General features: G+C 44.0%; 3 protein-coding genes across 12 annotated transcripts; 1 reads left to right on the top strand and 2 right to left on the bottom strand.

Annotated features, from left to right (window-relative positions):
* The first annotated feature begins 7,709 nt into the window (after positions 1-7,709).
* Positions 7,710-15,480, top strand: LOC147635160 (uncharacterized). The gene is made up of 18 exons (XM_086802343.1): positions 7,710-8,161; positions 9,584-9,727; positions 9,819-9,941; positions 10,253-10,315; positions 10,429-10,536; positions 11,125-11,202; positions 12,538-12,630; positions 12,745-12,831; positions 12,936-13,037; positions 13,131-13,250; positions 13,354-13,416; positions 13,533-13,669; positions 13,770-13,851; positions 13,995-14,053; positions 14,175-14,217; positions 14,355-14,449; positions 14,829-14,898; positions 14,985-15,480. Exons 1-18 carry the CDS (start codon positions 7,922-7,924, stop codon positions 15,057-15,059), a joined length of 1,782 nt encoding a protein of 593 aa, XP_086658469.1. The 5' UTR covers positions 7,710-7,921; the 3' UTR covers positions 15,060-15,480.
* Positions 15,481-19,507: 4,027 nt separating this feature from the next.
* On the bottom strand, positions 19,508-21,736 carry LOC147635159 (wall-associated receptor kinase-like 20). 2 transcript variants are annotated; one of them, XM_086802341.1, is made up of 2 exons: positions 20,912-21,736; positions 19,508-20,816 (listed from the first exon to the last, which is right to left on the bottom strand). In XM_086802341.1, the coding sequence occupies exons 1-2, from the start codon at positions 21,687-21,689 to the stop codon at positions 19,732-19,734; spliced, it is 1,863 nt and encodes a 620-aa protein (XP_086658467.1). In that variant the 5' UTR covers positions 21,690-21,736; the 3' UTR covers positions 19,508-19,731. The 2 variants fall into 2 exon arrangements, with proteins under 2 accessions (XP_086658467.1, XP_086658468.1); XM_086802342.1 differs by having other exon boundaries at positions 19,508-20,780.
* A 15,357-nt stretch (positions 21,737-37,093) lies between these two features.
* Positions 37,094-128,406, bottom strand: LOC147635158 (protein S-acyltransferase 21-like). Of its 9 annotated transcripts, none has more exons than XM_086802337.1 (11): positions 127,609-127,790; positions 87,501-87,610; positions 86,281-86,394; positions 86,101-86,166; positions 85,781-85,890; positions 85,601-85,669; positions 85,427-85,498; positions 39,700-39,828; positions 39,403-39,483; positions 39,105-39,299; positions 37,094-39,019 (listed from the first exon to the last, which is right to left on the bottom strand). In XM_086802337.1, exons 1-11 carry the CDS (start codon positions 127,638-127,640, stop codon positions 37,742-37,744), a joined length of 2,256 nt encoding a protein of 751 aa, XP_086658463.1. In that variant the 5' UTR covers positions 127,641-127,790; the 3' UTR covers positions 37,094-37,741. The 9 variants fall into 9 exon arrangements, with proteins under 9 accessions (XP_086658463.1, XP_086658465.1, XP_086658466.1 ...); XM_086802339.1 differs by having other exon boundaries at positions 86,101-86,176; positions 127,609-127,638; XM_086802340.1 differs by lacking the exon at positions 87,501-87,610 and having other exon boundaries at positions 86,101-86,176; positions 127,609-128,386.
* Between the last annotated feature and the right edge of the window lie 15,773 nt (positions 128,407-144,179).

The raw sequence follows: 144,179 nt of genomic DNA, 5'->3' as shown, positions 1-144,179 counted from the left end.
AAAAGAACTAAAGGCACAATGAAGAGGGCAACGTTGAAATGAAAAATAAGAAAACAATTCAAGGAGAAAAAGCCAAAGAGATGCAGAAAAGCATGAAGGAAAACTCTAGCAACTCACTACCCAAGCCAACATTGTAAAGGCCACCAAATGAGCAGACCAAAAATCTATCTACCCAACCACCTAAGAGTAGCCAGTTGAGCACCCAGGGGGGGTAATGATTGTTGTAGCCCTACTCTTAGAAGAGACCTCTAGAACTTAAAGATAGGTCAAGTCTCTATCAAGGGGGACCTCACTCTTAGAGATGACCTCTAGGCCATAAAGGTAGGTCAAGTTACCATCAAGGGGGGGCACTCAGGTTTTTGAAAACCAGAATTAGGCCACTCCACCCTTGTATATATACTTGTTTTGTCATGTCTTGCATCTACACTGTGTGGCATGATCCCCTACCCCAAAGAAACACACTTGCACAACCATTTAAACTAGCTACACTTCACGAAAGTATTCACAAAAGACACCAATTTTTTAAAATAACATTTAGGAAATACAAAAAAACAAACAAACAAACACAAAAAGTGACACATAAAATGACATTATAAAAGGGAACATGGGCGAGAATACTCAAACATTGTATAAGGAATCTTCGTAGTAGAATGTGAAGACTCAAACATTGTATAAGGAATCTTCATAGTGGAATGTGAAGCAACATCTCCGTCCCCTCAAATCTTTTTTGTAAAAAGCCGATATTGAGCCTAGGTAGACCCTCCTAATTATGAGAAGATATCTTTGTGAGAAGATTAACCGTATGCACTTGCGATCAAGGAAAGTAGTGGTGTTAGTTACTGCTAACTCTTTGAACGAAGATAGTGAAAGTGAGGTTGCCTCACGTGCTCCCACAGGGGAAGTAGCGAGACAGGAATTGAGAAATTCCTAACCCCACATCTCCTCACAAACCCTTGCCTTGACCTTGATAGCTTATCATCAGAAAGCAAGGATTTCATAGAGCCTCCAATGGCTACGAACCGACCTGAAAATGATTTTTGACCTTTAATGCAGATATCCTCACTCATATTAAATTAGAAGAATCTTAGGAAACCTCAATGTCCCTAACTGATGGGTGGTGTATTGGCATCCTTAAACAGATGATTAATCCAATCATACATGAAGTGTGGCCACTATCAAATCTATGAGATTGCACAACCAAAAGGGGTAAACCAAGAAAATCTAGTTGAACCTTTGAACCCGAAGATTCAGAGATTCACAAACCTCAATGTCCCCAACTGATGGGTGGTGTATTGGCATCCTTAAACAGATGATTAATCCAATCATACATGAAGTGTGGCCACTATCAAATCTATGAGATTGCACAACCAAAAGGGGTAAACCAAGAAAATCTAGTTGAACCTTTGAACCCTAAGATTCAGAGATTCACAAATAAGGAAGGGTGTAGAGTGTACATAGACACCTTTGGGAGCATCTACTACCCTGAGATTCTCACAGGAGAAACCTCTTTTTTGACCACGCAAATGCTCACTTAGAAAAAGGATCCCCTTCGGTTTCGACAGGTAGGTTGCCAGCCAAAGATCCTTTTGATTAAACTCTATTAGAAAAGCTTGATCCCATTATGTCAAGCTATCCACACTTGGTCAAAGATTACTCGCGTGTGGAAGCTCCAACTATTCACACCACAATACCACAGCATATGACCATTGCATCTAGTATGGGATTGCCTCAAACGTCTCAACTAAATAACGAGCCTCTAGACTCCTCAAGATGGACTCAAGAGAGACCTGCAATATCGCCATTTATGCCAAGAAGTAGCATGGCTGTCCCTTTCCCAACAAGGACAGTTGTCATGCACCACCAATTGGTATGCCATTCATACCTCCGATAGTATTGACACCTCTAGCTCCACAAGGACCATTAATGGCTCCTCTTAGGCCAATGGGGATATCTCCAGAGATGATGGCCTTTGCTGAAGCTATGGGAAGGCGGTTAAGGACGGGAATGACACTTTTTGCTTCTAGAGAACCTCGCAAACAATTTTGATCTAAAGCCCAGCAAGTTTAGAGACTCATGAACAAGTACGATAGCAAGTACGATGGTACACATGACACTCTGGATCATTTAGAGGTCTTTGAACAAATGTGTGAGGGAGTAGGTGTCGAGCCTACTCAGATCTTAGCTTTTGGACTGACTCTAGATGGAGCGGCTAGACGATGGTTTCGAACCCTAGAATCTCCTTATAAAGCCACTTACGTTACCTTAAAGAATGCTTTTAGGGTACAGTTCTCAAAGACTGGACCCAAATGGAGTCATGTACACCAGCTGAATAATGTCAAGCAACAAGAGAATGAGTCAGTAGGAGAATACATTTGATGCATTAGATATTATCCTTCCCGCTACTCAATTGATGAGAAACCGAGTCAACTAAGATTGATTTCGTTGTTTCTTGAAGGCTTGAAAGATGAGAACTTGCACAATTACCTTTATGTGCAAAGGTGGACAACCTTTAATGAGTGCTGTATCAATGCTCTCAATTTTGATGATAACATGTCTGGCACAAAAGGGTTTGAAAAATCTAGCACACCATCCAAAGCTCCCCATAGCATAACCTCTAGTAGCAAAAAGTTAGAATAAATGAGTGTCGAGGACATGGCTACTGTGCTAAAGAAAATGGAGGAGAATTTGAAAGTACTTCCTAGAGATTCCGGAGTCTACCCAAGGAGAGAGGGCACATGGTGTCCTTATTGTCAAGGCAATCACATTGGTAATAAGTGTCCATTCAATAGGGAACATACATGCTCATGGTGTGGTTACTGTAGGAGATACATTAATCATGATACTCGCAAGTTGCAAGTACAATCCTATAAATCAGGGTATGGTTGTTGCAAGTACAATCCTATAAATCAGGGTATGGTTGTTTCTACTACCACCTAATGTTTAGCACTCCCTGCGCCACACTATGGGTAGAAGCGATCCTATGCCCCCTTGTGGGACTAACCCCCTACCTAGAGGAATACTTAAGTTGCAAAAAACCTCTCCCTATTCTAGGACCTCAACCTATAGCTCCTAAGGAGTGACACCCATGAGAAACATCGAGGTAGGACCACTCAGTGAGGATGTCACTGACATTGATATGCAAGAACCACATCTCATACAAGGACCAATGAAATACAACTCATACCCAATGTCGAGTACAGACTCTAATGTAGAGTTTGTAACAATGGATACAATTTGGCTATAAACCTGAGTCTAGTCTGAAACTCAAAAAGTCTTAACATGAGCCTCCAGTTGGCACTTGGATAACTATATACACCAAGACTGGTTGTACTCAATTATTAGCAAATCTTGATCGGAATGCCTCTTACAATTTGATGTCGTAGAGGAAGCATGGTTGTTTTTAGGCTCACCTAACCTGCATATCACGGATTCTTTAAGACAAGGGTTAAGTGAAGGACTAAACTCTTGTTTAGGAATTTGTTTAATTAAGTATTTTCTTGGAAATAATCCCATGGAAGGTAGTTTTGTGGTTTTGCCTGCAGGATACCTAAATGAGGAAATTGTGTTTGGCAAAAAATTGGATTTGATGGTACTAATGTCATTGATACCCAACTTCAATGGGCAACCCTCTTAATGTCCTTGCTTCCACTTCACATCCCCATCATTATAGGAACTTCTCCAAAAGATACTCAACTTCAATGAGGAAATTGTGTTCGGCAAAAAATTAGATTTGATGGTACTAATTGGATTTGATTGTACTAATGTGTCATTGATACCCAACTTCAATGGGTAACCCTCTTAATGTCCTTGCTTCCACTTCACATTATAGGAACTTCTCCAAAAGATACCCATCTTCAAAAATAATACCAAACCCGACTCGGGTAGGGTTGCAAGTATCTAGTCAAGTAAAGAAGACCTCTACAAAGAAACCCCAAAAACCACTAATTCAACAAACCACGAGCTCAATCTTTCAATGGTGGGTCCATAAAGACACATTGAAGAACCATATACTTTGGAAGGAAGTCTCAACTTCATCACCACATCAAATAGGCCGCAAAGAGCCCACATTTTCATTCTTGGATAAGCAAAAGCAACGTCAAGTATGAATTTCTAAGGAAGTCTTGTTGAAGCTTGGATATTACACAATAGGTCAGGTATTAATTCTCAGCAGCACTAGGGAAACTCAACTATCTAACTCTTCTAAATCACAACAGAGTGGGAGCAATTAAAATCATCACAAAATCCAAGGAGGTAGCCAAGGTACCTAGACCTCTTCCGGCACAACTATTTCCATCATTTGTCTCAACAAAGATGCACCAGCATTGGAAAATCAAAGCAAAACCACTTGATCTAGACAAGGGGAATCAACTGTCACTTGAGGGGGAGATGGTCATTAAAAACTTCATTATAGAACTACCCTCCACTTCAACCTCACCTTTCTGAGGAGAGACTAAATATGATGACTACTCTGAAATAATCAACTTGAAAAACAGGCTATTTCCTAACCCTTCCAACTAACAAATGGCCACAACCAAGATTAGGGAGGGCAGAGTCATGCACTCACAAATCATTTGAGTTGCTTGAAGCCCAAAGTGTGGTGGAGAGCCTAGAAGGTCTAGGATTTCCATTTGAGCTAACTCATGGTATTATTTGTTGTAATCTTTAAGTCTATAGTAGTTTTTTCTTGTTGCGCATGCTGGATGAGGCGCATAAAAGTTCAAGTCATGTTGCTTGTGCCGGAGGGACAAGCATAAGAATCCAAAACACTGGCACTTCTTTGGTATGGAGGAGGGAGGAGCTATTATTAACTTTTGTGCCACCGTCTACATCACACACACACACACACACACACACTTATGCGCTTACACATCCCACAACATCCCACACACAACACATTGAAACATGCACGATGCACTTGTTAATAGAACCTCGATTCCGACAACCTTATCCCCCCTCATGTTTCTCTTGCATTGCATATTGTTTTGAATAGTTCATCAAGCATATAAGAAGATAGATGATCCATCTTTCGGGCACATGCATTTGGCACTCTTTTTACTTTCTACCCAAGCACGTGCATGTACACAAAATCAATACCCTCAATAGCGAGATCTGCCTTTATCTCCAACAATCTTTTCATCTAGTTGTTCCCAAAATGAGGTGATTTTTCTCTATATCAAATCTAAATTTCAAACTATACCATGCACCATAACTTTCACTCAAAGCGCGTGTAGTTAGTGCCTTGTCATCAATAGCCATTTCCTGTTTATATATCTTTTTCGCACAACATGAATTGTTAAATCTTGTGATGCATATAAGCAGGTAGGTGCTTGCACATTTCAAAAGCACATGTATTACGCATGCTTTATGCTTCTAATCCTAGTAGGCACTTGCATTTGCACAATGATTACATCCTCATTAACAACAAGACATTCGACACACTAGTCTGTCACACCACTCAAGAATCTGTAGTAGCCTCGTCTCAGCAAACAGCCAATCTTGCCTTCGACAAAATAAGTGCCCTCACCAAAATACCCTCAAGACTACCAACCATTGCTAGGTCCGAGGATAGACCTAAAATCGAGAGGGGGGAATGTTAACCCAAGGTTAATGGGCACCAACAAAAACATCTTGTCAAGACCTTGTACACAATGGATAATGAAGAAGTCATCATCATCAACAAATGAGCTAAGAAGACACATCTAGCTTGTGGAAGAGCTAAGAAAAGGGTTTAGATATTTATAGTCAAAAAGGGGTGGCCACCACGGACATTAAGAACTATCAATTGGTTGCCCAAGCCATGCAATCTTTGCCCAAAGAAAGACTTTAGATGTGTGTAACATGCCCCAATCTTCCATTTGCACTTCATGTTGTACTCAATGGCATGGCTTGTATAAAGGTCATCATCCTATGCACTTCATGAGAGATCTCTAGTCATTAGTTCACTTTTTAAGTGTTGGCCGCCCAACTTCAGTGAGTGTGAACACCTGTGGCCAATAAGTGGCATGTATAAAAGTGACTTTAACTAATGAGAAAGGGACATTCCCTCGAGGGTTGATTGCGAGTGTGCTCTTGATCCTTGTGCTCTAGCTCTCTACCCTATCCTCTTGCCCTCTTGGCAGTGCTTGTGTGAAGAGTCTTTCCCTCTTGCCCTCTTGGTCTTGCCATGTCTTTCTAGTGAGAGAATGAGAGTGAACTATTGTCTTGCATGATGGAGCACGGTCTTGTAACAACGGGGAGTCCTAAGCTCTACATAGACAACTCTTGTGGTGACAAATGGGAGGTGGGTCTTCTCAAGTGCTAGCTTGCATTCGTGTGGTTGCCTCTTCTATGAGATGGCAGGTAAGCTATTAAGTTCCCAACGACACGTGAAAGATGAGTACTCCTCATTTGGTTAGCCTTGTGCTAGTGAGTGCGGTGTATTTGGACTTTCCAACCTTCCTAGGACCTCACCACAAAGCCTTGTCATCATGAAAGATTCTCTACATCGACCGCTTCATCCATGCCAAACTTAGTCTTGCTTCCAACAAACTATAAGACCTCTTTTTCCCATTACTCTCCTCTAAAGAAGGCCTCTCCAACTAGCTTCACCCTCAAGATGCACCCCAACCTTGTACAATTGTGAGGACAATGAATGCTGTGTACCAAAAGCTCTTCTCTTTGCCCCAGGCTAATTGACGAGGACAACCCAAGAAGAAGAAGAAGAACTTAAAGAAAGGGCAAAAAAACTAGCAAAAGAACCAACCACATAGCAAATGGGTTGCTCAACCGTGGTGGGTATTTAAAAAAAAAATGCTACAAGCCCAGGGATTCTAAAGGTAGCAATTACTTATCTTATTTGAGGACTTGCCTAAGGGTAGTGCTTTGACTTCAACACAAAGCGCTCTTCTCACAACTATCCTAGAGCCAACAACAGCTTCAACCATGGAAACTACGACCTCTAGAATCCTCTAGCTCACATCAATGACATCATCAACAACTTCCCAAGAAAACTTAGCCCATAGCTTAATCACACAGCAACTCGGGTTGCTTGTTGCAATTACCACCGCCATCCCTATATGGCTGAGTAAGAGAGGAATAAGGAGGAGAGAGGAGTATGAGTAAATTGGGGTAGCATGAGGCAAATGTGTGTGGGTGGGTGTGCGTGGTAGAGGGGAAGGAAAACGAGACAACTATGGTGCCAAGTGAGCAAAGGAAAGGACTCGTGTGCCGTGTGTGAGCCATAGAAAGTAATGCCCAATCTAGACACCGCCTAAATATGTTCTACCCATGATAGTTTTTGGAGGCTCAATTTATTTACTTGAATATGCTTAGGTACTTTGTGAACTGCTATCCCATAACCATATTCATGCTTGGTTTCGAAGAAAATCTTCTTATTTTTGTGGCAACTTGTCCATCATCCATGTAATAAAACAGTCTCCAAAGGTGCTCTCTCAAATGAGGATGTCTATCTTGTCAGCTCTCTCTCTCTCTCTCTCTCTCTCTCTCGTCTTAAATGGGAGAGAGTTTAGTGGCCACATACACTGACCTTTTTTCACTATATACCGATGTCACTAGCAATAGGCAGACCGTATCTATCTTTGACTCCCTCTGTCCCTCTCTCTCTCTATCTCTTACACACACAACTTATTACTCATGATTGGTTTTTTGAGTTGGTGTGAATAGGCTCCACAGTTGGTTCCCCTTGATCTTTTGCAAAAGGGGTTCCTATTTTGTGATCCGAGTGATCTAAGGTTAGACTTTAGCTTTTTAAGGCCGTGCTTAATCAATAGAACATATTAACTTTGGGTGAGAAATATTCTTGGAGACGTCTAAGGTGAAAGGGCTTTGCAAGTCTACTGAAATCTTGAGTTATATGATCGGTACGAGTATAAATCTCTGCCAGTGTTTAGAGTTTAGAGTTGATTGAGGGTTTGCTTTGGCGATGGCTGCTTCCTTAGCCAACGGAAAATCAGAGCACGGTGCCTCTGAACTCTATTCAGCCGGCAACGGCAACGGAGTGGCCGTCCATCAAAATGGGGAGGCCGGCGCTCATCTGAATGCGAAGAGGAACAAGGAGGCGGAGAGGCGGCGTCGCAGGCGGAAGCAGAAGAAAAAAGGCGGCAGTAATGGCGAAGAGAAGCTGTCAGCCGCCGACAGCGACGGCGGCTCAGACACTGTCAAGGTTTGCTCAGGCTAACCCTAACTTTTGCTCTCACAGGTCTAGACGGTTGGAACAGATCTCTTTTATGCTTTCAAAACGTGATCAGAAATGTGTGGGATGCATCGAAAACGTGCCGTGATAAAAAGCAGATTTATGGTTCCCTTCTTTGGACAAGTGTGGGGTGGATACAGTCATTTTTGTTATGAAATAGGGGATGTTTGTCGGCTGTCTGGTTGGATGGGGAATGCTCCAGATCCTTTTTTTTGGTTGGCAGCGGCATTCTATTTTTTAATCCCATTGATTTTTAAAAATGAAGTAGTATTAGCCCTCTCTCCATCTCACGTGTCACAGTACTCTGCACAGTGAGTGCGTGTCATGCCCAATTATAGCTTCTGCTCTACATATTCCACCACCTTGCTCACCATAAGAATGAAGGAGGGACTACGAGATATACTGGTTGTTTCATAGGCTTGGCCATTCACATCTCCTGACAGGCTGTCTAACCCTTAGTCTCTAGCTGTGGTTGTGACAGCCCCTGGACATTTTAATTTGGCCGTCCGACCTCTAGTCTTGTTTGTTTGGCCGTAACTCTCTCTGCGTGCAAATGGTGGCCTACCTTGACTATGCCAGACAAGCTTTTAGACCACTTGTTTGCAAACTTTATTAAGTTTAGTGGCATATCCCGGGATTAACTTGTTATATGTTCGTGTTTTCAAGGTTTGTAGGATCTCTTTGAAGCTCTTGATTTTGGCAACCAGAATGCATTGTGAGTAAAGAAACCTGGTACTTGTGAAGCTTTGCACCTTCTCCACTGTAGGAATGAAGTGTGCCAAGGCAATCTACCATTACTAAGTTAGCGTCATAACCTCACTCTGGGACCCAGGCAAACCCAGTATAAAATCGTCGGATTAGACAGAATTCTTCACTACACTTTATGTTCATGCATTTTAATGATTTACAGGCTTTGGCGGATCACTATGGTAGTTGATCCCCTATGTAACGTATCAAGGTTCTTAGATTTGGTCTATCTGCCTTCTCAGACACGGATCTTTCTATGGATAGTTCAAGCCTAACAGGAATGAAAATATAGTCGTAATCACCCAGGCTAATTCGAATAAAGTCGTTGGATTAGATATGCTTGTATTTTCGTCACTTTATCCTTGGATGAGTTAGAGGGGTTGTAGCATCTCTCTGGTAGATGATCCTGAGGTATCATTTCAAGGTTCTCTTTAGATTTGGTCTATCTACCTCCCCGTGTGTGGTTGGCAAATAACATCTGTATAGTCAGTCGTTTCTGAATGATGGTAGCCCAAGGTATCTCATAGCCTTGTTATTTCCTTGACACATCAACACTTCCCAGTTTTTCTAATGGGAGTTTAACCCCTGATAGAAATTTGTCAAAGCTATTAGTGATATTTTATCGTGTTTCTTTTTTCGTATTAGACTATGGAGGACCAAGTGCAAGTGGAGTATATTTCAGAGAAGCCAAACTTTGATGACTCAAGTTTAGGGCCTCTTATTGAAGATTTTACCAAGGTTTTTGAGAAATTTTCATCTGCTGAGGAAATGTTTCCCATCGCAAGAAAGGTATTTGCCATCCAATTTAAGAAAGCTACATGCAGAGAGCATTTAGGCAACTCCGACCTTGTGATAACATGTGGGTTTCTGGGCTATTCAGGATGAGAATTCAAAGCAGGAGGCTCCTTTGGAGAAAGCAAGGAATGCAGGCTCAGACGATGAAGACGACGATGAGCAGGATACCAAGCAGAAGGAAAAAGGGATGTCAAACAAAAAGAAGAAGGTTAATGTTGCTGTGTTAGTCAATGTTTTATTGTGACATTTAAAAGCCAAAACATAATATAATTATTTTGGAGAAGCTTTTATTTGACAAGTGCTTACATACATATGTTACATACATACACATGTATACATGCATAATGCACACACATACCTTACTTGCATATCTACACACACATACTTGCATATCTACACACACATACTTACACACATACATGCATACTTATACACACACACATGCATGCATTCACACACAGATACACATGGAAAATTTTCAAGTCAGAATGATACCTTTTATAACACTTTTTTGAACAGTTACAAAGGCGAATGAAAATTGCCGAGCTCAAGCAGCAATGCTCAAAGCCAGATGTGGTAGAGGTTGGTCCAAACTCCAAAGTTCATAGTCTCATAAATAAATGGAATTAAATCATTATTTTGCTGGTTTTTCTGCTGTTAAAAATTCAAGCCAATACCGTTCCATGGATTGACAGGTCTGGGATGCAACAGCAGCAGATCCAAAGCTTTTGGTGTTCTTGAAAGCTTATCGAAATACTGTGCCGGTTCCGAGGCACTGGTGCCAGAAGCGCAAGTTCTTGCAGGTTTGTGCTCTCGTCCCCAACATCGGCCATCTTGTCTGCTAACTTGGGATCAAGGAAATTTGTGGGGCTTAGGTCCTACAGAACACATGGGTGAGAGAGACTGGCAGCTGCCTTAGGTGTGATGTCTCTTATTTTGCTACATATCTGTTGGTTGCAGGATGCGGCACTTCAGCAATTATGAATTGCAAGGAGGACTGGTATGTAGGTGGAGAGAGAGGAGGGTCTCTCTACCGATTCTGATTGGTTTAAGAGTAGAATGAGTCCGTCACATCATCCTGAGGGGGCAGATCATGAAGATGTGAGGAAAAAGTTCCAAGGGATTGGAGGGATTCTAGCCCTAGAAATTTGTTGAATAGAGAGAAAGATGGAGAACTGTTAAGCACGTACACATGTCTATATTGTGCTCTGACTGGAGCTAGTGGGTTTGGAATTGCAGAAATTTGCAGGCGCTGCAACCTGCATTTATGGATTTTCGTCTCTTTTAATGTTATGTGCCAGCATTACTGTCCCTTTTTGAGAATGACTGTGTGAGAGAGAGCAAGTTATTCCTGTGTCTTCCATGTAACAGAGTGAGCTGCTTGGTTTCAGGGAAAGCGCGGTATCGAGAAGCAGCCTTTTCAGCTTCCTGACTTCATTGCGGCCACCGGGATTGAGAAAATAAGACAGGTGTGGCAGTTGTTTTTTAAAATCCTGCTGTTTTGCAATATTTTGTTGGGGCAGTGAAGGATCTCAAATGCCTTACAGAGAAACACCAAGGTTTATGTGTCCATTTATCTCTCTTACTACATTAAAGGTAAAAAAGTACTCTCAACAAGAGCATGACAGGTTTCACAGAAAGAATTCATCATGGTCACTTGAATTACAACATGAGTCCACGGCTACAGTAGTTCCTTCGGTAACAACTTCCTTTGTGAAGATGGGAATATCTGAGTAGTAGTGATGGTTGAGTCAATAAGGTGATGAAAAACAGTCAAGTTTATTGTAACATAGTTTTTTTCCCCGGAAAAGAGATCCTTTTACTAGTTGAAAATCAAACATCCATAGGCTGAATGTACATGCTTAGAACCCTCCAAAGAGTCAAAGTAGGAACTGGGGAGGGTGGTTCCCTCCATATCTGGCCGCTCAGGGAACCTACGCCTTCGGGGGGGAGGGCCATATACGTGGCCTGTAATGCCAAGTGATCTCACCGTCCCGATTAGAGAGAAAGGGACTTGGCGCCATGTGCGCAGAAAGCCTCTCGTCGTGTATGCATGCGATCCAATCCTACCCTCTTCTTTGCTTAGCGTTAATCAAGAGCATGCTTCCGCAATGCATGCGACACTGGGTGTAGCAGTGCCCAAAAAATGAATATCAGATATTTTGCTAGGCTTGCCAATGAGGGCAAATTTTGATTCTAACCATATGTTGGGTGGCTCCCCACAAGCTTGCAAACCAATGAACAGGCCACAAGGGAGGATAATGTCGATGCCAAGTGCTGGAGGTGCGCTTCTGAGAATAGGCAAGGGGCGGCCCGCCCGAGGATGATGGAGCGGCTACCATGGGGTCCTCCTTTTTTTGGGGCGCGGGGGGGGGGGGGGGTGGTTTGGGGCAGCTCGTTAAAAGAAAATAGACATTTTTAACCCCCTTCAATTTATGAAACGTTTTAGAAAGATATGAAATATAGAGACAACATCTGATATTGATGAGTCTTGTGCTTTTGCTTACTTTGAGCCAACGATGGCAAATTTATACTATTCCCTCAGTGGTACAATTACTCCATGCAAGTGGGAAAAGGGATGAGGGTTTCATGACAACCCGAGTTTCATTTCCCCTCCTAGGTGGAATATCATGTGGCGCTATTTGTCAAAAGAGAACTGTCCTGAAATATTAAAATAAAGACTTGCAAAAGAACAGAAAACTCTTGCAATGCTTGTACACTGAAGAGGTCTATTGTGGTGTGTGCTTCGGGGTTGGAAGGCACAAACCTGTAGCTAATAAAGGCTTGGTTTGCTTCTCATGCAGGCTTACATTGAAAAGGAGGACAGCAAGAAGCTGAAGCAGAAGCAAAGAGAACGAATGCAACCTAAAGTGGGGAAGACAGACATTGATTATCAGGTATAAAGAGCGGTGCTCATTGGATGTGGGTTTAAAATATCATACATTAATATCAGTTGCATCGTCAGGTGGGCTTTTCAACTATTTCACTTTCTTGTAATTGTGGCTATGCAGGTTTTGCATGACGCTTTTTTCAAGTTCCAAACCAAACCAAAGCTTACGTCCCATGGTGACCTTTACTTCGAAGGCAAGGAGTTTGAGGTAATTTACCAAGCTGTGATTTTTTAAAGATTGATACCCATGTGTTTAACAAAGTATATATCACTGTAATTGATGGCTTCATACTACATGTTTATCTTGTTTAGGTGAAGTTGAAGGAGATGAAGCCAGGGCATTTATCTCAAGAGCTCAAAGATGCTCTTGGCATGCCCGAGGTTGCGCCACCACCTTGGCTGATAAACATGCAGGTTTATGTTAAAATCACTTGATTAATTGCTTTTAAGGCCTTTTTCTGGTTTAACTCCATCTCATTATGTTATCTCATTTTGCTGGATTGTCAGAGGTATGGACCTCCACCTTCCTATCCTCATTTAAAGATTGCTGGGCTTAATTCACCGATTCCAGAAGGTGCATCATTTGGATATCATCCTGGAGGCTGGGGAAAACCCCCTGTAGATGAGGTGTATATTTAAATGTTATTGAAAGCTTAATGCTATGCTCCAGAATATTTTTTTTAAAACTTTACGATCCATGTGTGCTAATTTGGAACTGCTTGGAATTTAGTTTGGGCGTCCCTTGTACGGTGACGTGTTCGGTGTCCGCCGCCAAGAGCCGGAGGTCTATGACGTATGCGTTCTAGACGCCCATGTTGCCAATAATCATGTTCCAAGGTTAATTTTGAATGGCACAAATTGCATGTGGTGATCTGCACAATTTAGCCTTACTCTTAAAATTTCTTTCAGATGGAGCCTGTAGATCGGTCAAAGCATTGGGGGGACTTGGAGGAAGAAGAAGAGGAAGAAGAGGAGGAGGAAGAGGAAGAGGAGCTTGGACAAGAGGAGCTAGAGGCTGGAATCACTTCCGTAGATAGTATCTCGACGTAATGTTTAATTGTCCCATGGTGGCTTTGTGTTTCCTGTGTGCATGAACTTATGTGCTTTATTTACCTTGTTGAAGGTCTCTTATCTTACTTTGTGCAGCACACCCACTGGTGTGGAGACACCTGATGTCATCGATCTTCGCAAGTCACAGCGCAAGGAGCCAGAGAAGCCTCTATATCAGGTCGGCCTTTCTATCTCAGCTAGCTCAAGAGGACCGTGCGGTATTGTGTTGTATCTTTGATAATGCTTCGTATTTATGTAAGGTGTAAGTAAGGCAAATGTTCAGAGGCTAAAATAAATAAGTGTTGTTTTCTTTTGGTGTAGGTGTTGGAAGAGAAGGAGGAACGGATTGGGGCAGGGACATTACTCGGAACAAGTCACACGTATGATCTCCTGTTCCTTACACAGGAACAGGATCTTGTAATTGTTGTTTGGAAATCTAGGGCTAATATGTATCTCAAACCTGTGCTAATATGGCAGCGTATTGTGCTTTCACACATGTAGGTATGTTATTAGTGCACCTGGAGACAAGGCAGCACCAAAGAAGGTAGTTTGACCTCTGAGCACCCCCCCACCCCGTGGCCGTGCCAGTGCCCTGCACATGCAACACCACCTCCACCTGCTTCCCCCCCCCCTCCCCCTTTCTTGTGTGTTTGTCAATGTGGACTTTATGCTTTCTTCCAGGTTGACTTGCTCAAAAGCCTTAAATCAGACAAAGTTGATATCACACTGCGACCTGAAGAACTGGAGGCTCTTGATGACAATGCTTTGGCTGCGAAGTAAGAAGTTTGTTTTTAAATACGTCTAGTAATGCTTAGTAACTTGATAGTGTGGTCTGTGCTGCTAGTAGCATATATTTGAGCTCATTTATTTCAGCTTAGCCTGTCTGTTTGAAGGTACTGACACTGTGTGCTTTTATCTGGGGTCAACTAGCTAGCCCTAATGCTGGGTTTTAAGCGCCCTCCACACCATATGGTCCACTGTTTTTGCTATGACATTAAAAGACTCATTTCATCTTCATCTCTCTCTCTCTCTCTCTCTCTCTCTCTCTCTCTCTCTCTCTTTGTCTGTCTCTTTTATGGGCGGGTGTGCATGCATACAAGGATGTACAAAGGTGGATTCAGTACCATGAAAATAATGAATTGGGATTGTGTGCAGGTTTGAGGAAGCTAGAGAAGAAGAAAAGTTGCGGTCACAACGAGAAGATTTCAGCGACATGGTTGCGGAGGTGCAGTCTCGTTGTATATATTTTGATACAAAGTTTACATGTCAAGGGAATGTTCTAATTTGTTCACGACCTACAACTTCTTCCAGGATGCAAAGAAAAGGAAGCGTAAATTGCAAGAAAAGGAGGGCAAGTCCAAAAAGCAGAAGGAGTTCAAGTTTTAGAGTATTGCAGGCATACGGTGCTATCCCGGAGATGTGCCAAATGTTCTGATAGCCAACATAGGCTATTTGAGTACTTCGTAAGTATACTGCATTAAAGATTTGTCCTCTCTTGATTGTCCTGAAGAACTGAGATACCAGACAGCATTGTTTTATTACTAGTGGCTTTGGAGGGTGTTTTGAACACCTGTTTGCCTGCTTTGGACTGGTTCTCTGGTGCGTTGGTCAATAGATCTATTACTGCTGTTGTTTCTTAACTATCTGGGAAGAACAGAGGTTTTTCCCACCGGCTATGCTGAGCTCATTTGCAAGGTCATTAATGAACTCCATGAATCATCATTGCTTTGGTGTCTTTCCCTTCCAACAATATGGGCAGTGGTGTATTAGCAAGATCCCTTTCACCATAAAATGTTGGTTACCTTAACTATGGATGTGTGCTTATGTGCCGGATTAGTTAAATTCTGAGATGCTGTTTCTAAGTCCATTGTGAATGTGGTGTGGATCAAGGGAGACGAGCATGCCTCAGATTACCCCTCTTACTATGTGAAGAAAATGATCTTGGCTTTTGATAGAGTTCATCAGAAAGTTAAGGTGAATGTTTTTCTGGCTTGTAACTGGTGATACCTATGTGAAAAAGTTTTACCAAACAATGCAAGAAAGTCAAAGTGAAGCCTTTGATGCCAATCTTCTTAAACATGGGTCTGGTGATACCAAGTTCATATGCCTTGTAAAGTTAATGCAGCAATTTCGAATGAGAGGCATAGAAAGGGTGTTTGTACATCTGATACTAACACCTTCCGTCTTATACTAACACCTTCCATGACTTGTGAAGATAATAGGATGCTTTGGAAAGAGATGTATGGGAAAGGAATCTTTGTATGTCTAATACTAGCACCCCACTTATCCACAGGTATACATAGGGAAAGTATGGGTGGTTTGTACATCTGATACTATGACTTTTGTTCTTTCTTCACGGTGCACTTAAAGAAAGGGATGAAAAGGGCTCTTTGTACGTCTGCTAGTATCACCTTGGTTACTTCTGGCATAAATAAGTAGGGAAATATGTATCGAAATGAGAGATGGCCTGTTTTCATGAAGCACTCTTATTATGAGAGAATAGTAGAGAACTTGTTAACAGACCTGAGGAGAGCTTTCTGTTACATCTTCAGCAGCAAAGACCCCTATAGAATAAATGTGGAAGGAATTATAATGTGAAGTGGAGAGAATTTCCTTGAGATATATGTAAGGGTAAGTCCCCTATATTCAATGTGAAACTGATATTTTATGGTTGCATGTCGAAGGGTTTGCATTTGTTTGACATAGAAGCATTCTACTGTAAACAAGAGTCTATTATAACTCATAACTCCAAAGCTTTTTGATGTAAGAGTCTATTAGAACTCATAACTCCAAAGCTTTTTGATGTAAGAGTCTATTAGAACTCCTATCTAGTGCATGCTTTGTCAAAGGTTAGCTTCAACATTAGATTGAACAATTTTGTTGGATTCATTGCTATCATGGTCATCTCCCATCATTGAGCTTGAAAGTTTTAAGAAAGTATCCACATAATGGGGACAATTTTGGCCATGGTCGAGCACTAAATATCCTCTCCACATAATGGTGTACATGCATATGTATTTGCATATCACTTCGGTGCACATATCCTATATTTTGCTATAGGATACATTGGGTTTCATTGTATATCTTTTTGAGGACTCACCTATGTTTCCCATGTGGCACTTGTGCATATGGGACGGCCCTACATTTTACTATTTATAGAGAGCATGAGTGAGGGAGAAATCACTTTCCAAGTTGTGGATTCCATCTTGTGGTCTTTCCCTTTGAATAGGATTAAGTCTTATGCACCTCTCCCATCTTAGACGTTGAGGCATGTTCTTTTAGTGTTTGCTTAGGATTGAGTGAGGTCTTCTTCTTGATCATGAGAGAACTAGGATATGTTGTTATGGATATGGTGTGGCGCATGTGGTTGAGATCTAGAGTGTGGGGTTGCCATCTTCTCATTGCCATGTGTGCTTATTATTTGCTTGAGCTTAGGCTTGTGAGTGAGGTGAGTATGGAGTGCGAGGTTGTGTGGTTTGAGTTCTTTACTTAGGTACATTTCTTCGTGTTATCCTCTTTCCTTAGACTAGTTTATTCGTTATCCACTCATTTAGATTACAATAGAGATTAGTACCATTCTTTATTCTTTATTTTTTGCTTGAGAGCTTGGGTGAGAGACAAGCTCTTGAGCACGTCCCATGCGGATTAAAGAGCACATCATTGGTGGCTTAAGAGTCCAAGAGAATTCTTTTACTTTGCTAATCTATTGATCAAAATTATTTAGAGTTTAGTTGAATGTCAAATGCTATTGGTTAACGTACAGACATGGCAAGACTATGTGGTGAAGTTATTTACCACAAAAAGACACATGTACCTGAGTGGTACCATCCTTGCCAGTACTTGTCCAAAGCAACAAAACTTAAAAGAACAAATTCCACGTTGATGCCATCTCTTGACTTGTCATGGTGGATGAGGTGGAGACATACTAGGCAAACTAGCGCTAATGCCAAATATATATGAATGTGGTGATTATCAAGCCTTCCTTGAGACATACTAGACCATAGAACTACTTTTAGAAAGAAACTATAATGTCTCTAAGGTTCATTCCATGTCCTTCATGTTAGAAACAACAAACTCCAAGACAAGGCAAGACAATGTGTCTTGAAAAAAGAGGAATAGATTGTTGCATCCAAGAAAATTGATAAACCACAAAAACTTGAAAGCATGATTGCATGTTGATGGTGGAGTTTGATTTGTTGTGGATGAGATGTACAAACACTAGGTTGTCTGTGGTAGGCATGCCCATTGTTTTGCATTGTATCCAAAGTACCAAGAGACACACATGCCATACAGTGTTACACACAATGAAAGCAATAGGTAGACTCAAATTTAGGGAGAGGGTGCCATAGCTCATGACCTTTACATGTCAAGACCACTCATAGTCACACCACTACCTTGCATGTCCCCCATGCATGATGCCAATCTACAAGGCTCAATATTCCCCAAGACGCACCACCAACTCAAGGACCATAGTGACAAAACCAATTGGATAAATCTCTTTAGATTACCCACAATTCATTTATGACTTTAAAGTTGAGTTACATGTTAAAATGATGCCTTGTTCAACTGGAGTCAAGATAATAATCTTAAACACAACGTTTCAAGCTTGAATGCACAACCATATATTGCACTTCTTTGGCTTGATTTAAATCATTCTAAGATCGGATATTGATGATGGTTTTCAACAATCCAATGCTAGGCCAATGTGGCTCGCGGATCAACCACTATTAATAGTATGCCCCTTGATCGCCCTGCAAACATAGCTTAATACTTGTTTAAGGTGATTAAGGGCATTCACTTGGCACAACTGTCCTCATCCACCAGTCGTATACACATGTCTACTCACTACAGATTTTTGCATCACATGGCAACTAAAAAGAGGTGCACTGTTGGGTGCGTCCGTAAAAAAAAGAAAAACCACCACTAAAAAGAGAAAAAAAAAACACCACTAAAAAGAGGTGCACGCTTTGGGTGCGTCCGATTTTTTTTAAAGAAATCACAAATAAGCACACACTGCTAAAAAGAGGTGCACCGCCAATTTTAAAAGATTCAATGTTTCAAGATGCACGGGTTTACACGCTTTGCGTGCGTCCGATTTTTTTTTTTAAAAAAAAAACAACCTGTGATACCATTGGAACACAGACACGAGAAACAAAAACCATGCAACCCACCACGTTCTTCCTTCCATGTCGTTTCATTCTCTTAATGAGAGAGGCTTCACAATTTTCTCCAATCAACGAGATACATACAACCAACAACAAGAATTGCATCCCATGGCTTTGCTTTTGATGCACTGAATTAAAAATAGTTTACCATTAACACAAAGTATCCGGTAGCTTAACGTCATTCTGAGAGGGACAAAGCTGTACTTATAGCTGTCTTTACACGCATGTGAAAAGAAAACCACATAATCCACAGCGTATTAGCCCATGCGTGGTGCAACAAGTGGCACCAGAATCGCCAGATGCATGCTGTCCACAAGACCATGTAAAGTTCCCCAAGGAAGGATATTTGCATTCACGACCCTTACTTTACAGGGGTAATACGCGCAAGCCATTAAGCTTAAAGGGGTGCAAAGCGCAAGCCATTAAGCATGCTAAGACTTACGGTAATGAATATGTTTGTTGGGAAAACTAGGAAGACACGTACCTTAACTCGATCATTTTGACTTATTTTAATCAACTTAGTTGTGAAGCTCTTATTGAATAACTAAAATGCGGCCTACTGCAAGTCATACACCAATGTCATCCTAACACTTCAAGAGCTCACTCACAACGTGATCTTTGCATGTATGTACCATCCATAAGATGTATAGGTGTGAAGCTATAAAAAAATTTGGGTTGGCAGGTGAAAATATTGAAGAAAGAAATGTTAGGCGAACTGAACTGAAAACGTTTGATGTAAATACACGTGACAAACAATGATCATTAAGGGCTTAATATAAGGCACACCCACCATATAGCCTAGACAAAGTTTAGGGAGAGACTCTCGAGTCAACAATTTGATTATTTTTTTTTGGGGGGGGGGGGGGGGGGGGGGGGGAGAAAGACTGTATCTTTCAATCGCAAGCAAGCTCTTGCAAGATGGATTGCAGTTGGTCGGCAACTTCCTTCATGCGAGGCCGGCTGCCTCCATTCTCTTCAAGGCAATCCAGCGCCAGAAACACAACGGCCTTCATGGAAGCGATCTCGGCATAGGAGGCGGTTCCCACGAGGAAGGGGTCCAGGACCTCGTCCACCTGGCCGCGGGCGGCCCTGTCTCCCACGTAGACGGCCAAATTCACATCGTCCGTGTCACGTGTGAAATCGATCGCACGCTGGGAAGTCACAAGCTCCAGCAACACCACTCCAAAGCTGTAGACGTCGCTCTTGTCGGTGAGCTGATAGTTGCGGTAGTATTGCGGGTCCAGGTAGCCAAGAGTACCCTGGGCGCACGTGGATACGTGCGTGAGGTCCGGCTCGACGAGCCTGGACAAGCCGAAGTCGGAAACCTTGGCCGTCAGCTGGGCGTCTAGCAGAATGTTGCTGGACTTGATGTCCCTGTGGATGATGGGCGGGCAGGCCGAAGAGTGCAAGTACGCCAGTCCTTCGGCCGTCTCCAACGCGATGCCCATGCGTCTCTGCCAGTTCAGATTCGTCCGGTCTTTAGCGCCGCGAGGGGCCAGGAGCTCGAAAAGAGAACCGTTGGGCACATACTCGTATACCATGAGGGGCTGCTCTGTTTCCACACAGCAGCCGAGCAAGCGAACAAGGTTCCGGTGGTTCACCTGGGACAGAATCCTCACTTCGTTAAGCACCTGCTCGTTTCCCTTCACATTGCCCAGCTTGGCCACCTTAATAGCCACCACGGTTCCGTCGTCTAAGACGCCCTTGTAGACCTCGCCGAAGCCACCGCTGCCCAGCAGCCTGTCTTTGGAAAAATTGTCCGTCGCCTTCTTCATATGTGTACCACTGAAAAGAGCTGCCTTCGCCCCGTTTGCCCTCAGGATTCTGGCCCTCTCCTCCGAAATCTTGGACTTAGCTCGCCTTCTGGCTCGCCGCCGTCTGCAAATGGACGTCGTGAGCGCAAGACTGGCGATTAGCGCAACACATAGTGAAGGCGTGAGGCCTGCAACAAGGGCGATTCTATGTTTAAGCGCCGTATCTGCGCTTTGCATAGCAAAATTAACCTAGATTAGTAAATCCCATATGCACTGCTAATTGTGATTCAATTTGGCTAACACCAAAGTCACTTACTACCTTCATTGCAGAGCCCATGCAAAGGATCCCAGATGTATCCGGATTGGCACAGACACGTTGAGTTGCCGTGGATGCCATTGGCCGCAGAGCAGACGGAGTGGGGTGTGCATTGGCTCTGATTGGTGCAGGGCGGCTCACTGGGCGTTTCCCATCTGAGCTGGACACCGAAATCCCATCCTTGGGCGGACACAGATTGGTCTAGGCTCACCACGCTGGTGTAAGCGGAGCACGCTGATGCGTTCAAAGGTATAGAGAACTGGTTGGCGGAGCTAGCAGAGCCTATGGAGCAACAGAGGAGAGAGCGACAGGGCGCCTCATCTGCTGCCGTCAAGGCCGCACGGCAGGGGCTAGAGCTTGAGCAATTCAAAGGTGATTGAAGCAGGATCTGCGAGCAGTTGAAGAAGATTATACTGTTTGCAGAGGTGACAGAGAAAGGCTGGGTCTGGTTGAGTAGGAATCCGCCGGCGCCCAAATCTTGGCTGACGCAAGAGGCATTACCACTATTTCCATTACTCTGTAGGAAAGAGGCGGGTGCAAGAACAAGGACCTGGGCAGATGAAGTAATGTCCAGGACTCTGTAGGAGCCGGAGATGGTATGTAGCTGGAGCTGGCTTTGGACGGCTGTGCACGAGAGCTTATAATTGGGGTGCCCACAATCGCTTGAGGTGCTCAACGGGTAAGGCACAGACTGGTTGCCGCAAGGCGGACACTGTAGTCCAGACACAGTCGCGGCCAGCAATATAGCCAAGGACATGGCCGTTGCAGTAGAAGCGCCCATCGCCAGCTAGCTAGCTACCACCAATGTTGACGAATTGTCGCCACAGGCAGCGGCAGTTCTTATTGCAAAACTACCGCGCCCACTCTCACACCTGTGCTGTGACCTACCCTCACTCGACCTCTGAACCTTTCAACATCCCTAGGGCCCGTCCTTTTCTAACTCGGCGGCTGGCTCCAGTTGCTTGGTCATCGGTACTCTACCAGTACCAGCCAGCTGGCCCCTTTGCAAATTTTTTACTATAAAGAAATACAACCGACTGCTGACTGCGCACTCAAGTGCCACATAGGCGCTTCTGGTGGAGAGCACAAACTCAACCTCATCAGCAAACCCCCGTCTCCCACCACCACGGGGCTAGGCGGTTCGGTTAGCCCTGTAATGAACATGTCCCAAGAGAGGGGGACGAGAGTAAAACTTTCACAAATTTCAAACCAAGTTTGCTAAGGCCTTGCACCGCTATGTTATGTTATGAGGTTCGTTGGCATCTTCAAAGAGTCCGAAACCAAGTTGGATAAGGTCTTTCAACTCGAGGTCATGAAGATTCTCGTATCATCCGTTTCGCATGGGGTTTGGTTTGATACAAACAATCCCCACAATGGCATATCCTAGCAACCAAAGTACATAGCAAAGAGTATGAAGCTGCTTCCATTGCTCATCTGTCTATTTTATGGTGGAGACATGGACGAGTACCTTTTCACACACTCTCTCTTTCTCTCTCTCTCTCTCTCTCATACCACAAGGGAGTATCACCCTTTTCAAATATTTACTCATTTTCACATAATTGACAAGTTGTTGAGACACGTCCCACAAGTGAGGCACTCCATCAGTTAGAGTGGAACATCATGCATAGTTGTTAGAGAACCATGCACTGATGGAGATGAGCCTTCAAAGATGTGCCGGTTTAATTCCCAAATCAACAAGGTTGAGGAATCATCTTTGCACGTTGTTGGTGCTTGTTGTAGATTAGGTGGAGTGTAGGACAAACCACCAAGAATGCTCATTATGTGGGTTTTGGCAAACTACCTGCATGAAATACAGAGCACCAGTGTGTGAATCCCCTCTTTGAACCCACCAAAACCTTTCATTTGAAAATTTCAAGTGCAATCCATTAGGCTGAAGCCTAGGAGACAAGTCTCGAGGATGGTTAATCCCTTAAAGTCCTTGTTGTTCTGTAACAAACCACCAAGAAAGCCCTGAGAACTTGTAGCTAGAAGCAACCAACAATTGTTGGTGATTGATTAGGTAGCCATCAAATATCTAAGCACAAAACTTATGCATAACCATTTGAGCCACAAACACAACCCTTTATAGCCACCATCACGGTCATTGGTCATGAGAAGATAAATCATAACCACATGATCAATAAGCATTATGTTGTGAAATTACTAAAGGCTAACGAGATGTTGCCACTTTACATAATTACACATTATCAACTCACAAATGTTTAAAAAATAAACTTTTAGTATACAACTGTGTTCTTGCCTCTTGCTTACCTCCTTAAAGCTCTCACATGAGAACTGGAGCTCTGATACCATAAAGAGAATGCGAGGGAGAGGGAGAGCTTGAGTTCCTTGGAAGCAATCCATAGTGTGAACCCAACTACATGACCTGGCACTATAACTATATCCCATAACTCTAATACTCCAAAGTGGCTATCACATAGCCTGTCGTTTCCACTGACAGTATATCAACCATAATCTCACCAACCATGCCAGTAACATAATTGTGCATACTATCACCCAGGCAAGTCATCAATGTCAGCATCACTAGTTGAGCTCGATATCGTAATAGTCTAGACACATGAGCCGTGAGTCAACTAGATGTCAGTTTAGAGGTAGGTAGACCTAATATTGTACCAACCAATTATTGCTACCTTAAAGATTTGTAGTAACTCATGTCTTTTAATGATTTTTTTGTCATATAGTCTGTACCAGCTATAATTTCCAAGAAAAATTCTTATCCTTCATAATTGTTAGAACATTAAAATGTAATTATTGATTGCCCAATAATTACACATCAACCATGTTATAGGTCTAGTGAATAACATTCCGTGTCCCAGGTAGGCATGTTTCTTAAAAATAAAGCATGTCAGCCTAGTTCATACAAAAAAGAAAATAGACTTGAGTTCAATACATGTGAGCCTAGAGACGTGACTTTAGAGACGTGAGCCTATAGGAGTGAGGCATAAGTGTGAAGGCATGAGCTAACACATGTGAACCTAGAAAAAAACCCCCCAAAATCTAAAAACTCAAAAAGTGAAAAATATGTTTTTTTTTTTTTGTAGCTTGAGAAGAATAGACTTGTTTGAAATCAATTTAAGACTACTTTAAGAAGCACTAAGTGAATGTTTTACCAAAGTGAAACCCTTGATGCAAACCCGATCTAGACTAATTGTTAAAAACGATAATACAATCAATTATAGTGTATCAAACCATACTTCCTCAAACCCACCCAGTCTTTAGCCTCAACAACTCAAGAGAGTTCTTCCTTGTTAAGAAGGAAAAACTCATTTGGATCCACCTCCAACAAGAAGCTTTAGGATAAAATGAGCCACTTAAACAGAAATTTGAGCGAAGAAATATTGAAACACTTAGAAACATGAGCTGCCATGATCCTTCGAGCCTTAGATTCACAAATTGACTTTCTAAATCGCACCATAAACTTCATGAAAAGGGTATTAGATCGCCTTATCTTTGGGAAAAGCTCTAGTGAAGGAGTGGAAAAAGGACCAAGAACCTCAGGGTTCACTCTCTCTTAAAAGTGATCAAACCATGTCAGCCATCACAATGTGTCAAACATTTGGTGTCAATCCTAAGTTGGGTTTATCGGAAGTAGACCATGGCCACAACAACAGCCCCAACAACCACACTTAGATTCGTCAATCGAGATATGTCTCCTTTGTTGCACCATTAGTTGGAACAAGTGTTTCTCAAAATACACAACAACAAGCACACACAGTGCAAGCATGACTCTCACTTTTCACATGATCTCATTATAGAAGCATCTTACAACGAAACCAAGTTCCTACTCTTCTTCATTTTTAGACGAGGAACATGGAACGTGAGGAAGGGTAAAGAAATAATATTTGAGATGACCTCAAACCAAAGAGATCTACAAGGGGAATTCACATAGCATGTCCTTGGTCACCCCAGTGAGCTGTAGCCTTCAAAGCCATGTCGGCAGCATAGGATATGCCATGGGAAACCACACAGCCCAACCCTATGGGGCAAGAATTCCTAATCTGTGAAATAGAGGGTTTTTTGCAACCGCTCCCTTATGTTCCCACGTGAATATGCAAAAGACATGCTTAGGATGGCATTTGAAATGGCAAGGGGGGTCGCCACAAACATAATACTTAGAGGCTCAGATTGGGCAAAACAAAGCCAATCGACATCTCAAGGATGATGACCAAATTTGATGAAATGTGGAAATCCCATTCAGTATCTAGAGAAGTTTGATCAAATTTGTGATGCCATTGGAAGGAATGATGGTCAAATTTGTGATGCCATTTAGTATTTAGAGAAGTTTGATCAAATCTACAACGCCATGGAATGGATTAATGATCCCACTAAGATCTATTTATTCGCACATTACCTTGAAGGCAAAGCAGGCTAGTGATTTAGGTCTCTAAACCCACATGAAAAGGCCAACCTACTACAAGTTCTTGAGACACACACACATTCATTGTGCTAGTGGAGGGAGATGGAGCCCCAAGGCACATATCTATAGCCTCAAGTAAGAGGAGGGTTGTCACGTAGGCTGTAACGCCTATGACCGACGGGGGGCAGACCGGATGGCCAAGGACGTGGCCATCCGGGGTTCAGTGGGAGAGGACGTCCATGCGGAGTCATGGGCGGCCAGGCTAGTGTGGACGGCAGGCCACACACTATATAGCCTGGGGGATGAGGGGCAATCCTCATTCTTCCTCTATGGCTGGGTGGTGAGCCAGAGGCTGTCCCCTCCTGTGGTAACGCCCGTAGTATCAGAGCGTCGGTTCGATTGGGTTGTCAAGGTCTGTGCGTGACTGGGGGACCGGAGCGTTTTTTTTTATAATTTTCGAGTTCTCGCATTGTCTTTTGTGCAAGAATTAAAGATGTCTGCTAGGCGTAGTGTGTCCCCACCTCCTTCTACTTCTCTAGGGTTTTCAGGTCTCTTGTCCTCGGTCGCGGGTTTAACCTCGACCGAATTGTCAGGCCGTATACGCCCGACCGTTGTCCGGTCCGGAGTGCGCTCATCGATCACGCGTGATCCGCCAGCGCCCTCCTTGTCTATTGACCCCGCCTTAGGACCCAGCGAGCCCGCAGCAGCCGCATTAGCAGATGACCCCTTTCGGGCCGATGAGCCAGATGACATGAACACCGATGTCGCCGAGGGGACCGAGGAGGACCTCTTGGAGTATGACGACGATGATTATGACCTATTGGACCTTGCGACGTCCTGACAGAGACGGAGCTCTCTAGTGGACTTTTTAAATATCTTAATGCCAAACTGAACAATATGGGTAAAGTCCAGGCTGATTTAGTCACGATGCTACAGAGCATCTCCACACAGTTAAGATGCACTGACAGCCGCCTCGGCTAGTACTCCGACTCCTCGTGGTAGAGCTGAGCTCCTGCGGCACGGGTGAGCGTAGCCTTGCCAGTGGTTGCAGGAGTACATGCGGATGCGCCTGCGGGGCCGTCCGTAGTAGCGACAGCTTCGTCGTTATTAAAAGACTTAAAGCCGCCTAGTTTTGGTGGCGAGGAGGAGGAGAGAAACAAGGACTCGGTCAACATGTTTCTAGCGAAGTGGTCAGATTTGCACGCGCTGCGACAGCAGCCTAGCCGGATACAGCCCGTAGAGGCTAGCCTCTCATTAACCGGCAAAGCGTACAGGTGGTGGATGAGTTTGACAACTCGTCTTGCCACTTGGACGGAGTTTGAAACGATGTTTCGAAAAGAGTTTTTGCCTGTTAATGAGGCGGAGAGAAGCTGGGAGTTATGGGACAAGTGCTCGATGGAGAACAAATCCCTGACTCAATACATCTCAGACTATAGGGAAATAGTACTCAAGCTAAAGGGGATCGATGCATTTCAGACATTGCGAGGCTTTAAAAGAGGTCTCAAAGATGATTACCTTGAGTACGTAGAGCCCTTACAGCCTAAAGACTTAGCAGAGGCAATTAAGTATGCGCAGATATTCGATGACATCAAGCACCGTAGTGCGCGTGGTGGTTCGAGGAGGGCCGAGGGTGTTGAAAAGAGGAGGTCAGGTCTTAAAAGAAAAGGGTTCCGCAATGATAAACAAGGGGATAGGACGGACCAGGAAGGACACGGTGGTCATTGGTCTAAAAAACCGCAACCATCCAAGAAGAAAAGAGACATCGAAATCCAAAAGAAAGAGCAGTATATTAAAGGGCGAAAGGAAAATCGCTGCTTTAATTGCAATGATGTAGGGCACACGAAGGCTGAGTGTCCAAAGCCTAAAGCCAGCTCGAGTGGCAACGAGCCCAAAAAAGATGGTAAATCCTCTAGGCAGTTGCATACAGTGCAGAGACTCCCTCTTAGTTCCGCAGAGTTCAGAGAGGTGACAATGTGTCATTGTGATGAGCATCACGCTTGTTCAGTGACACCAGCGATGTGGCAGCCCACTGTAGGTCCGCATGACATGGTGCGCATGTATGGCACCATAGGTGGCCGTAGAGTCACAGTTTTTATTGATGATGGAGCTAGCCACAACTTCTTGAACTACTCGTTAGTCAAGAAGTTGGGGTTGACTGAGACCCGAAGTGATCATGAGTATACTGTTGGCCTAGCCAACGGATATGACAAAACGGTATGGAATATCGTAGTATTGGGGGTCCCATTATCTATGCAGGACTACGAGGCTCCGCTTGACTTTCAGGTCATGCACTTAGCCAGAGCAGACGTATATCTAGGCAGGGAGTGGCTGTATGGCTTGGGCCCTAGTCTAGCTCGAAATTACCTACATAATACGCTATGTTTTGAGCACGGAGGTAGAGTCATTACCCTGCAGGGCGACCGTACTGTCCCCGCCATACCACTTATTTCCTTCATGGAGCTGTGTACAGCGGTCTGCAGAGACCAGATAGCAGAGGTATATGCTTGTTACCCTCTTTTAAATTCTGTTTCCGTAGATGAAACTATAAATGATGTTTGCGTAGACAAACAAGGAAAACAAAATAGCCTTGGACGAGACCCACTGTTTGAAAACCCTGTTTGGCATGCATGCGATTCAAACAAGAAAAAATCCAAGGTGAAAGAGACACTAAAGAAAAAGTACGTAGATAATGAATTTATTAGAGAAATTTCAGTATGTTTTTCTTGATGATTTGCCAAATGGCTTACCACCATCTAGAGAAGTAGACCATGGCATCGAAGTTATGCCAGGATCAAAACCTATAAGCAAACCTGCTTATAGATTAAGCCACTCCGAGGCACAGGAGGTGGAAAAACAATTGACGGAATATTTGAACAAAGGCTTTATTCGGCCTAGTTCGAGTCCATGGGCATCGCCTATTCTTCTGGTAAAGAAGAAAGACGGATCTATGCGGATGTGCATAGACTATAGGGCTCTTAATCAGATAACGATTAAGAACAAGTATCCGATGCCACGCATGGATGAGTTGTTTGATCAACTCTATGGATCGAGATACTTCACAAAAATAGACCTGAGATCTGGGTATCATCAGGTTAGAATTAAAGCAGAAGATGTTGCGAAGACAGTATTTAGGACCCGTTTCAGGCATTTTGAGTTTTTGGTTATGCCATTTGGGCTAACCAATGCTCCAGCGACGTTTATGACGCTAATGGACATCATTTTACATCCATATCTGGAAAAATTCGTAGTAGTTTTCCTAGATGATATTCTTGTGTACAGTAAGACACAGAAAGAACACATAGAGCATTTGCGTCTAGTGTTCGAGTTGTTGTGAGAGCACAAACTATTTGCAAAGAAGAGCAAATGTGAATTTTTTGAAACAGAAATTCACTACCTTGGCCATATTATATCCGCCGATGGTACGCAGATGGAGCCAGAAAAAATAAAGGCTATTCTTAAATGGCCAGCGCCAAAGAATCTCGAGGAACGGCAGATTTTTTTTGGCATGTCGGGGTTCTACCGACAGTATGTGAAGGACTACGCAAAGATCACAGTCCCGTTGATGATTGACCAGTTACGGTCAAAAACTAAAAACATTAGTTGGGGGGAAGCCCAACAGAAGAGCTTTGATAAGCTCAAGGTGACCGTAGCAGAGCTGCACCTATTTTGACTATTGTCGATCCAAATGAGCCGTTTGTTTTGGAAACAGACGCTAGTAATGAGGCCATTGGGGCCGTACTTATGCAAAGGGGACGCCCAATTGCATTTGAGAGTAAAAAGTTAGATCGTGCGCAGTGTAACTACTCGGCTTACAAGCGAGAGTTACTAGCGATAGTTCATGCACTGAAAAAGTGGAGACACTATTTATATGGTGCTACTTTTGAGGTCCGGACGGACCATGAAAGTCTGAAATGGCTTTCAAGTCAAAATGAACTCAAGGGTAGAAAAGCTCGGTGGGCGGAGATTCTACAGGAGTTTGACCTTCAGATACGTTACCAGAAAGGTAAGTATAATGTGGTGGCAAATGCACTTAGTCGCATGCCATAGATTAATGAACTTAGTTTCACAGTCTTCAAGAATGATTTCTTGGAGTCACTACGTGGTTTATGTGAGCACGATCCATCTTTTACAGAGGTCTGGCACGCTGTACGCGTACGCACTTCTTCACAGACGCGACCACCTCCCTCGTTGGGACGTATTGCTAGTCTGGAGAGACTGGCCGAAGGTGCAACGGGAAGGGAAGCGAGAGTTAGTCCGGAGAGACTAGCCGTGTCTTCTGGGTATAGTTTGGAGCAAGAGAGCTCTGACGTAGGCCCTTCATTACCTTTGATTGCCACGGCTTCAAAGGGGAGTGATAAACTTCGTCGGGGGGAGAAATATGCTAATTACTCCATTGACGACGGGTACTTACTCTACAAGGGTAGAGTATGTGTACCAACTATTGGCGACTTTCGGGCCCAAATTCTTAAGAAAGTCATGATAGTCTAAGTGCGGGTCATCCCGGGATTCAGAAGACCTATGCACTAGTAAAAAGATAGTTTTATTGGCCTAGTTTGTTTAAGGACATCCAGACTTATGTACTGAAATGCAGTAAGTGCCAGGTCAATAAACATGAACGTCTTAAGGTTGGAGGATTACTCCATCCGCTGGAGATTCCTCAAGGGAAATGGGAAAGCATTTCTATGGATTTCATTACTGGTTTACCCAAGACGAGTCGAGGGAATGACTCGGTGTGGGTGGTAGTGGACAGGTTAACTAAAATGGCAAAGTTTATCGCCACGAAGAAAACTGTTAAAACGCCAGAGTTGGCAAAACTCTTTATTGAATATCTCTACAAGCTATATGGCCTACCCGCAGATATAGTGTCGGATAGAGATAGAAAATTCAACAGTCATTTTTGGAGGGAAGTCTTCAAAAAGTTGGATACTACTCTGAGTATGAGTACGACAGATCATCCGGAGTCTGATGGTCAAACTGAAAGAGTTAACCAAATTCTAGAGGATATGTTGCGTTCTTATGTTAGTAAGAAGCAATCTAATTGGGAAGAGTACTTGCCCTTATTGGAGTTTGCCTAACACTCAGCGAGACTGGATTTACACCATTCATGTTAATGTATGGATTCCAGCCGAGATCTCCGATGACTGTAGGCCTAGAAAAGGAGAAGATTCAATCTGTCAAGGATTTCCTTAAAGATATGAATGATATGCACAGAGCCGCACGTGAGAGCATTCGTAGCGCTCAGGATCACGCTAAAACTTATGCGGATAAAGGACGTAGAAAGGTAACCTTTGCAGAAGGTGACTTTGTATTCCTCAAGATTCTTGTGCAGTCAGAAACCATGAAAACGGGAAAGTGTGATAAACTTTCTCCGAGATATTGTGGTCCTTTTAAAATCCTTAAGAAGATTGGGGACGTAGCATATAAACTTGAGTTACCGGAGAGTTCTCAAGTCCATCCTGTCTTCCATGTCAGTAAACTGAAGAAATTAGTTCACGAGTTAGAGAACGCAGTTTCTCCAGAGATTTTGGTGGACTTGATAGAGCCACCAAAGATACCACATGAACCTGAAAAGATTCTAGAGTATCGTGACACACAAACTCGACATAAAGTGTACCAGGAGGTACTTGTTAAATGGACAGATAGGGATGAGGAGGTAGCTACCTGGGAACACCGTAGTGTAATTTCCAAGAGGTTTCCCCAGTTTGTTTTCGAGGACGAAAACTCTTCTTAAGGGGGGGTAATGTCACGTAGGTTGTAACGCCTGTGACCGACGGCAGACCGGATGGCCAAGGACGTGGCCATCCGGGGTTCAGTGGGAGAGGACACCCATGCGGAGTCATGGACGGTCAAGCTAGTGTGGACGGCAGGCCACACACTATATAGCCTGGGGGATGAGGGGCAATCCTCATTCTTCCTCTATAGCTGGGTGGTGAGCCAGAGGCCGTCCCCTCCTGTGGTAACGCCCGTAGTGGTGTTACAGCGATCTAACAAGGGTGAAAAAATGTGGGAGTACATTGATAGAACCAAGTATCTCCACATGAGATACTTGCCTCATCGGTCTTTTAGAGAGCTTTAAATTCCAAATACCCATACACCTCACCAACTAGCCTTTGGGGTCCATATTTAGTCTCTAGAGATTATTGACCTTATAGAATAAATGGCTTCCTTTCCATCAATAGCTTTTATACTCTTGCAGTTCCATGTCCATTAAGGGGGGTACTATTCTACCTTCTCCAATCTTTAACCCTATTTTCACTATAATGCCGTGTTTATATTAATAATCTTATGTATCTTAACAAACCTCTTTTGTCAAACTTTAAGGATACAAACATTACATTAATCTGCTATGCATCCCTCTACAGCGCAAGGAGCCATCCCATACATCTATAATATGGCAAATATCCATGTTGTTTAGTCTCTTGCTTGTCTTGAGATCTTCGCTTGAAGACCACCAAATATTATGCATCATAAGGGATTTCCAATAAACATGAGGGACCCTTGTCCTTACATTGGGTGAATAGTGCTCTTCCATGCTTTAATGAGAAACCTTGAAAAGGGCATGCTCGTAGGAAAAGACCTCATCAATTGAGGAGAAAACCTTATAAATTGAGGAGAGGCATGGGAGAAGACCTTATCATTGAGGGAGAGGCCATACCATTTCCCATGGCACAACACAATCGTGAACTGAGTGAGCTCATTTAGTATAATTTCCCAAGGTTGGCTCTTTAGAAATCTCCCATCCACTTGGATAGTCTAATAGTTAGCATGGGTCTTCATGTCAAGCATTCTTAGGCCCCCTTCAACCTTAGGTCTACAAACTTTGTGCCATGCCAATTTTTTTTTCCCTTGCTTGACTCTCCAAAGAAAAGCTTTAATGAAACTCAATAGCCTTTTCTAATATACGTCTTTCGAAGTTCACAAGGGGGAGTGGAAGTGCAGATAGGATAACACTACCTTCACAATCATAATCCTAGAATGGAAGGGAAGAAGCACATTATCCCACATTCTAAACTTGCCCAATAACCTCTCCATTGTCCAATCTACAATATCCTTTCCAAAAACTAAAACTCCCACTAGACAACCTATGTGCTTGAATACTTGACCTTTGTTGATGAAAAAAAACCCCATCTCGTCACTTCAAATGATTTGTCCCTCTATTAATTTGATAAGCCTAGTTTTAAGGATGCTATTTGAACTTGAAGCCTCTACAAAGCTTTGAACAATAGTGAGGGCTCTCTTAACATTCTCCTTGCAAGCCTCAAGGAACAAAAGCAAAGCACTAAATCAATAAGTGTACACCCTCGCTTGATTGCAAGGCTTTAATATGGTTATCCATCCTTAGTCGCTAGCTCAAAAGCAAGAATCAAAGGGTGTGACATAACTAAAAACATCAAAAGGACCAAGGGGTTAACTTAGCTCATAGGTCTTTTAAGGAAATTACCAACCATCAAACCATTAAGCGTAAGGTTAAATTTGCAAGCACTAAATCACTAAGTGTACACCCTCCCTTGATTGAAAGCCTTTAATATGGTTCTCCTTAGTTGCTAGCTCAAAATCAAGAATCAAAGGGTGTGACGTAACTACAAATAGCAAAGGGACCAAAGGGTAACCTTGCCTCATCGGTCTTTTAACGAAATAATAACAAACCATCAAACCATTGAGCAGCATAAGTGTAAATATTCCCCCATAATTGAGGAATCTATGGTTGCAAAATAGTTTCCCAAATCCTTATTCAATGCACTCTATCATAGGCCTTCCCTAAGTCTAGCTAGAAGAGAACACATTTTTGTGTCATCGTCTTTGCAACAATTGACCTTTCCTTGATGAATCCACGTTGTTTAGGTGAGATACTATTTGGCAAGAGGAGGGCAAGGATTTTGCATAACACATAGTAAGCAAGGTTATAGGTTTGCAATCCAAGGACTCAACTTAATCAAGCCATGCTTAACACTCAATTCTAGCTTAGTGCTTCAGTCCTCTATTAAATCACAAGAAGTGATATGAATTTCTAAATCAAGCCAATACTCCAGAAAGAATTTCAGAATTTTACAGTGAGACCATCCCACCCTCGAGACGTGTCCTTTCCCATCTGTTTTAATGCCTTGAGACATTGGTCATCGCGGCTGTTCTTTTCCACCCATAGGGCCTAATTACTGTGAAGATGATATCACAGGACCGAATCTTTGCATCAAACCTATCCTAAGATTTGTAGAGTATTTGGGTGCCACCCAAATACTCTACAAATTTATGTGCACATTTCTTGGGTTCACAGACACCGGATGACAACTATCAAGAAGCGTCCTTTAGACTTGAGATGTAATCTTTGCATCGTTTTGAATATAACGCTTTGAATAAGAATTTGGAGGGAACTTGGGCATATTAAAAGAACAGTTTCTTAGAAAATAATCTCCCTGCTTTAGGCTTTCTAATCCTCGATTTCCATCTAGCCTTACATTTCTTAAGTCTTTGAAGTTCCTGGGGGAAAGCTATAGTAGTAGCTCTTTCCACTCTTCTTGAAGGCCCTACTATAATATTTTTTTCCATTGCCATGGCCTTGTCAACTTTCCTTATCATCTTTTGAATTTGGTCCACAAACATCACCCACAACTTTCCATCATTCAAGATCTCGTCTTCTAGAATCTTGATGGCATACAACTTGATTTAGTAGCAAAACGTTAATCCACGAGCAAGGAATTGTTGATGATGAGCTTTCTTTTGGGAAGGGGAGTCGTGCCCTATGGAAAGTGGTTAGACAAGGTTGACCTATAGTTTAACCAAATGATGTATCCGTTTGCTGGGATTCCCAAATGCACCTATCAAGCTTCACATACTCAAATAACTAACCGTCTTTGAAGCCCTTCCCTCTTGCACTATTTACTTTTCCTTCCTGGCATCAAGAAGAGGAACCCCTAAAATAATGAAAATCTCCAAGGTCTTCCCTTTCTCAAGAAAGGGTGGGAGGGGGTGAGGTCATGGACATCTAGGGGTTAAGTTAAATTCCACAACCTTCATAATTCTTAGAGTTTCATGTTTCTTATTCAGCCTCTTTGTTGAAACATCCTTCACCCCCTTTCCCCCTCCCTTCTTTTTGTGTTGTTGCCCAAACATCTCACTTCCCTTGGCCACTTTTTGCGAGTAAGAGGGTTCTATGATCTCTTTAGGGGTTAATTTGGATTCCACAACCTTCATAATTCTCAGAGTGTCATGTTTGCCTCTTTGTTGAAACATCCTTCACCCCCTTTCCCCCTCCCTTCTTTTTATGTTGTTGCCCAAACATCTCACTTCCCTCAACAACCACTTTGTTTCTTGCTTTTCTTTGTATTGTCTCTAGTAGTGCTTTGGGAGACGTTAATTCCTTGGCAAAATGACCAATGAAAGCAAACCCCAATGAAGGAACCAAATTTCATTTTGATTTTGATTTCTCCATAATGGCCAAGCTAGATTGCCAACTCAAACGGAACTTGCAACCATGTGTTCCGGGAGAAACAAACCTTATTGGACTGCTTACCAAGTGAGGCATCCTTGATGATCAAACCTAAGGAGACAATGTACAAACTTCACCTAGAAAGAAACTCCACAACTTAAGGAGACATCACATGGGACATAGAGAGGTTTGCCAACTCAAACGAACTGACAACTATGTGTTTCAGGAAAAACAAATTCAAGTGAGGCATCAAATGGCACATAGAGGGGTTTGCCAATTATCTTGGCAAGGTCCCCAATTCAAAGTCAAATCTGAGGAGGAAAATCTTCAAACTCTTCCCACAAAGAAACACTTTATCTTGGTCATAAAGTATCAACCTAATTGTGTTTTGAAAATATATCATTAATGTTGAATAGTTATTGTTGATTGCACATGTTTCAGAGTTGTAATGTTTTTTTAAAGTCATTCATAGAGTAAATTTGCTATATGCACACTCTCTCTCTCTCTCTCTCTCTCTCTCTCTCTCTCTCTCTCTCTCTCACACACACACACACACACACACACACACACACATCTATTGATAGCGAAAAAAGATTAATTGTACAATTATCTTAATCAAAACAAAGCTATGATGAAGTACCAATCACGCCTTATTGTACTCGAGGGGGGTTCACTCTATAGGAGTCTCTATATCATGTGCATTCCAAGGGCTACATTGATTAAAAAATTAACTAGGGTAATGCTACCAAAGATATAGAGTACAAGTAGGTGAGTCTATGTAGGTTGATGGCCACATGTTAGTGACGTTATGTCAAGAACACCACCACCTAAATTCAACTTTTAAAAAATTCAAAAATAAAGTTCTTATAATCAATTCCTTAGAAATAAAGGGATCATTACCTTTTACTTTAACTAAATTTAGAAAAAAAAAAGGCTATAGAAAATTTAGAGCTAATATTCTTGGAAATTTTTGCCGAGAATCCCACTCGTGTTAAGGTGATCACCTAAAAAGTGATCAATAGGAAGGCTTGAAGAATGAATGATCGCCAAAAATATGGTTTTCAAAGGAAATTTGTATTTAATCTCAAAAACAAAGAAAAGAAAAGAGTCTTAAAGAGGCATGGGAAAAGGGGGGGCTTGAAATGGATAAGAGTCTCATCCTTTGGCTACAAATTCTAGAAATAAATATTGAAAGAGATCCATGGATATAGTGATGCCAAGAGAGAGACACCATAAACTTATAAAAGAATAAAATGTGTGAGTGTGCGTGGTCATCGATTTTGGAAGCAAAGAAGTTAAATTTGATAATTCAAGGATTGAAATGAATAATCAAACCACTTGAGATGAAAATACAAATGATAGACAAGGCAATAAACAACAGTTTGTATTAATGTGGTATGGATTACAATTTAATATAAACCAAATACACAAGTGGCCCTTAATGATCGTGAGATAAGATTTACAAAATCATGGTCACACCACCTTTCTTGTCCTAGCTCACAAGTTTGATTCGATTTATATTGATATCCATGCAGTATATTCTGCTTTTTTTTTGCACAGTATAACTAATCACATCTATAGTATTTCATAAACCGTGATGAGGAGATTTTGCACGCCAATAGTATTAATTTCCTCTACAATCTTTTGTTTTAATTAGAACCAATCTATTAAGGACCTTGAGATACAAGCTCACCTTTAGGGGTGGGTTGCAAGCAAGCTGGAGACAAATATTCATCGCTTTTACCTGAGCTAATGATAAAACATGATGATGATACTTGATAGGCCCATCTATGGTGAGAATAGCATGCTGGTTTGTCTCACCAGTAAGCTGGTCCAATCAAGTAGGCTAGTCTATTATGACGTCATCCCTTGCTATCTTCGTATATTTATTTATGTTTAAAAATACCATAGCCACCTTACTTTTGAGATGAAGAATGGAAAAAAAAACCCATCAGCAAAAGATACATGCCAACGGTTTATATTTCAAAATTTTATTTAACGTGTGTTCCAAGCAAAAATTTAAAAAGCTACTTTTTTTTAAAACAAAAAGCACACGTGAACTTTCTACAAGTCTCTAAAAGCCTCAAAATGGTTTATTTTTTATTTTTGGCATGCAACTATGTCACATGTGAAGTCCACTGTTTTCGATTGATTTGGAAGGGTATAGAATTTGGAAGAAGAACACTAAGATAAGACATGTTGGGAGCTTCCATGCCCCCTAATCTTAATGTATCTCCTCCACCTCCCCGAAAAAAATCCTGTAGTATATTCAACAGAACGTGCTCACTTGTTGCATTCCAGACGGAAACACCCATTTCACTTACAGAAATAATCCAAAACAGGCATCAACGTTTGAAGAGACCCCTCATTGAGAGGGCTGAAAGAACCACAAAATTGACATACCTGAGCAATAAGAATGTAAAACGTCCAATTGATTCAGTTCTCTTCAGTACTTTTTAACAGCAAAGTTTACCTCCTATCCTCACCATCTTAGCTTCCCATTCAGGCAGGCAACTGCTTGTGGTATCCTGGTCTTCTCTGCTCTCACCAATACACTTAGTGATGCACAACTATTGAGAGATTTTTTGAAGCCGTCACAAAGTTTCACAAAAAAGGAATTAAACTATTTTACAAGCTACCGGCTTCCTTGATCCCTAAACTATCCTAAAAAATTTCATGTGAAATACGAACCCCACATAAAGGGGAGGACTGCCTAACACGTGGTGTGCACACACATGCCCAGGCACACACACACACGTGCGGACACTCTTCCTGTCAGAAAACCAAGGTGCAAGCTCATCTTGTACATTGCTGCATCAAGACTTCACAAGTCCCTGGATGGGTTCAGAGAATGTCTCATTGAATGCAAAGCAGGAGCCACGGGTGCTTCCCAATCACACCAACATGGAAGCCATTATTCAGCTTCTGCCACAAGCAGACACTGCTCTTCAGTGTTAGCAGCAATCAGATTGTACTGGCAAGTGCGAGGGCACTAAAGTTGTTTCACACAGGCAATTTAAAAAACAATCCATCACGAGGATGTAAAATGTAGTAGTGAGGCATTAGTGTGTGAGGATCGAGGGGGAACAAAAACAGGAGACTGAGATCGTATCGTGGATCCCCGCAAGACGACATTCTCTTGGGTGCTGTGGCCAACGACTGGAATGCTGCTGCTAACAACAGGCCTCACTTGGGTAGCATCAGGGTTTGAAACTGGTGAGTTTTCCTTTCTGGTACTACCAGGCACCGGCATACTGAGAGGTCCACCAAAGAAGATTGAAGTTCCACTATAAGTGAGATTTTCAAGCGAAACCAGTGAGGCTGGTTCACTGGCAGAACCGCCCTGGGCAGTGGAGAGGTTTTCTGGAGAGCCTTGACCATGAACGTCTCCGTCTGCTGCAGCAGGAGAAACCTGTAAACCCCCACTTGATGGCACGTGTGGTGGTGGTCTAGAGAGAGGATTCGAGATCCTCATGAGGTGGTTTCTATTGGGCACAGAAATGAACCTACCTGCTGCCCGATCCCAATAAACTGCACTTCTGCTTTCTCTAATATTGCTGCTAAAGTGAGACTGCCGTGATTCAGCATCTATCATGACACCGTTCCTCCTCTGTCTCTCATCTGCACTATCGCCACCACTTGAGATGTCACCTCCATCGCTGACAGGAGTGGTTCCAATCCAGGATGGATGCTCAATAGATGAGGGTGAAAGGGTGGTGGCATGATATATTGGCAGACTATGTCTAGAATCTAATGTTCCAGAAGACATGTCCCCCTGTACATTGTGAAGTGAAGCTCTTGGTCGTGGCAGCATAGCTGTACTTCCAAACCTCATCTCTAGTGGCAAAGGACTCATAGCAGTAGAGCTATTACCATTTGTCCTTCCTGGACTGCTCAAACTACTCGGGCTTATCCCACCTGCCTCCCCTTCATCCTTGCTAGTTGCTCGACTGGGAGGATAAGCTGTCCTGGGTGAGCCCATATCCTGTGGAATTCCTCTCCTGCTCCCCATCAGCCCATAGTCTGCTACCATGCTGCTTTGAAGACTAACATTGCTGCTCGAGCTATAGCCAATTTCAGATGTTCCCAACTCACGTGATCCTACAGGGCGCAGTACAGATGAACTTTCTCGAGCTTTTGTTGCTGCTCGTACAGCCTCACTTGGATCCAACTTCGCCAGTCTCCATGCACTAATTCTTACTCCACGCTTGTGTGACCGGCTGTCTGCCCTCCCATGTACAGCTGTGGCATCTGGATCTATAGTAGATGGAACCCTGCCTGGACCCAAGTGTGGTATGACCTCGTCCTCCTTAACACAAACAAACATCAAGATTGCTGGGCACACCCAAGTGAATTAAGATCTGATGAATGAGGTAAAATATAGAGTGCTTTACCTGATACTCAACAAAAACTCTTGGAGGTGTGCACCATGATCCTCTGTACTGTAGACCAAGGGAGCTCGAACCACTTAATCCGGTCGCTGTGGAGCTCGTTGGAGACGATGGAGTGCTTTGTTGCTCTACATCTGGCATTCCTTGAGGCTCACTTTGAGCTCTCATTGCCACCACATATTCATAAGTTGTGATACCCTGCAAGCGGAAGAGCCATGAACTTGCTAAAGAACGATTTCTCCTAACTAATGATTGATTAATTCAATCTAATGTCAAAGCAATGTTAAGAAAAGCAGCACACCTTCCTGATGAGTATGATATGGAAGAAAAACAACTCGCCAAGAGGTATAGACGCCAACAAGGGAACCAAAGTACAAATCACCTGTAAAAAAGAACGAACATGTAAACATTTTTTATATTTGTTGTGGGTTATATATTATCTAGTTTTAGTGAGTTCAGCAGGCATTGAACCCCTTGCGAGGCGAAACCCTTCATCACCAGGCTACATGCCATGGACATATGAAAACGTTTTTTAAAGAGAGTTAATAAAAGAAATGTAAGCTCAAAGCCTCATTATCATCAAGCTGAGAACTTTTACCACGACAACAGCAAATGGTGCCCTTGAGAACCCATTGCCAAGCTTATCTACCATCTGCCTTTCGATGCCTCTCTTGTCTACAAAGCACCGCACTAGCACCACTAAACCAACGCCCCAATCCAAAACAAGCTGCAGAAAGAACAACAAATTTAGCAGTGCAATTTTTTCCATCCATGTCTGCATTTTAGGTACATACTCCACTCAAGGACAATAGAATAGCCGAAGTAAAAAATACATGAATGCAAAAGAACGTAGTGAGGTAACATTATAAGCGTACAAACCCTCGTAACCTTTTCACTAAAAACCTTGGCATGTCTCTAATTCCACACCAGATCTGGTGTTGAGATTTGTGCATCTGTTCCACTTTGTCCCCTTGCGTTCATGCCCTGTCCCTGAACACTACAATGGTCTCCTTCCCAAGCTTGATCCTGACATCCTTGCTCCACCCCCTTAGAACCGTTTTCCCAAAAGCCTTCCTTGGTATGCTCCAAATGGCATCCAACTCTCAGGGCTGCCATTCCCTTGGGTTTTGTTGACACTGACACTGACCAACCCCATGGGATTTCTACCCTCGTTGTGTTACTCTCCTTGGACCTATTTAGCCTTGCTGACCCTGATGCTCTAATACCAAGGCCACATGTGCGGAAGCTGTGTGTGTCTTCTTTCAGCCCTAAGTATGCTGAATAGGAACCTTGATGCAAGTCACCAACAAAGAGAGAAGAGTGAGGGATAGCTGTATTTTCAGTATATTATATAGTACATAAAACTGTCCATAGGATTGTACAAGTCTATGTGGCCTTTGGCCTTCCAAAAGAGGTAAACTAAGACCTAAAAGCCCTAACTCTTCACCTGCCCAAAAGGATCAGAAAATACTTGCCTTTTATAGGCTCTTTGAAGACTTATTCAATTGGCTGACTGCTGATCGGCCAGTTCCATGGACCTATCAGAAGATAAATGCTGCCGACATGAAGGATACACCTCCTGTGCTTAGACGACTGGTTCCTAGTCCAATGAGACGCCTTCCGGTGCTTGTCAAGGCTGCTGCCCTAAACCATTATAATGTTTGTATGTTGCCTAATCAGGGATTAGCAGTGGAAATGAGCCAGGTCCATGTGTGCACATGACATCCCCACCTGCTAAACTTGATGATGAGATTCCAACCTTTGACCTTGGATGACTGTCATCATCCTTTTGTCTCCTCCTGGATTCCCAAATCTGTCATCCTAAACACTATCATGTTCCTAAATACTACAAGGGTCTCCTTCCCGAGGTTGATCTTGGCATCCTTGCTCCACCCCCTTGGAAACGTTTTCATGAAAGCCTTCCTTGGTATCTCCCAAATGGCATTCGACCCTCAGGGCTGCCATTCCCTCGGGTTTTGCTAACACCAACCAACCCCAATGGAATTTCTACCCCAGCTATGTTACTCTCCTTGGACTTGTGCACCTTCCTCGAACACTTTCAGCACTTAGCCTTGCTGAGCCTGAGGCTCTGATACCAATGTCACATGCATGGAAGCTCTATGTGTCTTCTTTCAGCCCTAAGTATGCTGAATAGGAACCTTGATGCAAGTAACCAAGAAAGATAGAGAGAAGAGAGAGAGGGATAGCTATATTTTCAGTATATTATCTAGTACATAAAACTGTCCATAGAATTGTACAAATCTGTGACCTTTGGCCTTCCAAAAGAGGTAAACTAAGACCTAAAAGTTTACGACATGCCCAAAAGGGTCAGATGATCTACCAATGAGCAAATACTTGCCTTTTATAGGCTCTTTGAAGACTTATTCAATTGGTCGGCTGCCGGTCAGCCAGCTCCATGGACCCATAATAAGATATATGCTGCCAACATGAAGGATGACACCTCTTAGGTGCCTGGCCAATTGGTTCTTGGTCCAATGAGACACCTTTAGGTGCCTGTCAAGGTTGCTATTTTGCTCTAAACCTAATGTTTATATGTTGCCTAATCGGAGATCAACACTAGAAATCAGCCATGTCCATGTGTGCACATGACAACCAAGCAAAGCATTATAACCTTAATATTGTTACAATCCCAAGGATCTCCTAAACACAACACAAGTGATTAAGACAAACCCCCTAAGAGGGGTGCACGCTAACTCACCTCCTAACCGTAGGTTCTATGCTTCGACTACCACATGCATGGCTAGAGTCTTGGTCAAACTCTGACCAATAGTGAGGTTATGAAAATCATAACCCATGTTTCACTTATATAGTGCCCATTGCTACCATAAATAACCATCCTATTATAAATAGCAAGTACACATGGATTTATTAATAATCCCTTGTAGCTGCCCGTATTAGCCTGCCTTCTCCTAATCCCAAGGCTCCCCTTACCTTGCCGGATTAGGCCACTAATCTCGGGGATTAGCACTAGGTACGTAACAATTATTTAACCTCTTCACCACTTTGACAAAAGGAGACACCACCCAAAACGCTGGACTTTCTTTTCTTCCACGGATTGGCCATCACAAATTGCAAAAAATAAAAAACATTAGCCCCATGTCTATCATTTTAGGTGCATGCTAGAGTGTGCATGATGAAAAGACTCCACTCATGAACAATAGAATAGCCAAAATAACATAGTGAGGCAGCATTATTGAAGTGTACAAACCCTATTAAACCAAGCACAACATTATAACCTTATCATTTTTTAGCCTTCATGGTGCTAGGAGTGGAGCATGTGCAAAGAGAGAGATGGAGGTTCAAGCCATGGCAAGTTGGTGCACAGAGAGAGAGAGAGAGAGAGAGAGAGAGAGAGAGATGTGATAGCAAACAAGAGAGAAGCTTGCACGAACTCAAATGATGTTCAATGTTAATAGAACCACCCAAGGGCAAGCTTTTAAAGGCATCGATATATGCACTCACTCAGATGTGGGCTTGGACCTATAATTGTACAGGGAAAGCATATAGAGCCTTTATCTTTTGACCAAAACCAAATAAGGGTTGTTCACATCCAAAGAGGGTGTTCACATGAATTAACTCTGAAATACCCAATGAACCCCCTTTCGGAGTGATGGAGGTGATACCTGACAAAACTTCATTAGTCATAGTGATATGGACTCTAAACTGCAATCATGTGATACAAAAGAACACAATGATGCCAACACCTAAACTATTATGTTGAGCATGATATAAGGGCTTGAACAATGACGCCCTAATGCAAATGCTTGGACCTTACATGGCACTGCAAAAGCTCCAATGTGATGTGGGAAGCTTCATTTTGAAAAAACCCCCAAATTTATGTTGGGCCTCTTGGATGCTAGAGTTAGGGTATGGATAGCAATGAAGCGCGCACACACTGACAGAAAGCAACAAGACTGGGAGCAAGAGTGGGAGAAGTACTTGCACGTATATTGAGTTATGAGAAAATGAAGTACAAGTACAAGATATAAAGTGTAGTGTACTTTCACACTAGATGTCCAAGGGGAAAACTCCAATGGGAAAAAATTCCCCTAGTAAGCCCATGTTCACACATAGCACTACTAATCTATAAGATCTGTAAGACGCCCTCAAATCCCCCCCTGTAGTGATGTTGTGAACTTGTACAAGGTAGCAGATCACTCCATGTAGAAGAGTAAGCCTAAAGCTTTGAGGAAAGCTTCAAACTTCTCTGGAGGCAACCCCTTGGTAAACAGATCTGCAACATTGTCCTCTGTAGGGCAGTAGGTCAAAGAGATCTCCCCTGCATGAAGCCTCTCCGTGACATAGTGATAATGTATCTCTATGTGCTTGGTATAAGCATGGAAAATTGGATTCCATGCCATGGCCATAGCACTCTGGTTGTCAGTGAGTATGGTGGTGGGTGTTTACTGACGCTCACGAAGATGTGCAAGTAACCTTCTTAGCCATACACAATCTACCGTAGTAGTGAACGCTGCCCTGTACTCACCTTCACGGGTAGATGTGGCAACAATGGGTTGCTTTTTACTTAACCATGATACGCATGAACTGCCCATAAAAATACAACTCCCATTGGTAGATTGCCGAGTGTCAGAATCACCAGCCCAGTCTGAATCACTGCATGCATGGAGCTACAAACTGCCCCCCTTGGGATAGAACAATCCAAGAACTAGGGTGCCCTGAAGATAGCGAAAAATGCGTTTCACAGCTTGCCAATGCTTTATCCCTCGGCTGTGTATGAATCTGCTTGACTTGGACACACCAAACTGAATATCTGGGCGTGTAGGCAGCCCACTACTTGGCTATACAAGCTCATGTCATTTGGCTCTCCTGCATCATTCATGCTCAGTTTGAGCCCGGGTTCTACAGGTGTAGAAATAGGCTTACAATCCTGAAGCCAAACTTATGCAGGAGTTTCTGTATGTATTTGGATTGAAGCATAAAAATGCCTTCATCCATCTGCACAAATTGTATGCACACAAGTAATAGTGCAATAAATCCAAGTCTCACATTTCAAACGAGGTTTTTAATGTAGCTTTGAAAGCCGAAATTGCATCCTCATTATTTCCAGTCAAAAGCATGTCATCCACGTAGAGTATGAGTATAATCAAAATACCATGATCCTCTTTGACATAGAGGGTGCTCTCAGTTGGACTATTGTTGAATCCGTGGTTGGTCAAGTATGCATGAATTTTCTCATACCAAGCTCTTGGAGCTTGTTTGAGACCATGAAGTGCTTTGCGGAGCTTGCACACTTTGCCTTCTTGACCATGCATCACAAATCCAATAGGCTGACTTACATATACTTCTTCTTGCAAGTCACCATTAAGAAAAGCTGTTTTTATATCTAATTGATGCACTTTTCATCCATGATGGGTAGCCAATGCAACAACACATCTAATAGTCATAAGCTGAGAAGTAGATGCAAAAGTCTCATCATAGTCTATGCCTTTTTGTTGGGCATAACCTTTGGCCACAAGATAGGCCTTGTACTTGTCAATAGTACCATTAGATTTCCGTTTGACTTTGTACACCCATTTTGTGCCAACGGGTTTCTTGCTTGGAGGCAAGTCAACCAAATCCCAAGTGTTGTTCTCATGGATAGCATCTATGTCTAATTGCATGGCTTCCATCCAATGCTCATTCTCTTGAGCCTCTTCAAATGAATATGGCTCATCTTCATCACAAATAGTACTCATGCATAATCATTTGCATGTTCTTGAGCACTTCTAGAGCCGGTCCATGTCCTTCCAGGTAGAGGAGCTGAAATTTTGCTCTCTTGCAAAGTACGATGCAGCCAACGAGGCACTGTTCTAGCTTCTTGCATGGCTGTCCGCTCTTCCTTGAATAGCTTCTTGTACAACATGAGGAGTAATAGGCTGATTTGGGGGCAGGTTTTCAGTACCCATAGGCTGTCCAATATGCATTTCTTGCAGTTGGTCTGATGTTCCATCTATGCCCAATGGAATCAGCCCCTCAAACATATCATGTGGACCATTTTCAAAGTGTTTGCTAAACTCTGCAAGTGCTGAATTTTCAGCAAATACAACATTTGTACTTTCAAAAATCCTTTGACTGCATGGATTGTAGAGACGGTACCCCTTGCTACAAGTGTTGTAGCCCACAAATATGCATTTGACTGCTATCATTCTCTCCTCTTTTGCTCAAAGTTTCTATGCTGTCTTGAGCATGGGACTAGCCAAGTCTCTTGATGTCACAAACCCCTATATTCTAGGGACATGCGGATGCGTGTCAGGCCTAGAAACATGCGGATGCATGTATGTATTATACCTGGGCATGTGTATGGATCATATGAGTGGATGCATATGAGTCCAAGGACATGGCAGGACATTTGTGGACTTTCGGGCGGTGCCCGTGTGGATTCCGGCCATGCACACATGGTGTGTTATGATGGCAGGCCGAATATTTTCAAGTACAAGAATGATGATAGGTGGTTCTCCAAGTTTACATGTGCATAATGCATAAATGATGCATGCCATAACTTTATTTTACTTTGTGTGACATTGTCTTGCTGCTTGGACAATGCTTGTTATTTTGGCTTGTGAAGTCCGAGGGACCGGGGATGCCCGGGCACCTTGTGGACACGTGTGTGCACTCCTGCTTGGGCCTAAAACTGTGGGCTTATGGGTTTTGCAGGTGGTAAGTGCGTCCATACTCAATTTACAGCTTACTTCATTTACTACTAAGGTTTATTGGTTTGCAGGTCCACACTCATTAATAAGTGGCCGGACAACTTATAATGTGTTCGCATTTGGTTGGACCAAAATTAATGAAGTCCGGACAGCTTATGGCCATTTCCCATTTGGTTGGACCTAACTTATACAAACAGGACAAATGGAGCACTATGGGCTGGACACCTACCTGGACACCTTATGGGGACACTTGTCAGCCAGTATGTGTACCCACCAGGCCCCTTAGGTGGCACTGGAAAAAGGCGCCTCCCTCAAGAGGCCTTTTGGGCTGTTTTATTCATTATTCAACACATTGGAGAGCTGGTTGGAGCTTTGGGAGTTGCTACAGGGCTGGTTGCTTGCTTCCCGGACTCACAAAAGCTTGGACAACGATCCCCACACTCTTCTAAAGGGCTGGTTGGTAAATTTCAGACCTGCAATTTCTGGTTATTGCGAGTTTTGGGCTGGTTACAGGTGTCCAAAGTCAACTTGGACAGTACAGGACAGCTCTAGGGACCTCCACAGGGCTGTAGGACCCTTTACAGGTGGATTTCTCGCGATAGAAAGTTGCTGTTTTGGACTGGTTATTGCACAAAACAGGCCGGACAGCAATGGAATATGTGAGCATGGATGCATCTCAAGGATTCCTGGTGTAACAAGTGCTTAGGGCAAGCATTGGGGACACTTGCTCGCGGAGAACACAGGTTTCTGGATCAGTTTCTCGCATGGAGTACCTGTGAGGGCGGAGTACCTGTGAGGATTGTGATACTCTTGTGCAGGGCGGATGTACCTGTGAAGAGGCTTGTGAAGAGGCTTGTGCAGGACGGATGTACCTGTGTGTAGGGCGGATGTACCTACAAATTCTCTTGTTTGAAATGTATTCATTCATGATGTATTTGGAAGAATCAGGTGCAGGCTGGTGGTGAATCCCCAAGCACCCGTAATCTTGTACTTTGCAGACTCTTTTGGTAATATAACCTAAAGGGGGGGGGTCAGTCTATCATCGGCCCCTTTATGTGGTGTACTGTCATTTTCAGCTTTGTGGTTGTAATGCTCAAGTGTTAAGTGCTCAGAATCTTGTTCACATTTATACGATTCCAATACACGCGTCCGCCTCCCGTTACATTGGTATCAGAGCTCAGTTTTTCCCCTCATTGGAAAACGGTCTGAGGCTTGGAATCATAAGTGGTGACTTGATTTGAGTGTCATGGACAGCCACATTTCTGACAGTGTAGAGAACACACAGGACCGTGAATTTCATGGTACAAAGGATGCAAGAGATGTTGCAGGCAATGATGTCTATGGAGATGCAGGTACTCATGACACTATGCATTCTGATTTGGAATCTTTGAGGCGTCTTGTGCGACGCTATAGGGCTGAAACCGAAGAGCTTAGGTCATTGAAAAGTGACCCGGATGTACAAAGGGTGTTGGCTGCGAAGGCAAAGGCTTCGGTCCATGAAGTCACTTTTGAAGCAATTGCAAAGGAAATGGATGTTGAGAAACCCCGAGAGCTTGCACTTGCATACCTAATGGTTAAGGGTGATGTATACACTGAAGCAGATGGTAGTTTGGCTTTCAAGAAGTCACCCCTCATGGCTGCCCGTGGTGATGCACATGATGCACAACAAGCAGAAAGAGCACAGCAAGTGCCAAATGCTGAAAGGACAAGAGTCCCTGGTGCTAGGCTTGATGCAGGTCAAGAGAAGAGTAAGGATGAGGGATCCTCTACTCATTCCCGCTTTGCTCCAAGAAGACATGTCCGTTCTCGTGTTGAGCTTTCCACTCATTTGGAGAGTGTGGCTCAAGAGAGAACGAAGAGGGATCGTGAATCTTCATCGCGGCATCATCATCATGCAGATGAACAGGATGTACATAGGGATGCATATAGAAGGAAGAAGCCTCGAGAGTTCAAGTCCGGTGACAAGGATGTAAAGTTTGAAAACTTTCAGGGACGGATGGACTCTACCAAAGCACTTGCTTTCATTAGACAGTTTGAGATAGCTTTTTGCAATGAAGACTTTTCGGAAAAGTCTATGCTCAGGCATGTGGGAATGCATCTCAAGGATACGGCAAGTGATTGGTGGCTTGCAAAAATACTTGATGGAAGTGCTGCCCCAACTTGGTCTTCTTTCAAAATTCAGTTTTATGATCAATTCTTACCACCAAACTTTGTAAAGGATGTACGCAAGGAGTGGGATTGGCTGTCCCAAGATGAGGGAGAGTCCGTTGCTTCATACATAGCAAAGTTTTGGAAAGTCCTTCTCAAGGTTACTCCCTTCATGAAGATTGGAGAGGACGAGAAGAAGAGAAAGTTTGAATCGGGGCTCCATCACATTATCCAACAAAGCTTGGGAGTGTGCCCAAATAAGACCATACAAGAGCTTATACACTCAGCCATGATTGCGGAGAACTTGCACATAAAAGCACCCTCAAATAAGCCATTTGCAGGTCAAAACAAGAGCAAATTCAAGGCTGGTTATGATCAGAAAAAGGGTGGACAGCCACCTAAGAATGCTCCCAAAGATGGCCGAGATGCAAAGGATGACTCCGAAAAGAAGCCGGGGGGTAAACGCCACAATTTTGGGCTCTCAAAACAGCAATTGGAAGAGTACAGGAAGGCTAGAAAATGCTTTAAGTGTGGCAGTAAAGATCATATATATCCTAAATGCCCACAGAATCCTAAGAATGCTGAGCCTAATGTGGAAAAGCCTCTTGTGAATGTTGTACCCGATGTGCAGGGTAATACAGGGCATGAGCCCAAGAGTAGAGTCATATGCAAGGCTTGGGGCAAATTAAAGGATCAGCCCGCTTTGTTTCTTTTTGATGATGCTTCCACAGATAACTTTATATCCGTACAAATGGCTGCCGCCATAGGTCTCAATGTGGATGACATGGGAATGCAAATGAATGCAGATGCCGCCTTTGAGGGCAAACAGGTTGATGTAACTCCGGTCATTGGTAAGCTCCGTGTACATATACAGGACTACCTCGACCATGAGAGCTTTTTAGTGGCTCCTCTTACAGGTTGTGTTGTTTTTTTTTATTGGGGATGCCCTGGCATCACCGTTTAGAGCCTATTAAGGCTTACAAAGAGAAGAAAATCGGCTTTGTACATAGAGGCCGTGAGCTCTCTATAGATGCTGGTACTACTGGAAGTACCATACCTCTTGTAAGCCATGTACACATTAATAAGGCAATAAAGAAATCAGCTTGTTCTTACTTGGTTTTTGTACGTGATACCATTGAACATTCTAGTGTTGATGTTAGTACATTAGATCAAGACAAGCTTAACTTTTTGAATGAGTTCAAAGATTGTTTTGCGAATGCTTTGCCAGCAAGGTTGCCACCAGAGAGGCCGGAAGATCATTGCATAGATCTAATTCCCGGTAGCTCTCCACCAAATAGGCCACCATACAGGGTGAGTGCTAGTCAACAAGAAGAGATTATGGCACAGGTGAATGAACTTTTGGAAAAGGGTTTGATTCGGCCTAGTTCCTCGCCATATTCGGTACTTCTTGTTCAAAAGAAGGATGGTACTTACAGGATGTGTGTTGATTACCGTGCCCTCAATAAGATAACCATCAAGAATCGGTTTCCCATTCCGCGCATTGATGACATCTTGGACAAGCTTGAAGGTTCGGCATGTTTCAGCCGAATAGACCTCAAGAGTGGGTATCATCAAGTGAGAGTGGCACCTCAAGATGTACACAAGATTGCATTCAGGACAGCCTTTGGTCTTTATGAGTTTTTGGTGGTGCCTTTTGGCCTTACAAATGCACCCGCTACCTTCAACAGGATGATGGACAGGATATTCAGAAAGCATAGAAAGTTCACGGGTATATTCTTTGATGACATTATTGTATTCTCAAAGAATGAAGCCCAACATCGTGAGCACCTGGCTATTGTGTTTAAAGAGCTTAAGGAAAATCAGCTCTACATAAATGCAAAAAAGAGTGAATTCTTCCTCCCAGAGATTCACTATCTTGGTCACATTGTATCAAAGGATGGTGTGCGCATGGATCCCGCAAAGATACAAGCCATGCAAGAATGGCCAGAGCTGAAATCAGTCCATGAAGTGAGGAGCTTCCTTGGTTTATGTGCTTACTACAGGAGATTCGTCAAGCATTTTGTTTTCATTGCCGCTCCGTTACATGACTTAACGAAGAAGAAAGCAATCTTTAAATGGACACAAGAAGAGAGAGATGCCTTTCAAAAGTTGAAGAGTGCAATCATCTCAGGACCGGTACTCATTATTCCGGATTTGCACAAACCTTTTGTGGTGGAATGTGATGCATGTGGAGACTGCATAGGGGCTGTTTTGAACCAAGAAGGACATGCCATTGCCTATGAGAGCAGACGCTTGCAACATGCAGAGCTTCACTTACAGGTTTATGAGAAGGAGTTGTTGGCTGTAATTCATGCCCTTACTATTCGGAAACACTATCTTTTAGGGGCTGATTTTATGGTCAAAACTGATCATCAAAGTTTGAGATACTTTTTGACTCAAAGTAAGCTCTCAGAGAAGCATATGAGATGGGCAAATTTCCTCTCAATGTTTCATTTTCAGATTTTACACACTCCAGGGAAAAAGAATGTGGTGGCGGATGCCTTATCTAGACGACCACAGGTTCATGCTATTACAGTTGCATACCATGAGGACTTATCGGATATGCCTAATACTTATCATCTGGATGAGGATTTTGCACATGTATGGGCTGATTTGCAAGAAGGTATTGCTGTCCCATCTTATGTCATAAGAGATGGATATCTCATGATGCAAAATTGTATGTGTGTGGTAAAGAACCTTCGCCATAAGGTTATGGATGAGTGTCATGCTCCTCCATATGCAGGTCAAAGAGGCATTTTGGCCACAGCACAAGCTTTGGAGAGGTATTTCTTTTGGCCACATATTCGCAAGGATATTGAAGCATATGTACGTGAATGTATGGTATGTCAAAAGGTCAAGTTTGACAGACATAAAGCACCTGGATTGCTTCAGCCTTTGCCTATACCAAATGAACCATGGGAAAGCATTGCTATGGATTTCATTATGGATTTGCCAAGGACGCCACAGGGAAATGATGCTATTTGGACCATTATTGATAGGTTTAGCAAGCAGGCACATTTCATTCCTGTGCGCAAGACAATAAAGCCAGATCATATGGCTAGGATGTTTTTGGCACAGATATTCAAACACCATGGCATGCCTAAATCTATTGTGGGGGATAGAGATCCTAGAACCACAAGCTTATTTTGGCGCGCATTGTTTGACAATATGGGTACAAAGCTGAACTTCTCATCAGCTTACTATCCACAGACAGATGGGCAAAGTGAAATAGCAAATTCAGCCGTCCTCGACTTGCTGAAATCTTATGTATCCGACCGCAAATCGGATTGGGAGAAGTATTTACCACTTGTGGAGTTTGCCTACAACAATACGGTACATACTTCTACGGGCAAGGCGCCCTTTGAGATTATCTATGGCAAGGTGGTACTACCACCCATCCTTCATACAAAGGATGAGATTTCTGCAGCAGATGAGTATGTCAGAGACTTGGATACTGCATTTGCACAGGTACGGACAGCCATAGAGAGGTCTCAAACCAAGAATAAAAAGGCAGCTGATAAGCATAGAAGGGATGTACAATTCAAACAAGGTGATTGGATCTTGCTGAAATTTGAAAAGGCACGCCTTCGGAAGAGGCCAGGGAAAGAGGGAAAGTACCCTGAACTTTCCAACAGGTACTATGGACCTTTTCAGATCTTGGAGAAGATCAATGATGTTGCATTTCGGCTTGTACTCCCAGATCATTGGAACATGCATAATGCTTTTCATGTGAGCCTATTGAGGCCTTATGTGGGACCGACACCGTTTGAGCCGGTTTTGGAAGACCCACCCGAGGTGGATGAGCTGGAAGAGATTCTTCAACCTGAACAGATTGTTTTTCACAAGGAACGAAAGCTTGCAGGAGGCAAACTTGTTCGTAGGTACCTTGTGAAGTTCAAGAATTATTCAGCTTTGGATGCGAAATGGATGGATGAGGCCTACTTCGAGGATTACCCAGATCTTTTGAAGGCCTATCTGGAGGCTTTTCAGTTGCGGTCAACTGATTAGAAGCCGGGGGGATGTCACAAACTCCTATATTCTAGGGACATGCGGATGCGTGTCAGGCCTAGAAACATGCGGATGCATGTATGTATTATACCTGGGCATGTGTATGGATCATATGAGTGGATGCATATGAGTCTAAGGACATGACAGGACATTTGTGGACTTTCGGACGGTGCCCGTGTGGATTCCGGCCATGCACACATGGTGTGTTATGATGGCAGGCGGAATATTTTCAAGTACAAGAATGATGATAGGTGGTTCTCCAAGTTTACATGTGCACAATGCATAAATGATGCATGCCATAACTTTATTTTACTTTGTGTGACATTGTCTTGCTGCCTGGACAATGCTTGTTATTTTGGCTTGTGAAGTCCGAGGGACTGGGGACGCCCGGGCACCTTGTCGACACGTGTGTGCACTCCTGCTTGGGCCTAAAACTGTGGGCTTATGGGTTTTGCAGGTGGTAAGTGCGTCCACACTCAATTTACAGCTTACTTCATTTACTACTAAGGTTTATTGGTTTGCAGGTCCACACTCATTAATAAGTGGCCGGACAACTTATAATGCGTTCGCATTTGGTTGGACCAAAATTAATGAAGTCCGGACAGCTTATGGCCATTTCCCATTTGGTTGGACCTAAACTTATACAAACAGGACAAATGGAGCACTATGGGCTGGACACCTACCTGGACACCTTATGGGGACACTTGTCAGCCAGTATGTGTACCCACCAGGCCCCTTAGGTGGCACTGGAAAAAGGCGCCTCCCTCAAGAGGCCTTTTGGGCTGTTTTATTCATTATTCAACACATTGGAGAGCTGGTTGGAGCTTTGGGAGTTGCTACAGGGCTGGTTGCTTGCTTCCCGGACTCACAAAAGCTTGGACAACGATCCCCACACTCTTCTAAAGGGCTGGTTGGTAAATTTCAGACCTGCAATTTCTGGTTATTGCGAGTTTTGGGCTGGTTACAGGTGTCCAAAGTCAACTTGGACAGTACAGGACAGCTCTAGGGACCTCCACAGGGCTGTAGGACCCTTTACAGGTGGATTTCTCGCGATAAAAAGTTGCTGTTTTGGACTGGTTATTGCACAAAACAGGCCGGACAGCAATGGAATATGTGAGCATGGATGCATCTCAAGGATTCCTGGTGTAACAGGTGCTTAGGGCAAGCATTGGGGACACTTGCTCGCGGAGAACACAGGTTTCTGGATCAGTTTCTCGCGTGGAAACAGGGCCTAAAGATCCATTTATATCTTGTGCAGGGCGGAGTACCTGTGAGGATTGTGATACTCTTGTGTAGGGCGGATGTACCTGTGAAGAGGCTTGTGCAGGGCGGATGTACCTGTGTGTAGGGTGGATGTACCTACAGATTCTCGTTTGAAATGTATTCATTCATGATGTATTTGGAAGAATCAGGTGCAGGCTGGTGGTGAATCCCCAGGCACCCGTAATCTTGTACTTTGCAGACTCTTTTGGTAATATAACCTAAAGGGGAGGGGTCAGCCTATCATCGGCCCCTTTATGTGGTGTACTGTCATTTTCAGCTTTGTGGTTGTAATGCTCAAGTGTTAAGTGAATCTTGTTCACATTTATACGATTCCAATACACGCGTCCGCCTCCCGTTACACTTGGAGATTGAATCGCATAGACAGTTACCCCCGGAGGAACAGGAGAGAGAGGCCTGACAGGGGTCCGGGGTAGAGACAGGCTCAGCATCGACATCGACTCAGCTATCCCTCAGGATTGGCTGACTCCTATCCCAGTCCTAACACCCCCAGTGTGATTGCATTCAATCTAGGATAATCTATGCACAAGAACATAGATCTATCTTTTTTCTTCACCAATGTTAGTGAAGCCCAGGGAGACTTGCTTGGCTTAATAAAGCCTTGTTCTAAATATTCAGTCAACCATTTTTCAACTTCTTGTCTTTCAATAAAACTTACTCTATAAGGTGACTTACTCTAATTGGCTTTGAATCCTTTAAAACTTATATGGCATGATTTACCCCTCTATTAGGAGGTAAACCTTTTGGTAATATTTTTAAAAAAATATTTTTAAATTCTTCTAATAAATTGTTAAAAGAAGAATTAGCTACTTCATAAATACTTGAATCAAACTTTTCACAATGGTTTTTAAATTGAGGCATTGCATAACACAAAAACATTTGTTCTATTTCATTATCTTGATAAAGCTGTTGGAGCTCAATATTACATATCAAAGGAGAAGATGGTACATTGTGCTCTCCTTGCAATGTAATAAATTTTCCTTTATGCTCAAATGTTAGTGTATTATGCAAATAGCTTCTCGAAAGTGTTTTCCCCCAATGACAATAATCATTCTCCCCTAAGAATTGCATATGCGGACAAATGCAACACTTGAAATTCTAAAAGTGCATACTCTTGAATCTTTATCCCAACTTGGTTTACCACAGTATCCCACTCATCTTTATCTTAGCCATTGGCTAATAATACTAGAACTTGGGACTTGAGGTAATTTAAGCTTCTTAACCAAGTTGTAATTAAAGAAATTATGTGTGGTCATATCATCTATGAGAATTCTAACTTTTTTATTCTTAATATTTCCATGCACTCGAACCAAATCATGTGGTACAAATATTGGTTCCTACATAGATTTTGGATCCCATGGCAGACTAGAGAGATTCGAGCTCCCTATAGAGGACTTCACGACCTGCACCTTGTAGAGAGTGAGGGTGATTAGCTTTCGGGCATGGGAGTGGTGCATAGACCCACAGCCGGCCAAGGTGGCCACGGAGAGATTCTGGCGACTATGGATATGGGAGAGCCAACCTCTCACGCGCCTATAGTGGGACTCGGGGGAGTGGACTTGGCATGACCCCGCTGATCGGGAGGAGACTCTGGATGCCCCCTTTTTTGCATATACTGCACGACTAGGCCGCAAGATCTAGATGCCAGAGATCGATGGCACCTCGGTAGTAGCAACCCATTGGCAGTCACAGCCCGTTCCCTTTAATTTTTGGAAGAGGCTATGGGACAGTTTCCGACCTAGAAAGATCACCCTCTTTCTTTGGTTGATGGCACGCAAGAGCTTGGCGGTTGGCACTTGGCTGGCAATTGGAGGTAGGCCAGCAGCTTGCCCGTGGTGCGGCCACCCCCAGGAGTCTCAACGACACTCTCTTTGGGTTTCCCCAAGGCTCAGCAGATCTGGCAGCCGATTCTCCACATCTTCACTATGGACATGGCCTCGACCCGGATCATTTCATGGGGCGCCGTCGCTTGGGCCACAAAGGTTGGGGTGGTCAAGGATTATGAGGAGGATGGGGGAGGGCTAGCCCTTGATGTCTCTCACCATAGTATTTCGGTAGTACTAGTCACAAACATGTGTCTGCAAGCATGTGCATCCATATATACTCTGCAATTGGATTGTAAAAGCAAGCAAATGACTCATGTGCATTCTCGCACAGTCATTTCATAAATGTACACATTTGTTTGGTCATAGAGATGGCACCAATTTTATGGCAACTACGGCCATGAATCAAAATTCTTTTTTTTTTTGGGCTACACGAGAACCCTTCTCATAGATAATGTTATGTGTGACTACACACACTTGGAGCCAAAAATGTGAAATTGGGCTCCCTCGTATCCCGATATGTCCCCGAGTGTGCTCGCTGATAGCCGATGGCGTACTACATCATCGTCGATGGAACCTCGAAGCAGATGGCGCTCCAAACTTCACCGGAATCACCTCGAGCTCGCTTGTATCCTCCCGGATGCCCATACACATGCACGCGAGAGGTAAGAGCGTAAAAAATGACACCAAATGGATGCTTGCCGTTCGCCCCATCGTGTGTTGCTACGCACACAAGAAAGTGCCTTCTCTCTCGTTGTGCAACACAAACAAGCACTCACACCGCTTGTGTAAACCTTATCCACCCACGTGGAAGCAATTTCTTGTGCCCGGGTTCTCTATCATTGGTTGTACCGTATCGTGGCCAGATGCTTCGTCTGAGTACCATACACCTGCAGGCACAAAGTGAAAGGCGTTGAGCCTTGCCTTGGCACTAGACCTTGCTAGGCGCCTGCTTACTTGCCGCATGCTTGCTTTCTTATGAGACAGACGTGGTCTTTCCGGTTGCCATGGTGCTGGCTGCTTCGCTTCCCTTGGCAATTAGGCGTAGAGTGGTCTAGCCTGACTGCCTTTCTCTAACCTGTCTCGAGGGAGAAGAGCATGTGCCTAGGCTTGAGCCTGCGCTTCTTCCCCTTTCCCTTTGAGTGCTACCGGTGGCTGCAGCTTCAAGCCTCGTGTGAGTAGAATGCTGGCCGTCCTCTCCACGACGGCCTCCTACTTTGAATGCAGGTGGTCAAATTTGCTGCCATCTGTGCTGGTCGGCCTCCCCACGGCATTCGCACTACCGTCTTTGGAAATGCATCTGGTTGTAGTGCTGTGCTCTATACACACCACAAAGCTTCGCCTTCTACTCAAATTACACTCAAAGAAACCTTCTTTCTATCACACACAGTTCTGCATTCTCTCAAAGTGATAAGACAAAGAAAATGCAATTTCCTTTTTGACAACTTCTTACACACACACACACACTGTGCATAAGGAAAACAAGAAGAAGAACACAATGCAGAAGGAAAACAAGAAGAAGAAGATTAAATTTAACCATTGCGAAGAAAATAAGGATTATCTTATCTTTCTCCGCAGCTTGTTCGCACGCAAAGAAGCGAGAGAACTACGCCGGCTCTGATACCAATGTTACATTGCGGTAGCCACCACCATAGCCAAAGAGGGCCAAGAGCTCTAGTCACCACCCAGCCATAGAGGAGAATGTGGATAACACCACAATCCCGGGCACTTATAGGGGCCTGCCCACCCATAAGCTTGCCCGGCCACCCAAGTGCTCTGACTTGGGACCCTCACCCTAGACCCCGGATGTCACCATTTGGTCCATCTCCATTTCTCGAGCCACTTCTATGGGACTGTCACTCCATAGAGCGGCCAAATTTGTGCCATGTTGGAGCCACTTCTATGGGACTGTCACTCCATAGAGCGGCCAGATTTGTGCCATGTTCACATGGGGCCAAGCCAGTGTCCCATGTGAAAGCGCCAGTTTTATGGTGTCACATGGACGGGAGCTAGATCAGTGCCACCCGTGTGTGACCAGTGCTGCGTCACATGGATGGGAACCAGCTTCGTGCCACCCGTGTGTGATTTGCTTCGTGCTGTATGGACGGGAGCCTGTTGGTGCCACCCGTGTATGGCCAGGATGGTGTCTTACCTACAGAACTGTCACTCCATAGGAAGACCAGGACATATTTATTTATATCTGTTGCGCCAGTTTTGTGCCCGACAGGAACCTCTTGTACAAGTTTCATGAAAGGGAGATTTCGTCCATTATTTGTGCACATGCATTTATGCTTGCATGCATAAATTTGTTTTTGCATGACTTATTTGCGTGTGTCTACCTGTTATGCCATGTCAGTACACTGGACGGGGACGCCCCCAGTGTACCGTGGAGTGCTGTTTGCTGACTCGGTGGTGTGGCGTGTGAACAGGTGGTAAGTATTTTCATTTTCGCCTTTTTAAATGGTAAAATCCATAAACTTGAGTGAACCTTAATATTTATAAGGTATTGTGTGTTACACTCAATTTAAATAGGGGCTGGACACTTGCTAATGAGGGTCGGGCCCAAAGTAATAATTTGATTAAAGGTTTTATCACCTTTAAATAATAGCATTGCATGGAACTCATTTGGAAAAATACCCACATGTAGGTTGGTGGTGGATCTTTCCTTCTACACGGCTGCTACCCGCCGCCTCCTCCACACACGCTGTACCTGCCCCTTCACGCCTGGAAATACTCACCTGGCTGCTGTCCTTGTATACCTGCTGTACCACCTGTAGTACCCGCCTAGCTGCTGTGGTACTCATTTGGAAAAATACCCACGTGTGGGTTGGTGGTGGATCTTTCCTTCTACACGGCTGCTACCCGCCGCCTCCTCCACGCATGCTGTACCTGCCCCTTCACGCCTCGAAATACTCGCCTAGCTGCTGCCCTTGTGTACCTGCTGTACCACCTACAGTACCCGCCTAGCTGCTGCCCTTGTGAACCTGCTGTACCACCTGCACATTGCTACAGTCCATGTGTACCTACTGTACCTGCAGATTGTTGCTGCCTGTGTACCTGCAGATTACTACAGCCCACGTGTACCAACAAATTGCCTACTGGCTGCCACACAGTTTGTACCGGCTGGTTGCCTTGATTTCATCAACTGATTGCACCCATTTGGAGTATAATACAAAGGGAAATGGTCTTCATTGCTGAGATTGAATTAAAATCTATGCCAAGTATTTATTTCAATATTTTATCTCAAATTCAGATAACAATTAAAGTTAAATGTTGTTATTTCAAGCTTTGTGTAGGCAAGTTTCTTCTCCAGTTGCATACACTTTAGAAGATCATTGGGAAGTCGTTTCTCCCATGATTGCCCTAACCGTGCCCTCATTTATAGAGGGGCCAGTGAAAGTCAAGAGGGTATGAGGAAAAACCAAGTATAAAGCTTAATTGGGAGAGCCGGGAAACGTCCCCTCTGCGGTGTACACTGTTGCCTGCGTTAGTACGGACGTGCCCGTTTGTGCACGGTCCTGGAAGACTAGTGAAAGGCAAGTGTACACCCAGTGAAGGTGGGAACGAGCCTGTGGTTTGAGGCTACTCCGACCAACACTTTCTTCATCGGTTTGAACCAGATCTATTTGGTTGTTTGCACTCCCTAATGGAGGAATCTGGCCTTTTCAAGCCCATGACACTCCAAGGAATACAATAAGTATTGTGGGGGGGACCGGCCCTTTCCGACCCCATTGCTGGTGTCATTTGTATTTTTCAATGTTTCCAGTGTTCATGTTGCTGATGATGTTTCCATTGATTAATAATAATTAGATTAAGGGTTCTAAATATGTGTATATTGTCTTCCGATCTGTAGGCCTCGGATGCACCCGCCGTCCGTGCTCTGGCATATGGACTCTGCATCCGGTCGAGCTCCCATGTGCTGTTACAAGCTATGTGACACACTCTCTCTCTCTCTCTCTCTCTCTCTCTCATAGGTCCAGTTCGGCCTCTAGTAGACGTTAATACAGTTTTCTTTCTTTCTCTCTCTCTCTCTCTCTCTCTCTCTCTCTCTCTCTCTCTCTCTCTCACACACACACACACACACACACACAATACTAGAAATAAGAAATTCCCATCTTCACCGCTAAGGCCTCTGTCATGGCCCTGTGAAAATGGAACAGTACAAGTGTGGGCATGGTGGTTGCAGAGTCAGAATATTTTATGATTCACATGGGGGGTGCCCGGACAGAGTTTAAGATGTGTGGACATCCCTAGGTGTGAAGGGGGGAACTAGAAACATTAAACTTTAATGTTTATTAAAGTTTGCCCCTAGGCCTTAGTGGCCCTAGGGAACTTTTAAAAGTTTGGGGCCCTAGGGATTATTTTGGGGAGGAGAGCCACTCCACTTTTGGAGTAAGTGTTTCTCTCTCCTCTCTCTCTCTCTTCCCTTTTGGGAGTCGTGGAGCAAAAGTGGGAGTACATGCATGGAAAAGCTGAGGAAACTCTAGGCGGCTGCTGAAGACTGGTTTTGTTGCTGTTTTCTGTGAGCTGTGTGCTGTAACAGGCCGTACAGCAGCCGTACAGTGCTGTACGACTGCAGGTACTGCTGTGGACAGAGAAGCGCAGGGCTGTGGGACTGAGACAGGCGCCTGCGACTGCTGAATCCAGGCTGTACAGGCTGTACGACTGCAAGTACAGCTCTGTACTTTCTGCGGGTACACTGTACGGCCAGTTTTGGGGCAAGTACAGGTGCTGGACAGTACTGTAGCAGACGGCGCAGGCAACCAGCAGCAAATCAGCAGGCGGCTACTTCTGGTTCTCTGCAGAAACAGCCCGTACCGTCAAGTACAAGCAAGTACCGTCAAGTACAAGCAAGTACAGTCAAGAACATACAAGTACAGTGCTGTTCTTCAAATCTGTACTTTCAAAGACAGCATAGAAGTGAACACCAGGAGGAGGGTACAGACAAGTACAAGCACGTGTGAAGCAGGGTTGTGGAAACAAGTGCCTGCAAGTACAGATTGGTACCGTTGCTTCCTCCAGTGCTGTTTCACGAGCTGAATTTGGTAAGCTCCGTTTCTGTTCATCTATCTCTCTTTCTACTGCTTGATGTCTGTTGCAGATATCAGTTATCTGGCCCCTTGTGAGAGGAGGGGTATGGCAGATTGACAAGGGTTGAGATAGAGTTTGGACAACATATGTATGTATGAGCTGAGATGTTGTATCATGCACTTGAGTTATGCCAGATGTATGCTCATGGCTGCCTTGCTTAGTGGTCTTGGCTGATCAGAGGGAGGCACAGTGTGTTATTGTGGAACACAGATCTGTGTGCATAGATCCTCTGTGCTAAGAAGGTTTTGTGGGCCGTCAGATTGGACATACAGGTGTAAACTCTTGGCTGATTTTTTGTTGTACTCAGCCATTCATATTATTTTAATTGAATAAAGAAATACCGCAAGGGGCGCCAAGCTTTGGGGCCAACAGGTGTCGCTTTGTTTTCAGATTTGGGCACTCTAGCTCCAATCTATTTTGTTTTCACATCTAGACTACAAGTGGACGGGTGACTGCTAGTCTACCGCACTCTGGTTTTCTATCTGAGGCCGGTTTCAAGGTTCCGTTGCCGGGACCAATCATCAACTTTCTGAAGGGGGTGAGCTCGTGGTTGCTTTGAAGAAAGCCATCGCTGAAAATTCAGCAAACATGTCTGATACAGAGGATGAGTACTTCTATCATGAAGAAGAAGAGCCAGAGACTTCTCCTGAGAGAGATGTATCTGAGGATATTTTTGCAGAACAGGCTGCAGATATTGAGCCTTATGAGGATGTAACACAGCCAGAAGATGTGCATGGTAAAGAGGATGATGATGCTCGGTTCAAAGATCGCTTGGCTAGTGTTATGGATACTTTTATGCAGCTCACACAGAGTGAGAGATTTGCTGAATTTATGAGATCTCGCACAGAACCCCGCATAGAGCCCGAGAAAAAGAAGAAGAAGGTTCGTTCAAAGGATCTTCCTCAGGGTCATAGTGGTGCCATCCCACAGGAACCATCTTTTGGCCAGTTTCCGAATATGCAGCATGCTTATGGCGCAAACTCTCAAAGTTCCTTCTATGGACAGCCACCTATTCCTTAGCAGAATATGCATCCAGGTTATTTTGGTGGAGGTTCGGTGTTCCAATCCATGACTGGGGGTTATCCTCAGGGAGGCATGGGTATGTATGGGCCTTTTGGAGCCAATTTTCAGCCTGGCCTGCAAGGGAATATGTATGGTGGTATGCAGTCCGGTATGCAAGGAAATATGTTTGGAGGCATGCAACCTGGGATGCAAGGCAATATGTTTGGTGGTATGCAGCCAGGTATGCATAATGGAATGTTTGGAAACATGGCTAGAATGTATGGTATGCCTGGCATGGGAATGGGAAATGTTGACCCAATGATGGGTATGAATGTTGGGGGCAGCAATCTTGCGAAACCACTTCCATATGATAATCTAACGCCTATGGGAAAGGCGAAGGATTACAAGGAAGGGGGAGCTGCAGTGAAGTTTGACACATTCAGTGGGGCCAAGGATAAATTGAAAGCACTTACCTTTTTACAGCAGTTTGATGCTGCTTTTTCTGGTGGGAATTACACAGAGTCCTCTAAAGTGAGGAAAGCTGCCACTTTTCTCAAGGGCAATGCTTTGCAGTGGTGGTCTACTCTTCTTTTGCAGGGCATAGCACCCACTACATGGGTCCAATTTAAACAGGTCTTCTCTTCTGTATGGCTCACATCTACATTCGGGGTGGATGTTATGACCGCATGGCACAAGTTGGATGCTTCAAAGTGTGATAGTTTGGAGGATTATAACAAGAAGTTTTGGGAAGCTCTACTCCCAGTGACTTCTTATCGTGCCGTGCCATTATCTGAGCAGGTAGAGAAGTATTGTTGTGGGCTGCCCAAGGAGGTACGAGATTATTGTATAAAGACAAGAGTAACGAACATGTCACAGATGATTGAAAATGCTATGACAGCTAATGCGTTACTCACAGGTGGTTCATCTGGCTTTAAGGGCAATAAGAAATTGAGCAAGAAAGCTGAAAAATTTGGGCATGCTTCTCGTGATGCTAAAGGGTCTTCAGAGACAAAGTATAAGCAGTTGCCAATGCCCAAGAGGACTTCTGAGGAAAGACAGGCTTTGAGAGATGCTCAAAAGTGTTTTTACTGTACTGAAGAGGGGCATATGTCATTCAATTGTCCCAAAAGAAAGTCCCAAAAGGACCCTGATAATAAAGGAGAGCCCAAGCCAAAGAAACCAAAGCCTTCTGCAGGCTTAGTTCCTGATCTTGTGGGGGAGCAGCTAGGTGGTGAAGCTACAGAGTTGTGCAGGGCATGGGGCAAAGTGAGAGATCAGAATGCTTTGATCTTCTTTGACACAGGTGCTAGAGCCAACTTCATTTCACCAGATTTGGCTGGCCGATTGGGGATTCGCGCAGAGGAGATGGGGCCGTTACATGAGGCAAATATGGCTTGTCCAGGGTATGCAGAACCCGTTACTCCTATCATTGGGAAGCTTCGGCTTCATTTGCAGGGTTATGTGGACAGCGAAGAGTTCTTCATCATGCCTTTGGATGGCTGTGATGTTTTGTTGGGGATGCCATGGTGCCATAGGGTACATGCGGTGGTGGATACTTACAATAGGAAAATTACTCTGACTCGTAGAGGGAAAGAGCATGTATCTCAAAGGGGAACCTGTTCCTATTGTATCCGCTTCGGCGATTTCATCAGTAATGAAAAAGCATCTTTCCGCGTACTTGATTTATTTAAAGGATGCACAGGATGATGAGTCTAAGTCTAATTTGTCTATGTTAGATAAGGACAAGACTGATTTCTTAAGTGGGTTTCAAAACTGTTTTTCCGAGTCATTGCCAAGAGAATTGCCTCCTGAGAGGCCAGAAGATCATGCCATAGATCTGATTCCTGGTAGTACTCCACCGAATAGACCGCCGTACCGTGTTAGTGCAGCCCAACAGGAAGAGATCATGAGTCAGGTGCAGGAGCTTTTGAATAAGGGGTTGATACAGCCTAGCTCATCACCCTTTTGCTCACCTGTGCTCTTAGTGCAGAAGAAGGATGGTTCTTGGCGCATGTGTATTGATTACAGGGCGCTGAACAAGAATACCATCAAGAATCGATTCCCCATACCGAGGATCGATGACATCTTGGACCGCTTACAGGGCTCTACAGTGTTTAGTCGTATTGACTTGAAAAGCGGGTATCATCAGATACGCATTAGACCCGAGGATGTGCATAAGACAGCATTCCGAACCACGTTTGGGTTGTATGAGTTCTTGGTTATGCCCTTTGGTTTGACAAATGCGCCTGCCACATTTAACAGAATGATGGACATGATTTTCAAGCCTCATAGAGAGTTTGTGGGCACATTCTTTGATGATATGATTGTGCATTCACAAACTGAGAAAGAGCATAGAAGGCATTTGGCCATTGTGTTTGCAGAACTCAGAAACCATAGGTTGGTGGTTAATGGCAAGAAGAGTGAGTTTTTCTTGCAGGAGATACATTTCTTGGGGCATATTGTGTCTGGTCATGGAGTCCGTATGGATCCAGCAAAGGTGGAAGCAATACTTAATTGGCCAGCTTTGAGGACCGTGCATGATGTACGCAGCTTTCTAGGATTGTGTTCCTATTACAGGCGTTACATACGGCACTTTGCTGAAATTGCTTCGCCTCTTCATGCTTTGACGAAGAAAGCAACTCCGTTTAGATGGGCTGATTGGGAAATTACAGCATTCAAAAAGCTCAAAGAAAAGCTTACTTCGGACCCAGTATTGGTGTTACCGGACCTCCGAAAGGCTTTTGTTGTCCAGTGTGATGCATGTGGAAGTAGCATTGGTGCAGTTCTCATGCAAGAGGGACATGTCATAGCCTATGAGAGTAGAGTTTTGCAAGATGCTGAGAAGCATTTACAGGTGTGAGAAAGAGATGTTGGCTGTAATTCACGCTCTTTCTACATGGAAACACTACTTGCTTGGGGCTGATTTCACTGTACAGACAGATCATCAGACCTTGCGTTATTTCCTCACGTAGACTAAGCTTTCAAAGAAGCATATGCGTTGGGCAAACTTTTTGTCAATGTTTCACTTCCAGATTGTGCATGTGGAAGGCAAAAAGAATGTAGTGGCAGATGCTTTGTCACGCAAGCCACAGGTCTCTACAGTTTCACTTGCTTATCATCATGAGCTTGATGAAATGAAAGAGCAGTATGCCCATGATGAGGACTTTGAAAGGTTGTATGATCAGATGTCTGAGGGTCAGCGGCATGAGCACTACACTCTCAGAGATGGGTTTTTATTGATGCATGGCAGACTGTGTGTTACCAGGCCATTGCGACTCAAGGTTATGATTGAAAGTCATGCTCCACCGTATGCAGGTCATAGAGGTATTGACCCCACGGTCAAAGCAGTGGAGACTTTCTTTTATTGGCCAACCTTGAGAAGAGATGTTGATGCCTTTGTGAGGCAATGCATCGTATGTCAGAAGGTAAAGTTTGACCGTCAGAAGACACCAGGGTTATTACAGCCTTTACCTATTCCGGATAGACCTTGGGAGAGCATTGCCATGGATTTTGTATTTGATCTTCCACGGACACAAACGGGAAATGATGGCATCTGGACTATCATATGCAGGTTCAGTAAGCAGGCACATTTCATTCCCGTGCGGAAGACAGTTAAAGTGGATCATATGGTGAAGTTGTTCATGGCGAACATCTTCAAGTATCATGGCTTGCCTACGTCTATCATTAGTGACCGTGATCCACGGATGACGAGTTTGTTCTGGAGAGGGTTGTTTGACAACATGGGTACAACTCTCAAGTTTTCATCGTCATTTCATCCACAGACAGATGGTCAGTCAGAAGAGGCTAACTCTACAGTGTTGGATCTTCTCAAGTGTTATGTGTCAGAGCACAAGCAACAATGGGAAAAGTATCTTCCTTTGGTGGAGTTTGCATATAACAACACTGTACATACCTCGACAGGCAAGGCGCCTTTTGAGATTGTGGAAGGAGGGAAGAAGGTTCCACCCATTTTGCATACAAAGGATAAGATCTTTGAGGCTGATCAGTATGTGGAGAGCTTGGATGAAGCTTATTGGAGAGTTAAGTTGGCCCTCCAGAAAACTCAGCAGAAGCAAAAGAAAGCCGCAGACCGTCACAGACGTGATTTACAGTTTGCATTGGGTGATTGGGTTCTTTTGCGCTTTGAAAAGGCTAGACTCAAGAAGATGAAGGGTAAAGAGCGCTTATTCTCTAAGTTGAGCATGCGATATTATGGGCCTTTTCAGGTTTTGGAAAAGATTGGTGAGGTAACCTATCGTTTGAAGTTACCAGATCACTGGAGGATTCACAATGCTTTTCACGTGAGTCTTCTTAGACCTTTCCGTGGGGATGTGCCTGAGGATGTATCAGATGAGGCTCAGCCGGAAGTTGAGGAACTTGATGAGGTTCTGATTCCAGAGCAGATACTGGCACATAAAGAAAGGAAGGTACGAGGTAAAGTTTCCCGTCGCTATCTTGTGAAGTTCAAGAACTATTCACCGTATCTTGTGAAGTTCAAGAACTATTCACCGATGGATGCGAAGTGGATGGAGGAAGGTGACTTAACAGATTCACCTCAGGTTTTGCAGCTTTATCTCGATGCCTTTGAGTTAGAGCCGACTCTTATTGTGGCTCATTCAGGTTCAGCAGAGCATGGGTCTGGAGCATTACCTGATGCTCAAGAGGGGGTAGCACCTCCACTCCCTTGATACAGACAGGCTCAGATGACATCTAGAGGTCGTTTGGTGCAGTTTTTTATCTCACCCGAAGGTACTGAGGCTGACAGTACATCTGTTTATGGGACTTCTATGATATATGTGTACTAGTCACATGAGATTTTTGTGGATATGTATGGTTCACAGTGGTATACAACTTGGACTATTACTATGCCATTGGTTTGCAGTGAATGTTGATACATGTGTATGGCTTAGAGAGATTGAGACGCTGATCTTGCCATCTTGTATATTTCACTTTGGATATTTTGATGCATCACCAGAATGCAATCGAGGACGCTTGCCATTTTTCAAGAGGGGGGTATGTCATGGCCCTGTGAAAATGGAACAGTACAAGTGTGGGCATGGTGGTTGCAGAGTCAGAATATTTTATGATTCACATGGGGGGTGCCCGGACAGAGTTTAAGATGTGTGGACATCCCTAGGTGTGAAGGGGGGAACTAGAAACATTAAACTTTAATGTTTATTAAAGTTTGCCCCTAGGCCTTAGTGGCCCTAGGGAACTTTTAAAAGTTTGGGGCCCTAGGGATTATTTTGGGGAGGAGAGCCACTCCACTTTTGGAGTAAGTGTTTCTCTCTCCTCTCTCTCTCTCTCTCTTCCCTTTTGGGAGTCGTGGAGCAAAAGTGGGAGTACATGCGTGGAAAAGCTGAGGAAACTCTAGGCAACTGCTGAAGACTGGTTTTGTTGCTGTTTTCTGTGAGCTGTGTGCTGTACCAGGCCGTACAGCAGCCGTACAGTGCTGTACGACTGCCGGTACTGCTGTGGACAGAGAAGCACAGGGCTGTGGGACTGAGACAGGCGCCTGCGACTGCTGAATCCAGGCTGTACAGGCTGTACGACTGCAAGTACAGCTCTGTACTTTCTGCAGGGCTAGTTTTGGGGCAAGTACAGGTGCTGGATAGTACTGTAGCAGACGGCGCAGGCAACCAGCAGCAAATCAGCAGGCGGCTACTTCTGGTTCTCTGCAGAAACAGCTCGTACCGTCAAGTACAAGCAAGTACCGTCAAGTACAAGCAAGTACAGTCAAGAACATACAAGTACAGTGCTGTTTTTCAGATCTGTACTTTCAAAGACAGCATAGAAGTGAACACCAGGAGGAGGGTACAGACAAGTACAAGCACATGTGTGAAGCAGGGTTGTGGAAACAAGTGCCTGCAAGTACAGATTGGTACCGTTGCTTCCTCCAGTGCTGTTTCACGAGCTGAATTTGGTAAGCTCCGTTTCTGTTCATCTATCTCTCTTTCTACTGCTTGATGTCTGTTGTTGCAGATATGAGTTATCTGGCCCCTTGTGAGAGGAGGGGTATGGCAGATTGACAAGGGTTGAGACCGAGTTTGGACAGCATATGTATGTATGAGCTGAGATGTTGTATCATGCACTTGAGTTATGCCAGATGTATGCTCATGGCTGCCCTGCTTAGTGGTCTTGGCTGATCAGAGGGAGGCACAGTGTGTTATTGTGGAACACAGATCTGTGTGCATAGATCCTCTGTGCTAAGAAGGTTTTGTGGGCCGTCAGATTGGACATACACGTGTAAACTCTTGGCTGATTTTTGTTGTACTCAGCCATTCATATTATTTTAATTGAATAAAGAAATACCGCAAGGGGCGCCAAGCTTTGGGGCCAACAGGTGTCGCTTTGTTTTCAGATTTGGGCACTCTAGCTCCAATCTGTTTTGTTTTCACATCTAGACTACAAGTGGACGGGTGACTGCTAGTCTACCGCACTCTGGTTTTCTATCTGAGGCCGGTTTCAGCCTCCCTTTCCCCTCAAACCCAAACCAATACGAAGCTTTACCTTGCTTGCAGCAAGCACTATATTCAACCACCTTGTAGGTGTTTAAAACCCTCTTCCTAAGTTTGCCCAAGAGAATTGAACAACAATACACCTTCACAATTTCTCTCTTCTTCATCTCTTTGCCAATTTCGTAGTGCACGGTACTGCCCAACTAATGTAGGTAGAGTCAAAGTGATCACTATTTTCGGGATTTATAAGCATTTATCAATATATCAGATTTATTGGATTTTTGGACTTTTGGAAAGGCTTTAGGAATGGGAAGTATCCAAATATGTGTTTTGTTCCGAGCATTTTGGACATCCTAGTGGGCCCCAAGGAACAAGATTCCCACGTTGGATTATGGAGGGTGTGCGCCCGACAAGTCATTGGATTGAGGGGATGGACGTGTGAAAAACAAGTTAAAAACATGATATTGAAGCATGTTTACATCATTATTAATAAAGATGGACAAGTTATTATGAATTGACCAGGCTAAAATTACTAAAAATTTTAACGTGCTTTTGGATTGGAAGAAAAGAAAATTATTAAAAACTATCACTTGTTATTAATTTTGAAAAGCAAAAGCGAAAATACTATAAGAGAGTATGTTGGGGCTGATTTGTGCATAACAAGAGCTTGTTGCTTGCAAGGAGGTTGGTCAACTACTCCAAAGCACTCTCCTTAGCCAATTGATTCCTCTCAAGACTAGTTGTGGACATCCCAAGGTGATACAAGGTATCCAACAAGCTTCAACATGCTATTTTAGGGTTTTTCAAGATTGGAAATCATATATATAATGGCTATACGGACGCAATACCAACATTGATACGGACATATAGAAACAAACCCATGCCAGGGTGCAAAATCTAAAATATGGTTGCACGGCTTTGAAACAACAATTTCTTGCTTTCCAAACTAATTCGAGACCGTGGATAGCTTACGGGATTGTTTTCTTTCGCATGAATGCGTTTAGGAAGTGAAAGTGATGTTATCATGGATATATTGTTAAACCGCCATTGTTCTTTGGCTTGAGATAGACTTATTCACACTACCCGCTAGGTGGAGATTCCTGCTACCATAAAAACCATGGACATGTGAAGATACTCTTGGCTGCTATCGCTTGGCTGCCGTCCAAGCCTCATCATAGCTCTCTCAAAGCTATGGAGATTTTCTTGGCTGCCATCTCTTAGCCGCCGCCCGAACCTCAACATCTACTGCACTTTATACTCCATGATGGAGGCTGAAAACGGGATCCTACGTTTAGTGGATTCACAAGGATCCATGGAATTGTGGATATGTGATATCTTTTGGGACCTTGTGCTTGTAAACTCGATAACCTGCTGCTAGACACATGAAGCACCCCTAAAACTTATAATAGATAAATACTCCTTGGTTATATGAAATTACAAGAGGGGGGGCGGCCCACTCCGGTCCCAATGTGGTGTCGGACTTCATGTGTGCCTTTGGTTTTAAGTGGTTAAATTCATTGCCTTTATTTTAAGTGTTTAATCGCATTAAAAAGACGTGTACCCCCAGTTGACCTTTATATCAAGCTCATCCAACTACTTCTCCACCCCTCCCATAATAATTTTGCGTGCTTTAAGATAGCACACCCTTAGACCCTCTCTGGTCCCAGTGTGGTGTCAAGACTTCATGTGTGCCTGTCGCATGCACTCTGCACTCAATGCATGGTGACAAACTGGCTCATCATCAGCAGTGTAACATTTGTACAGTATTAGAACCCAGTAGGATGATATTTGTCGTACGCCGTGACCCCATTGTACATCCTCAATCCAGGATAAGTTAGGCACGAGCTACGTAGGTCATTCCTCAGCCTTAGCGGGTCAGTCAGTCAGTCAAGTCCCTTAACCCACTTGGAGAGAATCATTCATGCATGTAGAGTCAGTAGAAGCCTTAGGGTTTGCATCGGAAAGCACTCTGCATCCTGCATAATATGCATTCATATGCTTGTGCATCATTTAGAACATCCCAAAAGCCTTACGGAATTTACTAGGATTTATCTAGTATTTTTTTCATATTTTTTGGTATTTATTTAGCATTTATTGTCATTTATAAATATAAACTTTATTAAATAAATGACCAGCCAACTTGACCAGCCTCTAGTTAGTATAAATAGGCTTGCATAGGGCTTAGTTTCTCATTCAGTCTTCAGTGTGCTAAGAGCTTTCCTCCTCAGCCCTAGGAGTACCCTTGCCTTCAGCACTAGACTAGTCTCATCCAGCCCTTGGAGTGCTTGAGTTTGCTTCAGCCAGCCTTGGTTCTCCAACGCATGCAGTTCAGCAGTCCTTACAGCCATAAGCGCAGCCATACAGTACATCTACAGGCCTGAATCAGCAAACACACCTGCGTTTTCTGCATAGTATATAGCCGCCTGCAGTTCAGTCCTCCACAGTCCCCAAAACAGCCAACAGACCTGCGTTTTCTGTCCAGCATCAGCCTGCAGCTTGCGTTTCTGTCCAGCATCAGCACAGCCCTGCGTTTACAGTTCCACAGCAGTCCTGCCTTGCGTTTTCAGTCCTACAGCAGTTCTACAGCAGTTCCTCCGCCTATATGCATCATCCATACATGCTACACTCATCTGGTGAAGGTAACATATCATTCATAAGCATTTTCAGCATATTTACATAGCTTAGAACAGTCCACCGCAGTCCTTTCTCAGCCTCAGGTGTGCAACCCTTCCTCATGCCCTTGGGAAGAGTGCACAGGCTTGAGATCAGTTCATTGAGGTGTTTCTACAGCCGTGTACAGTTCAGCCAGGCTTCCGATCCTCCAAGATCTTGCGTTTGGCTTATCTACAGTCCACATTCATTCTCTCTAAAGTAATAAAGCAAATACTATCTCGTTATCGGGATAGTGGGTAATTTGGGACCCAATCTCGTGTAGAGTTCTCATCTCTCTCTAAAGTTTGAAGTATTAAAGTGGATTGCTAAACTCACGAAACTCAGGATACAGAAGACAGTGTGAGCATTTGTGTGACAAAATCTTCCAATGCAAAGACTTCCGCTGCACATAACATTGGTATCAGATTCAGATTGTCCACACACACCGTATCCTAGCGTGGGGGCATCCTTGGATGGTTAGATTGCGTTCCGGTACGACCACCGACTTCAGGATCATGTCTATAGAAGAGAGTACTCATCAGCCGGAAGACGTCTTGTTCTTCCACCTACAGCAGACACCATAGCTCTTCTTAGAGCTCAGAACCAGCTGCTCATGGAGCGTCTCCAACTCTTGGAGGCAGCAACAGCAGGTCCTTCTCCACCTCCAGCCGCACCCGACTACATCTCCCTCTTCTTTCAGATGGAACAACAAAGGAGGGAGGATGAGGCCCGAAGGAAAAGAGAGAAAGCAGAAAGACGGGACTATGAGGAAGCCCAACGCAGGATCGACGAAGACCGGCGTCAGGCTGAACTCGCCGCTCGGGAACACCAACGTGAGCTTGATCGAGAACGTATGTTACTCGAGCACCAACGGGAAAAGGAGGCCATACACTTGAGGTATCAGCAGCTCTCCTCAGTCTCCCCACTCATAGGTGTCACCAGCCAGCAGTCCACAGCAGCATCAACCACCGTCATTCGCAGTCAGCCAAACTTTAGTAAATATGATGGTAAGTGTGATCATTCATCAGTTAATCAATTTATTCATTAGTTTAATGCTCATTTTCCATGAGCTAGAATCACACACCCACAAGATAAAGTCCACTTAGCGGCTCCCCATCTCACTGGTGAGGCAGTCACTTGGTGGCAGCATTGGTCTAGTATTCATACAGACCAGGCCACAGGTGTCACAACCTTTGACTGGGACATCTTTGTCCATGACCTGAAGACCAGATTTCTCCCGCCCCAGTACATGACCGGTCTGAAAGACGAGTTCTATGGACTCAGACAGAACGGATCCCCAGTGCTTCAGTTTTCCGGTAAGGTTATTACTTTAGCACAGCAGTTAGGGTTATTTGAGCAGGCTAAGATGGAGCAATTCATTCATGGATTGGACTAACATTCGGTTCACGGTTCGTAACTTTGAACCAAGTACATATGACCGGGCTCTGACTCTCGCTCAAAATGAAGAAATGAAGCTGAACGGGGGTAAGCCCAAGCAGTCATCACAGTCCAGTACCAAACCCCAACAGGGGAACGGTACTTCGTCTTCTAAAGACACTAAGACAGACACCAGTCCTAGCTCTAGTTCAGGGGATAAGAAATCCAAGCCTAAGAAAACCCCTGAGGAAAAGGCTCAAGCAGGCATCACTAGAGGTTATCTTCCTCCAGAGGAGCAAAGACAGTATCAGTCAGAAAATAGATGTTTTTTCTGTCATACCATTGGGCATGGTAAAAAGGATTGTCCAAAAAGACAAGCGGAGCAAGCCTCCAAAGAGCCTTCTGCCACAGTTGCCGTAGTATCCCCTGCTCCTCCAGACCCGCCTGCTACCACCAATGCAGTTCAGATCTTACCTTCTATGCATTCCATGCCATCCGTGGTACTTGATGCTAAGCAGGAGGGTGAGGCAACAACCACACAGAAAAGCCTGATCCGAGCTTATTGTTGGGTTTTATGATGTGTATGCACCCAGAGGAGTGCTAGTGATCATCAGTAGATTACTGGGGCACTTTTTACTTCAGTTAGTGGAGGTTTTTTCCCCCAGTTTTAGCTTAGTTTCACTTATAATAGTTTATAAGTGATTTGGTCCACCTGGCACACTTTATGGCCGGACCATGTGAACACATCTTTTAGGTCACTTCATTATGTGGCTATTGTACTTCACTTTATCACTACTGAATAGAAGAGCAGTTGTGTTCCTTCCTCTGCCTCTCACGTTTTCTGTTTGAAGTACCTCCAAACCCTAACCCTAACTGCTGAGCTCCTTCATTTGGTATCAGAACAGAGTTGGTCTTCCCTTCTCGTACTGCTCCACGCCATCAGTGTCCGTACAGACAGCCGCCTTCAGTCGTACATTCAGTACGGGCACTGTCCTGTTCCGTACTCTGCTCCGTACTCTATCCGTACTCGTCCCCACACTCAGCTGCACAGTCAGCTGTTCGTACAGTCGGGTTGCCAAGCTGAAAGTACAGGTCTTCGCCTGTTTTGTGCTGTACCCGTCAGTTGCAAGTACAGTCGCTCTGCTCCGTACAGGCGACCTACACTTGCCGTGTACCTGCTCGCCCAATCTCCGTACAGTACCTGCAAGCGACTTACACACGCCGTCAGCTGCTCGCCTAGTTCCGTACAGTACAGTCATCCGTACCTGCACAGTACAGCAGTCCAGTACCTGCTGCGCATACCTGAAGCCAACCAGTCGACTGTAGCTTCCGTACAGTACCTGCTGCGTGTACCTGCACAGTACAGTCGACTTGTACCTGCAAAAATCACAGTTGTGGTAAGCTTTACAAGTTTTGAAATTTGCGCATTTTTCTCTGTGAAAATTTTCTGGCAAATACAGGCAGATTTTCTTGCAAAGAAATCTCTACAGGTTTTTTGCAAGGTTTTGGGTGCAGTAACTTTGGGCATTTTGGCACTGTACAAGCCATTTTTGCTGCTCTACTCAGTCAGTGGTGCATTGTTTTGCACATTCAGAGGATTGAGAGTGCAGGCATATTTGGGTTAGCTGTATTCAATGGAGTACAGTTGCTTTCAGGGTTGTTGCTATTGGGTTTTTTGATACACAGGTACAACATTGTGCATTGGCATAATGGCAAATCAACACCAGAGTGATGTATTCACGTATTTGTCTAAGGAAGACAAGTTGGACGGCATGAACTACTCCTTGTGGAGTTTTATGCTGAGAAATGTGCTCGTGGCAAAAGGTCTTTGGGATTTTGTTAGTGGTGATGATCCACGTCCAGGTCCATTGGCTCCAGAGACTCCTCCCCAAGGGGGTGCTCGTGGACGAGGACAACAGGTACAGGCACCAGGTCAACCATTGCCTGTTCAAAGAACAAATGCTCAGAAGACATGGGATGCCAGAGATGCACAAGCCTTGTCACTTATTGCATTGTCAGTACAGAGGTCTATTATACCTCATATTCGTTCAGCTGGCTCTTCACGGAATGCATGGGTGACTTTGGAGTAGATGTATGCTGCTCGTAATGAGGCTCGGATCTCGTTTTTGAAAAGAGAGCTGGAAAATCAAAAAATGCATGAAGGAGATGATATGTCTAGCCACTTGAACAAGCTGCAGGATTTGAGAGAGCAACTCATCAATGTGGATGAGATTATTCCTGAGACACAGCTTGTGTCCACCATCTTGAACTCTTTGCCAAGATCTTACTTGGCTTTTCATACCTCTTTGAACCTCAGCATGAGGAATGCTGTTGAACCCCTTAAGTATCAGGAACTTGTTGCTCTCTTGTTACAAGAAGAGCAAATCAGGAAGAATATGAATATGAACACAAGTGCTGAACAAGCATTTACTACAGGTCAAAAAGGTAAAGGCAAATCTCAGCCAAAGAGTTCAAATCAGAATTCAGGTGATGGTGGCTCATCTCAGGATACGAAGAAAGGTGATGGACAGCCCAAGAAGAAGGGCAAATGCCATTACTGTACGAAGCCAGGTCACTACATCACAGAGTGTAGAAAGAGGATTGCCAAAGAGAAGGCAAAGGAATCTGGGATGTCTGTAAATGATGCCTCTAAAGCTCCTCTGGAGACTGCTTCTTTTGTGGAAAACAGGGATTACTGTTTCTACACATGCAGCTATGATGCCTCTTGGTCTTCACAGGCACTCAGTATGACAGAGCATGCATGTACTTGGTATTTTGATAGTGGTGCTTCAAAGCATATCACATCTCGCAGGGATTTGTTTTGTCATGTAGGCCCTGCCCCTGTTGGCAAAAGCAGCATATCCACACACAAGTGGCCATTATCAGACTGCCACTCATCACAATCCTGAAGACCTGGGAGAGAGAGTGCTGAAAGCCTGTAAACTCCATTCTCCACTCCACCTTCCCAAACCACTTGGCCTGTTGCTTTGTCTCGGAGAGCAACAAAATGCTCATCAAACTCCACCCGTACGCCAGTCTTGCAAACCTGATGCACTGACAACAGATGAAAACCAAGTGCCGGAACATACAACACCTGGGAGGAATGCTTCCCCCCTCTGCCATCGGGAACTATCTCCATCGTGCCCTCACTGTGAACTGGGATAGTGGACGTATCCCCAGTAAGAATATGACCAGAAAGCCTGCAGAGATCCTGTAAACCGGAACGGGAAGGAGTCATGTACTTGGAAGCACCACTATCGAGAATCCACTCCCGAGTATCCGTTGCGGAGAGTCCTCCAATCTCCTCCCTGCCTGAAGAAAATGAAACATCGGTGTCCCATCACCTCCAGGTGCAAAAAAGCCAGAGTCTTCATGACTGCTGCTGAGGAATCTTCACCCTTCTCGGTCTTCCGCTTGGGACACTGCCTCTAGTAGTGGCCTTTCTCGCCACAATCATTACAGGTCCTCTCTGCCTTCAACTTCTCGCGGTCAGCGTCGGACTTCTTCTCAGAAGACTCCTTCGCCTTACAGATGCCTTATATGTACCAGGGATAAAGAAGAATTTGTTGTCCATTTCTTCTTTAGCACACTGTGGTATGCAAGTCCACTTTGATGATGACAAATGCATGGTCAGAGACAAAGCTAATGCTTTGACCTTGATGCTTACTGGTACATTATGTCATGGACTTTATCAGTTGGATGCATTTCAGCCAGTGGATCAGTCTGCTTATAATGCATTCACTCTTACTCCAGCTATGGTTGATGCGGAGTTATGGCATGCTCGCATGGGGCATGTAAATTTTGGTAGTCTTATGCTTATGCAGCGACATAACATGTTCACAGACCTACCTCTTATGGAGAAGCCTCCAGATCACATATGTGAAGGATGTATTTTGGAAAAAATGCATCGGTTTTCCTTCCCACGTGATCAAGCTCTACGAGCAACTGCAAAGTTGCAGCTTATACACAGTGATCTTTGTGGTCCCATGCAGACGAAGTCTTTAGGAGGTTGCTTCTATTTTGCTACATTTATTGATGACTTCTCTCGTATATGCTGGGTCTATCCGTTAACACAGAAATCACAAGTATATGATGCATTTTTGGCCTTTGTAGCACTTGCTGAAACAGAGTCAGGATGCAAGGTTAAGACTCTCCGTTCTGACCGAGGGGGGAATATATGTCACACATGATGAATTCCTTTCTTGAGAGTAGAGGTATCAAACATCAGTATACTACTCCTTATACTCCACAGCAGAATGGGGTTGCAGAAAGGAAGAATCGGTCACTCATGGAGATGGCCAGATGTATGTTAAAGGCAAAGAAGCTACCACATATCTTTTGGGTGGAAGCTGTTATGTGTGCTTGTCATATTTTGAATCGATGTCCCACAAATGCATTGGTTTCGATTACTCCTTTTGAGGCTTGGCATGGCCGCAAGCCTTCGATATCACATTTTCGTACTTTTGGGTGTCTTGCATATGCACACATACCCAAAGAGTTGAGGAGGAAGTTGGATGATAAAGCCACAAAATGCATTTTTGTTGGGTATAGCCGTGAGAGCAAGGGCTGCCGGTTATATGACCCACTATCCAAGAAGATATTCACTAGTCGGGATGTGATTTTTGATGAAAAATCAGAAATATCCATGGCTGGTTATGATGCAAATCAGGCTGAAAATGATGTGTTTGAAGGTCTACTACCTATGGAGTTTCATTCCACAGTTGGTGATCCAACCCATGAGGGTACAGGACAGCCAGCCAATCATGAAGGTGGTGCAGAAATTCAGCAGCAAATTGAGCCAGAAGTTGAGCCAAATATGGGGCAGCAGGCACCACAGGTCAGACACATACCTAGATGGTATTTGAGGACATTACAGGACAGCCATCTAGAGGGTCCTCTTGCTGGTCGTACTCGTAGGGAGACACGGACCAATGAGCATGCACACATCATGGATTTGAATATGGTTATGGCAGCCAGTTTACAGGATGAGGATGAGCCTGATTCATTTGTGGATGCACGAGACAATGTGCATTGGAACAAAGCCATGCAGGATGAGCTTGATTCTATTAAAAGGAATCAAACATGGGATTTGGTTGATCTGCCCAAAGGCAAGAAAGCCATTGGTACTAAGTGGGTCTATAAGTTGAAAAGACATGCAGATGGATCCATTGATAGGTACAAAGCCCGTCTAGTTGCAAAGGGCTATGCACAGAAGAAGGGCATTGATTATGAGGAGACATTTGCTCCTACATCCCGTATGTCGACACTTAGGTGTGTCATTGCATTGGCTGCACATCGTGGTTGGGTTGTTCACCAGTTGGACATCAAGACTGCTTTCCTACATGGGGACCTCGAGGAGGAAGTTTATGTATATCAGCCCATAGGTTTTGCAGAACATGGTCATGACGGGAAAGTATGCAGGCTGAAAAAGGCCTTGTATGGTTTGAAACAAGCTCCACGAGCTTGGTATGCAAAGATAGATGCTTTTCTACTCACTCAAGGATTTGTGAACAGTCCATCAGAAGCCACTTTGTATGTAAAGAAAGAAGAGAAAGATCTGCTGGTCATCAGTCTTTATGTAGATGATCTTTTGCTCATGGGATCAAATGATGACAAAATTGCAGCTTTTAAAGAGATACTGCAACAGACATTTGACATGTCTGATTTCAAATGTCTGATTTGGGGCTCGTACACTACTATTTGGGCATACAGTTTGTGCAGGATAACAGAGGCATTGGGTTGTTGCAATCTCGGTATGTTGCTAAACTTCTGGAGAAGTTTAAATTTCAGGATTGCAAGCCTATTAGCACTCCTATGGAGCCTGGGATGAAATTGTCACTACAAGATGACAGTATTTCTTTTGATGCCACTACATATGCTCAGGCTGTTGGGTGCCTTATTTACTTGTGTACTACACGGCCAGATATTCAGTATGCCATATCTCAGTTGAGCAGATTCATGCATAGCCTGCGATTGTCACATTGGCAAGCTGTGAAGCGTGTATTCCGGTATTTGCAGGGTACCTTGTCTCTTGGATTGCTTTATCCTGAGGGAGGTGACATGCAGTTATATGCTTACAGCGATTCAAATTGGGCTGGTGATTTCGATACCAGACATTCCACTAGTGGCAATTGTTTCTTTCTTGGCTCTTCATGTATTTCTTGGCTAAGCAAGAAACAGACCATAGTGGCCACTTCGTCTTGTGAGGCAGAGTACAGAGCAGCCTACACTACTACCATTGAGTGTGTCTGGCTGCGTCGTCTCATGACTGATATGGATATTTCAGTGGAGGAGCCTACACCTATCTATACTGATAGTCAGAGTGCCATTGCTGTGGCCAGGAATCTTGTGTTTCATGCTCGCATGAAACACATTGAGATTCACTATCATTTTGTTCGGGAGAGACTCCAGGCAGGTGATATCAGTCTGATCTACTGTCCTACAGATCAGAATGTGGCAGACATCTTCACCAAAGCATTACCATGTCCGAAATTCGAAGCATTCCGCACTGCTTTGAATTTGTTTCCTTTTGGTGGATGATGTACAATGATCACATATCACTCCAGAGGGGTTTGTTGGGTTTTATGCTGTGTATGCACCCAGAGGAGTGCTAGTGATCATCAATAGATTACTGGGGCACTTTTTACTTCAGTTAGTGGAGGTTTTTTCCCCCAGTTTTAGCTTAGTTTCACTTATAATAGTTTATAAGTGATTTGGTCCACCTGGCACACTTTATGGCCGGACCATGTGAACACATCTTTTAGGTCACTTCATTATGTGGCTATTGTACTTCACTTTATCACTACTGAATAGAAGAGCAGTCGTGTTCCTTCCTTTGCCTCTCACGTTTTCTGTTTGAAGTACCTCCAAACCCTAACCCTAACTGCTGAGGTCCTTCACTTATGGCTCTGCCAAGCGCCGACAGTTTATAATCCTTTTTGACATGGGCAGTTCTGAGGACGCCATCTCTTCCTAGTTGGCTACCAACATGAGTTGTACCTTAGTGCCCTATCATTTGGAGGTAGACGGGTTTACACCTGGTCTCCGCACCCACATATCTCAGCAGGCACAGTAGTTTTCTTTTCAAGTTCAAAAGGCCTCATTCCAGCGAGATTTCATTGTCTCTCCTCTTTTAGGATGTGACATGATCTTAGGAATCCACTCGTTTTGTCAGTATGAAACTATTCCCAATTGGGGACAGGACACCTTTATTATCTCTAAAGGTTTTCCTGAGCCTGTCATGATTCAGGGGGATAGGAGCATTCTTGGCGTTCCTATGATTTCTCATCTCCAAGCCCGACGAGCTATGTGCAAAGGAGCAGAAGGAGCATTAATTTATGCTCAGACAGCTTCTATCTCATCAATAACCGCTGTCTCATCATCTTCAGTCCCTCAGTTGACGGATCTCCTTTCTCATTCAGACATTTTTAAGGATGATCTCCCACCCAGTATCCCACAGTTAGTAGAACCTCCTAGCAAGTTTCCCTCTTGTCTTTCCAAGACTTTCATGGGCAAGCTAGAACAGCAGCCAGTTCGCAAACATTTGAAACCTGTTCCTTACGGATGCATTTTCACAGTCATCACAGACCACCAAGCACTTAAGTGGCTCCTAACGATGCCAAGTGCCCAGTGGAGTACTCAGCACACTAGACAGGGTGAGCTCTTCCACCAAGTTGGAGGAATGATCAAGTACATCCCTGGTCAGCATAACCCAGTAGCAGATGTTCTTAGTAGAAAGACCACCATCCCGACCAGTCAAGAGTCTACCATTCTCAACATCTCTAGAAAAGACTTAGAAGATCAGTATGTCGATTCCGCAGAGTTTGGTACTCAACCCAGTTTGGCCCTCAATTTTGAGCCTGGCCATTATTCAGTTCACAGACAGACATGTAAGTTTAGACGAGATATCCACTTCAAGGAAGGGGATTGGGTCTATTTGCATATCATGAAACAGAGATTGAAACAAGTGGGCAAATATTGTCCCAAGCTTTCATTCTGTAGTTTTGGCCTTTTTCCAATAGTTAAGAAGTTAAGTGATGTCTCCTTAAAATTAAAAATGCCTACCAGTTGGACAATGCATGATGTTTTCCATGTTTCTTGGCTAAAACCATATGTTGGTCCAGAAGTGTTTGATGTTTCAGATGAATAGCAGCCAGACGTGGTAGACGAAGTAGAAGTTATTGAGCCCGAGCAGATCCTTCTTCATCGATGGAAGCATGGTTCCGATCGACCGATACGTCAGTTTTATACAAAATTCCGAGATCGAGACACCCACGAAGCCGTATGGATAGACGACGAGTTCTTCCAGGAGTACCCCCAGTTGTTGGCGTACTACTTGGAAGCCATGAACCTGCCGCCAAGCTAAGCAGGAGAGAATGTCACATGCACTCTGCACTCACTGCATAGTGACAAACTGGCTCATCATCAACAGTGCAACATTTGTACAATATTAGAACCCAGTAGGATGACATTTGTCGTACGCCGTGACCCCATTGTACATCCTCAGTCCACGATAAGTCAGGCACGAGCTACGTAGGTCATTCCTCAGCCTTAGCGGGTCAGTCAGTCAATCAAGTCCCTTAATCCACTTGGAGAGAATCATTCATGCATGTAGAGTCAGTAGAAGCCTTAGGGTTTGCATCAGAAAGCACTCTGCATCCTGCATAATATGCATTCATATGTCTGTGCATCATTTAGAACATCCCAGAAGCCTTACGGAATTTACTAGGATTTATCTAGTATTTTTTCCATATTTTCTCGTATTTATTTAGCATTTATTGTCATTTATAAATATAAACTTCATTAAATAAATGACCAGCCAACTTGACCAGCCTCCTCTAGTTAGTATAAATAGGCTTGCATAGAGCTTTCCTCCTCAGCCCTAGGAGTACCCTTGCCTTCAGCACTAGACTAGTCTCATCCAGCCCTTGGAGTACTTGAGTTTGCTTCAGCCAGCCCTGGTTCTCCAACGCATGCAGTTCAGCAATCCTTACAGCCATAAGCGCAGCCATACAGTACATCTACAGGCCTGAATCAGCAAACACACCTGCGTTTTCTGCATGGTACACAGCCGCCTGCAGTTTAGTCCTCCATAGTCCCCAAAACAGCCAACAGACCTGCGTTTTCTGTCCACATCAGCCTGCACCTTGCATTTCTGTCCAGCATCAGCACAGCCCTGCGTTTACATTTTCCACAACAGTCCTACCTTGCGTTTTCAGTCCTACAGCAGTTCTATAGCAGTTCCTCCACCTATATGCATCATCCATACATGCTACAGTCATCTGGTGAAGGTAACGTATCATTCATAAGCATTTTCAGCATATTTACATAGCTTAGAGCAATCCACCGCAGTCCTTTCTCAGCCTCAGGTGTGCAACCCTTCCTCATGCCCTTGGGAAGAGTGCATAGGCTCAAGATCAATTCATTGAGGTGTTTCTACAGCCGTGTGCAGTTCAGCCAGGCTTTCGATCCTCCGAGATCTTGCGTTTGGCTTATCTACAGTCCACAGTCATTCTCTCTAAAGTAATAAAGCAAATACTATCTCGTTATCAAGATAGTGGGTAATTCGGGACCCAGTCTGGTGTATAGTTCTCATATCTCTGTCATATCTCTTTAAAGTTTGAAGTATTAAAGTGGATTGCTAAACTCACGAAACTCACGATACAGAAGACGGTGTGAGCATTTGTGTGACAAATTCTTCCAATACAAAGACTTTCGCTGCATATCACAGTGCCTTTGGTTTTAAGTGTTTAAACTGAGTGCCTTTATTTTAAGTGTTTAATCCCATTAATAGTCATGTGTGTACCCACAGTTGACCTTTATGACAAGCTCATCCAACTACTTCTCAAACCCTCCATAATCACTTTGTCGTGCTTTAACGTAGCACACCCTTATGTTGCGTACCACGACATCACCTCAAGAGAACATGTGCCTCAATTATGCACCAATGTCACGCATTCAGCAAGACTCGAAACCTACTCATATTGGGGAGGCGCTCTCCAAACCGACATGGAAGCAGGCCATGGAAGCAGGAAGCAGAGCTTGACTCTATTGAACGAAATCAAACTTGGGAGTTGGTTCCTAGACCGGTAAAGCAGAAGGTGATTGGTGTCAAATGGGTCTATATGACCAAGTACAAATCAGATGGGACTCTGGATAAGCACAAGGCCAGGCTTGTGGCCAAAGGCTATTCTCAGAAAGCTAGCGTGGATTTTGATGATACTTTTGCATTGACTGCTCAAGTGGCGACCATACGGACAGTTCTTGCTCTTGCTGCAAACTCTCATTGGGCCATCTTTCAAATGGATGTCAAGTTGGCATTCCTCAATGGGGCGCTAACAGAGCATGCAGGCACCTTTGGACGTTCGTTGTGGCAGGCACCACTCCGCGTGTTGCGGTACTTGCAAGGTACCAAGAATTTTGGTATTTTCTATGGAGAGGGGGCCACTTTATGACTCTAACTAGGCTGGAGATGCGGATACCCAACGGTCTACTACAGGGTATTGCTTTACACTTGGATTAGGAGCAATTTCATGGACGAGTAAAAAGTAGCCTACGGTGGTGCTTTCATCGACTAAGGTGGAGTATCAAGTGATAAGTTCGGCTGCTTGTGAGGTGGCGGCTACTTAAGGAGATCGGTTTTCCATAGCAACAACCTACCATTATCTCATGCAACAACCAAAGTTGCTTGGCTATTGCTAAGAATCCGGTATTTCATGCGCAGACCAAGCATATAGAGATCCAATACCACTTTGTGTGGGAGCAGATCTTGGAGGGAGACGTTATCCTTGAATATTGTTCTACCCAGGATAACACTGCAGACAAGATTATCTCAATCAGCTAATTGGCATTCATGGCAACTCCTTGGGTCTTGGGCCACCCCCAGGACCTGAGATGGGGTGTCAGCATATATCATCTCTTGTTGGTGGCTATCTTGGTGTCTACGGGTACCCTTCCCATGCTCAGGCACCCCCCCCCCCTATTTTTTCCCTGTTTTTCCTAGGCCTTTGATGTGGGCTGCCCACCCTTTTTATGGCATTTATGCCTATTTTTCCCATTTTTCAGGTCATGTAGGGATCATTGGTGAGTCAGCCAGTTCATATGGAGAGTATATATATGCTGGCCCTCCCCCCATTATTATCATCATTTTTTTGTCATCTGGTGAGCACCCTTCAGCCCTATGCCTAGAGAGACCACTCCTCGCCTACGAGCTGGTTGTATCCATCTTTTTCTTGAGGATTAGTGGATCAGCGTTTTGCTGTTTTCTCTCATCTCTCACTTGGTGCTTCAACGTTTTTGTCATTCATCTACATCTTTCCGCTGCCCTCTGACACCCCCAATAGCTCATGCGAAGAACACCACAGAGAAGCCAATGAGGTGATAGCTCAAGTGGTAGAGGTGTTTGTCTAGGACCAAGAGATCCTGGGTTCAATACCCCACATGGTGCTTCCTCAACGGCATTGCCTTTGGGTGGATAAGTAAGAGCCTACGAGTTGTGGAAAATGGTAACCATGGGAGGATCTTGGGCATAAGGCCAGTCGAAAAAAGAAAAAAGAAAAAAGAAAAAAGAAACATACAAAAATAGAACACCCCAAAGAATGGTTTGGCAAAACTCCGCTATCCACACTGCAGCAACTAATGCATCGACTCAAATGGAACACAATACTTGCTTGACCAACTCTCATGCACCCTGAAGGAAGAAAGCAGACCCAAGAACAAGACTCCCTAGAAGACTTGCACCAAATTTGTAACCATCAAAACTGCTCGATACTTGTATGTCTAGACCACCATCCCATGGAACATACTCCAAGTAATACATCTGTTCACCGAAGCAAAGACTTTGGATGTTGTCGGTACAATCCCAAAAAAAATTATGTTATGCGAAGACACATCCAGTGGTATATCCTCCCAAGGTGAAGACAAATTTGCCGGCATGTCCTCGTGTCATCTCCCATGATATCAAACCCCGAAGATACTCCACCCTATGCAAACAACAAAGGAGAAGAGTCCTTATTTACAAGCTTCAAAGTGAACCACCTGTTTCCGCCAGCGTGGTAGCCATCTCGCGGGTGACGACTCTTTAATCCATCTTCCCATTGAACTCAGAAGGCTTCAAATGCTTCAATAATTGAGTTCGTTCCTCACGAGGCATGGAGGAATAACTCGGCAAACCGGTAGTCCCCGGTGTGGTGCTAGTGAAGGTGAGCAAGGAGTAGTACAAAACATTCAGCAACATGCTTTAGTCCATTCATGATGATGTATGGTTTTCATCCCAAAGCTCCAATAACACTTGGATTAGAGAAGGAAAAGGTGTAGTTAGCCAAGGACTTTCTTGGAAATATAAACCAAATGGTTAAGCTAGCTCAAGATAGAGCAAAAATTTATATAAACCTACAACGAAGAAGGGTGGAGACTACTAAAGATGATAAAATCTTTTTAAAGGTAATTGGAACTTCTGAAACCCTCAAGATGGGCAAATGACTTAACTATCTCCTAGGTATTGTGGTCCTTTTTTTTGTTTCTTTTTTTCCCCCCGACTAGCCATAGGCCCAAAATCCACCCATAGTTACCATTTTTCACCGCCCATAGGCGCCTACTCATAGGTGCATTTTAACCGCCCATAGGTGATGCCACTGAGGAAGCACCTTGTGGGGTTTTGAACCCAGGACCTCCGACCTCCTGGTCCTAGGCAAACACCTTCACTACTTGGGCTATCACCTCATTGGCAGTATTGTAGTCCTTTTGCGGTACTTAGAAAGATTGGTGAGGTTGTAACATACATCTTGCATTTCAACTTTCATGTTGGTCGCTTATGAAAGAAAGCTGAGGTGACAAGGATAATCTAGTAGATGATTAAGCCCTTGCTGAGTTTATGGAACTGCCTAGTCTTCCACATGAGCCCATAAAAAATTTAGCATAAGAACTAGACGTACTCAACTTATTGACTACTTTGAATATTTATTTCAGTGGAAGGATAGGTCAAAAGAAAGCTCAACTTGGGAGAAGATAAGCAATTTAATGACAAGATTCCGTAATATTGTTTTTGAGGACGTAAACGTTTCTTAGGGGGGAAAGTGTTACATGTTCTGTATTGACAAGATTCCCCTAGGAGCGATTGGGAGTCACTAGAGGGCTTAGCCAATGCTTGGTGTGGCCAGTGTTACTTAAAAAGACCTAAGCGGACGCCTCGAGGCATTAATTGAAAGATTAAGGTGAAAGCCCCAAAGGGATTTTATACCTTAGAAGAGTAATTGGCCACATGGTGAGAATTGGATAAGGGGGTGTGTGGCCTAGCACGTGGAAATAGCACGATTCAAGGAAATACCAATTGTGTAGAAGAGTTAGGCCATATACTATGGCTGGGATGTAAAGAAGAAAGGAAGCCCTCAGATGTTTTTAGGGTTTAACCTAGTTTAAACTTTATGCTAACCTGCTAATTGTTGTAATTAGGAGAAAATAAATTATTACACTGGATGTCACCGAGTGTGAGAGGTTAAAAATCTTGCCAAGGTTTACTTACAGCGAGGTCTCACTGCTCAAAAAACAAGTGTAATGTATAGAAAGAGAGTTCTTCAAAGACAGACAGAGAGAGAGAGAGAGAGAGATAAAAAGCTGTTAATGTAAACACAACATGAGAGAGAGAGAGAGTACCATTTAAAGGCAAGCCAAAAAAAAGACTACCTAGATGTAAACATGAATGTAACTTAGTAAATGTATGCAAAGATCAGCATGGGCATATTCATACATGCATGTGGCCATAATGAGAATGAACAATTTCAAATAGGTTTCAGAAAAGCAAAGGCATGTTAGCTTACCATAATAAGGCATGTGGCCATAAGAAAGACAAAAGTAACATAGTTTTTCCTTCCAACGCAGTTATTCAGCCACTACATACAAAGGCAACCTTTTTTATCATGGGTGCATAATATGTGCAGATTTGAGATGGGACAAGAACCAAATTTGAAGTTCATGTCCGTCCAGGCACATACCCGACAATGGTGGTCAAAGCCATCGACACACTTATCGCAGCTTCGACAATGCTTACTAAATTTGCGTACCTGCACTGCCAAGCCAAGCAACCTTAGAAGAAGCTGGTACACCCTTTTTCAGTGTAGTAACCTAGAAAGCAATCAACTTTTTATTTTTTTTAAAAAAACTAGAAGTATCACCTCCGCATTGCACAGAGTACAAAACAGCACGTCTTCATCTGTAGCCAGCTGCTGCTCCATACCATCCTTCCTACAATTGTCACCCTTCACAAGCCACCCTAGCATGCACCCTATACACAAAGATGATATTTCAGCACCATTCCATCTTCTCCATACGCTGCCATCAGAAGCTTGGTTTGGATGTTTATCAAACTTTACTACAGATGAACTCTTTCCAGAGGTGGACACTCCCGGAGAGTGTCCAGTCCCACCATGACCAGCAGTAAAAACCAAAGAAGACTCTGCCAGGGGTCCTTTCTCTTCCTTGGACACAAACTTACGACTGGAATTAAGTATTCCCGGATCTGCTGGATTGATAGCTGTGCACCTGACATAAAGGAGAAAAACTGCAAGTGCCTGCAATGTAATGAGTTAGAAAGTGATCCAGCAGGGTTCCTAATTCCAAGATTGATTCCAGCTGAGTACAAAGAGAAAAGGAACTTAAGAGAATATGAGCATACCACGGAAGAATACACTGCAATCGCTGCATATTCCAGAGCGGCATTCCCCAAAAAGGGAGCAAAAAAGACATAGAAAGCCGTTGCTAGGAGAAAGAATACTGTGATTGCCACAACCTGAAAGAAGATGGCTATATTGATCAACTCTTCTGAGTGCATCATGCTGGGAAATCGATTCATAGTCCTTTAAAACAATACTCTCAACATGCATGGTGTGCAGCACGTGCCATGCATGTCATATGTGCCCAGGAGAGTGCAAACAAAACACCAATAAGCCTTTCAGTGGAAAAAGTTTTAAAAACCCATCGATATACTAGCTAATTACCAACTCACTTGCAACTGACTTGCTGCAGAAAGCTATCCCTTTACACTTATTGTTTTCTTGATTTTTCCAAGAAAAGATCCTTCAATTAGTAAGAAAAGAAAACGTCCGTGCATACAAAACATCACAAGAGAGGGGGCAGCTCCATCCATGGCTGGCCTCCCTTACAGGGAGGCATCAGAGTTTTTTTTAGGAGAAGGGGGACGGGAAAAAAGGGGGGGGAGGGGGGTGTGGTGGGTGTGGTGGGGGGCACTGGGGGCCTTATAATGCCATGCAACGCCAGAGTTCTCGAGAGGAAGATCCAAGTGCAAAAGAAGGCAGCTCAATGGTGCTGCATGTGTCTAAAATTGCCCGTCAGACGCTCATAGCGTTCATGCGGATAATTTCTCCGTCGGGTAGCAGAATTCCCAATGACCTCACTGTGCTGTGCATGTGAGACCTGCCAGGCTGCAAAGCTGCTAATGAGTTCTGACCAGTATGCAAGGAGGCAGTGATACCTGTAATCCAAAAATGAGAGAGCTGCAGTACTTGGCCCTCACCATTCCTCATAGAGGAGTGCCAGGCCTGCCTCGGTAGCCAACACATTAGTCCCCGTGGTGATGAACCGTCAAGATCCGAGGAAAATAGGCGCAAAAAGCCTAAACCCAAAGGCAATGGAGCTACATCTCCTACGGATTGCCACACCTTGTCCTAGGTTATGCCAATTTCTGACAAGGCTGCCTGCCACCTAATGGCTATCCGGATAACATGAAGGATTCATGGTAAATCTTGGTATGCTCTCTTTACTGTTTTGAAAAGAACTATCCACTATGTGGAAGACTAAGAGCATGCAAGCATAGTAGTTACGAAATGCATTTCATACTATATGAAACGTTTTGTAGGTATGAAACGCATTTCTTACCTGCCCGAGCCCTATCCAGTTGAAAAAGGGCATTTTTAACAAATCGACCAAAGACTTCATGTTTTTCGAAAAAACGTCCTCCTGCACCTGGGATTCTCAGCACTAGCAACCTGCACGTCCACAAATCATTGCCAAATCAGCCCCTCTTGCTCTTCTCAGCTCGCATGCCTACCATTTCTCACGTCGGTTTACTCGATTTTGGCTGATTTTGTTTGGTTTTGCCTGAAAAACTAAATTGTGAAATTGGAGATTTTTCTTACCAGGGTGCCAATCTTGCCTTGTGTTTGTCACAATGCCTCACACCAAGGATGCCATGTGGAACCATGTCACTCCTATGGCAAAATACGGTGGTTTTGGCACTTCGAAGTGGAAATATAATTTTTGCGGGGTTTGTTCACATGGTAGCGTAACCCACGTTAAGGTCCATTTCTCAGGTTTGAAGGGAGAAGGCATTGGTCCTTGCCTGTTGGTGCTTGCAGAAAACATCGAAGAGAACAAGATTGGGCTTAGGGTCACATGGGTGTTGGTAGTTCCACTCCGACGAAGCTCTTTGCCTGTAGGACCTAGAGGCTCGTTGCTTATTAGGGCAACAAATATGAAGCTCCATATATATGTTTTTTGGGGTCAGTACCCCCCTCCCCCCCTTATGAAACATTTACAAAATGTTTTCCAGAGGCAAGAAACTTCTTTGAAATGTGTTTTTTGAAATGCCTAGCTACTATGCATGCAAGGAATTAGATTCCATCACAATTCGGCAAAGACCTTGAAAAATTAAAGATAATTAATCAAGCGTTTTTAAAAAAAGTACTTAAAAATAAGTGTCACGACTTAGGATATGTGAAGTCAAGACTACTGAGCCATTCTTAGACCCACTAATGTGTGTGCGAATTCAGAAACCCACTTAACAAAAGCCTCTTGCCTCATCGGTTGGCGACGGCATGGAGTATCCATCAACCTTGGGCCCGACACTATCCTCCCTCAGGGAATCCTGGATAACACGCTCCTATTTATCTTCCAACATTACTATTGGTGGCGGGTAAAATCCTGGCCATCTCGGTGGCTTCACTTGCTCAAAGTTGTCATTGCCCGTGACCGACTCCACGTTGTTACTCCTCCATAACTTCATAGAATTACTGCCCACTGACTCCATATATCTCTGGTGCACACTAAACATGCGTGCTAACTTGGAGAAAAGTAGAGACGAGGTGGTGACGGGTTACAAAACGGAAAGAAGTGAAAGGTTAAAGAAAAGACTTTAGGGTGGATGAGAGGGTTGAGACGAAGATTTCAGCTTTGGGAACCAAGAGCGAGTCAATGGCGCTTTTTTTTTACTTGTGCTTTTCCCCGTTTTACCTTCACACCTCAATTAGCTTTCCTTCTCAAACACCCCCCCTCCCCCACCCAAACACTATGTGCATCCAACCTGTACACGTCCTCCACCTTCTCTCCGATCCCAACCATCAACGTGACCTGTCCAGGCTGTGTCCGTCCTGCTCAGACCTCTGCCCACGCTGTGTAGGCTTTTGCGTGCTGCCCATGCTGTGTAGGCTTTTGTGTGCTACCTGTAATGCGCAGGCTTTGCCCACTGCTCTGCGTGCTACACACCCCTTGACTGCATGTCCTTGCCTAGCTCAGCCGCCTTGCATGGCCGACCAAGAGCCCCAAATGATATCATAATTATCTTCATGCCAAAGACACAACCAAGGGCAAAAAGCTAGGGTGTCATGGACAAATGACCTGCTGTCCACCCTACACCACCATAGGTGCTTTTTTCACCGTTTCTGTGACCTTTGGACATCATGCTAAGGTCCTTGGCCTTCTCCTCAGGCATCTTTTTAAGCTTGGCCTCTGTGTTTTCTTGCCGCCTAAGTTGCTCTGAGACTTATTGTTCTTATTGTCTTTACTGTTCTGAGTACCCTTACTCGACTAGGATGAAGACTGATGCTGTTGCTGGGGTTTGGGACTGGACTAGACCTGCTTGGGCTTACCTCCGTTCTACATCATTTCTTGATTCTATGCCAGAGTCAAAGCTCGATCATAAGACTGAGGCTCGAAATTTTGATTCTTGAATAGGAAACCTAACGTTCATATCTAACCTCTTTGAGAAACTGTTTCAGCTTCTTGTCCCCAACTGTTGTGCCATGGTTATGACCTTATTGGAATAGGTCAACACGAGTTACCCATTCTAGGAGAGTTTGTAAAACTCATCCTCCAAATTGGTCATGTACTAGGGTGGAAGGAATCTTGCTTTGAGGTCAAACACAAAAGCCTCCCATACTGTTTAGGTCTGTATGGAGACTTGACCAATGCTACCACCAAGTAACAGCTTCTCCCGTGAGGTGTGGTGCTGCCAGATGGACTTAGTCTTGTGGATCTGAAACTTTAGTTAAAGGAAAATATGCAACAAATTGGTGAATAAACTGTGTAACTGCAGAATGATCACACTTACCATCATACTTACTAAAATTTTCTTGAGCTCATATGATGGTGATTGAGTAGTGCCAATTTGGGAAGAGTTGCCATAAGACTAGCATGTAGGGTTGCTAGCAACAACTGTTGATACTGAAGTTGCATGGCTTCCTGATCGAGCTTATGTTGATATTCTAACGCCACGCAATCTGCCTGGCGTTGGTCTTTAGCCTCCCTGCATTTGGCTTTCTCTATCTGTCCTGCCTCATCAAGTCCACCTCTTCTTTGTTGCTCCATGAGTTCTTGAAGGAGTATATTTGCGCTTTGCGGGAGTGTTTCTTCTTTTCTTGTGTCTTCTTGGACACTTTCTTATGCAATGGTGTCTTCGCGGACACTTGCTTCTGGAGTGATGCCTTCTTGGTAGCTTCTTTCTTCTTATATAGACATGGGAATGGCTGGATGGTTTTTCCGAACCTCCGTTTTACCATTCACGGATTTGCTCTCACTTAGGTAGTCAAGATGGGTCACAACCAGAAGCTCTGATACCAATGTAACATGCAACTGGTTTGATCGTGTAACACATAGCAACACCTTCTTTATACCTTTATTCCAGTGAGCATGAAGCAATCCACTTTAATCTTTATTCACACGAGGTAGAGCTAAAGAGAGAGAGAGAGAGAGAGAGAGAGAGAGAGAGAGCAGAGCAGAGATGACACCACACTGGGTCCCAATATACCCACTAAAGGGCTCCCCTCCCACAAGCAAGAGTATTTGCTTTATTACTTTGGAGAACTGTTACAATGCAGAGAACTACTGAGTATGATTGACAGAGACTGCCAAACGCAAGGACGTAGACCGGTCGGACATCTGCTAAACCATCAAGTGGGTTGAAAGCAACTTTGAAGCCACTTCGGATAGCCTTATGCACACCCACATCTGCAGAGGGAGATGCACTACTAAAGGCTGACTGCTGAAGCAAACTTCGGGGCTGCCTACGGATTGAAGCACCAAGTGCTTGGCTAAGTTTTCTGTATGCAAAAGTCGAAGGTCTTTAGCCACATATTTTGCACTGTTTCTATGGCTGAATGAATGATTTTTGAGATGAATTATGCAATGAACTGAGCGGCTGTTTATATACCCTCTCAGGCTGCTGGTCAGTGGAGAAAGCCTGCTGCTGTCGGCCAGTATAAAATGCCCACAACTGTTGTATTTTAGCATCTAATGCTTGCACTTTTCTCTTGTGTGTGTCCTGGCTGCTGGCCAACAGGGAGGGTTTCTAGGCCCTGAAGGGCTGCCGACTGGGAGTTAGGGGTTGCCCCATGGGCTTGCCCATAAACCCATGCACTGTCTGTCCCATGGGCTGGCCCATGCACCTATGCTTACATGCTATTGTATGCACCTAATGACTGACTTCACATGCCCTAATCCTCGATGACCTAAATGTTTGTTCTCCAAGTGGGTTAAGGGACTGACCTTGACACCTAAGGCTCGAAGACTGACCTACGTAGCTCGTGCCTCACATGTCCCAAACTGGGGCTCATAATGGGATAACAGTGTATGACAAATAATCCTAAAAAAGGGTACTAAATTTCTGTATAAGCATAGCAGTGTTGATGAGCCAGTGTGTCACACTGCACTTCGGTGAATGGTGCATGTGACATATAGATCCCTCAGCTCGGAGATCATGCGGTCCAAAGACAGACTCACTAATCTGACACCCATGGTTACTACTATGCAGATGATGAATTATTTAAACAGAAGAGATCAAAGAGTTACCTTGTAGTTCAGTAGTATGTACCGAGGTCTTACCCACCGAAGATGACTTCTTCGGACAATCCCTGTGATAGCGGGGCTGATTGCACTTGAAGCATAAGTTGTCCTACCGTACCTTTACCACCTGTTCCTTGGTAAGCTGCGCAGACCGTTGCTTATCTCTAGAGCACTTCTTGGGATTGCACTTTGATGACGAGTGAGCCTCCTTGAATGCTACAACATTCCCTCATTACTTGTCTTTAGAGGATTTTTGGCTTTTGCGTGAGGAATCACCTGTAGACTCACAACCCCTTTGACTACAAGGATACCATCAAAATTCTTGGCATATCTATAGATGTCGTCCAATGAGTGAATATGGTTCCGAAGAACCTCATTTTGATAATCCGACGGAAGGCAAAACAAATATAACATGTAAACTCGCACGTGAGGCTCCAAAAGGGCCTTACAATGGTTCACCAAGTCTTTAAACTCCTGGGAATTGTTGTCCACACTCTTCTTTCTCATCTCCAATTTAAACAACCGTCAAAAATTGTCTACCTTGTTAATAGAGCACTCAAGCATAATTTAAATTTGACTAATTCACCAAGCATCAATGTACTTATAAAGATCATAAAACAGTCCACTTCCCAAGTCACATGTCCAAGTAAAGTTCCTCACACTCTTTCTGCTCACATCGGAGAAAGGTTCCGGATGAAAGGAAACCGGCAGAGGAAGAGGATTAGCTGCAGCTTGGGGAGCCTCGTAGCGTAGCTCCGCCAACTGACTCTGCAAATCAAGCACGGTGGAATACAAAGAATCCACAAAAGGAGATGGAGGAAGTTGAGAAGCCAATACCAAAACTCGCCATAGTAACCTGATGTCCCAAATACTGAGATGGTACCTAGGGCATGGAAGTCATGTGTGCTTGAGTGTTAGAGGTATTGCTGTAGAATTCATGGCAGTATCGCTCATGACATCATAAATAGATGACATGGTCATGGGCTTAGAGAGTGAGACACTTAGAGATGGTAGTTATAAGGGGGTAGATCACATAAGCTTAGCTTTTTGTAAAGGCACAACTAATAGAGGTCAACCCACGTTTTTTTTGAACTCGAGAAGCTGGAGCTTCCCCCCTTGCACATCTATCGCCATTGCCCTCCCTCCGTCCCTCCTCGCCTACACCAACCTTTTCCCCCATCCTTCGTTGTTGGCCCACCTACGACAGCCCCCTTTACCCCAGCCCAACCATTGTTCCACCTTCGCCCCCCTCCGCAGCGCCGCCCCCCCCCCCCCCCCCCCCGGGCGACGATTGTAGCCCGTCTCCCTATTTGGGCCCACCTCCCTCACCGTCCCCCCCCCCCCAAGCACCGCCTCTGCCTCGCCTTTACCATCTCCTCTACCTTTACCTCCCTCCCTTTGCACCCCCCCTCCCTCTGCGCTACCCCCCGCGGGCAACTGTAGCCCGTCTCCCTCACTGTCGACCGCACACCCCCCCCCAAAGCGCCGCCTCTGCCTCGCCTTCATCGTCTCCTCTTCCTTCACCTCCCTCCCTCTGCGCTGCCCCCCCCGCCCCCCCCCCCCCCCTTTTTCCTATGGGCCGCCCCAACCCCTCTCTCTGCGCTGCGGGCTGCCCCACCCCCTTCAGCCCACACCTTCCCTTCTGGTCCACTTACCCTCTCGTCACCCATCCCCTGTGCCCCCCCTTTCCTCCATTGAGTCATCTTCCCCATTCAAGCTCTCAAGCTCCCTTTTCCTTCCGTTGCCCTACCCCCACCTCCCACCCCCCCCACCCCCCTTGTTTCCCATCTCTACAGCACAAGTGCTTCTCAGGGCTTTTTTGTCCTTAAGGCAAGATTCGGCAACTTTTGGTCTTGAGCCCCCAAGAGGCCATGGCAGCCGTTCCGTCATCCCTGACCAAGGCCGTCGTTCCTTACCTCTCCTTTTTCGAAGAGGATCTCCAACTCCTCGCTTCAACAATTATGTAGCTCCTCGCTTCGACAATTGCCTCTTTGGAAGCCTCCACCTTGGTATGCAAGATTGTGGGTAGCTGCCCAGCGCATAGACAGCTCAGGGATTTGCTCCAAGCAAGCCTTCTCAGCGCACTTGGAAAGATCACAAATATTCATTCTCTCATGCATGGCTACTACTAGGTTGAGTTCGATTCGCTTGCAACTTCGAATAGAGTCATGCACCTAAGCCCCGTAGCATTGCGTAAGGCAGGTGGCAGCATGGCTTCGACCCGACGTCCCATCCCTTGGCAAGTGTCTCAAGCTTTCCTGTGACAATTCGCTTTCCAGGTCTCTCAGGAAGGAATACCTTCCTCTCCTCCCAGTGATAGGTGGTGCTATCGGGAGGGTGATGGAATCCCCCCCCCTACCCCCTCAGATTTTGCAAGGACGGCCAGGATTCCATCCCTTCGTATCTGCATCACCTCCCCAAACTCAGTGCCTCACATCATTTCTCTCCCTAGTTTGCAGGGGGACCCAATTCTACAGAGAGTTTAGTACTTGGTCCTCCTAGGCCAATGTTTGAGCTATCGCCAGATGGGACACCTCGCTAGAGCCTTCCCTCGCCACCAGTAGACCAGGTGGCCGCCTCCAGAAGTCCCCCTTCGCGCCCTAGTTGTTCAGATCCTCCTCAGGGGGGTGGGCGAGATATAGGCCGCCATGTACCAAAGCACTAGGCCTTGGCTAAGGCCAACGCAAGAGGGTGGCAGACCACCTGCCAACAAGAGCCGAGCAACGTCAGCAGGCAACAAGGTGGTAGGATCCAGGAGGATACGGTTTTGTAAGAGAATTGTGATCGCAGAAGCCCCCCTGATGGCGATGGCCCCCTCAAGGAACCCCCCTTCTGGAGACCGTTACCTCGTCAAGAACCCCCCTCTAGGTTTTCAGCCAGTAGAGATCGCTAACCCCTCAATGCTCCCCCCCCACCCACCCCCCGAGCACTCCCGCCGCCCTCCGACTACGCCAAATCTAGAGCGGCATCAGCCGGCCAGCTCCGTCCACTGGTTGATTTATCACTTATCAAAGCCGGTAGAGATGGCCATTGCTGCCTCTTCCGTCCGCATCAACCCCCCCCTCCCCAGCCTCGAGTTGGCAGGTGGCCCCCCAAGATGTTGGGCCAGCCAATTGACTACAGTCTTTTCTAGTGCCTCCCTGTCAATGGAGCTGGCATGTTCGAGGACAGGGTGGCTCCCATCTGCATTTGTGTCATGTTATACCACTCCAGGCCATCCACCCCAGAGAGTGGCACGGTGATCTTCTCCTTCCCCTTGAGTGCAACACACGGAGCGGAATGGAGCATGGTGTCAGTATCCTCCACTATTCAGGGGCAAGTGATAGAGCTTTCGCATCATCTGCATGACCTGTGCATCACGGATGTGCTTACCCACCTCTAGCCTTTGGCTGGAGTTAGGCGGCTCTGGCCTGAGAGATCAGACAGGAGAGATGGTGTCATCCAACCTGGAGGTGCTGCTTTTTGTATTTCTTCATGTTTGAGTGACAATACCACTTCCCCCCTCCTATAGATACTTGCACAGTGACAAACTCTAGGGCTCATACAGAGTGGGTCCACATGGAGGCCAGGGTACGTGCCCATCTGGCGCGGCTACATCCAGGACCGACAACGACGTCTTTACTATTCTCTGTTCCCTTACCCGGCTGGGATAATGACTATTGTTGCTCCTAGGGTTTGAGGCTTGTCTGGACCTACTTGGGCTTGCCTTCGTTTAGCATCATCGCCAGAGTCAAAGCCCGGTCATATGACTGATGATGATGATGATTCCAGCTTGTCACTGTGCAACCCGAAGGGTGTGCATGTGACATTCCCTTCTGCTAAACTTGTTGCTAAGGTGGAGACCTTGCAGCACTTTGATTCCGACAATTGATTCCAACTCCACTGACGCCACTAACCCCATACTTCTTCTTCTGTGGAGATTGAGGCTTATGCAAGAACAACTGAGGAATACCTAAACCAAGAGTCTTGAACTACGGGGACTTGTCTAGCGATGCGACCTAAGACTACTTTTAAAACTCGACACACCACTGACTGGCCCATTGAAACCTTTCACACACACCATCTCTAGAAAGCATGAAACTCCGTACCTATTGCGGTGAATGTTGAAGCCCCTTCCTACTGCCATACGCAACTCACTTATCTGCCGGGACATGCGCTAACTGATGTTGAAGAGAACTTCCTGCTGCCAAGGGATGCACAAACTCCACTTTCCCCTTTGATGATGGATGTCAGACTTTTTCCAGGAAACCAAGGATGGTCTTGTCCGCCTTGCGAATACAAAGGAGTAATGCATGACTGAATGAGATGCAGATCTAAAATGACCTACATGCTGATGCAACCCTATATGCTATGCAAATGCAAATGAAGGGTTACTGATGCAAATATAGGCTAAAGCCTCCAATGATGACTTGTAAAATCTTTAATATTGGATTTATCTCAACGGAAGCAACTGCTGAATGAATGCGATACATCTGGCCAAAGCGAAAGCTAAGGTGAAAAGTAGCACAGGTGAAGATGGGAGCCTACCCAATGCACGATGAAGGTTGGGTGGGAGTGACTTAATGACCAAGCGTTCTAGTAGGGAAACACAATATATATCATGTTCTGAGGATACTATATGCTCTAGTCTGCACTAAGGCTGGTTACCCTAGATGCTTTCATACCAATGTTACAAGATGAGGGTTAATCGTAGTAATCACAGCCTTAATTAACTTAATTACTGTAGAGATGAATTTAGATGAATGTAATGCAACTATATTAATGATGCAAATGATTACAACTAAGATGAGATCTGTAGACACATCTATGATGTTGATGCTGGTGTTGATTTCATGCTGAACCTGCTGAACTTCTGCCTTGATCAACTTCTGATATCATGAATGAACTTGATGATTTGCTGATTATGATGACTTGTGTTTATATACTTTGTTAAATATTAATAGTGATTAATGTGGGAATAAACAAGTGCTAGGTGGTTGAGTAAACTAGCTATGAATGTAGACCTTAAATAAAGCGGTTCCAATGTGTCTGAACAACCGCTAACCTGCTGAACTTCTGCCTTGATCAACTTCTGATATGATGAATGAACTTGATGCTTTGCTGATTATGATGACTTGTGTTTATATACTTTGTTAAATATTAATATGATGACTTGCGTTTATATACTTTGTTAAATATTAATAGTGATTAATGTGGGAATAAACAAGTGCTAGGTGGTTGAGTAAACTAGCTATGAATGTAGACCTTAAATAAAGCGGTTCCAATGTGTGTGAACAACCGCTAACCTGCTGAACTTCTGCCTTGATCAACTTCTGATATGATGAATGAACTTGATGCTTTGCTGATTATGATGACTTGTGTTTATATACTTTGTTAAATATTAATAGTAATTAATGTGAGAATAAACAAGTGCTAGGTGGTTGAGTAAACTAGCTATGAATGTAGACCTTAAATAAAGCGGTTCCAATGTGTGCGAACAACCGCTAGTATGTATAAGTCTCTTGTGTGGAAACAGCCTCTTAAAAGGCATATGTGGTGGCATCATATTTGGAATATGTGGTGGCTGTCAGAATATGCAGCGGAAATGATAACCAAACTTGGGTAGACAAGAGCAAGTAGACTGCAGAAAATAAACAGCACAAGAAACACAGAGAGATAGGTGTGTAAACTCTTCTCTATACACAAGATCCCGGAAAAACTGAATGAGGAAGTGGTGGGGGCAAAGGGGCTATATATACATCCCAGAGAGGGCAGTCGGCCAGCATATAAAGTGTCCACGACTGCTGGAAAAAGTCCCACGACTGCATAAATGCAGTCGGCCAGCAGATGAATGCCCACGACTGATGAAATCGAGTCGGCCAGCAGCCCAGTAGCCCACGATTGATGAACATGCAGTCGGCCAGCACTGGATTGCTCCTGGCACCCTCTGGCAACCCTCCCCACCACTAGGAAAAATGGGAAAAATAGGGAAAAATACGGGGAGTGTGGAAAAATGCAGGGAGTGTGGAAAAATGATAAAACACCTTATACAGGGCGGGCACACCCACAACAGAGGCCCTGGTGTATGAATATAGACAGGAGATGACTTCTAACACCCCCTCTCAGCTCCTGGCTGTAAAACCAACCCAAGGGAGCTGGAGAGCCGCATGAGCGTAGCCTGAGGTAGAGACTTCGTGAAGAGGTCCGCCGCATTGTCCTCCGTCGAACAATAAAGTAGCAAGATGTCACCAGCCAAGATCTTCTCACGTACAAAGTGATACTGTATCTCTATATGCTTGGTCCGGGCATGGAAAACCGGGTTCCGAGCAATAGCTATACAACTCTGGTTATCGCACTGGATGACAGCGGGCTCCCTCTGTGGAAACCCAATCTCGCCTCCACAGCCATACCTCCTCACAAGCAGCACCACAAGCAGCCCGATACTCTGCCTCTGTCGAAGAAAGGGCAATAGTTGGCTGCCTCTTGCTGCTCCAAGAAACTGCTCCTGAGCCGAGGGTAAAACTGTATCCTGAAGTAGATCTCCTCGTGTTTGGATCTCCTCCCCAATCTGAGTCACTCCAACCTTGGAGCTTGACTCCATTCCCTCCTGTGTAAGAGAGTCCCAGATCCTTCGTACTCTGCAGATACCGCAAGATCCGCAATCATGCGTCCCAATGAGTCTTCAATGGCGTCTGCATAAAAGAGCTCAACAGCCCCACGGAGAAGCTCAAGTCCAATCTGGTGTTCAGCAACCAGATCAATGAACCAACCAACTTCCGGTACTGCGAGGCATCAATTGGCTCACAAGGATCTGTAACGGTTAACTTTGTGTTCGGGTCCATCGGCGAAGTAATAGGCTTGCAGTTCTCCATCCCAAAGGCCTCAAGCAACTCATGAACATACCGCTGCTGAGAGACGAAAAACCCCCTCTGGGTCTGCCAGATCTCCAATCCCAAGAAGAAGTGGAGTAAGCCTAAGTCGGTCATCTCAAACTCCTTTGACAAGGCAGCCTTCGTCACTCCAATGTGCTCCACATGACCGCCGGTGAGAATGAGATCATCCACATAAAGGATGATGAGTGTGACCATGCCGCGTTCTCGAAAGAGATACAGGTTCGGATCTGCAACCGATCTCTGAAATCCTGTCCGAATAAAGAAGCAATCAATCTTCTGATTCCAAGCCCTGGGAGCCTGCTTAAGACCATACAAGGCCTTACGTAACCTGTAAACCATCCCTTCCGATCCTGGAACAATAAAGCCGGGAGGTTGCTCAACGTACACCTCCTCCTGCAGGTCACCATTAAGGAACACAGATTTTACATCCATCTGATACACGGGCCACCTCTGAGAAGAAGCAAGGGCTAGAACGGTCCGAATCGTGGTCATCCGCGCTGTCGGTGCAAAGGTATCCTCGTAGTCGATGCCTGGCCGCTGAGCATAACCTTTAGCCACAAGCCTGGCTTTGTGTTTGTCCACCGATCCATCAGACGCGTATTTGGTCTTAAAGACCCATTTGACACCAATGACTGACCGCTTCGTCGGCCTCGGTACCAACTCCCAAGTGTTGTTGTTCTCGATGGCATCAAGTTCCACCTGCATGGCTTTCCTCCAAGTATCCTGTGAAAGGGCTTCCTTTACGGAAGTGGGCTCTTTGTCCCGCATGATACGAGACATCAAGGCATAGTTCACCTGAAGAAGCTCCGCCGTGTTGCTTTTATCTCGGACTCGATGTGATCTTCGAGGGCCGTCCTCTGTGGTCCACTCGGAGGGTAGCTCCGTGACACCCGACTCCCGAAGGGTGTCTAACAACCACCTACGTACTCGAACAGATCGTGGAGCCTCCTGTGGTCGCGGGGGCTCAACTCCAGCTGCGGGCTCAACCTCCTGTGATGACTGAGGTGGATCAACTGGAATGTAAGACTGGGAATCATCATCAGACTCCTCTGGATCTCCAAGAAGTGGCGGCTCCTCGACAGTGGATGCTGGAACATGCTCGTCAAAGACCACATCCCGGCTGACAACAATCTCGTTCCTCTCTGGATCATACAACCTGTATCCCTTGGAAAGAGAGTTATACCCCACAAATACCAGCTTGCGGGACTTGGAGTCAAGCTTCCCCCTCTGCTTCTTCGGAATATGTACATACGCGTCACTCCCAAAGACACGGAAGTGCGAGACATCGGGTTTCCTGCCAAAATATGCCTCAAATGGAGTCATATGGGGTACAGAAGTCGTCGGAGAGCGATTAATGGTATGGACAGCCGTTGCCACAGCCTCACCCCAAAGTGGACGAGGAAGATCACGATGCTCCAGCATGGTCCTCGCCATCTCCACCACAGTCCTATTCTTACGTTCAACAACTCCATTCTCCGAAGGTGATCCGGTATTGGCCAATTCCCTTTTGATGCCATGATTTGCACAAAACCTGAAAAATACAGTCGAGGAGAATTCACCTCCTTTATCAGCCCTGAGAGTCTTAACCTGATATCCAGACTCTTTCTCCACCATCACGTGCCAATCCTTGAACCGTTGAAAGGCCTGGTCCTTCTGGGAAAGAAAGTAGACCCACGTGAATCTGGTACAATCATCAACAAGCAGCATGAAGTAGAGAGATCCTCCCAAGGATGGTATCTGCTGTGGTCCACACAAGTCAGTGTGAATCATGCAAGAACTGCAACGTCCTTGCCTATTACCAACATCTGGCAAGCCAACCACCATCTGGTCCCGGAAGGCGCGCCGCAAAGCATCCACATTTAAGTGGCCAAAACGAAAGTGCCACAAATCTCCGACCTGAGAGCCTGTCAATGAGGAGAGTGCAGAGAGCTTGTAGATGCCATTCTCCACACCGCCTTCCCAAACAACTTTGCCTGTCTCACGGTCCCTTAGAGCAACTGAATGCTCCTCAAATTCCACCCGAAAGCCAGTCTTGCATACCTCATGCACTGACAGAAGATGAAAACCCAGAGCAGGGACATAAAGAACACGGGAAGCATGCTTGCCCCCCTTTCCGTCGGGAATAATCTCCATCCGGCCCTCACTATGTATCGGAATAGTGGAGTTATCGCCAATAAAGATACGACCTGACTGCCATTTCAGATCCAGAAAGAAGTCACGGGATGGAGTCATGTGCCTAGAAGCACCACTGTCGAGAATCCATTCCCGGGTATCCTTCGCGGTGAAGCCAACTGCCTCCTCGCTCGAAGATGATGAAGCATCGGAGTCCACCATCTCTAAGTGCACAAATGCCGGAGTCTTCGCAGCTGAGGCTAAGGAATCAGCACTCTTCCCTGTCCGCTTAGGGCACTTCCTCCAGTAGTGGCCTTTCTCGCCACAATCATTACAAGATCTTTCGGCCTTCAGCTTCTCTCGTTCTGGATCAGGCTTCTTCTCAGAAGACTTCTCCGGTGAAGCCTTCCCTTTGCCCTTGTTGGAATTCCGGCCTTTCGACCGTTGGCCAGTTAAGGCCTCCGAACCTCCGCCGTGAGGAGGGTTCGTGAAACGTTCCTCCTGGTCCAAGACCATTGGCACAAGCTCCTCCCAAGTAATGGTGCTAAGCCGGCCACTCGTGATCAACGAGGAATAGAAAGCAGAATACTGACCAAGCAAGTGGGAAAGCAAAGTGATGGCCATATCTTCAGATGATATCTCTTTCCCAGCTTGTAGGACTTCCTGCTGAAGGGCCTGCAGCTTGTTAATGTGTTCCCGCATCGTCGAAGAATTTGCAGGGTTCATAACCCGCATCTGCACTTCCAAGGAGATCCATTTCATGGGTGACACCCTGTTATACAAAGAAGCCAAGTGCTCCCATATGCCTCTCGCCAGCGTCATGTGCTTCACATGATTGATCACTTGTGGTATGCAATTGAGGAAAATAAACGATCGGACCCTGGCGTTGACACGATCCCACATGTGTGCCTGTGCCTCTCGGTCCTTCCTCGTCGATAATAACTCCCCTTCCTCAGCTTCCGGCCGTGGCACCCCGATGATAATAAAATCAGCAAGGTCATATGACTCCAGAACCGACTCCATCATGACCTTCCACATGCCGTAATTGGACCCGTCCAACTGACGATCCACTGGGAACGTGGGGAGAGTCGGAATCTTCACGTGCTTCTCAGCCATCTCTAGTAAATCTGCCATCGCGGAGAGTAACCTGAAAAGGGTGGGTGGGTAGGGAAAAAAAATCTGAAAACCTGCAAGTGGCTGTCCAGCACCTTTGCCCGCCTTCCTCTTGCACCTTCTCTTCCCGTTCAGCCCAAAACAGTCCACCAATCAGTAGCCTAACGCTCCCCCTCTTGCTCAGAAAAACGCCCAAGATCTGTCTAGAGCCTATGGCTCTGATACCATGTCAGAATATGCAGCGGAAATGATAACCAAACTTGGGTAGACAAGAGCAAGTAGACTGCAGAAAATAAACACCACAAGAAACACAGAGAGATAGGTGTGTAAACTCTTCTCTATACACAAGATCCCGAAAAAGCTGAATGAGGAAGTGGTGGGGGCAAAGGGGCTATTTATACATCCCAGAGAGGGCAGTCGGCCAGCAGATAAAGTGCCCACGACTGCTGGAAAAAGTCCCACGACTGCATAAATGCAGTCGGCCAGCAGATGAATGCCCACGACTGATGAAATCCAGTCGGCCAGCAGCCCAGTAGCCCACGACTGATGAACATGCAGTCGGCCAGCACTGGATTGCTCCTGGCACCCTCTGGCAACCCTCCCCACCACTAGGAAAAATGGAAAAAAATAGGGAAAAATACGGGGAGTGTGGAAAAATGATAAAACACCTTATACAGGGCGAGCACACCCACAACAGAGGCCCTGGTGTATGAACATAGACAGGAGATGACTTCTAACAGTGGCATCATACTATGTGATCATATTTAGCATATGTGGTGGCATCACATCTAGCATATGCTTAGAATTTCTCCTATAAAAAGGACCTACTTCTATAATGAATTTATGCGTTCCACTACATCTTGTACTTCCTCAATCCCTTTAATCTTGTGTTGATTATCCTCTCTCTCTCTCTCTTCTCCCCACTAGTACTCAAGGCACTAGTCAACATTTGGTATCAGTGTGGTGTTACTGCAACCCGTGCATAGTTGTCACGTTCGAAACCAGACAAAGGTACGAAAAAACAGTACCGGTACGAGACTTTATTTTAGAAAAATAAGTTTGATAGAGGTATGGTCGACTTTAAAAAACACTTGAAAAATAGATATTTGTATACATTTAGAGATGCAAAGTTGAGAGAAGGTGGCAAGGTAGAAAGCCCCCATTGCCCAAACGGCCATAAAAAACAGGAAAAGGGACACACAAAAAAGTCATCCAAAAAATTGGCCATTTAAAAAAAAACAGTTACACAATAGTTTCGCTCGCATAGTTTTGTACTGTACCGTTTTTTACGTACCTCATGAGCGGAACTAGTTTCGCAAACAACTATGAGCCCGCGGAGTTTCGCGCATAGATCCCACCGCTGTCTCAGCGCCCGTTGCCGCCACTCCAGAGCCAACTACCACCGTCTCAAAGCCGCCCGCCACTATCTCCACCATCACAGAGCCAATGCCGTCGTTCCAAGGCCTACCGCTGCTGGCCAGTCGGGTGGCTCTAGTGCCCAGTGCACCACTTCCGCCGGCCAGCTGAGCAGAGCCACTGCAACCAACGCCACCTCTACCTCTCTAGCGCTTAAACCCACTAGTGCCGCTGTATCTACTACCTGCGCTGCTCAACGCCACCTCGGCCAGCTCTGAGTGCCACCTCCGCCCACCGCCATTGTGTCTGTTGCCCGCGTTGTTCCTCCGCTAGCTCTAAGACCAACCAGTTCACTGAGCCCTTGTCTTAGATGTCTGCTTTGCCCACGACTATGTTCTTGGCTCTATTCTCAGCTCGGCTTGGGTGTCAAAGGAAAAGAGAGAATACACAGATCAGCTCACCAGCATCTTGTTCACAACACTTCAAATACCAGACAAAGCATGATAACACAACGGAAGAACCATAAATAATACAATAACACCGCACTGAGCTGGAACAGCTGGCCCCCCGTAGGAACTTCTTTATTCAGACAAAAGCTTATACAATAAACCAAGGTGTGGGTGCATACAGCACCAGATTTTCCCCAAAGCATCACCACAACTCTTGTCCAAATCTCTGTCTAGAGTCAAGGTAGAAACAACACGAAAATCTCTCCCAAAACAGTCTTCAAAATCTGCTCCCAAAGATACAGATCAGCCTTTTCACATAGCATGTAAGAGACTCTAACCAAGCTTTATTCAAAAGCCAAACCAAATCAAAGCCTCAACTCAGTCCCAAACAATCGCCAAAACTGGCCCCAAACAATCCTTGTATCTGCCCCAAGGCAGTCATCTTGATCATAGATTGTTCCGTGCAAGGGAATCCAGGGAAATAACTCAACACTTTACAACTAGTGTAGAAAGAGAAAAACATTCTGTACGACCAGCTTGGTACAGCAGAATGCAAGAGGAAGACCCACAGCTGTACGGTCACTTCTATTGTCGGCAGGTTGAGGACAGCCAACAGAAGAAGCAGCGCTGCTGCTGTACGGCCTGCAGCTCTGCAATCACTATATAAATGACCAAACTTGCCATCTTTAGTGTCCACACTATAAAAAATATCTCATAAAGGTGGGCCCCAAATAATAATATGTCTGGCCAAACTTTAATGATGTGTGAACCTTTTGACTTATAAACCTTATATAAGTTACATCAGCAAATAATATCCCATGTTGCTCATGCTTTGTAGCCAACACTTAAGGCCAAACTATGACAGTGAATGCTTTAGCTTTCTTCTGTGGAAAATCCCCGTTCACACCTTGGTTCCGCTCACTATGTGAAACACTGGTCAAGACTAGTGAAGGGACAAAATGGTGACATTTTTCCCCTCTGTATTATAAAGTAGTTGTCCGCAACTATATATAAGCATGATACCACTGAGATATCCTTCAAGTATAGCACATGCCCTGCCAATCCGTAGTACATCATAATTCCGTCATTAAAGCCATAAATCCAGATCCACGATCCAAAGTCAGATACGGGCACAAGAGCAAACCGTATCAAGAAACAATCTTTTTCCATATCCTAAGTCAACAACTCTGGTAATAAGCAGACACAGGCACAAGAGCCAACTGTGTCTCAAATATCCATAATTCCATAAACCAAGTCAACAACTCTAATATTAACCAGACACAGGCACAAGAGCCAATTGTGTTCCAAATATCCATAAAATCCATGAGTAGCTTTAAGTACCTGCAAAAGATAATTAAGCAGCATACATAGCCACAAAACATCTTGCCATGCCATTGGATTACATAAGGACACCACCCCTATGATCCGTACGCATGCCCAAGCCAAACATGCTTCACATGTCCATATGGTTCATCAGGGCATCGACCCTTCCATGAAACCATACATGCTCGCTAGGGTTTCCCCTTCCATGAGACTTCACTCACTAGGGTCACCAACCCTTCCATGAGTCCAGATATTAACTCACTAGAGTCACCAACTCTTGCATGAGTTCACAGGCTCACCAACCTGAAGTCACTCACTAGGGTCACTAACCCTTTTCCATGAGTTCATGAAATACTCACTGGACAAAGTCACCAACTCTTCCATGATCCCATGAGTTCAGATAGTGAGAAATAAGAGCCCAGACTATAAAAAATATCTCATAAAAGGTGGGCGCTCTAGCTTTTTTATTGACTTTTTGGGCCGCAAGCTATCTCGCATGTCCATAAATCCATGCCCAAATAATAATATGTCCAGCAACTTTAACGATGTGTGAACCTATTGACTTATAAACCTTATAAGTCACATCAACAAATAATATCCCATGTTGCTCATGCTCTGTAGCCAACACTTAAAGCTAAAATATGCCAATGAATGCTTTAGCTTTCTTTTGTGGAAAATCCCCGTTCACACCTTGGTTCCGCTCAGTGTGTGAAACACTGGTTAAGATTGGTGAAGGGACCAAATGGTGACATTTCCGATAAAAAGGACCTGAACTTATGCTTTCCACTACATCTTGTACTTCCTCAATCCCTTCAATCTTGTGATGATTATCTTGTTGATTATCATCTCTCTCTCTTCTCCCCACTAGTACTCAAAGCACTAGTCAACATACTTGTAGAGGATGCTGGTCGGCCAACATAAATTGCTATCGGCCAATTTATGGACAAATATTCATACATAAAATCCCATAAATGCTGTGGTTTACTTATTGCTTGCCCAGTCTGTTGGTCTACTGCCAAATGGTCTCCTTCATCCTCCAATGCTGATGGTTATGATGATGTGCTACTGATGATGATGATGATGCCAGCTTGTCACTGTGCAACGCAAAGGGTGTGCACATGACAAATTCTTTGTCAAGTCAAACCGCTTCGTGAGTCCCTCAGTCTTGAAACTTCGTGAGGAACTGTCTTTGTCTTTGGTTGAAACCGTGCTTGAAGCGGCTCAAAAGGATCTGCTCAGGAACCATCACTTCAATTTTGTCAACAATGTCTAGTTACACTTCGTCTTTAATCTCTGAAGGGATTTGACCTAATATAGTTTTAGCCAACTAACATGGAACACATCGTGCATAGTCCAGCTCGGAGGTAACTTCAACTTCATCAACACTTTCTTGATTTTTCTCTGGATAGGAAATGGACCAAAGGTTCTAAATGATAACTTTGGGCATCGCTTGCCCACCTGTTTCAACCGTTGCTTCATAATCCAAAGATAAACCCAATCTCCTTCCAAGAACTTCACATCCCTTCGATCTTTATTGGCTTGTCGAGTGTAGGCCTCCTGTGCTTTAACCAACTTGTCTTTGACTGATTCTAAGATCTCCTAGTAAGACTCCATCAATATGCTCGCTTCAGGTACTAAAGACGAGGTTCTCGTCAATAGCGACTGGAATGGTCTTCCAAAAGCTGCTTCATAAGGAGTCCTGCCATTAGCTCAAGAAAACGAATCATTCAAAACTGCTCGAGCTAAAGGCAAATAAGATTCCCACTTACCTTGTTGATTTTGGACATAACACTTCAGCACGTCAAAGGTCAACTGGTTGTAAATTTCTGTTTGGCCATCTGTCTGTGAATGAAACGCACTCGAAAAGTTCAATTTAGTACCAAAATCGTCAAACAACGCCCTCCAAAAATGACTAGTAAACTTGGCATCTCAATCTGACACTATGGTCCTAGAAATCCCACCAATCGAGTACCAATGCCGAATGAACAAGTGGGCAACGTCTTCGGCGGTCACATTGGCCCTACATGAAATAAGCATAACAAATTTGTTAAATCTATCAACAATAGTTAAGCACTGAAGTCTGAGTATTATACTTACTCGGACTGGGAGGCAGGTTCATCACAAAATCTATAGATATGTCTTGGAAAGGTTCTTCGGGAATGGATAAAGGGCCAAGGCTATAACAACCCTATCTTCTTCCCACGAGAAGCTTTAACTTTTTGACAAACGTCACAGTGTTGCACATAAGTGAATACGACTTGCTTCATTCTTGGCCAATAGTATTGCCTTTCCAGCTTCTCCAAAGTCAAATTCATGCCCCTATGACCACAGGTGATGGCATCATGGGCGTCATGGAGAAGAGCCGCCCTGAACAACTTCATAATGCAAAGGCGGCCTTTGTACAAAAGCCAACCATCCCGTAGCAAAAAGTGGCATGGTCCTATGGCATCCAATGCATGTTCCCACTATGTACCAAATTCCTCAAAATCCGTGTACTTGTGCTTCGTATCATCTAGTCCCGTACCAACAAGGTCTAGTCTAGTGTTCTGAATTAGTCACTGTTCCAACTTCCCTTCTTGCTCAAAGCATCGGCCATTGGGTTGGCCTTTCTTGCAAGGTACTCGATCATGCCGCCAACAGTCACTCCACTGTGCACTTGGCATTGTCTGAATCCGGAGTAATGCCCAGTGGTCAGTGCGAACCTCAAATTCTCTCCCATAAAGGAAATGCTTCCAAGGTTTCAGGGCCTGAATCACTGCTAGGAGTTTTCGATCAGTAATTCTCTTCTGCGGATAGCGGCTTACGAGACATGTAAGCTACTGGATGGCCATTCTGTTGTAAAACAGCTCCAATCGTGATGTTACTCGCACCGGTGATTACTTGGAACGGCTCATCCCACAAGGCAAGCGCTAGACAAGGAGCCTCTGACAAAGCCATCTTGAGGTTCTTGAATGCCTCCAATGCTCGGGGAGTCATTCGGATCCGCTGCCTTCTAGTCTTGACACCCTTAAGCAGATCGGTAAGATCCGCCAGAGGTCAGAGCACTTGTCAACGTGGGTGGAATATACTTAGCATATGCACACAAATGACCGAATATCATAAGCTAACTGCGATATCTCCCAATTGACAATCTCGGCTAGTTTGGCCGAGTCAAGTCGGATGCCCTCGGCACTGATTATGTATCCAAGGTAGTGAACCTCGAATAGATAAAACTCCGACTTTTCATTTACATAGAGCTCATTGCTTTCCAACAACTTCAAAACCTTCTCTACATCAATGTCATGCTGCTCGACCGTAGCTGAAAATACGAGCATGTCATCCAAAAATATGAACACACACTTTCCAATCAAGTCCCTATCCGCATTATCATGCGATTGAATGTGGCTAGTGGTTGGGGCGTTCGTCAAGCCAAAAGGCATGACCACAAATTAATAGTGTGCCTGTTCTGTACGGAATGCAGTCTTGGGGATGCCCCCCTCCGCAATCCGAACTTGGTGGTAACCACTCTTCAACACCTTGGTCCCATTCAGCCTCTCTAAAATGTAATCTATTTGAGGCGTCGGGATCTTGCTTTTTATAGTCATGTTATTGAGTGCACGATAATCTACACACAATCGAGAAGAACCATCCTTTTTCCTGACAAACAGGATCGGTGCGGTAAATGGTGACACACTAGCACGTATCAAGCCAGCCTACAACAGCTCTTGGAGTTGGCAGTCCAACTCCGATTCCATTGCCTTGGACAAATGGTATGGAAACTTGCTTGGGAGATCCAAGTGTCACCAACCTAGACATTTCCTAGTATGAAAGAAGTCTCGTGGACTTCAGGATGTCTAAATTTTTGGAAAGTACAAGCTTTGGGAATGGGGGATTATCCTAGAATACAAAGGACCACACTCCTAAAATTTAGGAGAGTTGCTATTTTTGGCCCGACTCCAATGGAAATTCTATTCGCGTCATTACATCTGGAATTGAGGAGATACCAAGAGTTGGCAAAGTGCCTATGACAGAATGTCTACCAGTTGGGATATTTTTAGAGATAAAGTTTATGGAAAGACCCATCGCTTAGATTGGGACATGTGGCAAGAAAGTGGACCAAAGTGAGACAAGTGGCCTGACACTTGTTATAAAGTGGATCAAAGTGAGACAAGTGGCCTCACACTTGTCACTTCAGCTATTGTGTGGCTCTCCACTTGTCATTGTAGCCTTCTCTTGCTATTTTAGCTCATGGGAGGCCCAAATCTATAAATTGGAGCCCTCTCTCTTCATTAATGGAGGCTCTCTTGTTGCACACTAGCCTCTACCACCGTTACAGGCTGCCCTAATGATGGCTACTCTCTTTCTCTCTCTCTTGAAGGCTGTCCATGAAGAATACCGGCTGTTGGGGACTGTTTTGGAGGCTTCCATCGCAAAGAAATACTGAAGGCAAGGGTATTTAATCATTTATTATGATTTTCTAGCCATTGTACTTGTTGTACCAGCCCTTGTACCAACTGTACCAGCTTTTGTACTTGTTGTACCTGATGTACCAGCCATCGTACATGCTGTACCAACCATTGTACCTGCTATACCGGCTGAATGGAGAGTTGTACTTGTTGTACCAGCTCTATTGCATGAAGACCCGTGGTTTTTGGGGAAGAATCAGCACCCACACGGAAGTATATGGATTTTATTGTTGCATCGGCATTTCTACAACCATTCCGGTTTGGTTGCCTCGTGTTGGGCTATGTTATGGCATTTATATATGGATAATCTGGCATCTCCCGTGGGGAGAGTAAGGCCCTCAAAGCTTGTACATGATATTAATCTCTCCTTGGGTAATAAAATACTCCAAGCGGGGGTCGGCCCATTCCGGCCTCTGTGTGGTGTCACATGTGCAAGATCCATTTTCAGCATTTGTGGATGTTTTGTCCAGCTTTTATGTTTTATGCAAAGTGATGATGGATGTGTTAAGGCTATGGCCATGTTTAAGTGTGTTAATATGCATTGATGGTATCAACAAGTGTGTCAAAGGCCCTAGTCCCCCGGGCACCGCCCACCGCCTGCGAGTTTCACCAAGCCTAGGAGGAGGTCTGGAAACTTGGTTGGGAGATCCAAGCCTAGGAGGAGGTCTATCTTGTGGTCTTCCGGTCTAGACGGGGGGAGCTGGGAAGGGAGATTGTCTCGAAGAAAAATCTTTTGGAACTTATCATGGAGAGCCTGGTACTTCTCGGAAGCACTAGCCACCATTTGGGCAATCTGGATATAAATCACTACACATTGTGCGCCTTTCCGTATTTCTCGTTTAGCCTACATGTGGCTTATGAGAGGAAAGTTTAAGCACACTTAATGTTTACTTGGGCATTGGACACATTTCGGGTGATCCGAAAAGTATGCACGTCCCAATCAATGTCTAGTTGGAACTTGTGTAACCATTGAATTCCCAAAATTATGTATGCTCCTACAAGAGGGGCAACCATAAAGTCTCGCACAAACAGTGAACTCTATGCCCCAAATCACTAGTTTAGCACCTTGAGCTTAAAACTTGATGCTCGTCGTCATGCCCGTGCTAAATCCCTTAACCTTCTTGTCTACCGAAGTCCCACCAGGGAGCAGTCAACCAACAAAAAAAGGGAAGAGAGGAAGGGAGAGATGGGCGCCAGCTTGTAGGAGAAGGAACCGTGGAAAAAGGTCAAGAACAATGGGGGAGAGGAGATGGAGGGGTCCACGCCCCTTGTGCCATGTGGCACAGCCCACCATAATTAATGGTGGGCACCTCCATTAAGTGTCCACACAATTATGAGGCCATGCGTGGGTGCCCAGAGTTTGGGCAGAGTTTGGACTGGCCACACTTTTAACCTTGGGCCTCGGGCACCGAGCCAATGGCCGATGCCCAACTTTAATAAGTGTGAACTACTAAGGTTATAAAAGCTTTACAATAATAAACAAGGATTAAATGAATACTTACCACATATTCACATGCCACAAACATGTCAAAATACAGGGCATTCACACGGCTCACAGGTGGGCGTCCCCTGCCCATGAACTGGACACGTCATAGCAAGCATTCACACGAAAACAAGTCACGCGAAAATAGTTTTAAGAAAGCAGAGATGCATGCATATGCATTATGTGATGGAAATATCTCTCGTTTCTGGAACCAATAAATAGCAGGTCTTCCCGAGCACGGAACTAGCTTAGTGGGAAGCCTATACAAGAATCCCTCGCAGTGGGTTCCACGTCCTAGCCACACTACGGGTCACACAAGGCCCGGCCTCCCGCAGGTGACGCGAGTCTTGGCCTCAATACGGGCGAGACGAAGCTCCCTAGCCTCCCGTACCTTGGCACAAAAATAGAGGAAGACTACTTGAGAGACCAAATGGTGACATCAGTTGTGTACATCTCTCTTTTACAGTTTTGTGGATTAAGTGGCATATGTTCACGACTGTGGCCAATTTCAGTGTTTAATTGCATTAATGGTCAAAGTGTTTTGCGAAATCCCTGAGTGTTGCATCCAAGAAGTTACATTGGTATCAGAGCATAGTCTTTCTTGGAAGCAAAAGCTTCCTTCTATCAATGAGGAAGAGAAAAGAACTCAAGCAGAAACCACACTTACCATCACTGCTGTTAAGCATGGCCAGCCTCTTCATAGCCTATGAAGCAAGAGCATGAGCAATAGACAGGCCAAGATCTGTCATCTCAAACTCTGTCTCCAAAGCATCCATGACTGAACAGATCTGTACAAAATAAGAACCTGTAAAGATGAGGTCATCAACATAGACCACAATGATAACAATCAACCCCCTCTCAAGGAGCATATAAAGGTTTGAATCTGCATGAGAATGGCACAGGCCGAGCTTATGAAAGAACTCATCAATCCGCTGGTGCAGAGCCTGCTTCAGACCATATAAAGCTTTCTTCAGCCAGTACACCTAATCCTATTTGCCTGGAACAACAAATCCCGGCGGCTGATCAACATAAACCTCTTGTGTAAGCTCTCCATTCAGGAAAGCCGACTTGACATCCATCTGGAATACGTGCCATCTATGATGTCTTGCAAGAGCGAGAACGGTGCGAATGGTAGTCATCCGGGCCGTCGGAGCGAAGGTCTCATCGAAGTCAACTCCAGGGCGCTGAGCATAACCCTTGGCAACCAACCTCGCCTTGTGCTTGTCCAAGCTGCCATCAACTCGGAACTTCGATTTGAAGATCCAGTGCTGTCACATGTATCCTACGCTTGGATGCCACGTAGATATATCTGTACAAGAAGGTGCAGGACCTGGGGTGGAAAATGTTAGAAGTCATCTCCTATCTTTCTATAGACACCAGGGCCTTTGTTGTGGGTGTGCTCGCCCTTGTAAGTGTTGTTCTCATTTTTCCCCACTCTCCATATTTTTCCCCCATTTTCCCTATTTTTTCTTGGCATGGGAGGCTGCCCTGTGATGGCAGGTGGACCCAGTTCCTGGCCGACTGCATCAGTATGCTTGTGTTCACATTCTAGAGCTGGCCAACTGGTCTGGACAGGTCGTGGACCTTTTTATGCAGGCCGACTGTTGTGTGCAGGTCGTGGGCTCTTTTGGTGTCCTGTCGGCTGTCCCTGATGCAGGCCGACTGGATGCTTTAGGCCATATAAAATGGCCCCACAGCCCCTTGCCATTGGTGTATCATATTCGGGATCTTCTTGTGTATATATAGAGCAGAGTTACACGCCTTTATCTCTCTCCCTCTCTTGTGCTGTTTTTTCTGCATTGCGTTTGCTCTCGTGTTCCCAGATTTGGTCATCATCTCCGCTGCGCATTCTGACATGGTATCAGAGCCCTAGGCTCTTGATAGTTCTTGGGATTTGTGTGAGCAAGAGGGGGACTTTTGGGTTGCTGATTGGTGGACTGTACAGGACTGTTTCGGAAGAGGAGAAGCAAGAGGACGGCGGGCTGATTTGCTGGACAGCCACTTGCAGGTGTAAGTTCTTCTTTGTTCCCAACCACCCACCCTTTTTCAGACTACATCCCCGCAATGGCAGATCTGTTAGAGATGGCCGAGAGGCATGTGAAGATCCCTACACTCCTCACGTTCCTCGTGGACCGTCAGTTGGACGGGAACAACTACAGCATATGGAAGGTTATGATGGAATCTATTCTGGAGTCTTACGACCTTGCTGATTTCATCATTGTTGGGGTTCCACGGCTGGAAGTAGAGGAAGGGGAGTTAACGTCGATCCAAAAGGACCGGGAGGCACAGGCACAGTTGTGGGATCGTGTCAACGCCAGGGTCCATTCATTTATCTTCCTCAACTGCACACCGCAGGTAATCAATCATGTAAAGCATATGACGCTGGCCAGAGGTATATGGCAGCATTTGGCTTCTCTTTACAACAGGGTATCGCCCATGAAGAGGATTTCCTTGGAAGTACAAATGCGGGTTATGAGCCCTGCGAAGTCGTCGACGATGCAGAAACATATTAACAAGCTGCAGGCTCTTCAGCAGGAAGTTCTTCAGATCGGGAAGGAGATATCGTCAGAGGACATGGCCATAACATTGCTGTCGCACTTGCCCTCTTAGTACTCAACATTTTACTCGTCTTTGATTACCAGTGGGGCAGGCTCAGCACCATCCGGTGGGAGGAGCTTGTGCCCATGGTCTTGGACCAGGAGGAACAATTCGCGAACCCTCCACAAGACGAAGGTTCGGAGGCCTTAACTGGCCAATGATCGAAAGGTCGTAACTCGAGCAAAGGGAAGGCTTCATCGGAGAAGTCTTCTGAGAAGAAGTCCGACGCTAACGGCAGAGATACAGGTTCGGATCTGCAACCGATCTCTGAAATCCAGTCCGAATAAAGAAGGAATCAATCTTCTGATTCCAAGCCCTGGGAGCCTGCTTAAGACCATACAAGGCCTTACGCAACCTGTAAACCATCCCTTCCGATCCTGGAACAATAAAGCCGGAAGGTTGCTCAACGTACACCTCCTCCTGCAGGTCACCATTAAGGAACGCAGATTTTACATCCATCTGATACACGGGCCACCACTGAGAAGAAGCAAGGGCAAGAACGGTCCGAATCGTGGTCATCCGCGCTGTCGGTGCAAAGGTATCCTCGTAGTCGATGCCTGGCCGCTGAGCATAACCTTTAGCCACAAGCATGGCTTTGTGTTTGTCCACCGACCCATCAGACGCGTATTTGGTCTTAAAGACCCATTTGACACCAATGACTGACCGCTTCGACGGCCTCGGAACCAACTCCCAAGTGTTGTTTTTCTCGATGGCATCAAGTTCCACCTGCATGGCTTTCCTCCAGGTATCCTGTGAAAGGGCTTCCTTTACGGAAGTGGGCTCTTTGTCCCGCATGATACGAGACATCAAGGCATAGTTCACCTGAAGAAGCTCCGCCGTGTTGCTTTTATCTCGGACTCGATGTGATCTTCGAGGGCCGTCCTTTGTGGTCCACTCGGAGGGTAGCTCCGCGACACCTGACTCCCGAAGGGTGTCTAACAACCACCTAGGTACTCGAACAGATCGTGGAGCCCTCTGTGGTCGCGGGGGCTCAACTCCAGCTGCGGGCTCAACCTCCTGTGATGACTGAGGTGGATCAACTGGAATGTAAGACTGGGAATCATCATCAAACTCCTCTGGATCTCCAAGAAGTGGCGGCTCCTCGACAGTGGATGCTGGAACATGCTCCTCAAAGACCACATCCCAGCTAACAACAATCTCATTCCTCTCTGGATCATACAACCTGTATCCCTTGGAAAGAGAGTTATACCCCACAAATACCAGCTTGCGGGACTTGGAGTCAAGCTTCCCCCTCTGCTTCTTTGGAATATGTACATACGCGTCACTCCCAAAAACACGGAAGTGCGAGACATCGGGTTTCCTGCCAAAATATGCCTCAAATGGAGTCATATGGGGTACAGAAGTCGTCGGAGAGCGGTTACTGGCATGGACAGCCGTTGCCACAGCCTCACCCCAAAGTGGACGAGGAAGATCACGATGCTCCAGCATGGTCCTCGTCATCTCCACCACAGTCCTGTTCTTTCGTTCAACAACTCCATTCTCCGAAGGCGATCCGGTATTGGCCAATTCCCTTTTGATGCCATGATCTGCACAAAACCTGAAAAATACAGTCAAGGAGAATTCACCTCCTTTATCAGCCCTGAGAGTCTTAACCTGATATCCAGACTCTTTCTCCACCATCACGTGCCAATCCTTGAACCGTTGAAAGGCCTGGTCCTTCTGGGAAAGAAAGTAGACCCACGTGAATCTGGTACAATCATCAAGAAGCAGCATGAAGTAGAGAGATCCTCCCAAGGATGGTATCTGTTGTGGTCCACACAAGTCAGTGTGAATCAACTCCAATGGTTTCGAAGCCCGCTTGGAAGCCTGCGTCGGAAAGGATTCCCTGTGCTGCTTACCACGTATGCAAGAACTGCAGCGTCCTTGCCTATTACCAACATCTGGCAAGCCAACCACCATCTGGTCCCGGAAGGCGCGCCGCAAAGCATCCACATTTAAGTGGCCAAAACGAAAGTGCCACAAATCTCCGACCTGAGAGCCTGTCAATGAGGAGAGTGCAGAGAGCTTGTAGATGCCATTCTCCACACCGCCTTCCCAAACAACTTTGCCTGTCTCACGGTCCCTTAGAGCAACTGAATGCTCCTCAAATTCCACCCAAAAGCCAGTCTTGCATACCTCATGCACTGACAGAAGATGAAAACCCAGAGCAGGGACATAAAGAACACAGGAAGCATGCTTGCCCCCCTTGCCGTCGGGAATAATCTCCATCCGGCCCTCAGTATGTATCGGAATAGTGGAGTTATCGCCAATAAAGATACGACCTGACTGCCGTTTCAAATCCAGAAAGAAGTCACGGGGTGGAGTCATGTGCCTAGAAGCACCACTGTCGAGAATCCATTCCCGGGTATCCTTCGCGATGAAGCCAACTGCCTCCTCGCTCGAAGATGATGAAGCATCGGAGTCCACCATCTCTAAGTGCACAAATGCCGGAGTCTTCGCAGCTGAGGCTGAGGAATCAGCACTCTTCCCTGTCCGCTTAGGGCACTTCCTCCAGTAGTGGCCTTTCTCGCCACAATCATTACAAGATCTTTCGGCCTTCAGCTTCTCTCGTTCTGGATCAGGCTTCTTCTCAGAAGACTTCTCTGGTGAAGCCTTCCCTTTGCCCTTGTTGGTGTTCCGGCCTTTCAACCGTTGGCCAGTTAAGGCCTCCGAACCTCCGCCGTGAGGAGGGTTCGTGAAACATTCCTCCTGGTCCAAGACCATTGGCACAAGCTCCTCCCAAGTAATGGTGCTGAGCCTGCCACTCGTGATCAACGAGGAATAGAAAGCAGAATACTGACCAGGCAAGTGGGAAAGCAAAGTGATGGCCATATCTTCAGATGATATCTCTTTCCCAGCTTGTAGGACTTCCTACTGAAGGGCCTGCAGCTTGTTAATGTGTTCCCGCATCGTCGAAGATTTTGCAGGGTTCATAACCCGCATCTGCACTTCCAAGGAGATCCGTTTCATGGGTGACACCCTGTTATACAAAGAAGCCAAGTGCTCCCATATGCCTCTCGCCAGCGTCATGTGCTTCACATGATTGATCACTTGTGGTATGCAATTGAGGAAAATAAACGATCGGACCCTGGCGTTGACACGATCCCACATGTGTGCCTGTGCCTCTCGGTCCTTTCTCGTCGATAATAACTCCCCTTCCTCAGCTTCCGGCCGTGGCACCCCGATGATAATAAAATCAGCAAGGTCATATGACTCCAGAACCGACTCCATCATGACCTTCCAGATGCCGTAATTGGACCCGTCCAACTGACGATCCACTGGGAACGTGGGGAGAGTCACAATCTTCACGTGCTTCTCAGCCATCTCTAGTAAATCTGCCATCGCGGAGAGTAACCTGAAAAGGGTGGGTGGGTGGGGAAAAAAAATCTGAAAACCTGCAAGTGCTGTCCAGCACCTTTGCCCGCCTTCCTCTTGCACCTTCTCTTCCCGTTCAGCCCAAAACAGTCCACCAATCAGCAGCCTAACGCTCCCCCTCTTGCTCAGAAAAACGCCCAAGATCTGTCTAGAGCCTATGGCTCTGATACCATGTCAGAATATGCAGCGGAAATGATAACCAAACTTGGGTAGACAAGAGCAAGTAGACTGCAGAAAATAAACAGCACAAGAAACACAGAGAGATAGGTGTGTAAACTCTTCTCTATACACAAGATCCCGGAAAAACTGAATGAGGAAGTGGTGGGGGCAAGGGGCCTATATATACATCTCTGGAAGAGCAGTCGGCCAGCATATGAAGTGCCCACAACTGCTGAAAATGGTCCCACGACTGCATAAATGCAGTCGGCCAGCAGATGAATGCCCACGACTGATAAACATGCAGTCGGCCAGCAGCCCAGTAGCCCACGACTGATAAACATGCAGTCGGCCAGCACTGGAGTGCTCCTGGCATCCTCTGGCAACCCTCCCACCACTAGGAAAAATGGGAAAAAATAGGGAAAAATACAGGGAGTGTGGAAAAATGATAAAACACCTTATACAGGGCGGGCACACCCACAACAGAGGCCCTGGTGTATGAATATAGACAGGAGATGACTTCTAACACATCTTTGGCCAATAGAAAGTGTCTCACTAAAGCTAATGTCCTGTGTATCATGGGGTGTCCAGCAGAAGGAGCGTCGTGACACTCCTTAAGAATCTTAGACCGAATGTTCGGGACTTGCGGTACACAAATTATGTCATTACGGAACAATAAACCATTCCGAATCATCCACTAGCCTCCTGCAACCTGAATCGTAGGCTGCTCAAGTCACAGTTGGTCAATCAATGAGCTCCCGTCCTGGATCCTCTGCCAATATGGACCAAAATAACTATCAATCCTGCAAAGCCCTCTCAATGACTGAAATAAGTCAGTGGAAATCTCGGTGAACAACAAAGTATTCACCTCTCTGATCCAACTAAGCCCATCTGCTACATTATTCATGGACCCCTTGCGATAGCGTATCTCAAAATCAAAATCTTGCATTAACTCTGCCCATCTAGCCTTTCATCCTCTCAAATCATCTGCATCACACACATACTTGATTGACTGATGATCAGTCCAATCATCAGTCAATTCCACAAACTTGGAGCCATATAAATAATGCCTCCAAACCTTGAGAGCGTAAATGACAGCATAAAGCTCCTTCTCAACGGTTAGCCAATAAGATTGAGTGTCGTCCAACCGAAAGCAACAGGTCTACCATCTTGGAATAGAGTAGCCCCGATCACGTAGTCACTCGTGTCGATCTACCATCTTGGAATAGAGTAGCCCCGATCGCGTAGTCACTCGTGTCGGTCTCAAAAACATAAGGCCGGATCGGGCAGTGCTAAGGTAGGTGCTTCCTTGACTTTATTTTTCAAAAGTCTGAAGGCCGTATCCAAATCATTATTCCAAGTGATAGGCTGATTCGACTTACGTCCACGACCTTTCAACAAGTTGGTCATCGGTAGTGTGAGCTGAGAGTACACCCACACAGATTTCCAAAGAAAAACAACAAAACCGAGAAAAGAACGAAGGTGTCTCACCGTCTGCGGTATCGGCCAAGCCAAAACCTTCTGCACTCGGTCATAGTCAATGCTCAAACCATCTCTTGTGAACTTGTGTCCCAAGTAAATGATTTCTATCATGAAAAACTCACATTTACTAAATTTAACATACAGTCGATTCTGTCTTAAAATAATCAAGACAATCGTGAGGTGTCTGGCATGATCCTCCAAAGTACGACTGTATACTAAAATATCGTCCAAAAACACCACCACAAACTTCCCCAAATGTTCACGAAAAAGATCGTTCATCATTTGCTGGAAAGTGGTTGGAGCATTGGTCAACCCAAAAGGTAATACGAGAAACTCGTAATAGCCATACCTAGTCCGAAAGGTGGTTCTTTCGATGTACCTTTCATGAATACATATCTAGTGGTAGCTAGTACGTAAATCTATCTTCGTAAAATACTTCGCTCCTACTAAACGGTCAATCAAGTCATCTGATCTAGGGAGAGGATAGCGGTTCTTGATTGCCACTTTGTTCAATCTCTTGTAATCTACACACATTCGCCAGGTTTGATCCTTCTTTCTCCTAAGTAACATAGGCGCACCCCAAGGTGATTTACTTGGATGGATCTAGCCCATCCTCAAATAGTTTGCGAGTTGTTTAGCCAACTCATCTTCCTCAACCTGGCTCATCCTGTATGGCAGAACGCTAACAAGTTAAGCACCAGGGACTAGATCAATACAATGATCAACTACCCTTTCGGGTGGTAAACCCGATGGCAGCTCCTTAGGAAATACATCTTGAAACGAGTCAAGTAACTTCTTTAATTCTTTGCTTTCAAACACACTTAATTCATTAACTTCCATCATTGGTACGAGAAATAAAGAAAATGAAATCAACACACAATGGAAAGCAGTATACAAAGAAGAATCCATTATATTTCCAAAATCAATTGTATTTACAAGAGGTCCCTAAGAGGGATGTATACAATCACCTTGAATGCAAAGCTGAGTGTTCCTATGTTCAAAAGAAAGAGAATGACTAAACCAATCTATCTGGACCTTAAGAGTCTTAAACCACTCAATCCCTAATAGCAAGTCTACATGCTCTAGGTGCATCACATAGAACTCCAGAACATCGTTGTAGTCCTGAATCCGGATTGGTAGCTTCTCAACCTTTCGATCCCACACTTGCCGACCCTCAGGTAGGCGTACCTCATAGGTGTGATCACTAGGCGTCGTGTCCAGACCCAACTTTCACACAAGTTTGTAATTTACAAAGTTGTGTGAGCTTCCGGGATCCAGGAGAATGTGTATTCTATGGCCGTTCACTTCTCCATAAACTCAGAGAAGATCGTGCAAGCCGAAAACCTTAGAGTTGAACAGACAATCAGAACATGAACTAGGGCGAGAAATAACAGTGACTGAAGTACCTGTCAAAGACAATTGGTTGGTTGCCTTCATCTTGGGTCCTGCGTTGGTCTTAGCACCCTTCTTCTTCGGGCACTCGTTACGCATGTGTCCTTTTTCTTCGCAGATGAAGCAACATCCCTCCTTCTTGAGCATCATGTCAAAGTCACGCAGCAGCAGCACACACACCATCCTAGGGCACTGAGCAACGTCGGTGGCTGGGCTCCCATCTCCTACCCGTTGTTCCGCCTCCCCCCAAAAACCCAGCCGAAGGAGATATCTATGACAAGGCGCCACCACACCCTATGTATGGCTCTTCGACATCCAATGCTCTTGCATATGAAATAATCCACCACAACTTCTAGTCATGCGATAACTCGAGAGTAGATACGAGAATTGCCACCTCCAACACCCTCCTTTAATTCGAGCACCTCGATCAAACAAAGGTTAGGACCACCCAGGACCACACATGTCGAGCTCTGATACCATGTCAAAAAACAAGCAACAGCAGCACGCACACCACCCTAGGGCACTGAGCAACGTCGATGGCTGGGCTCCCATCTCCTAGCCGTTGCTCCCCCCCAAAAACCCGGCCGGAGAAGATATCTATGACAAGGTGCCACCACACCCTATATATGGCTCTTCGACTTCCCATGCTCTTGCATATGATGAGAACACTTCAAAGCCTTGATGAGACGGCTTTTCTTCGTTGGAGTCGAATTAGAATTCTTCAAAGATTGTTCCGTAGACTTCTCTTCTATTGTGCTAGTCATCGGCACGGAGAACTTCCTTTTGTACTTGTTTCCCTGCTCGGTTACAGTCTTGGTTTTGGAAGAGACCATTGTATTATCATAAATACGCGTAGAGTGAATGGCCTCATCCAAAGTTTTGCACTTGTTATTCTTGACCTGTAAACGGTACAAGTCTGGTAATCTTGCTACAAAGAAACCCAAAAGAGTAGTAGAATCCATCTTCGTAGCTTTCATTGCAAGTCTCTAAATTTCTGGAGGTAGACCTCATAAGTGAGGTTCTGCGAGGTCATGGTCAAACTAGCAAACTCAGCAACTATGTCGTAGTCGTCCTCCTTGAGGATTTAGTCACGAAATCTTCAAAAAGATCGTCGTCGGCGGCCTTGGGACCAAGCGGGTCTTCATACTCGGGAGCGAGTTCCATCTCTGATTCTTGGGTCGACATCCTGGAAGAGGAGAGGCGAGGAGAAAACTAAGTCTTCGAGAAAGCAAAAGCTCCCAAGAGTTGAGAGATATCCCGTGCACAAAGGGTTCAAGTGGCTCTAAGGAGACATGGCTGCCAAAGGAAGAAAGAAAACAAGAAGTGGCTGCAAGCCCGAGATGCTGAAAGAAACCTTCACGAGAACTCCCGTGCAGAATTAGGGAAACCCGTGCTGTTTTTTTTTTTTAAGCCCACGTTTCCACGCTGAGTTTTTTTAAGCCCACGCTAGTTTTTTTTTATAAAAAGCTACCACACTCGTTGCGTTTTTTAAAATGGCCACGCTAGTTGCTTTTTTTTAAAAGAATGGGACTGCCTTCAAAAAAAAGCACGTGAGGTCCTTAAATAGGCTAAAAAAGACGTGGAGTCTTTAAAAAAAACGTGAAGGCTGAAGAAAGCACCGCACCCTGCCTGCACGCCACCTACCAACAGCAGGAAACGAAAAAGAAAAAAAACAAAACAAAAGGCTCTTGGTTCTCTCTCTCTCTCTCTCTCTCTCTCTCTCTCTCTCTCTCTCTCACGCACAGCCTACAAAGCCTCCTTCACTTGCCTTCCCCCACTTGCAAACAAGCAAAGCTTTCCCTTCACTCGTCGTCCTTCACGACCCACGTCTTGACCACAACACTCCCACACGGGTTCCAGCGATGCAAAGAAAACGTATAGTTCTAAAATCAAAAAAAAAAAAAACAAGCTATGACATGAACTCACACCTACCGACTGGTACACCCTCGAGGCACGCTCTGATACCACTGTCAAACCTCCACAATCTCCTCATAGGACATACCTGCAACAAGACTCCAAACCTGCAAAACAAAGCCATAAAACCGTGAAGGGGGTGCAAGCCTGACTCAACACCCAACCACGAGACAGTCGTGAGCAAAGCCCACAAGTCTTGGTTGTCCCCACCGAGCCACGAGCTAAGCTAACTAGCTAGACGTACCGACCAGTCTCTACCCCATGACGTCCCATAACGCCATGGAGCTACTCTCATGGGCTTTGAGACTGCTGTCAGCCTCGGCTGCATGAAGCAGGTTCGCGTCTGCACTAGATCCAGCTCCTGACTGCAGAGCTCTCGCATCGCGAGACTCTCATTGACTCACTGACCTTGGCCACCCTTTTATAGGCTCTTGGCCGGTCACTGGGCATCCACACATGGTTGCCCGCCCGTCAATCCATCCCCAGCCCAGCTCGCCAATCTGCCTGCCTAGCTCCAAGCTACCCGAAGCCTCGAAGCCTAGTCTTGTGTGCATGCTGCACACGGTAGATACACTCTGTGCACATGACAACAATGGCTGGTACAGTGGTTGATTCAGCTCGTACAACATGCATACTACCATGAAGAGGAGTGAAGTAGTGTAGAGACTCTCCATAAGGTGATGTAGACAAGAATGCGAGCAGTCAACATGGTAGAAGAGATCTTGCAGCAAGAGTGCCTACTCCAAATGAAGAGAAAGGACTCCAATTTATAGATTAGGGCCTCCCATGAGCTATAATGGCAAGAGAAGGCTATAATCACAAGTGGAGAGCCACACAATAGCTGAAGTGACAAGTGTGAGGCCACTTGTCTCACTTTGATCCACTTTGTGACAAGTGTAATGCCACTAGTCTCACTTTGGTCCACTTCCTTGCCACGTCCCAATCTCAGAGATGGGTTCTCCCATAATCTTTACCTTTAAAAATATCCCAACTGGTAGACCTTCTGCCAAATGTGCTTTGGCATGTCCCCCCATTTGCTCAATTCCAGACGTAATGACGCAAATAGAATTTCCATCAGAGTCGGGCCAAGAATAGTAACCCTCATAAATGTTAGGAGTGTGATCCTTTGTATTCCAGGATAATCCTCCATTCCCAAAGATTGTACTTTCCCAATATTTAGACGCCTTGGAGTCCACCAGATCCCTTTCATACAGGAAATGTCGAGGCTCGTGACAGAATCAGTACCCACAAGGAGGTATATGGATTATATTGTTGGCTCGCCATTTCTACAGCCTGTGTGCCAACTGAATTTTATGGTTGCCTCGTGTTGGACTGTGTTATGGCATTTGTATATGGATAATCCGGCATCTCCCGTGAGGAGAGTAAGGCCCTCAAAGCTTGTATATGATATTTTCTCCTTGGGTAATAGAATACTCCAAGGGGTGGGGTCAGCCCACTCTAGCCACTCTGCGGCGTCAGATGTGCACATCTCTCTTTTACAATTTTGTAGATTAAGTGGCATATGTTCAAGGCTGTGGCCAATTTCAGTGTTTAATTGCATTAATGGTCAAAATGTTTTGCGAAACCCCTTCGCTCCACGCTTGGGAAGTTACAAGAAGACACATCAATTGACCTATCCTCATATGGTGCTATTTGTGAAGAAATATGTTACGTACCTAGCACTAACCCTTGAGATTAGGGACTAATCCAACAAGGTTAGGAGAGCCCTGGGTAAGGAAAAGCAGGCGGATTCGCGTGGCTAAGGTTCACATTAAATAAATCCAAGGTTATTGGATATTTATGACTAGACTGTTATTTATAGCAACAATAAGCACTATATAAGTGAGTCTTGGGTTATTAGTGATTCATTGTGGTCTGGACCTGGACTAAGAGGCTTACCAAAGGCCCTATGGGCACTGGTGGTCTGGGAAGCCAGGGCTGACTACCATGGACTCGTGAGTCGTGAGAGTGGAACCTTAGCCCCTGGCTAGGGGAACGTTTGCGGACACGAACCTTCGGTTGGGTGGTGAGCTTGCCTGCACCCCTTTTATTTGGTCTCTAAATCTTGTCCATGCCTGTGTATTAAGTGATCCTTGGGAGGAGTATCAAAGCAAGCCTAATTACGGAGGCGGGAAAAGCAAGATTTGCATGTCCTATTTTTTCAAGGTTGCTAAGCCAAGTATCTCTCAGTCACCATATCTACGTTTTGAATCTGCAAGAAGTAGGTGCTTTTGTAGGTTTTGCTGGGAAGATAAGGTTCATGTGGATTTTGAGAGAAGCGGGGAGAACAGGCAGATTTGTAGGCATGCGTGCAGGTGGAATTGTCTCGGGAAACCCTTGTTTTTGGACTGAAACCCTAGGTTTTCTCTCTCCTATGTCAGCGCCGCAGTTAGGCTGTTTCATGGCGTACACGGTTATTGCATGGGCCGTGGGCTTGCAGCCAGGCATGCAGGGAAACGTGACCATGTGCAGTTGCCATGAGGGCATCAGGTGGCTGTCTACTAGGGCTGGTAAGTGCTCTGAACTGGGCGCCAACAGCCAAGCAAAGCATGCTGGCAGCTGGACAGAAGTCGCATCAGTTGGGAACTTGGGTGATGCCCAGCAAGAGTACAGGTCTTACAGGCTGTCCAAAAGGGTGTACAACACCCGAAACAGGCCATACAGACCACATGACTGGTGCATGTGGGCAGAGCAGGCGGACAAAAGGGCAGTGAAGAGGGACAGAGGAAGCAGATGGCGATCTGTTTTCTTTGGCAGAGAAAAGCATATTTTAAAGCCATGTATAGGGTTTTGTGTTTTTAATTTACAGATGGGGACAGGGGCAATTTTTAGCGCACACTTTTAAGAAAAGGAAAAGACCCAGGAGATAAGGAATGTACACTTTGCATTTCACCAGTTCCTGGAAGCCCATAAGATGTAGATGGTTAGGGGTCTCCTGAAGAGGAAAGCCCTGACATGGTGGAAAGAACTCATGAATAAACCGAGTACTTAGGCAGAGGATGAGACAGTGTTTCGCGATGAGTTCCTCCAGGAGGAGGATGAGTTTGATATAGTGGCCAAGTTTACAGACTTGGACATGGAGAACCTCTCTTTTGACACGTATTTACAGAGATTCAAAGAGTTGCAGGCCCAAGCGGCACACATGCATGCCACAAGGTTGTGGGTTTTTTATCCGTGGGTTGGCAAGGGAACACAAGCTCTAGGTAGAGAACAATTATCGCAAGACACTGGAGGATGCCATCCAGTATGCTAGGACTTATGAAGAGATTGTTGGTACAAGGATGAGCTATGGTGGCTTAAAGGGAACATGGCTGGCATTGCACAACATTCTATGTTCCCTCCTCTTCTACTTGAGTCTTGAATGCATTCTTGGTCACCATCTGAATCACTTTCAGAATTATAATATCGTTTCATAACCTTAATCAAAGTTTTCCTAGTTTTGAATTTGCTTCAATAACTCACACAATTTTGATGTTAGAATTTTCAAATGATGCAAAACATGATCCCCTCAATAATGTAATGAAATCTATCACCTTAAGCTTGGCGTGTACAAGGCGTTTGTGATGTTACTCAAGAGACTGCCTTAAAAATGTTAACAAGGTCTTGCCCCAACACCAACGAACAATATTTGGTCCAATGTCCCCATTGCAAACAACATTTGCATTGGTGGAATTGGCAATTCTCATGGACTTTTTCCTAGCAATATTTCCATTTTTTCTTACCCATTCTAATCTGCAAAGACCCTTTTTGTTAGAGGACTTTGCATTGCCGTTTGAATCAATGTTCACAAAACATCTTATTTGTATGCATGTCACTCAAAAAATATTGTTGCAGCATTTCCGATTCACACAACTTAAAGAAATGCATTATAGAACTAAGAACTTAAAGAAATGCATTATAGAACTAAGCATTGCTATAGCTATTGCATTTGCATTGTCAAAAATTTTGTAGCATTCTCAATTCACAGAACTTAAAGAAATGCATTATAGAACTAAGCATTGCTATCGCTATTGCATTTGCAGTTACAAGTACTTTTTGCAAATATTTCCATACAAAAGATTTCATGGTGGATTTATAATTCCATGACCATTCATCAAGTGTTGCCTTGAAAATAGTTTAGGGTTGAAGATAGTAGTCATCCCAGGCGGCTCTCCAAGATTTCACCACACTTCTAAATAACGAATCTTGGACACAAAATGTAAATATCCCAACAACCTGCAGGTATTGTCAATGTCCACTGAATGCAACCGAAATGGCTACCAGTAGATCACTAATGACAAAGAAACCTGCAAAGTGTATGAAAAATGGTAGAGAGTGTGTAAAGTGTAGAAATGTTGATGACAGGGATGTAAAAGTCGATGACAGTTGATGACGATGCTGACGAAGCTATTGATGATGACCTCGAAGATGCGATGTGGATGTTGATAACACTGGAGAAGCGGTAATGGCAACCCTATTTGCACACCAAATGTATGTTGTTGCAGTGAAGAAAACCTAAAATCGAACAAAGACACTTCAAACTAACGCTCCCCCAAAATGTCCGTGGATACCTTACATCATGCGAACGAGCCTTGAAACGGCCCGAAAGGCACAAAAATTTTGTTTAACATAGTTAACTTAGTTAACAACACACTACAGGATATACCTTCTTATGGTTGGAGCACACTACAAGCGGCCATGCACTCGGGGCTTCACAACCCACGGAGAGGACTAAAGATCATAGGTTGTAAGGACATCATCCCTCACAACTCACGAGTAGTAGACCTACACACAACCATGGCGCAATCACGCCAGGCATGCGATTATTCTCATGAAAATAGGGGAGAGGACAATTTTACCTAGCTAGAAACTTCCTCCTTATGTGCCCATGTCCTAATACAGTTTTATACCCTTGGTGTGCAACTAACCCAAGAAATGAAAAGACCTAAGACACTTGCACACACGCCTCCTCCACGATCATCTTTTAAGTCTCCACCTCGAACTGCTCCTCCACTGTCCATGCACAATCCTTCATGATGTGCTCAATAGAGTCACACTTGAAACATTGACCAATCACTCGCTTGGCTTGGAAATCCTCCTAAGAGAGTTGTGTATACAACACTCCCCCACTAGAACAATTGTTATCATCTAAGACTTTTAACAGCTCCACCTTTTAGAAATCCCCTTGTCCTTCTACAACAAACTTTTTACCGGACCCCAAACTTGGACGTCACCCGCATCTCAAGGGTAGCCATACGTACCGCGCCCGAGAGATCACACAAACAGAGTACACACATCTGCGTGCATGGACGGTTTCAAACAATCCACAAAACGCTCAACCTGCTCAGAAGCATGAGCAAAGCTTGTAGAATGGGCATAGTCAGTTATCAATTTGCCTTATTTCTGAGTAAAGCGCTCCCAATGCCGCTTTCACTCACAGTGACAATCCGCAGAAACAAACTTCTTCATGACAGCCTTGTGGCAATCCTCCCCAACATATGACGGCATGGTGTCGTAGGTGGTCTTCCCAACTACAAAAGCGCAGCACCAATCAAAGCCATGCATACCAAATGAAACTAAAAAACATCAGAACCACCCATCAAAGCCATGCATACCACCCTATACATGGTAGGACTTAGGCAAAAGCCAGCACCTAAGAGATATATGCAGAAAGGGCAGGGAAAGAGGCAAAACAGCAGACCATGGCTGTTTCAGCCATAACCTGCCTGTCTGATTTGGCTTCTTCGCCTTCTCCCGACTGTCTAGAGGCAGCACCTGTGAGACGTACTTCTGCATAAAAGCTTTTTTTGAAAATAAAACAGAAAATACAACTCAATTCTTTCAATGCTCGAGAAGGCTTGAAAAGAAGACCAAACTGACCTGGTAGGTGTGCGCAGGAAGTTGCCAGCCATGGCGCCGCACCATCAGGGCGTGTGGCTGTTCACAGACAAGTGGCCCCAATGGTAAGCATGGATGCTACTGGAAAGTCAGAAGAAAGTTCAAGATCTTGTCAGGACGCGATCCATCTAGCAGCTAATCTCTGCACTGTTGGGGCTTTGCATTCCGCACATCTTTTCTCTGGTTTCCGGAAAACTCTAGCAGCTAGCTTTGCTTCATCTGCGAGGAAGCGACAGGCTTCTCCGGCATCAGAACCACGACAAAGAACCGGTAGAAACGACAAACACTCTTCTGCAGAGCCGGAGAAAGTCCATGAACACAGCCCCCAGAACATAAAGATCCTCTGGAGCTTGGCAAGAATTTCCTGCTTGGCTATGGTTCCTTTGCCTCATTCGATTCTCTGTTCAGTTTAAAAATGGCAGCTTAGATGTCTGGCTAGGGTTTTCTGGCTGTTAGGGATTTCCGTTTGTTGGCTTTTCGCCGTCTGTTAGGGTTTATTATGATCATTTAGATTTTTCTGTCCGGCACAGGGAGGCGCAGAGAGGCAACAACGCGAACTTGCTGAAATAGATTCCTCACCGGCACCGACCCAAAAACAAGATAAATGATGTTGGCAGGACGACAGCGTGCGGAGATTCACAGAGGGGAGCTCGCCCCCACGCCCGTCCACAACAAGAAGGGACAAGGCTGCCTTAGAAACACAGGTGCGCTTTGTGAAGTCAACGGTACCTACGCATCCCGAGGGATCCATTATGTTGGTAGAATAACTAATGCTATTTTGGTCATTTTGAGGGCTAGCACTTAGAAAATAGGGTTGCAAAAGAAGGCCACAATTTTTGAAAATTTCTCTAAATTTTAAAGATAAACCTATATATTTTGAAGGTCAACCTAGTTTATGGCCTTCAAAATGAAGGTTTAGGGTAGGCATTCAAATTTCAGCCCTACCAGGTAGCAAGAGTGCAAGAGGAGGCACTCTCTCACACACAAGTATCCCTAATGCCATACCCTCCCGCCTCCTTCCATACCCACCACCCATATCGTCGAATTGCAACATCCCTCCTAGGCTCCTAGCACCTTCTAGAGTCCACACTGTAGCAGTGAACCCCTCCCTCTTGCATGATTATGCGCAATAAATAAACATCTCTGGCGTCATCCCTCCCTCCTATGCTCATATGTAGGTCTGTCTTGGAAGAGAGACACGTCAAGAGAGAGCTTTGGCGTGCCCATGACCACCATGAGACAAAGAGAGATCACGAGAGAAGGATTTCTAGCACGCGTGAATAGCACATAGAGAGAGAGAGAGTTGGGGGGTGGATTTGGTGAGCAGCACGAGGACGGGGAAGTAATGCAAGATTGGAAAAGCATAGCGTTTTGCCATTTGTCCACATGCCCAAAAAGAGATGGTTTCTATTTGTAAAACCAACCCAAAAATCATTGACCATCACATTAAAAGGAGCCATATCCACAAACGAGGGAAATTTTAATAAATGATTTAGAAAAGAGCATTTAGGTGCTCGAAAATAGTAGGAAAAAAAAGCCTTCCCATTTCTTTTGTTGTTTTGATATGTGTTAGCAATGGTGTCCCAGATGCAAGTGATGTTTTTTTTGGCCTCATTGTTCTCTCTCTCTCTTTCTCTCTCTCTCTCTCTCTCTCTCTCTCTCTCTCTCTCTCTCTCTCTCTCTCTCTCTCTCTCTCTCTCTCTCTCTCCCCCCTTATGTGTGTGATGAATGACCTCATGAAAGTTTCCATTATTTTATTTTTTTGCTTTGAAGAATTGTGCTTGTGTGCCATGAATGCTTCAAAAGTTTTTTTCTATTTGGAGAATAATGTTGACAAGTCTAAAGGGGGCATGTGAAAAAGACGTTGACACACAACAAATATCTGTACGGCCTACCCATGGCACAAGGATGACAACCTCTAGCTTATCCTTGGGTTTATTTAACCTAAGCCCATCGTCATAATAGCACATTTCCACTTGAAATGTGGTGGATATTTTCCTAGGGCATGTCACCATTGCTCTAACACATGAGGGGAATGTACCATATGGCTCCTTTGGATGCGTCTACTCTTGGATCATATGTGTAGGATTCTATGAGGACCCTCAAGTCACACATAGAGCCCATTAAGGGCCCTTTGTCATTTTTGTCATTGCAAACACCCAAGTGCTCCAATGAAAAGGCATGTTTAAACATCCATCTACAATGTTTATAAAATGGCTTGATTAAAGTGGTTCTTTAATCAATTAAAATGGCTTAATTAAAGTGGTTCTTTAATCAATTAAAATAGCCTCAAATTTATCTTATAGAATCCTCTCCACTTGCAATGATGACAAATAGTCACGATAGTGTTGTTTTTTATACCGTACTTTTGTATTGCTTTTTTTTTGGGGGGGGGGGTTATATTTTTGGTTGGGGAGGACCATGCATGTACAAGTGACATCAACTAGCCCCATGTGTGACTCAAAGGTGTAAATGGCAACAAGCAAGTGCAAAAGAAAAGAAAGTGATACTTTGCACTCTACACTCAATACTTGTGAAACACCACAATCTTGAAGTATAAAGGTGACTTTTTCCAAGCACAAGTACATGCAACAAGAGTACAAACATAGCAACCTTGAATCTCATTTAAAAATTAAGAGTACAAAGATGAGTTTTTGTAAGCACAAGTATATGATATGTCTCATATCATGTCTAAACAAGTCATCTATTAAGTTAGCATGTAGCCTCCTTATCTATGCAAGCATGTTAAAGAAGTAAGGAGTGTTATGAATTTCACAAGGGTGTTGAGCCTAATGGTTGATCCCAACAAGCTACCCATGACATTTCAATCCATCAAGCATGGTTTATATGTTTTCAAATATCAGCATGCCAAAGAAATAAGGTTCTTTTGGGTCTTGAATAAAGTACTTTTGTGTTTTCTTCTTGTCTCGTTTGATTAATAACTACATGATTTGATTGCGTAAGTGTTAAAAAGTGATTCTTCTAATTACCTACATGATTCTACATTAATGCAAAAGAATTCCCATCATTATGAGAGATAACAACATAAAAGTCATGTAAGGCATGTTGTGAAGTTCCACCTTCACCTGATCCAACTCTACAACATAACAAAAGTTGAGCTACAAACTAGATAAAGTTCTTCAATGTAAATCTTTAGAGATTACGTAAGCACGTTATGGCAAAACCAAAATCACCAAAAAACATTAAAATTGAAAGACATGTGCATCAAACTTCAAAAGTGGAGAGGTTGAAGATTGAAATAAAAAGAGCCATGATCAATTGGTTAAAGAACATGATGGTATAAAAAAGACTTACGTAAGCATCTAAAGGAAAAAGCGCTCAACTTTTCTAGAAAAAGTGTTTGATAATGTCCATTGTTTGTAAGCATCTCTTCATATGGCTTCTCATGATTATGTAATATTAACTTTAACAAAATATCAAAACAACCATCATGATCATTCCCTCAAAGGGGTGTGTTTTAATGAACTTTTGTTCAAAGTGGTTTATCAAGGGCACACTTCTTTTAAGATCCTTCGTAAAGTTGAGTTTATTTACTAAAGCACTATGAAATGAATCTCTTTGAATCCTACATATTTATACATCACATCACTTAACCTTAATCATGATATTTCAAGTTCTTTTTACATAAATTTTATCAACCGTTGCTTTTTCTTCCCCTTCAATTTATGTTACCCATGTTTAAGTCATCATTGCTAACTCTTACCTATCATTTTTTCTTCACTAAAATAACTCATCGCATCGTTTTAGCACATCACACATAATTGAGCCTACGAGTAACTCAGGCAGGAACCAAAACCCCTCAAAGGATGTTAAGGAGCAATTAGTCATAGTGCAATCCCAAGAACTGCAATCACAATGTAATCCCAAGAAGCATGCTACATGCAAGAAGAGATTGGAGTCTCACTAATTTGTGAGGTGTTGGCAAATGTGCAAAAGGAAAAACCTTGTTTAGAGTGAAACTAGGCCAGCCATCATCAACGGATTGTCTAAAAAAGTGATCTCTAGGTGGTAAGACCTTTGTCTACATTACGGAACTATAAGACCAAAGAGAATTGTACACTTAGGGTTATAATAGTTCATCATGCCAAAAAAATTAAACATCCCAAAAATTATGTTGCGCTTGTTTTTTATAGGTTTTTCCAAGCAAAGAAATCTTTGGATAAAGCACAACATAATCATGAAGTATACATATAAAAATCTACAATTATGTGTGACTACAACTATTATATACTTGGAATGCTAATGAAGCAAATTAGCCCACCATGTTGTTAATGCAACATGACTAAAAGAACCCTAATGGCCAAATTGGAATTGATATATCATGTTGATGACCTCTTTCCCTCACTATAATAATGGTGTTTACTTTCCCCTTCCTTATTTCATACAATTGTGCCTACTTATTGACATGAGTGTTAACGATGACTCCCTGCATTTAGTTAATCATAATTATGGGCATGGATAGCTTTGACCAATTGTGCCTATGTAATGGTGCGAGTGTTCATGATGACTCCCTAGATTTAGTTGTTATAAATTTGTGCATAGATATGGCTCTCATCAATCAAAATGCTGCCTTAGATAAACTATTGAATTTAGGCATCATGCAAAAAGAAACTGCCATCTCTACTCCATGACATAATTGATGGGGTACAAATAGGCTCACATTAACCAAGGGAAAATCTTTTTTTTCCCTGTTTTGCACATTTGATTAATGACGCTTTCATTAAAATTCAAGCTAAAAAGATAGAAAAAATAAGGCATTAAGCATAAAAATTAGATGGGTTCATGTTTTTTCCCAAAATTGTTGCATGTAGCCTTTGGATTCTAAGAGTGTCTATTGTGAAACCACAATTTATTTTACCTCTTAGTGCTCAATTCTCAACTTCTTATAGGAAGCCATAGGAAGTGTATAACAAAATGGAATTCTTGTCAGGTTTAAACTTCTATTTAGACACTTATTTTATAATTCTTATCAGGTGTTAAACTTCCATTTGGACATTTCTTTTAGTAAAGCAAAATTGGATTTTTGTGGACTCTCCCTCTCTCTCTCTCAAATGGAAATGAACAATATGTAGCATGCTTTTGTTTTTTATACTTTTAATTCAAGGTCAAAGGACCTCTTATGGTCTATGATTTACACCATTAGGCCCATAGGCCATTTTTAAACCTTTAATGGATACTTAAATCAACAAAGTAATTTTAACCTTTATTGGATACTTAAATTAACCAAGTAATTTATTTATCACCTCTACTTTGCTCACTCTATTCATCCCCTTACCCGATGTCCCTATCTCTCTCCAATCTTAACATGCCTCGTTCTTTCAAATCATAGCTTGGATTGAGGAGCTTTAATAACGAAAAGTGTGATTTTTGTGCTATACAACCACACATTTTGTGATGATGTGGAAAGGTCACCTTTGACCTTGCCACATCGTCATGTGATATGATATTAAAATGAAGTGATCATACAGCTGAGATTTGGGACAATTACCATGGATTAATACAAGATTAGGGAGATAATCTCATACAAATTACCATGATGCCTAAATGATTTAGCCTTTCACCAAAGGATGGAGATAGCCTTCCACAAACGAAGGGTATGAAAGCCTAAGGCTCCAAGAGTCAAGAGGACCAAATATTATAATATGTCCAAAAGATACCATAGTGGCCCATGAGCCCCCTTTTATACTTGAGCCCATGACCATTGTTATGTGTACATTATATGTGCATATACTAGGAGGCTAACCCACCCTAGGCATGTGAGCATGGGAGCATGGGAACATGCTCTAGTGGGGCAATGGTTAGATCTAATCTTGGGTTGAGGTTAGGGTCAGACAACCAAGGGTCACATATGGAAATAGAGAGTCAAAAGTCACTTGAGGGCCCTCCTATATAATAGGAGCATGGGGCACTCTCAAGGGATGTTCTCTTATGTAGAGCATTGTATCTACTCTCTTATCATTTCATGCTAGAGCTATGTGCTGCTGGAGTGAAGTCATATCTATTGGTGGTATGGGACACCAAGGTAAGGTATGTGGTACTTCATTGTATTTATGTGTGTACCCTTGGGCTCAAGAGTGGTCGGGTGGATGAGTATATGCCTGGTTTATGCATGTTTATGCATAGTGATTAACTAGAGATATCTTTAGGGTTTTAACAATGGTATCAGAGTGGTCTCTAGTTAATTTTTGATGTTTTTCTTCTCTTATTTTTCTCTCATTATTCTAAAATTATAGCATTTTTAAAGTAAATTTTAACATTTACTAAGCAAAAAAATGTTATTGTTTGGTGGCCTATGCGTTGGAATGTCAATATGGCGATCGGAATGCGGTGCTTCTTGACTTGGATGGATGTATCAATGTTGTGGGGAAATTTTATGAGTGGAAATGCTATTTTTATGGTTAAAATAAGCATTTTACGGATTTTTAACCAAAATACAGCACATGCTATTGCGGGTAATTTTTGGTAGAAAGGATTCCCTATATTTCTATAATTTTTAGGATTTTTTCCTAATTATTTAAGAATTTTTAAGAGCATTTTTAATGGTAAAAACATATTTTTAATGCATTTTTTGCGGGTTTCCCACGGGCATGCTATCGATTTTCTACTGAATTTCACTAGGGGGCAGCACGTTGATGCATTGAGTTCTCTCCCGTGTGTATGGCATTTTTTCCATCTCTCAAATATGAATTTCCCTTCATTTGTTCTCTCCCGTGTGAACAACTCTTAGGTGGAAAGATTTGATTAATACTAATCATAACTAAAGAATGATTAGTGTATAATCAAGATTATGCATTAGTCTCTCTGATTAACGGAGAAGAGTTGAGAGAGATGGTGGAGAAGGGAGTTGAGATGGAGAAAAGGGAAGTGAGGAAGGGAAGCTAGGCTCCGCCCACTCCCACTCGTAATCGCACACAAGGAGGGGGGCTTGCTATGCCCCCCTCCCCCCCCCCACGCGCGCGCCCCCCCACGATTTCTTCAAAAGAAAAAATTTATGAAGCTTTGAAAAGCTTAAAAAAAAGAGCAAAAAAATTTCTTCAAATTCATGATTTTTAAAAGATCATGTTGAGTCCTTTGACCTTTCGGGTCTTTTTTTTTAAAGACCTTTCAAATTCCAGAGTTTTTTGTCTCTTTATTTTCTACAACCCTTGGTTGTCCGCATTCCGGGGTGACCATTCGGGTTTCGAATTTTTTTGACCATTCGTATTCTAATGCGTTCGGGGTATAATAAAAATTTTGATTTTTTTTGAAAATTCATGGAAAATTAGACAAAGGTTATTTCCAATTTTTGGAATATGCGGGTTTGTCCATCGGCATGTAGTGTGTTCGTTCAAGCGCCCATGACTGTTCGAATTCCTTAAAAAATCTATTTTTTGTCCAAAAATTAGTAATTCCATTAAAATTGGAGATTTTAATTGGATTTGAGAATTGTTGGGTGGAATTGAAAAATTTTGAGATCGATGGGATTATCATGGTATTTTTATAATAATTACCAAAATTAGAAAAATTCTAGAAATTATTTTAAAAATCCTAAAAATTGGTATTTTTGAAATATTAATTATATTTTGGTAAATTTTATTGCTAAATTTTTTTGGAAAATTCTAGATTTCAAGTGCCATAAGATAGAATTTGGTGGATTTCAAAATTAGTTAATTTTAAGGCCCAAAAAAATAGGAAAAATTTATGGTAATTCTTTTTTCTCAAGAATTTAATATTTTTTTGGGTTATTTAGTGTTGAAGTACATTTTTTACGTGTTAACATTAGATAGATGTGGGTTATTCGCATATAATTAATGCAAGTGTGCCTCATATTTGTAGTTATTTCCATTTGGATTAATTCTAGATGGTGTTTTCATGATTTTTTACTGATTTTTAGCCATCAAATGCTAATTAAAGCATTTTTTCTTATGTGCAGTCAGTTCTAGTGAGTTGATTTGCTAGATCATTTTGGTCAAGGTGGGTAAGTGAAGTTGGTTTGAGTGAATCGTGATTTTTTGAAGAACTTTATTACCGTGTCTCATATTGACTTCTCAGTCCTCAATGATAATGTCAATGAGATGAGTGATCATCTCAACTCAGGTAGGGAAGATCTTAAATTCCAAGTTGAAGTAGGTAGGGAAGATCTTAAATTCCAAGTTGAAGAAGAGGGGGCTGTTGGAAAGAGTGAATTTTTGGAAGTGACAGAGCGTCTAGAGGCAACTATTGCCAACTAGCTCTTTTGGCGGCACCTTTTGCTCCTACCAAAGTAGTTGCTCCGTCATTTGCACCAAGGGTGTACGGCGGTGAGAAAAAGGAGAAGACTTAAGATTGTGTAGAGGCCCGGCTCAATAGGTGGACTACACACTTTGCCTTTCATCCATTCACCGATGCACAAAAGCTACAAATGACGCAAGGTTATTGAAAGGAAATGCATTAACTTGGTGGAAGGATCTCAAAGAAGATTCCATTCCTACCACTTGGCAAAACAAGAGGAAGCTTTTAAAAAAGAGTTTGTCCAACCAGAGGATGAATTAGAAATAATCGCCAAGCTTGTTAAAAATAGCATGGACTCTTTTGACAATTATGTGTAGAAGTTTAGACACTTAGCTGCCAAAGCCAAGTCTGATGATAATACCTTGTGTGGGATTTTCATCAATGGTCTAGCTCGTGGACTATCAGTAGTATGAGGTAAAAAAATGCAAGGTCAAAACAGATGAGGATGCTATTCAGGCACCTCAGGTTTTTCATAAGATTATGGTCGGCACTAATACTTCAAAACCATTGTTTAATGAAAAGAAATCCATGTTCACTAAAGAAAGTTGGTTTTCACAACAAAACCAAAATATTCTAACAACGCCAACAAGAGGCAGAAATTTGTAAGCAAGGATAATATCACATGTTTCAAGTGCAAGAAAAAGGGACACATGAAGAAATCCTATCCTTTGAATGGAGCTACAACACCTTCGATGCTTGGATAAAAGGTGACATTGAAGAAGTTCATACCAAAGAAATCTGTACATATTACATAACTTCAAGGTAAATTTTCTGAAATCAATATTATGCATCATAAAGGAAGCCAATGTTCAGATTAAGCTTTTAGCAGTAAAGACGTTTTTGGTCTAAACGAATTATTTCGTGTTTATGGATCAATAAATGGACATTAGGTTCATATTTTGTTTGATCTTGGTAGTACTCACAATTTTATCGACAACATTGTGGTGCAGAGGATGAAGCTAGAAACCATACAAAATGATCACATGTATAAGGTCATGATGGCTGGAGGACAAGTCCAATTATGGGACAAGAAGGTGTCAAAACTATCATTAGACATCCAGTTGTACTTAGATAGACTTGATTTTCATATCATGAGCTTGGGTCATGTAGACATCATTTTAGGGATGGAATGGTTTCATTGAAAAAATAAGGATTTTTCTATTGATTGGGTCAAACATTTGATGTCTTTCCATCACAATGGAAACCTTGTTACTCTTAAGGGAAACATTGTTGTATCCAAGGAAACTTTTATTAATGAGCTTGAGTTAATGAAAAATCTTTTTAACTATGAACTTTTCCAATCGGTTATGGATCTAGTGTCTTCATATGTTCATTTTGATGTAAACATTGTTTCTTTAGATGTTTGGGAAAGTAAAGTGTTAAATTCCATTAAGAGCAAACTTTAGGATGTATTTCTTGATGAGTTACCTCACGGATTACCTCCTAAACGAGAGGTGGACCATAAAATTAACCTAGTGCCGGGTGTAGAATGTATTAGTATTCCTCCATATCGGCTTACCCTGACTGAGGAAGATGAGGTAGCAAAGCAACTAAGGTAGCTAAATACTTAAGGATGGGTCAAATCAGACCAAGTAAGTCTTCTTGGGGTGCACCAGTTCTCCTGGTTAAGAAAAAAGATCAAGGTACCTGGCGGATGTGTATTGATTACAAACGTCTTAACAAGGTTACAATTAAGAACAAATACCCATTGCCTAGATCAGACAATCTTATAGATAGGTTGCAAGGAGCTAAGTATTTTACAAAGCTTGATTTGCGAAACGGCTATCATCAGATCCGTATTGCAGAGAAAGATGTTCCTAAAACTGCTTTAAGGACATGTTATGGCCATTATGAATTTTTAGTGTTACCCTTTGGTCTCACTAATGCACTAACAACTTTCCAACAGATGATGAATAATATATTAGGAAAATGCATGGTGGTTTTCGTAGATGATATTTTGATATACAGTAAAACTTTGGTTGAGCATGAGGATCATCTCAAAGAGGTTCTAGGAAGGCTCAAGAAGGAGAAAGTGTATTGTAAGTTATCTAAGTGTGCTTTATTCAAGAAGGAATTGTTATATTTAGGTCATAAGATCTCTCGAGATGGCTGAAGAATAGATTTGGATCAGATCCAAAAGGTTTTGAAATGGCCAGTTCCGCGTATGGTCAAGCAATTAAGATCTTTCTTAGGTTTTGTGGTATTTTTTCAAAAAATTGTCAAGGATTATTCAAAGTTGATAGTGCCTTTTACCAACCTTCTTAAGGGTAAAAATAAGAAGTCTAATTCTCTAATTGAGTGGAATGAGAAGCTATAGGAAACTTTCGATACTATGAAATATAAAGTTTGAGATACTCATGTGTTAGCCTTACTAGATCCTAGTAGGCCTTACATTGTTGAGACTGATGCTAGTGATTTTGTGGTAGGCGCAGCTTTGTTCCAGGATGGGAAGCCTATGGCCTTCGAGAGTAAGAAACTCAACGATGCACAGACTAGGTACCCAGTTCAGGAGAAAGAGTTGTATGCAATCATTTATGCTTTAAAGGCATGGAGACAGTATCTCTACGGGTCTTAGTTTATGGTCTTGATAGATCATCAGTCTTTGTAGTTCATTTGTGATGAATCGGACTTGAAAGGTAGAAAGGCCATATGGACTAAATTGATGCAGGACTTTGATTTCATGATTAAATACATAAAAGGTAGCTTGAATAACATTGCTGATGTGTTGAGTCGAATTGGTGAAGTTAATGAACTTAGCTTCATGAAAATTACTTCTAGCTTGTACGATTCACTCAGGGGAAAATGCAGTACAGATATTTTCTTTGGAAAATATTGGAATTTGACAAAATTAGGGTCCAACTCTGAGGTAGATCAAAACCTGGTGAATGAAGGAAAAGCCAACTAATTTTTTATTCGGAACGGTCTTTTATTTTGAAATGATAAGGTTTGCATACCGGATGTGCCTGAAATTAAACTGAGGATCCTATTTGAGTGCCATGATGCACCATCGGGCAGGACATCAAGGCATATGGTTAGAAGGACTTTTTATTGGCCAAAAATGAAGGATTTTGTTCAGAATTATGTGGTCAAGTGTCATCAGTGTCAGATTAATAAGGCAGAGCGCCTTAAATCTGTTGGGTTATTACATCCTTTAGATATTCCATCTCGAAAGTGAGAAAGTATTTCCATGGATTTCATTATGGGACTTCCACATACTAGCAGGGGTCACGATGCCATTTGGGTAGTCGTGGATAGATTGACATAGATGGCTAAGTTTTTACCCACAAAGACAACAGTTAAAGCGTTGAAACTAGCTTACCAATTTGTCAAGCAAACTGTTTAGACTGTATGGTCTACCTTCTGATATTGTGAGCGATCGAGACTCTAAGTTTAACGCTCATTTTTGGCAAAAAGTTTTCAAGAAATTGGAAACTACTTTGAGTATGAGTTCCTCTGATCATCCACAGTTTGATGGGAAAACAGAGTGTGTGAATCAAATTGTAGAGGATATGTTTTGTGCACATGTCTCCTGTAAAACCATCGAGTTGGAAAAAATATCTTCCAATGATGGAATTTGTCTATCAATTCTAAGTGTACGGCTACTGGCTATAGTCCGTTCATGCTTATGTATGGGTATCAACCCGTGGCACTTGTTAATGTCGGTCTTAAGGACATTGAGCTTGATGCATCGAGAGATTTCTTGTGAGATATGCAAGAAATATTGACACAAGCTCAAGGTTCTATCAAGAGTGCTCAGGATAGAGCACAGTTTTATGTTGATAGGGGACACTTACCTCGGTCTTTTGAGCCAGGAGCGTTGGTTTATTAGAAAGTTCCTAAAGACTCTCAAACTTTGTCAACAACAGGAAAGTGCTCAAAATTATCTCCTAGATATTATGGTCCATTTCGAGTTATACGTCGGATTGGCACGGTTGTGTATGAATTAAAGCTGCCTTCACATGATGTCAGAGTTCATTGAGTCTCTCATGTCAATAGACTAAAAGAGAAGTTGGGAGGTGAGGATAACACAGTTACTCCGTAAGAACTCGTTAAAGTTGAAGATTTGCCTTATGTTCCACATAAACTTGAAAAGTTACTTGAATTCAGGGAAAGGCAACTTTGTAGTCGCTTAATCCCTAGGTTAAAATTAAGTGAAAGGATAGGGAAATTGAGGATTCGACTTGGGAGTTAGTTGAGAACGTTCAACGCAGTTTTCCTTCTTTCCATTGTAATAGTGCAAGGTTTTGTGAGAGGGGAAGTATGTTATGTGCACATTATATGTGCATATAATAGGAGGCTAACCCACCCTAGACATGTGAGCATGGGAGCATGGGAACATGCTCTAGTGGGGCAAGGGTTAGGTTTAACCTTGGGTTGAGGTTAGGCTTAGACAACCAAGGGTCACACATGGAAATAGAGAGTCAAGAGTCACTTGAGGGCCCTCCTATATAATAGGAGCATGGGACACTGTCAAGGGATGTTCTCTTGTGTAGAGCATTGTATCTACTCTCTTGTCATTTCATGCTAGAGCTATGTGCTTCTGGAGTGAAGTCATATCTCTTGGTGGTATGAGACACCAAGGTAAGGTATGTGGTACTTTATTGTATTTTATGTGTGCATCCTTGGGCTTGGGGGTGGTCGAGTGGATGAGTATATGCTTGGTTTATGTATAGTGATTAGTTAGAGAGATCTTTAGGGTTTTAACAGTGGTATCAAAGCGGTCTCTAGTTAATTTTTGATGTTTTTCTCCTCTTATTTTTCTCTCATTATTCTAAAATTTTAGTATTTTTAAAGTAAAATTTAACATTTACTAAGCAAAAAATATTATTTTTTGGTTTGTTTTGGTGGCCTATGCATTGGGAATGTCAATACAGCGGTCGGAACGCGGTGCTTCTTGACTTGGATGGACGTATTGACGTTGCAAGGAAATTTCGTGAGTGAAAATACTATTTTTATGGTTAAAATAAGTATTTACAGATTTTTAACTAAAATACTACACTTGGTATTGCAGGTATTTTTTGATAGAAAGGCTTCCCTAAATTTTTATAAATTTTTAGAAAATTTTCCTAATTATTTAAGAACTTTAAGAGCATTTTTTATGGTAAAAAGGCATTTTTAATGCATTTTTTTGTGGGTTTCCCGCGGGCATGCCATCAGATTTCTACCAATTTTCTACTGAATTTCAGTAGGGGGTAGCATGTTGATGCATCGGGTTCTCTTTCATGTGCGTGGTATTTTTTCCATCTCTCAAATCTGAATTTCCCTTCATTTTTTCTCTCCCGCGTGTGAACACCTCTTAGGTGGGAAGATTTGATTAATATTAATCATAATTAAAGAATAATTAGTGTATAATCAAGATTATGCATCAGTCTCCCTGATTAACAGAGAAGAGTTGAGAGAGATGGTGGAATGGAGAAAAGGGAAGTGAGGAAGGGAAGCTAGGGTCCCCCCACTCCCACTCCTAATCGTGCACAGGGAGGGGGGGGTTTGCTGGGCTGCGGGCGCACAGCCCCCACCCCCCCCCACGTTTTCTTTGAAAGTAAAAATTTATTAAGCTTTGTTAAAGCTTTAAAAAAAGAGAGAAAAAAATTCTTCAAATTCATTATTACATGTTGAGCCCTTTTTCCTTTGGGGTGCAAAATTTTTTCTGACCTTTTAAATTTTGGAGTTTTTTGTCTCTTCAGTTTCCACAACCCTTGGCTGTCCGCATTCCGGGGTGACCATTCGGTTTTCGAAATTTTTTGACCATTCGTATTCTAATGCGTTCGGGATACAATAAAAATTTTGAAAATTCGTAGAAAATTAGACAAATGTTATTTCCAATTTTTGGAATATGCAAGTTTGTCGATCGACATGTGGTGTGTCTGTTCGGGTGCCCGTGACTATTCAAATTCCTTAAAAAATCTATTTTTAACCCAAAAATTAGTAATTTCATTAAAATTGGAGATTTTAATTGGATTTAAGAATTGTAGGGCGGAATTGAAAAATTTCAGGATCAATGGGATTCTTAGGGTATTTTTTTAATAATTACCAAAATTAAGAAAATTTTAGAAATTATTTTAAAAATCCTAGAAATTGGTAATTTTGAAATATCAACTGTATTTTGGTAAAAATTTTTGCTAAATTTTAGATTTGGAGTGCAATAAGATAGAATTTGGTGGATTCCTATACTATCATGCTCACATGCCTAGGTTGGGTTAGCCTCCTAGTATATGTACATATAATGTGTACATAACAATGGTCATGGGCTCAAGTATAAAAGGGGGCTCATGGACCACTATGGTGCCATAAGATAGAATTTAGGTCTAACCTTGGGTTGAGGTTAGGGTCAGGCAACCAAGGGTCACACATAGAAATGGAGAGTCAAGAGTTACTTGAGGACCCTCCTATATAATAGGAGCATGGGGCACTCTCAAGGGATGTTCTCTTGTGTAGAGCATTGTATCTACTCTCTTGTCATTTCATGCTAGAGCCATGTGCTTTTGGAGTGGTCATATCTCTTGGTGGTGTGGGACACCAAGGTAAGGTATGTGGTAATTCATTGTATTTATGTGTGCATCCTTGGGCTCGCGGGTGGATGAGTATATGTCTGGTTTATGCATATTTATGCATAGTAATTAGCTAGAGAGATCTTTAGGGTTTTAACAACCATGGTCCTAGACCTAATCTAAAGTTGTTGCTTCATTACAAACCATCCCCTCCTATAATGATTTTGTCCTCAAAATCAAAGGGTGGTTATGCAAAAATCAAACATATACAAAAGGCTTTGTATGAAAGCCGAAAATCATGACATAAGCCATTGTTGTGGAAGACCCAAATACCATAACATGAATAGTATGACCCCCAGGGTCCAATGGAAAGGATGAGGGCTTCCCGTCGATGATGAAGCTAAGCAATCTGCCACTTGGATCAAATGGCCAATGTCAAAAATCATCATTGGAGGTAAGGTTAAGTATGAATCCTCCCGAATCCAATGGAAAATGTAAAGGACCATCATTTATGACAAAGAGAGTATGTGCTCTCCATCAAAATTACATTCCAAATGACACAAAACACACACAAAAGTAAATTCCTCAACTATATAAACCATCACCTCGTGTCGGCATCCACAAGGTCCAAAGATACACATCTCATAGTCAGTATCTATATGAGCATAGGTGTGATCATGATCATCCCATAGACTCTCCTCTCCATAGGTGTAACTCCCTTGGTGTTGTCATCCTCTATGCAATGAGCATAGAACCTGCCAATATTCCTTACATTAGGAGAATCTCCATACACACCACTAAAGTATAAAGCATCTCCAATAGTTGTGTGTAAAGCATCAATGAAATGCACATAGCTATGATCAACATAGACTAATTCCTCACATGCATCATCATCATCGCATGCATAATCCTCCCTAGTGTCCCAAGTGTGATCCTCAAATTTAACATAGGCATGGTCCCCATCAATACTGGACTTTGATAAGGCATCCGCACATGAAGTGGTCTCATAAAGCTCACTATCATAAACCTTCCAATTTGAACTGAGAAAAGCATCATAACTTGGATTCACAAATGTAGTCCATGGACCACTTATTAATGCGTGACCAACACTATCCATAGGTGAATCCAAGGCATGGATGTCCACACTAAACAATGCATGAGTAACACTAATCGATGCATAAGCATCACATATGTCCACACCATGAGCATCACACAAAGAAGCTGCACAACTGTCCAATCTCTCGTGAACATAGACGTCCATCTCTTTTGCAAAGTCATCATACCCATGGATACATGCATCAATAGAAGCTGTAGTGCCCAAAGCAAAACCATCCACCTCCATAATACATATGGACTCCATCATCTCACGCACATCAATATCTCTGAAGACGAATACAAATCAACCCCAAGAAAAGATGAGTTATTCCAAGAAGCTCGGTGCCAATCTATATGTGCTTATTGCCCATAATAATCATCAATCAATGCACCATAAAGCCAAGTATGTGTTATGGCTCACCTAAACCCCCCTTGAAACACATCCAACAAGAGGTTACCTGGTGGACCGCAACTATCATGAGGATCTTTCCAATGGCCAAGCTCATAACCCTTGAGGTCTCCAAGCTCTACAATTGCTTGAGAAGAAATTCCACCGTGCCTCCCAGATTGCACTACATGTACTCGTCTCTCCTCTCACCTCACTTCACTCACACACACTCACTAGCATGGATTAGAGAGAGATTAATAAGAGTATTAACAAGAGCAAGACTCTATTGCACAATGGGATAGTTTTTTTGT

This window comes from Cibotium barometz, chromosome 9 (assembly GCF_041138505.1).
Source record: "Cibotium barometz isolate CiBa-2024 chromosome 9, ASM4113850v1, whole genome shotgun sequence".
NCBI classification, from domain to species: domain Eukaryota; kingdom Viridiplantae; phylum Streptophyta; class Polypodiopsida; order Cyatheales; family Cibotiaceae; genus Cibotium; species Cibotium barometz.
The sequence above is the reverse complement of the archived record's forward strand: the minus strand, read 5'-3'. Positions and strand labels throughout refer to the sequence as shown.

What these genes read in the sequence shown, in the direction of transcription:
- LOC147635158 (XM_086802331.1), bottom strand. Translation starts at nt 127,640, where the DNA reads ATGGCTGGCAACTTCCTGCGCACACCTACCAG. An exon ending in GCTTTGACCACCATTGTCGG is followed by an intron (nt 85,499 to 85,600) that starts GTATGTGCCTGG and finishes CTTTGTATGTAG; the next exon opens with TGGCTGAATAACTGCGTTGG. An exon ending in GAGTTTTTGTTGAGTATCAG is followed by an intron (nt 39,020 to 39,104) that starts GTAAAGCACTCT and finishes GTTTGTGTTAAG; the next exon opens with GAGGACGAGGTCATACCACA.
- LOC147635159 (XM_086802341.1), bottom strand. Translation starts at nt 21,689, where the DNA reads ATGGGCGCTTCTACTGCAACGGCCATGTCCTTGGCTATATTGCTGGCC. An exon ending in GCATGGGCTCTGCAATGAAG is followed by an intron (nt 20,817 to 20,911) that starts GTAGTAAGTGAC and finishes TGCAAAGCGCAG; the next exon opens with ATACGGCGCTTAAACATAGA.
- LOC147635160 (XM_086802343.1), top strand. Translation starts at nt 7,922, where the DNA reads ATGGCTGCTTCCTTAGCCAACGGAAAATCAGAGCACGGTGCCTCTGAA. An exon ending in GGATTGAGAAAATAAGACAG is followed by an intron (nt 11,203 to 12,537) that starts GTGTGGCAGTTG and finishes CTTCTCATGCAG; the next exon opens with GCTTACATTGAAAAGGAGGA. An exon ending in AGACAGACATTGATTATCAG is followed by an intron (nt 12,631 to 12,744) that starts GTATAAAGAGCG and finishes GTGGCTATGCAG; the next exon opens with GTTTTGCATGACGCTTTTTT.